Consider the following 144,179-nt stretch of genomic DNA (forward strand, 5'->3'; position numbering starts at 1 on the left):
ACATATTGATGGCACAGCGTTTGTTTTTAAGGATTTTAAGGATGGCCATGCTCAGGTTCTAACCAATTATCGTCTCATTTGCTGGCTTAGGCAGTGTTTACAGGCCGGTGACATAACCCCTAATAAGATTGCGTACCATTCATTCATACGGAATGGTGCTCCTTTTGCTATGCCATTATGCTACTGCAAAAATGCAATCAAATTTCTGGGCGAAGGGCGTTCATTTTGATATCATAACTATTCGTCTAAGGTCATTCGTGCTAGAAACAATAATATTCAATCGAAAAGACAATAATGCACTGCTGATGCAAACATACCATCAAACCCTACTTTGAGTTAAGGGAATTATATTATCTTGTTTATTTTGTATGTATGCATATCTTTAGATATGTTATAGTTATTAAAACATGTGTTAATACCAATTTAGTGACATGTTTACAGGCCGGTGACATAAACCCTAATAAGATTGCGTACCATTCATTCAGACGGAATGGTGCTCCTTTTGCTATGCCATTATGCTACTGCAAAAATGCAATCAAATTTCTGGGCGAAGGGCGTTCATTTTGATATCATGACTATTCGTCTAAGGTCATTCGTGCTAGAAACAATAATATTCAATCGAAAAGACAATAATGCACTGCTGATGCAAACATACCATCAAACCCTACTTTGAGTTAAGGGAATTATATTATCTTGTTTATTTTGTATGTATGCATATCTTTAGATATGTTATAGTTATTAAAACATGTGTTAATACCAATTTAGTAACATGTATATATTTATTGAGTTATTTAATTACCTTCAGGGCATATCTACTTTAATTTTCTCGTGCTTTTGAGATCACGCGAGCTTTATAAGGCATTGATTTATTCTTAACGATATCCGAACATTTACGAGCGATCGCGAGATTGGCTTCGGGCATCGTCGGAAGCACTCCGTAGTTATCATGAGCTGCTTGAAGCCGATCTCTTATTCACTCGTGAATGTTCGGATATAGTCGCGGGAGATTCACATGGAATATATTTCACTCAAAAAATAAGAACGGGCATTGTGTATCTCGTTAAATCTATGTTACCAAACCAAATCGACCGTTAAACCTTTGGCTATTGCTATAAAGAACACTGACTTTTTTATTTATCAACTTTATTTTTCGAAATATTTTTATAAATGTTCGTTGATTTTGAGTGTTTATGCGGCTTTAATTACATTCAGCGCGCATCTGCTTTGATTTGCCATGCGTTTGTTATTACGCACTTTTTTTTAGGTTTTTGAGATATAGTTAGTATTATCGATAAAGCTCCGTTTTGCCTCTAAAATTGTGTTTATCTTTCGATTAAACATAAGCTTACATAAATTTTACTCTTCTTTGCATATCCTAATTTGTGACTGTTAAATATTCCTCGTTCTGCAGTTTGATTTTTTAAACCTAATATCGGTCATAAATTAAGATTGAGCATATTGTAGCCCGCTAGTTAATATATTAACAGCGCTAATAAATGGTAACAACTGTCACTAAGGAAAACCATTTTCTCCAACGCGAGTTTGTCCCTTACAGAAGAACGTAACAAATATATAAATTACACAACTTACAACAAGATAACTTACAACAAGCTATACGTTTGCGTTTTGTAAATTTTAGGGTTGAGTGGATGATCACCGTGGAGAAGGAATAACTTCAGCTCGAGACCAATTACACTGTTTTAATATTGTTCCTTAAAATACTAAACGGTTAAATATATATTCTCACCTTGTCAAAATATGAGTCAAATAGACCAATTCAGACCAAACATAGCCATAGTAAAACATATCAGAAACGCTGCGCTAAATGGCAAAAAGTAATTTTAATTACAATGCAGTAGTGTTTTTCTTTTTATTCTAGTACATCAACGTCCGTCGTTGTCCATATCGATCTTTCTATGACGCCAGTGGATCAGAAGGAAATTGTCGAGCCTGTAAGATTTGTTCTAAAGGCTATCAAACAAGGGAGCCATGTTCCGCAAATTTTGACACCGTGTGTGAAGCATGTTCACCTGGAACTTATAACGACGTCATTGGTGGCACGTGCATGGCATGTTCCGCGTGCGTATCTGGGGAATACGTACGAAACCGTTGTAAGCCACACAAAGACACCAAATGCAGAAGATGTCCTAGACACACGTTTTCTTTAAATGGTAATTTTAGCGTCTGTCGACAGTGCAAGAGGTGCAATAAACACGAAAAGCAGTTGTTACCATGTAAAAGAAAACACGACAGAGTATGCGGCGGGTGCAAGAAAGGTAGGCTGGCAAAAGAGCAAACGATGGCGCCTCCATTTGTAATGCGTTTTATATCTATTTCTTAGATTGTTTATTTAAACCCCCCGCTAATTTACAATACTGTAAAGTGCGAACATGTGGTCATTATATAACATTGACGTTTCTGTTCAACTTGTAATTTATTCAGATATATGAATTATTATGTTCTACAAGTACACAATTATAGTAAATTCTTACTTTTAAACAATACTTTTTGTGATTTTCAGGATATTTCCGATTCTTTGGTGGGGGTTGTCTCCGATGTTCTAAATGTCTCAATAAAAACAGCGCCGTGGTGAGAGAATGTGCAAACCAAAAACAAAACGAACCCGACCAAGTCTGCTGGCCTGTCGCCATTAACAACGAGACTTAAAACCTTAACCTGCTTTTGTACATCTTGTTCTTGCTTATTTGTACGTTTGTATTCAATTACTTAATTACTTGCTTTATAAAACGCAGAATTGAAAATATATAACGGTGTATTCTGTCTATCAATATACATGTTTCATAACATATATGTTAAAGCACATTTTTCACCATGTCTGTATTAAATGGATAATCTAAAAGTTATCTCATACAACTGTAGGGGTCTCAATAACAGGAAGAACGTAAAGATGTGTTTGATATTTTAAAAGCAAAACAAGCGCATATTTGATTTACTCCAGATATAAAAAATAAATTTTCTCAGAATGGAATGGGGAATGTTACTTCAGTTTTGGGCTTTCACATTTAACAGGTGTTTGTATTTTGTTTAGAAAAAACCTTACCAATCACAGTAAATAAAATTAAAAATGACTCTTGGTAACTACTGACTTTGGATTTGAGATTTTTTACAAACCGTTTAACCCTATGCACATTATACAGGCCTGATAAAGATACATCCATCTTTTTTACAGACCCCTTTAAAAGATAATAGCATTTCAAACTGATCAATATATAACATAAGGAAACTTAAATTGTGTTTTAGATGTTAACTTTGACTATTTAAATTATTCATTAATAAATAATAATTAAAACGCAAGGAAAATACTGCAGTTTAATATAAAGATAACCATATAGCTGACACTTTCAGATATCTTAATAGCATTATCCAACAATATATATGGAGAAGGTTAACATCATTACAACAGAACATTTTTGATTGTTTCTTTTTTTCAAATAGTCATAGATTTAGAAATAAGCTTTGAGGATAAAGCGCATAGATAATGATAATTGAAATTCAATACAGTAATTCACTATGAAAAAATATTGACTATTTAAACACTATTCATATTTTGATTGATGGTGTTAAACAACAGTATCATGTTCCCATCTGCAACATAAAAAAACATGCACCTACAGTTTGTCATCAACGACAAGTTATTTCTAGGAACGCTACTCATAGAAATCAGAGGAAAAATATTTAATCACGTTAAGCTAAACTGAACAAAAACCATAAATCTAATTTAATAAAGAAAATTGATAGTGTTCAAAAATCATTAACTGAAACTAATTAAGACCAACTACTTGAACTACAAAATGAATAAGAACATTTGAGGGAAAAATACACTAAAATGATATCTTATTCGTTATAGAGCTACATGGTTTGAAGATGGAGAATAACCATCTAAATACTCTCGAACGCTTGAATCAAATCATTACAAAAACAAGCCAATACCTTTTATTGAATTAGAAAATGGTGCTAAATTTCAGGAGCAAAATGATATCTTAAACGAAGCTGTTTCACTCTATGAAACACTTTATATACAAATGAAAACTTAATCAAATACAATGTAAACGCTGAATTAACTGATGTAAATATACAAAAACTTAATAAAAGTCAATCTTATTCATTAGAAGGACTGCTTTATATTGAAGAAGTGCGCTTAAAAATATGAAACATGACAAAAGTCCAGGTTCTGATGGATTCACAAGTTTTTTTTGGAAGAAATAAGGTCATTGTTAAATTATGCATTTATTACAAAATCCTTGTCCATAACACAAAACATGGAATCATAACTTGCATTCCAAAAGAAAACAAGCCAAGGTGTTATCTTGAAAATCTACGACCATTAACATTATTTAATGTTGTTTACAATCTAGCATAAGGCTCAATTGCAAATAGACTAAAACAGTACTTGATATTTCAATCTCAAAAGATCAAATTGGGCTCATTAAAGGGCGATTAATCGGTGAAAACACTAGATTACTTTACGATATCTTGGAATATGCGGAGATTAATAATATATCTGGCTTACTTATGACAAAAGAGTTTTAAAAACAATTCGGTACTTTGTCTTTCCAGTTTATTGAAACAGCCATTAGGTTGTTTTATTTCGGATCAATGTTTGAAAAAATGAATATCTATGTTTTTACATAATACTATTGCTGATGGAAACATGGATATGAAAGTTTGAGAATAAAATCGAAACTATTTAAAGTTCCGTAAGTTATTGGATTCGTAGACACATTACACCACTGAGCAAGATAACTATTGGCAAAATATTGCTTCTACCTTTACTTACTCACTTATTTATATTACTACCAGCATGAAAAGACACGATGAAAATAATTAATCAAAAACTTTATGACTTCATCTGGGCAGTACCAAACAAAATGAAATCTACTGTTATTGTTAAGGAATATAACGAAGATGGGATGAATATGATGGGCATATGTTCTTTTAAAAAATACATGAAAATTACATGGCTTAAGAGATTAGTATCTGGCGAAGGAACCTGCTATTCACTAGTTAAATCGTTAATTTATTTTAAAACAATTTTGAATACTGGTAAAATGTACGCCGAAAAAATATGTTTAAACTTGAAAAATGAATTTTTGCTAAATGTCTTTGAAAACTATATATTGCATATTGAAAAGCTACCGATAATAAATTGTTATGATATACTGGATATGCCTCTTTTTTATAATCATAATTTTAAGAGTGATTCTAGCCATATTTAAATTAAAAGTCTATATGAAAAGTCTATATGAAAGAGTTATCCGTTTTGTGAGAGATATATTGAATGAAACAAATTGTTTCACTCACTTAATGGGGTAATCAACAAAATATGTTGTAAATTACATACACATGAATTATTCCTTACCAATTGTTTAACCGGGAACCTCGCTCTTTCTCTACAACAGCAGCCAATACACACTTTTGGCGCTAGATTTAATATTTGACGTGCTGTTGTTGTTTTTCTGGAAATCACCATGGAAAACGAAATCAAGTTAAACAATTGGTAAGGAATGATTCATGTGTATGCAATTTACAACATATTTTGTTGATTACCCCAATAAAGTGAGTGAAACAATAGCTACAAGGATTTATCACATCGTCTGTGGTTGTTTCTGTTGAAACTGAAAGTAGATAGAGTAAGAGCGAGGTTCCCGGCCTGCGCGCGCATGTCAATAAGCGAGCGGGGTGACAGCGATTTAAATATGTGTAACGACGCACTTACGTTGTTTGAGAAAACTGCGAGTGGCTTACCTTGTCAATATCTATGTACATAGTCGAACTATCTTTTTTTAAAGAAGACTTTTTGTCGGATTTTTTTTTATATCAATTCAGTATGTGTATGTATTGTAATAAACAACGGATAACTAAAAAAATATTTAAAAAAAATAAATAAAAAAATGCCATCGAGCGCTATGCTATAATCATTGATATCTCAACACTCTTATTATAACGATTTGGTGTGTGCTGTCATCGCACTAGTGCCTTTGGTTCTACACGGGTATTCAAAGAATTAATTTATACGATACAAATTTATAGGCCCCAACACAATCCTGCATGACATTGATATTCTCGCGAACAATGTGGTACCCACCTTCATCAGAACTAGATAAAGGATTTTTTTGTCTGGACTGGGGAGGTTTCGTATGTGGACTTAACACTTAAATGTCGTAAAGGCAGTCCAGAAACCGTTGTACAGAGTTTTAAAAATATAGTTATAACATTTTCTCAGAGAATTCCGTTTTAAAGGGAACACGGTCGATATTAACTTCTCCACGCATGCCATCACTTCCAGTCAGATGAAGTCATATTCATAGTATTGTTTACAATAAGCAAATATTTCCAATAATGACTGAAAGCGCCCCGGAGAACCTTCCAAACGGCCTCATCAAAACTTTCTATTGAGCACATTAATGACAAAAATGTTGTATCAGAAATTACAAGCGCAATCAGGATGAATTTACCATGCATCTTTGAACATGTTTATGAGGTCTTGCGACCACCATAACAATGTTGCCGAATAGTAATATAAATATAACTGGGGTAGCTGTGGAATTTTCAATACAGTCAATTAACCCGTATAGAATAACCCGAAAAAAACGTTAATTCTTTTGACCACCATACTTTCTTTGGGGATTTAGTGTCAATGTAAAAATAAATGGTACAACTTATTTGTATGATAACACGTTAGGCCAGACGGCATTTGCATTTTTTTGTCAAAAATAGCCAATTAAAATTCACCCTTCGATAAATAATTAAAAATCATCCAACTTACAGAATTAGTATTTTAAAACATTGCCATGGCATTTGTTTTCAATCATCAAAAAGTTTTTTTGAAAATAATAAAGCCCTCTATATCCATATGAACATTTCAAAACATAACTCATTCAATCAGTTCCGGTTACCTTTTTGCTGCATTTATCCCCCCTGTAAGCATAATACAAAGGATTTCTTGCTTAAACTTTGTTAATTTATACCTTTACCTAATGTATATCTTAGACACTTATCATTTTGTTTTTATTGGGGCATTATGGAAAATTATATACAAATTAATCGGAACTGCTGATTATCCGGAGCTGGTTTACAAACTGTATGTCTTCCTGAATGCCTGCTCACCATACCCCTTGGGATCTTCAAGATAAAGACGTTGTCACATAAGCAACAACTATCGTATTTGTGTCATCGGATGGTCTACAATAATGATCATGAAAAGACGTAATAACACAATTGTGCGTTCAATTATCTCATATATGTTACTAAGCATGTATGGTCGAACATGTGTATAATGTGGCACAGATCAGATGTGACTGTTGATTGTTTTTCATTATGTTATCACGATTCTTTATGAGCTCGATCACAGGACGTAATAACTTGTTCCCATGACCTTAAATGTATCTGAACAAGATTAATAACTGGTGGTAAAGACATAGCTTACACAAAATAACGACTAAATAAGTCATGGCTAGGATATAACAAACGACTTAATTAGTTACTTGAAGGAACGAGATATATCTACTTGTGATAATAAAAGTATTAATCAAAGAGACCTAACGAGCTGTTTGAAAATGGTTAAATGTAGTAGCAATCTAATGGAAACGGGTGAGATCTGGTGTTACATCGACTTCGTTCACTACGTATCACCTTCTCTAGGTATATTGATTGATATTGTCTTAAGAATGTAGTGTCAACAAGTGACATAAAGAAAGTATCGTATATTTGCAAATAAATAATACATGCAAAGGAAACATTTAATTATCTGTCATAACCTGCACATTATTTCTACAATTCACGCACTATTTATTTGGTATCTGCAGTTGGAAATCAATGGACGCAACACAACAGCCAACCAACATAAACGTGCATGAGAGTACACTGGTCAAACTATCGTGCAGACATTTTTATGATACACGTGATATTTACAAACAAAGTGTTATGTGAATAATGTCTGTATATGAACGGCAGAAATGTATGCTTTCTTTTGTCTCAACAATATAAGTACCATTACAAACAAATGAAAGTACTCTCGTTGTTGAAAAAACGTTTTTTTTGTTGGTATGGTGAATGTTATTTAGCAATAAAAATACAGTCATGGTTTTTGTGAGAGAAATGCACGTTTTTTTCGAGTTTTCATTTATGTGAGGTATACTGATGTGCCATTCTAGTTGTGTGTTCGACGGGACAAGATATGGAGAAAACGAAACCAAACAAGGAAAACGGAAGCACATAATTCAGTTGGGAATTTCACGGGCGAACAACACTTAATTCTCAAGATGATTTCCGTCGAAGGGACGGATTTTCAGTTAAAAGTAAAAGTGTACTTTCGAGGAATGTTCAGACTCAATTTTTCTGTTTATTTTGACAAGGCTGACAATAACAGTTAGATTGACGAGTGTTCACTTGTATGAAAAGTATATTCTAGATCAAGTCTTATACATTATTGTTGAAAGTGTATGTTTTGCTAAATATGGTTTGATAAGTGTTGGCATGTTTTCCCCATGATGCAAAAGTGAGTAAATACTAAAGTATTACGTTCCTTAATTCTTTCCGTTTAATGTGCTAAGGGTTGTTCTGGATATGGTGTTTTGCAATAACGCCGCCTGAGTTGATGTTGGTATATTTCCCATTTTTTATGTGTCGCAAGTGATTATGAGTCAAAATGTGTTTATATTTACAAGATACAAGATACAAGAAAATTTATTTAACGTCGGACATGATAAACACAAACATAAGCTTATAGCTTTTTCCCGACAAACAAGAGTGCATGGTATACATAACAAAATAAAAGCAGCTGTAAGATGAAAGCACATGGTAATCATAAAACAAAGACATGCATGGCAAGATATAGTAACAATATGACGGATTTAAGACAAAATATGCTCACAGTTAATGCAAATTAAATAGTTAATACAATGGATTAAGATGATATATGGTAAGTTAAGGGGAAGTAACAAGTTCAAAGTTAAAACATAAGATGTAAGAAGTATAATGTCCCCTACATTAAACGGATATTGCATGTATATTAAAAGAGTTGTAGTTAAATTACAGTGCATAAGTAGAAAGTTGAAAATATTCTAAACAATATGTAGTCCCTTACATAAAAAGATATGAAGTGAAAAAACATAAGTGTTGGATTAAATTATAATAGAGGGTATAGAAATGTATACTGACTTTGAAAAAAATGAAGAACTATGAACTATGAAGAACATGCCTTCTAGAAACGAAATGGTAGAAATGTGTAGTAGACCAGTCCTGGCTCTGAGACCTACATATCATCAATAGTGTTATGGTACTGAACCCATCTAGCTCTCCGGGTAGCGTAATATAGTATCCCACTACCAGCAGAGAGCCATACCTCAGGGCGTCCTACTCTTGTACCTCCTGCAGGTACTGCTAGGTTGGGGCCATAGCCTACAAGGATTCAAATAGACACGAAAACATGGAAACATCATGCATACTAGAGGGGGAAAAACGCTGGTTACTAAATAATATTTGGTATAAACCAAAGCAAAAGGCAAGCAAAATAATAAAAATATAGAAGATTACATAGCAAAACAGGTATGAAACGCAAACAAAAGCAAAGCAAAGTAAAAACATACAACTGGGAGTGCAAAATTATGCAGAGCATGCGCTACAGGCGACACAGAGAACGCTTACATTTTGGGGCTGTACAGGTGCGGATCAGTCTCCTGAACTTGTTGTAGTTGTCCTGGCGCCTAACATCTGGGGGAAGACTGTTCCACACCCGAGCAGCCTCAAAACGGAAGAAATTTTGTCCATACCCTGTTGTCCTTACTGTAGGCACCTCTATCATATGATCATGCCTGCAATTGTAAACGGAATATTTGAATTTTGCTAGGTCTTGTCTAAATGGTGGGATATTTTGCGAAAGCATTTGAAAGTCTCAATGGCAATGTTTTGTAACCTGTTTAAGTGAAAAGTTTGGAGACTACCATATGATGATGTGTAGTCATTGTAGACTGCGCAAGGCTCTGCACTGGAGTTTTTTTTCAAGCTTGTTTGTGTTGGCCTTGCTGCAGAAATGCCACACAATAGGAAATAAATTAAAGTTTGACTTTATAAAAGACTTAAATGTAGTAAGCCTAGTAGGGACACTAAGGAACTTGCTTAAGCTTTGCAGGACGTCTAATGTATGTTAGATGTGCAAAGAAATTGGTCAAAATCGGTCAAAAATGCCAAATATTCAGTACAAAAATTTTCACAGAACAAATTTATATTAAACCACGCGCGGGTCACATGTAAAACCACGTGACCATTGCATCATTGTTTACAACGCCATTTGCATGAATGATGAATAATCCTGTCATTACCCGTTTACAATAGGACAAGCAAACAGACAGGACATAGCACCGTAATGTGTTTTGAAGCGTGATTTTGTGTCAATATATATGCAAATAACTCGACAATTTTCAATACACTTTCATCAAGCTTGATATAAACTCCTTTTGTTTTCAATCGACAAATAGGCAATAGATTGAATTCGCTCTGATCTGAGAAATCGTATTTATGCAACAAGCTTGCATTCTGACTTTTTACGAACATGATATTCAATACACAATGATCCTCGTTTATCCATTAAGACAAAAACGTGTGTTATAATTACTTTGCTAGGGCTATCCGTAGACATAATTCGTTTGACAATTGCTTGTGTTATTTAGATAATTTGTTTCAGTACAATGATACAACATGATAAAACATATCTACATACATGATAAAATAGTAAAACAATAAACATGTATGAGAAATGAAACCATGCCAATAACATTATACCAAGGATTACACAAAAAAGAGAACTTAATCTCTTATTTCCATTGTGGTCCTTGGATAATGATGGTAGTGACATAGAGGCATGAGATGAATATCAGAGATTTGAGTTAAAAAAGACAATTATTTGCATCAAAAGGTAGATATAGTAAAATGTGGATCAATTAAAATCTAACTATATATATCTAAGAGAATGATTACATATTAAGAAGATGAGTTTTAACTGACAACTTAAAATAAGCTAATTTAGTAGTTCTTCTTTGTTTTGAAATACGCGAAATTGGAAATCACGCGAAATTGGCGCTCACGTAACCAAAAGCGTGCATTCGTCACAGGTTAATAATAGTATTAAGCATTCCGTTATGTATAGTATTAGGTTTCGTATTTTTTAAAAATGTTTTTGTCATTTTTGGCACAATTTGTGCAAAAGTCAGTATGGAAGAGTTAAGCTTTAGAATGTATCTGACGAAAACGGATCAATTCTGGTCAGTTGAGATAACCGAATTGTTGTGAGACAAATCAACTCGGGCGGCTTTAAAAAATATACAGATGGCTTAATAAATACATAAATAAAGAACTCGTGTATTACATGGTTTTGCTTGGTTATATAAACGTTAGGCCACATAAATTGTCAGATTGTATTGACAACATAAAGATGACCCGCTCTCCTCCCGTTTAAAGAATGAATTGCATTGCTTTATTTTTGTTATATTTTTTTTATTATGAAATTTTTATGTCAAATAAAGGCTTCCATCATGTTCAAGAGGCAAACACACGCAGCTCAGATAAAAGTAGGCTTTAAATAAGATGTGTTTGTGAAACACTATGTCCCCCCATATATTTGAAATTTGACCTTGAAGGCTGATCTTGACCCATCACCACTCAAAATGTATAGCTCCATGAGATACACATGCATGCCAAATATCAAGTTGCTATCTTCAATATTGCAAATGTTATGGCAACTGTTAAAATTTGACGCAACAACAAATTAAAAACCAACAAACAGACAGGGCAAAAAACAATATGTCCCCAAGTATAGACTGGGAAAAATATCAAGTTATAACTTCTACCTCTGATGGAATACATCTTCCGCCAGAATTATCAACACAACAAATGTAAAAAAAATGTCAAGGATGAATGGTTGACCTTGACCAACGATTTCTTAATAATACAGTGAACTGGTTTTAAATCCAGCTGCGCTTGACGCTACCAGTAACCCCAAAACAGTTATTCAGGAAAAAAGTCGTAAATCCTTATATTGTGACTTTCTCGCGCAAATGGATAGGTCAAATTAACGGACAGGTTCACAAATAAAACATGGTCTATGTTGCCTCTGTAATTTCAAATACCACTGAAAGTAATGCTAGCTGTGACATAGTCTTTGACACTCATAATAAACGTACACAAAGTACTTTTCAATATTCATATCGATTTATTTCTATTGATTTAATTTCAACACAACGTTTCCAATATTCCTAAAATATTCTAAACTAAAAGTTAAATGTATCGGCCTATTTGCCCCAAGACAATAACAAATTGTGTGACCGTTATGTCCGGCCGTGTACGTGAATCTGCCTTCTTACCCTCTACTGACGAACAGTGTATTAATATAGATTGGAACACCTAATGCTGACGTGTACAATCTTGTGCAAAACCACATGCCCAAATCTAGCAAATTAACATGATATGCGACAGACAAATAAGGATGTCAAGCCCGCCATTTACATTCCCTGCATGTCCATGCCCTTTCTAATTAGCGAGATAAGCAATGAGTAATTAATTTGTTGTGTTTGTCTCGTATAGTTTGATGTTATTTATAATTACCATCTGTATTGGCCATCTGATATCGTTCTGAAGCATGTATCCGTTGATTAATTATCTGGGCTCTTTGTATGTAAGAAATTGCTTATAGTAGGCAATTTTTGCTTATTTAATTTCCGTTGTTTATAATTTTCTAATGCGTATAATATCTAGTATACTAATATTTAATATAATATTTAAATTGTTACGCTACGTAGCGTTATTCGGCGGTCAAAGGTTGTAAATGAAGTTAGCATCTGAGGACCTCAACGACCAAAACCGAAAGGAAACGTAAACGCTGGAGCTGTACGTGCCAAGACGCGGATTTATAGATACAAACTGCACAATGAAATACACTACTAAAAGGAATGAGTGACCACAAACCTGATAATGCCAATTCACCACATATTGAGCGTTATAAATATGCTAAGTTTGCTATGTACTTGTAATAAATGGTTATTATTGCCTGCTTTGACTAAGGCGACCTCTATCAGTTTGCAATGTTCTTGAACAACCCTAGATATACCCGATATACCCGATAGAACCTGATAGAAATAGGAAACTAAACACGCGTGTTTAACTTTTTTCTATGAATAAAAGGAAGTGATACAGCTTGTTCTATTCATTTTTTACCAAATATGCAGGCTAGCTCGGTTCAATTCACACTGTTCGATCCGAACTGTAACTGTTAACATGTCGGCCGTTTCGTGTTGGTGGTATGTATCTTTGTATTTACATGTTTAGGCTTGAAACACAAGCTATTGTTGCATAATCGGTTCATACAGAAATTTTCTACATGGTGACTCAAATATGCTTTTGATATTTAGTCGGAATGCCAATTAGGCCTAATTGGTCTTAAAATGGCGTTATCTATTTGAAATACAATGCAAAACAATCTGAGTTTATGCACTTATTGCACTTATTTTGAACTCATTTGATAAGAAATGACAAAAATAGCTCTCACAATCATATCTTAAATTTGATAAATTATTTTAACTAAAATGTTTTGAATGGTTCCTTAATATTTTATATTTACTTAACAAATTTGTTGTAAAGCAATAACTCAATACAAATAAGTGCATCATTTTGCGAGTACTGATCTTAAAAAAAACACACATTTTCTTAATGAGCAGTTCAACCCAAATTGATTTAAACAATACGAAATAAATGTCATGCGATGTGTAAACAAATTTTACTGTTACGGCCATTTTTTTGGGCTCTCTCCAGTTGAAGGTATACAACCCACTGTAAAAGTCATATCATGTTGTGTCCAACCTCCGAGCTAATCAGTGAATTTGAAGTAAACGACAAGGTTTTATCTTATTTTCAAATAAAGTAATGACAAGTATTTTCCAAACTATCAACGAAATGATTTGCAAACGCTTGATTATTTTACCGATTTTCGAATGATAATTATCCATTAATGATGAAATATTTTTGAATATTTATTTTAAGTCAGGAGTTTAATATCGCTTACTTTAACATAATGTATAAAAATGCATATTTGATAATTATATTGGTATTCGTCATTTTTACTAACATGTGAACAGTTCTCTTTAATTGCACCGTATAATGCACCTAAATATACTGCGTTGCAACGAGTAACGTTAAAGCGAGCATACACAATTTAAATGTCATTTTTTTTCTCAAACACAAAACAATATATGAACATGGGATGTATAATACAATATATATTTCTTCCAATGAAACCATTAGTCAGATATTGTTTATTTCAATTAAATTCAAAACGATCAATTTTATGCCGATACATATATGTTAACTCGTGTTTTTGTACACAACCATGTGTATAGGTGTCGTATGAATAACTTTAAAAGACAAGACGGGATTTTTCAATAGAGTATAATTCTTCGTACATTTATGCATTTTAGTTGTACAACACACCATTATTATTTTAATTGACTGAAACTCTTCTATGTTTTTTTTCTTTTACTACTTCTTCTGAACGGTTTGATTCGTTTTTTTATTCGTCGCCGATTTACTTATTTAGAAAAAATAATATCATATATTATATATATCATATATACCGTGTACTCGCTTTATGGAGTATCAAAATGTTCCTGAAACCGTCCATAGTGCGGCCGGATATTTCTTGAAGGCAGCGTCCGTGCACAGGCACTCGGCATAAGTTACTACCCTCTCCGCCCCCAGCTACTCCCCTCCTAAAACGGTGTAATTACAATGTGAATGACTGTCCAACCGAATTATGCACGCATGCAATGTATTTTCGTGGTAGCCAGATCAATTCTATGAAACGATTTTGCAAATTTGTTGTTTGATGGCTGCTTTCCGGTGGACTAATGCGAACAGGCATCGATTTATTCATAAAGTATGAAGTCTTCTGCGTTATTTGATACAAAGATTGTGTTAATCGGTTGAATATTGATGGAGAAGTGAGCTTCGGAAAGTGGCTGGTGTGCCGAAATCATAATTTCAAGGGTCTAAGTCACATACCTTGTTTTATATATATGTTAACAAATATTCATTTTTCGAATTACTTTTTTCTTGTTATTTTGTATACCAAATGGACAAATTTGAGATATTTGGGAAGGAAGTAGCAGCTGGGGGAGGGGATAGTAATTAATGCTGAATGCCCGTGCGTCTGCGGGGCGTATGTAAACAATTCATCCCATCAGGTAGGTGTATTCTATCTCTGGAATAATAAAGATGATAATATTGGTGTGTTTATTTTTAACATAACGAATATTTGGGGCATAATTGAATAAACATAATAATGGAAATGTTTATCAACATACAATCTTCAAAAGAGAGTCACGCCAAAATCATCATTTCATTGCCTCGGGTATAAAACGTTAAACATCGGTCAATTTTGTATGTATTCGTTATGTGTCATTCGCATACGTCATATTTACGTGTGCAAAGTCAGGGAAAGGTTTTGTAACGTAACGAATATTTAGGGCATCATTGAATAAATATAATAAGCACATATAATATGTTGTATCAACATAAAATCTTCAATAGGGGCGCACGCATAGATCATTATTCCATTGCGTCGGATATAAAACGTCAAACATCGGTCAATTCCGTATGTATTCGTTATGTGTCCGTAGCATACGTCATATTTACGTTGCAATTGTTAGACACGTGACTTTGCACACGGCCCGTCAGAATTTGCACACGTTACAATCATCTGTTTCATGGTTTATATCTGTATTTTGACTTAAGTAAATATACAGTCTAACGCACACTACTGGGCATAGCGGCACACAACTTTTGTGTCGCAACGCCCGTTAAGGGTCTCGCTTTTATCTTGAATTTACAAACATTTGAAAACATTGTGTTGAGATTAAAAAGCAGAAAAAACGCAATGAAAATGGAATGGACGTTTATGTTATTGTGTTCTCGAAGAACTACGTGACACAGAAAACTAAATTTTAAATCAATACATTCATTTTACAAAGTTTATTTCGACAAAACAAACGTTGTTTGGAAAGGTAAAAATAAGATTAGTTCCGAAAGCATTAAAATAAGATGGAATCTTATTTGGAACCAACAAACATATGACATGCTTGGCTTAACAATTCCCCTTGATCTCAAAAAGATTATTGATCTGTTTGCTTTTGTACTATCTCTGAAATGCTCATGGATCCGTAGAATTGTCACTGGAAATGGAAAATTTTAGAATTATGATAATGCTATGATTGATTTTCAAAAATTATATAACTTGGGCAGTCATTATCATGAACACATAATTAACAAGATACGAAATCAATTTTGGAAAGATACAATAAAATAATTTGTTCAGCTTTGTAAAAAAGAACAATTTAACAATCAGCGGTTGCTTCCAAATAAAATATTCTATAACCTAGACATAACAATTGGGTAGCAAAAGTGTGTTTCTTTAATCATGGTTTGAAATATTACTTCCATCAAAACTACTTTTTTTCATAGGAATTATTAACGCAGTGAAAACATATATGAAGCTCAGATGCTCTTATGACACAAGCTTTATAAAGCCGTTTATCCCTACTAGCCTACGACAGATCTTGGTAAACACAAAATGTACAAAACCTATGTATGAAATAATTTCCAAAAACGTGAGTTCACCAGCGTGTATAGATAAATGGTCGAACATCTTTCACAATATTGAAATGCCTTTTGAGATTGAGATGCATTTTTTTTTATTACATGGGATATCAATTTATAGTGGTTTCAATATAAAATTGTACGCATATTTATAGGCACACACTCCTTTTTATTTAAAATAGGATATGCTATTTCCGCCAACTGTACTTTGTGTGAAACTGAATGTGATACTATTCAACACATATTTTAGGAATGCAAGCATGTCAATCAGTTAATAACAGAATAGTTTTCTGAATGAACTCATCTGTCGAACCTTCTAAATTTGCCTTCCTTATTATAAGAAATAGTGACAGAACGTAGTCATATTTGATATTAAAAAATCAGTAAATGTTTCGTCTATACAGGGACTAAATTATTAATTTCATAAAACGGACGGTAAAAGTGAAATTTGTGAAATTGTGAAATTGTGCAATATTCTTTGGCAAAAAAATGGACTTTCTAGTGCATTGAGAAGACCCCTGAACGCTTTGGATCTATTGGACCTATTCAGCATATACACTAACTAATTGTATTATTTCGCCGCGCAACTGTGAACCCGTAAATAATTGGCTCAGTGGCTTAGTTAATTGACAGTATTGACTGGATTATATCATACAAAATTAAGAATGCGGTGTCAATATAACAATGAGTAATAGCGGTAAATCCGAACAATCGAAATTAAACTTCAACGGACAGAAGCCACAAACCAAACCAGCAAACAAAAAGCAACGTGCGGACTCCAGTAACAGTACTAATGCAAGCATGAATGAGCTTTCCAATATTAACACACAGCTGGAAAATTTGACAGAGGGGCTTAGTGAACTGAGGGAAGATATCAAAAGTACTCTTAAGCGAGACGAGATTGAAGATTAAATAAATAAAACTGTATTCACGATAATGGGAAAAAATGAAATAACCATGGCCAAAACAATTGAAACCGAAGTTATCAAACACACTAAAACACTAAATGAAAAATTAACAGGACTTGCATTTGAAAACCAACAATTGAAACAAAAGATTTCTGATCTCGAGAACAATAACATACAGGCAATATCTGAGCTGCAAATACAAATTGATAAAAAATTTGAAACAAGCAGAGAAGCACTGAAGATGGCGAATTATATTCGCGTAAGAACAACGTCAAATTATGAACATTAGAGAATCATCAAAGGAATCAGAAAACATGCTCATTCAAACCGTTTCTAACACCCTGAAAACCACGGCAGACGTTGAACTCAAGCCAGAAGACAGTATAGCCATACATAGAATTCCAGCTAAGAATGGAACAACAAGACCGATAATTCTAAAATTTAGAAATAACAATGCAAAGTCGACATCCATAAAAAACGGACACCGATGAAGATGAAAGGATACAAACTTGTAGATGATGTAACTAAGAGAAATCAAGGACTCATTAGCAGATTACTTCTAAACCCAGATATAAAGAACGCTTGGTTCTTCAATGGTGCAGTTTTCGGACAAACGACATCAGAGGAAAGGATAAAATTTGACATATATGACAATATCAATAACACAATAAGTGATTTCCGGAACCGAAGCCAGAAGTTTCAGACGGGTGCCAGTGTTTAGAGTAGTTTACAGTGCTCTCAAGGAGTATCCTGCAAATTGTGGAATAAAATTTGTATATATTTTATCGGTATGAAATTTACTTTCTATTCCAACATCACAATTCAATTGTGGAATTAAATTTGTATATCTTTTATCGGTATGAAATTTACTTTCTATTCCAACATCACAATTAAAGTAATCCTTGTTTTTGCCGTTCTTTTGTATAAATAAAAACTAACTTGACAGCTGTATACAATTTGTGAGGTATCACATTATATTAACCAATTAAAGTAAACAGTTAGTTTGCCCCTGATGTAAACTACCGTTACTCTTTGTTCACCTTTATATTGTATGTATTAAATTAATCTTACAATTGTAAATACATTGTAACTTTTCCTTACAAACCTAATACGTACAAAACAAACATTCAGTATATTACGTTAAAGCGCGTCTTGTGTGTCGCATAACATAAAATATGCGAAAAACGTTCGTAAAATAGAGATCCCAATCAGCATTTCATCATTTACCCGGTATCTATACCTTACACTTTTCTAGACTTTTTGCAATATCAAACATGAAAACTGAAAAAACATGTTTTATTCACGGCACGCAGTAGTTCTTGCACGACCTTTCCGTTTTTTGTACTGCATGATTTTTAGGTGTTAATCCCAAATGTTATAAAGGAAAGAAATTGTGATTCTTGTACAGATATGCTGTTAAAATTGTATGTGGTCCCCGAGAATAACTGTACACGGGGATTAACATCAAAGTTAGGTCATTTTAAAGAATGGTTGACTGAACCTACTCTTATAGTTAAAAGGTACCAAAGCATTATAACTTTAAAATATATAATTATTTTTCAAATAATTACAAGTACGTATGGATATATATATGTGTGTATATATATGTATATAAGTATTTATAATAAATATAAGTAATACAATAAAGTACCATAAATATTGACTTGCTAAAAATTATCTTGCCAATTAGTTATACGCATGCACCTGAGAAATCAGTGTATGTCAGTGGGTGGACGACCCAAGAAAAGGTAACACCTCAATGACCACAATTTACAGTTACGGTAAAAGTTGTTTGCGGGAGATCGAAAATATGTGCCTGTGCAATTAATAATGTTTGTTTTTCCAGTTTACATTAAGGATGTTGTTATGATTGTTTTGTTCGCACCTTGGTAAACTTTGTCGGAATAATGTTCTTACTAAATATGAAATATGTGTGAGTTTGTTGCTAGATATAAACCACGTATATACGCAAAATGTTTACTAATTATACTTATCGGTTTTAGATGAGAGGTTCGCTTTAGTAATATGTATCTTAAATTATAAAAAAAATCAGTAGTGTGCTATGCGTGACTTTTACTTAGTGTCCAAATTCCATGCCATACAATTTATGCTCACTTAGATAGTATAGACTGTTCATAAAATTAAATCACACATATGTATAGACTGTCTTAACAAATGCAGCCCTTAACTTCTTGTATACATGTCTTGCTGTCTGTTATAGCTTAGTGGTGAGATACTACATGCTTCTCTTTGTTGATATAACAGTTGTTCTTATGCATAGCATAGCGATATTTTTCATCTATGCCGCATTGTATTCCTGGTGTTTACCCAAAAGTTAAAGTTTATTACAAAGGCAATTTTAAATGGTTTCTAAAATGTGTTTTCCATTGTTGAGTAAATTGATTTATTTAGCAAAACAATTACAGTAATATTTTACTCTTTGCTAAACATATCGGAGCACTTATTTTAAATACCAGACTAAATGAAATAAAGCTTTTCATTTTTTTTATATAATTAAAGCTAACATTAATAGTGTGTTGTATATATACTTGTCAAACAGAAGTCGACACATCAATAAATGTAAATGTTATTATTGTATTGTTTAAATCCTGATGTATACAAAACGTTAATTGCTTTTGTACATAAATGTACTGCTTTCATGTTGTTTCTCTGAAATGAAAGTAATCAAAAGATGATCATACATTTAAGGCAATAATGCTTACTATAAAATGTAATTGTATTGCTTTTATTTCTCTGTTATGAAAGGCATGTAAAATTGTATATACAAATTAGGTAATAATGCTTAAGTATACTAGATTATTTAAACTTAATTGAATTGCTATTAGTTCTCTGTTGTGAAAATGGTGTAATATTGTATATACGCATTAGGTAATAATGCTTAAGCAAAATATATTACTTAAACTTAACTAAAGAATACACATATAAACGTTTAAAAATTATAATGAATATAAACAAATTTCTAGAATAAATTTTGAAAGCCGACGATACCAAATATTAATGTCTTATATTTAGGGCAATTTATCTTGCACTGTTTCTACACTATAAATGTTATATTCCACACTTTTTTTGCCATTGTTTATATTTTGTTCTGTTTATTTGTATATGTTTGCCATGCTGTATGTGAAGCTTATGAAGGTTTTACGAACTTTAGCACATGTTTATTGCTACATCGTTGGTGTCCATAGTTTTCTTGTACTAGTGGTTTTATTGTGTAGTATTAACAATTATGAATAATTTAAACATTATCTCATATAACTGCAGAAGCTTACATGGCCACCAGCAAAGATCCGATGTTTTTAATTTTTTGAAAGAAACGAATGCACATATATTTTGTTTACAAGATTTGCACTTCACATCAGACATGGAGAAACATTTATATTCAATGTGGAATGCAGAAGCCCTTTTCAGTTTTTCGAAATCTAATTCGCGAGGGGTTTGGATTCTATTTTCAAAAGAATTAGATGTGAAGGTCAACCAAATTTTTTCAGATGAGAATGGTAACTATATTATCTTAAACCTTTATTTAAATGGAAAACAGTTCACTCTTATTAATGTGTATGGACCAAATAATGATAGCCCCGCTTTCTATCAAAACATATTTACTCTTATTGAAAATATTGGGAACGAATCATTTATATGGTATGGTGATTTTAATTTAGTGTTAAATAAAAATCTTGATTAATGTAATTACAAATCAAATAATAATAATGTCAAAGCTAGAAACACGTTAATAAACTTTATCACTATTAAAAATTACATGATCCGTTTAGAGAAATACATGGGGAACGAAAGCAATTCTCCTGACGAAGAGCGAATCCTTTGCAACAGGCAAGGCTTGATTTCTTGTTGGTTACTCATGATTTCTTACCCCATATCAGAGATTGTAAAATTGGAATTAGTTATCGCTCTGACCATTCAGTTATCAATAAAGCTTTGGTCTTTGAAAATATTCCACATGGTAAAGGGCTTTGGAAATTTAACAACTCTCTTCTTTTAGACAAAGACTATCTTACTTACATAAATGATAAAATAGAACAAATTAAAATACAATATGCTTTACCAGTGTATAATTTTGAAAATATTTCATCAGTCTGTAATGCGAATATAGAATTTCAAATTAACGATCAGCTTTTCTTAGAAACACTTTTGATGGAAATCAAAGGCTCAACAATTTCATATTCATCTCATAACAAGAAATGCCAAATTAATGAGGAACAGGAGTTGATTAAACAAATTGAAGTAATCGAGAATAATTTGAATCAGGATAATGAAATGTTATTGATAAATCTCCAAAATGAACTACAATTAATAAGAGTAGTAAAAACTAAAGGAAATGTAACTCGTTCAAGAGCTGATTGGATAGAAAATGGAAAAAACAACATTTTTTTTTTGCAATTTAGAAAAGTACAATTATACTAACAAAACACTACCGTTCTTAGAAACGCCTGATGGCAATATTATATATAAACAATCAACATTTTTAAAAGAAGCAGAATTATTTTATAAGAACTTATACACTGATTCAGCAGAAATAAAAGATATTGACATTGAAAGCTTTTTAGAGAATGCTAATACTAATACGTAAAGTCCCGAACAATCTTTATCTTTGGAAGGTCTTCTATTATTTCCAGAGGTTTCTAACACATTAAAAATATGAAAAATGACAAAAGTCCCGGTTCTGATGGATTTACTTCAATTTTTTTCAAAGTTTTTTAGGGGTAACTGGGTCATTGTGTAGTAAGAGCCTTGAGTTTTTCGTTTATAAAAGGAGACATGTCTATTACACAAAAGCAAGGAATTATCACGTGTATTCCGAAAGAAAACAGACAAAAACAGTTTTAAAAAAATTGGAGACCAATCACTTTGTTAAAAATTGTTCATAAATTAGCCTCTGGTACTATTGCTGCAAGACTAAAGACAGTTTTAGATGATCTGATAAACAAAGATCAAACAGGGTTTGTTAAGGGTAGATTTATAGGAGAAAACAATCGCCTCGTATATAATATTATGAATTTTACTGAAAAACATAATACACATGGACTATTAATGATGATAGACTTTGAAAAAGCATTTGATTCTCTATCTTTTGATTTTATTTTTAAAACGCTAACTTTTTTTTAAGTTTGGTCCCAGTTCAATTAAATGTATATCACTTTTTTATCATAATACTTCTACTGCTGTGTAGTTGAATGGTTTTGTTTCCGAATTCTTTAACATAGGTCGTGGCTGTAGACAGGGGGATCCCATAAGTCCATACTTATTCATTTTATGTGCTAAAATTTTATCAATTAAAATAAGAAATAACAGGAATATTAAAGGTATTTGTATCAATGGCATAGAATATAAAATTTCACAATTTGCAGATGATACAACACTTCTGATAGATGGAAGTGAGGACACAGTTAATAAAACCCTCGATATCCTTTATCACTTTTCTCAATTTTCAGGTTTAAAAATTAATTTCGAGAAAACCCATGTTATTTGGAAAGGTTCCTTAAAATAAAGCACCCGTTCGATAAAAATGAAATGGAAGTTGGATTGGGGAAACAATAACTTTAAACTACTTGGCATACAGTTTCATATTGACTTGGAAAAAATGGTGTCGTTAAATTTTAATGATAAAATACAAAGCATTGCAAATTGCATCAAATTATGGAATAGAAGAGCGCTAACGCCAATTGGTAGAATAACAGCTGTCAAATCTCTTTTATTAACGCTGCTAACAAATTTATTTTCTACATTACCAACCCCAAATCAACAAATATTAAATAAAATAAATAGCATGTTTTACGAATTTGTTTGGCAACGTCAGCCAAGAATAAAAAGTAAAGTACTTATTTAAGATTATGACAATGGAGGTTTAAAAATGGTTTATGTCTTTTCGTATGTTAAAAGGTTAAACATTCTATGGTTAAACAGACTTATTACATGTTATATTAGTACATGCTATGGATTTGCACTTAAAAATATACTTGTATTAGAAAAAATAGTTAACTTCGGAAAAAATATATTGAGTTATGTGTAAGACAGATGTTTAATCCTTTTAAGCTCATCTATTTTTTGAAAAAAAAATTATGAGCTATTGTCATCACCTTGGCGTCGGCGTCGGCGTTGGCGTCGGCGTCCGGTTAAGTTTTGCGTTTAGGTCCACTTTTCTCAGAAAGTATCAATGCTATTGCATCCAAACTTGGTACACTTACTTACTATCATGAGGGGACTGGGTAGGCAACGTTAGATAACTCTGGCGTGCATTTTGACAGAATTATGTGCCCTTTTTGTACTTAGAAAATTGAAAATTTTGGTTAAGTTTTGTGTTTAGGGCCATTTTATTCCTTAAGTATCAAAGCTATTGCTTTCATACTTGCAACACTTACTAACTATCATAAGGGGACTGTGCAGGCAAAGTTATGTAACTCTGACTGGCATTTTGACAGAATTATGTGCCCTTTTTATACTTAGAAAATTGAAAATTTGGTAAAGTTTTGTGTTTAGGTCCACTTTATTCCTACCGTATCAAAGCTATTGCTTGCATACTTGCAACACTCATTAACTATCATAAGGGGACTGTGCAGGCAAAGGTATGTAACTTTGACTGGCATTTGGACGGAATTATGGGCCCTTTATACTTAGAAAATTGAAAATTTGGTTAAGTTTTGTGTTTTGGTCCACTTTACCCCTAAAATATCATAGATATTGCTTTCATACATAGAACACTCGCAAACTATCGCAAGGGTACAGTAAAAGGACAAGTTGCATTACTCTGGTTGTCATTTTTACGGAATAATGGCCCTTTTTTGACTTAGTAACTTTGAATATATGGTTAAATTTTGTGTTTCGATCCACTTTACTTCAAAAGTATCAAGGCTATTGCTTTCAAACTTCAAATACTTTCATGCTATCATGAGGTTACTGTACCTGGCAAGTTGAATTTTACCTTGACCTTTGAATGACCTTGACTCTCAAGGTCAAATTATAAAATTTTGCTAAAATTGCCATAACTTCTTTATTTATGATTAGATTTGATTGATACTTTGACAAAACTACTCTTACCTGACATACCACAATAGACTCCAAATAGACTCCACCCAAACCACCCCCGTGACCTCCTCCCCTTCCCCCCCCCCCGAATCCCCCCCCCCCGAATCCCCCCCTATTTTTTTTTTAAAGATCATCTCACAAATGACCACCACACCCGCACACTATACCCCCCACCCCACCCACCCACCCCCAAATTTTATTTTTTTTGAAACGGTTAAAAAACACAAATATTTATTTTTATTATTTTATTTTTGAAATACCGTCCAACCATCGCACCCAAGAATCCCCTCCCCCCCCCACCCCCAATTTTTTTTGCATTTTTTTTCCGCATTTTTGGAAGATAATGTAATTAATGTCCACACCCCACACTATATACCCCTCTTCACTCCACCCCTCCCTCCTTTGTGATTGAAATTGAGAGTCCCTTCACCTTTCAAAAGAAAATAGATACGCGGTCTGCACCCGCAAGGCGGTGCTCTTGTTTGAAAGACGTATTAGAATCTTTCGCAGATTTTATCGACCATTTTCCAATAGACAATATCACGAAATTTCAAGAACTTCCATTATACTTTAACCATAAGTTTTCAATTGGACACAAACATTTTTATGTTCCTAGTTGGTATAATAAAGGAATACGCGTTGTGTAAGATATCATGAATTACAATGGAACATTTTTAACTAGAACGGAATGAACTTTCTGCAATTTGAAGTAATACTACAGGCGATTAGAAAATACTTAGGATTGCTTAAACTTGATACAATCTCAACAATGAATAATGATTATTGTTTCCCAATCATCCCTGGATATTTTAAGCCTATAGTATTACACAACAAAAATAACTCACATATATATAAAATATTAATACACAACAATGAAATTCCAACAGGCCAAGTAAAATGGAACAGCCTTTTCAGTATTGAAAGATCAGAATGGAAAAGTCTTTATGCATGGGTATTTACAACCACAAAAGATTCATACAACCAATGGTTCCAAGTGAGACTGACTCACAACATACTAGCCACAAATAATTTGTTAAAAAATGAAAATGAGTGACTCAGACATATGTACTTTCTGTAAAACAGAAACAGAGACTCTCGTCCATTTATTTTGGAGTTGTAATGTCATACAAATGTTTTTACAAATGTAAAGAAAAATGGATAACATGTCATTTTATTGAATCCAGTTTTGTGTTACATTTGTTATGTTCTCACGCGTTCAGTTTTGATTATTGTTAGACCGTCTTAGGTTTCGTATCTCAAATTTAATTTTGAAGCATAATATCGTTAGAACCAAAGTTTCCCTTATTTGACTCACATGCACCCTACAAACAATACGCTTTTTTATAAACATTTTAAGATCAATTAGAAATTGCTGAGGATCGTGTTCTCACAAACGAATACAATATGTATATGAAAATAAACAGATTTTGATTCAATTTTCCAATCAGTTTTATATGGATTTTTTTGGGCATTCCCATATCTGCTAGTCAATATGCAATGTCCTTATACATACCATATGGGTAAAATATAGGCGAGAACTAGTGATAATGTCTTTATACTCCCCACATGGGGCCCCTACGGGTACACTATCGGCTAGATCATATGGCAAGTCCATATAGGTCCCATATATGCAAACACAAAGGTTTTACAAAACTATATGGTTGAATTTTTCCAGAAATGTTTTCTTATCATGTTATCATCTGTAAATCTTACTAAGTATTCGTATCATATAATTGAATTCCGTTTATCGTATAAGCAAAGACACTTTCCGCGTACTTTTTTTCGCCAAACGCGTAATTTATCATGTGCAATACGTGTCTTAATGCTTTCCCCCTCAAACTCCAATGTCTGGTGGGATTAAAATTTACCATTCAGACAATGATTGGTTTCACATTGGCGCAATGTAACTGGAGAACACTGAAAGCCATGGCGTGTTTATATATTTATATATTCGAATTCATCATTGTAAATCACACGTACCATAATAATTATGCACTATGAACATAATTATGCTTCTCACAATCTTTACTTCTTTCGATGTTTTACTATGATAAATAATGACAGCACAAAACAATAATTTTCATATATCAGCATTGATTAAGTAGAGCTTTGTCACAGACATGACGTTTAACCCCACATGCTGCATTGACACATAATATTTTGCATGCTGTCTTCACAAAACAAGAGAAGCTTATTTATGGCTATTTTTAAGAATTATTATGCCATTATCATTTATGGCCATATTGACCTTTGACCTCTTGAATTGTTTTGCATGACACGATGTCCAATGACAGTGAACACAATTAATGTACAGAGTCATTTTTAAATCTCACAATGAATGACATAGTTATGGCCCGGACAAGCTCAGTTATGGCCATTTTTGACTTTTGAACTCCAAGTGTGACCTTGACCTTGGAGATATCGACGTTATTCTTTCGCATGACACACCGTCCAATGACTGTGAACAAATGTACCGAGTAATTTTAAAATCTCACAATGAATGACATAGTTATGGCCCGGAAAAGATCATTTATGGACATTTTTGACCTTTGAACTCAAAGTGTGACCTTGACCTTGGAGATATGGACGTTATTCTTTCGCATAACACACCGTCCAATGATTGTGAACAAATGTACCGAGTAATTTTAAAATCTCACAATAAATGACATAGTTATGGCCCGGACAAGATCATTTATGGCCATTTTTGACCTTTGAACTCAAAGTGTGACATTGACGTTGCAGATTTCGGCGTAATTCTTTCGCATGACACACCGTCCAATGATGGTGAACAAATGTGCCATATGATATTAAAATCTCACAATGAACGACATAGTTATTGCCCGGACAGGCTCATTTATGGCCATTTTGACCTTTGAACTCAAAGTGTGACCTTTACTTTGGAGATATCGACGCAATTCTTTCGCATGACACACCGTAAAATGATGGTGAACAAATGTCCCAAATGATTTTTAAGTCTCGCAATAAATGACAAAGTAATGAACCGGACAAGCTCAATATGGGCAACTCCAAGTGTGACCTTGACCGTGGAGATATCGACGCACTTCTTTCGCATGACACACCGTCCCACGATGGTGAACACATGTACCAAGTCATTTTAAAATCTAACGATGAATGACATAGTTATGGTCCGGACAAACTTTTGTTAAAACGCACTAAGTGACCCCGTGACCTTGTTTTTGACCCAGCATGACCCATATTTCAACCTGACATAGACATCATCTAGATACAACTTCTGACAAAGTTTGGTGAAGATCGGATGAAAGATCGACAGACCGACCGACAAAGTGACTCCTATATAGCCTCCATTACCAATGGTAATGGGGGTATAATAACTGTCTGGTACAAGCATTAATACTTAGGAAAGAAATTATACTCTGAGTTGTTATATCGGATAATCTGCCTAATAACTAAAGTTGTTTCCCTTATATGGAGTTTATTTTCTGAAATTCCAAATATTGACAATGGACACGATCTATAATCAATATGCATTTTACGCGAAATTGTTTCCATCTTTATGTTTCAAACATGTTTATCGGGGTAGATACTTAATAAATGTTATACTTACATGTGACTGAAGTAAACAGTGAATGAACAAATTGAACATTAACTGTAATTGAATTATATTATATATAATCATGAATATACGACCATCTGAGATGTATTATTCACAGGATTCAATCAATATTTACTTTGATAAAAGATCACCACATAACAGGAAAAGGATTGGGGAAACCCTGAATGATATATGTGAAGGAAGGTAAGTCGAAACATGTCCAATACAAATTAAACAAAGTGGTTTAAAAACCTATATATTGAGAAATCAAAACAAATCAGACAGTATATATAGCGACTTTTATTGCATTATCATTACAATTTCACAGATCAATAATTGTAACCACTTGATTGTTCATTATAACTGCTTGCACCTTTTCATAAGAAAAGAGCTTGTCTCTCTAAGAAGATGATACGTTTCTTTTTCTTATTTATGAGCAGCGCTCCGTAAAAGATCCTTTACTGCATGTGCGTAAAGTGTCGTCCAAGATTAGCCTGTGCACATGCTAATCAGGGACAGGGACGATACTTTCCGCCTTAACTGGATATTTGCTGAGAAGAGACTTTCTTGAAACGAAATATATAATAAAAGCGGAAACGGTCGTCCCTGATTAGCCTGTGCAGACTGCACAGGCTAATTTGGGACGACACTTTACGCACATGCATTAAACCTCTTTTTCACGGAGCAAGGTTCATTTAAATTAGGTAACCGAATGCAGTTTCAGTAACCGTTTAATTTATATTCACCGACTTGAAATATCAGTTATGTTATGTTTCACGGCGCAAATTATATATTGTTTTGTATTGTGTATTTGACACTTGCCAAAATTAATAGACTTCCTGAGGTTGTAAGCTATTTAACACTCACCGGAAATGATGCACTTCCTGAGGCAAACACGATTTTTTTTACTACTTATTTCCGGATTTGTTGTCCTATATTCTTAAGGTACACAACGTAGTTTGTTTAAAGAAAAGATTACAAATGGCTTTAATAATTATTTATAAAAAAGATATTCGGAACTTCACTTAATTATTCTTCTAGGCAACCATCTTTCTTCGCTAACAGCGTTTTGAATATTTATGCCATTTTTGTCTGTTTGCAAGATGCAGAGTAAGCTCAATTCCCACGATTACCGTTGTTTACCGTTATGGTAAATGGGTGACAGCCGACAACCGGCGACTGTGGGTCTTCAGAGAGCTAGAGAGGCTCGGGAAGTGTGACAGCATATATGTTCACATCGGAAGCTTTATTCCGCCAAGAAAGCTCACGTCATACAATTGCGGAGTTTCCATAAGGGTGCGGGGAGATCCGGGTGGATATTGGAATCGACAAGTACGGTCATCTCGACAGACCCCTTTGGCGGCCTCGGCTAGTTACAGTCCACGTGCATCCGATAGGGACAGAGAATACAACCACTATAATGATGATGAGGAGCTTTTGGAACTGCGTACATTAATGAGGAGGATGAACTTTCGATCCAACATTTCTTATTTAAGAAAGCTTTTTCCAACATGCGACCATAAAATGATTGCTTGATCATCTGTAAGTGTGCTACATTATTACACAGTTTATGTTATTTTTTATATATACACGTGTATGTCAGTATTACATAGCAAGGCTAAAGCATGTACATAGCTAGGTCAGAGTGTTAACAACGCTTAGTCAAAGTATTACATCGCAAGGTAAAACTATGTACACAGTTAGGTAAAAGTATATACATAGCTTCGTCAAAGTATGTTCGTCTCTATGTAAGTTCATAGGTAAATCATCTGCCTTTTAAAGCTTAACGTTTGATTTCAAACGTCTAAAATGGTAAGTGTTTAAAGTTACGGCAAACTGTTGATTCTTTAACCGCAAAATAAAGCCTATATATGAAAACATTTTTTTCTAGAAACAAGTTTGATATGCATAGCATACATATTTTAAACATTATTAAAATATCAATTTAACTGAAATAAGACCATTCTGTTAAGCATCGAAGAAAATGAATCGGCTATACCATGTTCTGTTTATGTTTGTTGCGTGTGTTAACTATGTCTAGTACATTTGTCCTGTGTAGAACTGATTGGTAATGGGTTGCTTGCCATTAATAATGGATCTTGATATAAAATAAGATCTCACTGGCTGATTGAGATGATGATTCATACCATTTAACTTGTTTATCATCATTATTGCGTATGTTTTTGCCGTCTCCTCGAGTTATGTCTAAACTTTGAATATTTCTGAATATTAAAAAAAATCATTTGTGAATGTTAAAATGTTTTTCTGTTAAATATTTATATTGTATTGAATTAATGTAATTGAATTTAATATTGTTTTCGCAACGCTCATGCCATAACGGCTCTGGCGTAACCAAAACATGCATATGTCATAAACGATACAATATAAATTTAAATGAACAGTGTTGGACGGTATTTGAATATTTTAATTACCCCCCCCCATTCAAAATGAGTTGTTTTAGTTATTGTAAAAATCGGCGTTTTAATAGGAAATTAAAACAGTCATCGCATTATTTGTGTGCTTTGTTTTATTGAACAAGTGTCGTTCGATTGCGGCAAAGCGGTTATACACGTGAAAGCCTTTATTATGAACTGAAGAGCGAGCAACTGCGTGTCTTCTTTTCAGTGATCATTATATGTTAGACGTTGTTATCAATAGACAATTACATAATAGGCCAACGTAGATATTGAAGCGGTTCTCTGCAAAGCTCTACATTCATATCTTTAAGCGCAATTGTTCTGGTCAGTGCACATATTAAGTAATTTGATATGTTGACGTGTTGTTGATTTCAAACCTGCCAATACGACATATAATATACTTATTATGCGCCGATCTTATTAATGTTATTACAAGATACCCACCAAACGCCGAAAGCAATAATAACTATAGATGCTTCTACAACAATAAGTGCAGGTTGAGTTTTTACAACAACAAAAAGTTTGAAGTATGCATTGCTGAAATAATTTTACTGATAGTTTTGAAATTCTTAATATTTTTATATCGATAATATTACGTTAAATCTTTGATTTTATAAATTAAGTTATCACTACGCTTAACCCACATACGAAAGCTAGATGCATGTTATCTTAGCGTTGCACCCTTAATCACACTTAATCGCATTCCGGCGTAGCTTCGGTACACACACACACACACACACACACATTGCAAACATTAATTGGAATGTTAAGAATAAATTTTCAAAAATCTTTTAGGGAGAGAAACTATATAAGATTTATTTCTTTCGTTTCAATCCTTTTCTTATACTGATTGTGTTGTAAATTACTTGATGTACACTGTGTTTGCCGAAAGAAATAAATATGTTTAAACTAAAAAAAAAATTCTTCCTATATTGTAATGCGCTGATCTGAATGTAAAACCTATATGGTGCTATGTCCCTAAAGATTTTTATAAGGACGGGATGGAGTAGTCGAACTTGTCGACGCTCTCAAATGTTAAGCTACTTTTTATATTGGTAATATTTGGAGCTTTCCAAAGAATTTAGCCCATATAAAAAGTATCTCTAAATTCTTTGCGCGTCTTATAAATAAGACTAGGGATGGAGGTGATTCGTTTTGTTTTCCTTTCATCGTTCCTCAGAAAGTTAAGGTTCTGGTGCTTTGTTTTGTTTATAATAATTGTGTTATTTAATGGTAATTCAATTGAAATGTATTCTCTTTTAGTTCTATTTAACTTGATTCGTGATGCTTTGAGGTAAACATTATGTACACGCTAATCTTGAATTAATAAGTATGGGCGTGTTGTGCGGTTTGTAGCTGTTTAAAACCGGTTTAACCAAGTCCCAAACTGTCTTTGTATTGACTGTTTCGAAACGGTGATCCCAGTTGCGTCTATATTTGTGCATATGTTATGTTCGCGAGTTGTCTTGTATAGTTTTGACTCTCACCGTTTGTCCATTGGTTCCTTGCTATAAATAAAGGGCCGCTTTGCATGATAAGGATTTCTCTCCTGCAGATGAAGTCTTTATGCACATTTAAGTGCTTTTGTCCGTACAATAATTTATATGCATGTGTTTGTGTTGCTAATCATCACAAATACATTCACAACTATGAAAACTAAAAATAGTACGTTTCGTGTGAAGAATAGGTTTGCGAAACTATGGGTTAACCAGAACGAATTCCACATAAACAACACGTAAGTGATAAAAATGTCCTATCGACCAAAAGAGCGCCCATACACAAACAATAAAATTTTATGAATGGTAGTGAAAAAATGGTGACGGTTGTGAATCCACTTTAAAAACGGTTCCAATATTTAATACACCAAGAATTAAAAGAATGCGTAAACAAGTTTGAACAATACTTTAATCAGGTGAACCAACTTGTTAAATGAAATCGATGGACCGAAACAAGTCAGCATCACTACAGTCGCCACCCATTATATTATACAAGCATATATATCAGCTGTATGTTCTCTGAAATAAACACAAACTAAGGTATGTAAAGTGCACAAAAACGTGCGTGTGGTCAGTCCACCAATAGTACAATGTAAGTTTGACAGTAAATGACAAAACTCATCGAAACAAAACTAAATTACACCACTTATTAAAAAAGATGTATAATCAGTGCAAATATATTGTCAACAACACGCTTTTGAACAGATAAGATTCTTGCAAAATACGACATTTCCATGAAATCTAACATTTAAATGTTATTTTAAGTAATATTAATTTGAAACTTTTTAATTTATTTCGTATTCAAATAACGAATTTCTGTAAGCTTAATTAAAAAACAATTATGTATTGCATTTAAGAACATAATTATTGTATGAAACACTTATTTTGAAAAATACAATCTCCTAAATCTGTGTCTTCATTTTGAGCAAGTGACCCAGTATTGTCTAGCCCTCACGACCGTACCTAGTATTTGATAAGATAACATAATAAAGCTTTGGCTAGAATGTACCAGAAATATTGTAAAACGTCTGGAAATATATCATTAAACACATGTTCTGTCTAATAGTTGAGCGAATATGAATATTGTTCTTAAATTTTATGAGTTAAGTTTAAGTTCTGAAAAAAGGCAATGACGTCGTGGGTGGTGCGGTGGTCGAGTGGTAACACTCTGGTCTACCATTCCATATGTACCCGGTTCAAATCCCGGCCGGGGCACTGGAAATTTCAGAAATGCTTCAAGAGATGTACTGGTATGAAACCCAGGTAATTCTCGCGTGTATCGGTGGTATACACTGAGCACGTAAAAGAACGAAGGTATCTATTCGCAAAGAGCTAGGGTATCGCACCCGGATTCCTTGTATCCCAATACTGTCTCTTATGCTTGCTGTCTCTTCAGCAAAAAAACAAAAGGACCCCATTGGAAATAAGTGCTTGCACTTTCATGGGTTATCCTTGACCGCAAGGTCAAAATAAATACAACTACAACAACAACGACGTCATAACAAAATTAGGGATCAAACAATCACATGTTACAAATTCATTGCTATAACTAAAACGACCACCTGGTCCGAAACTATAACAAAAACACTGCAATGATTGTTTATAATTGTCACGCATACAATAATAGTGCATTTAACAAAGACCAAATTGTTCTTTATTGGCAAATAAATGTAGTCCTTTTAATGTTTGAAACTTTGATAATAGAAGTGTTCTTTTAAAATTAAATTATTTGAAAAGGATTTCCACTCAAAAACAATTTAAACAATTGAGTTTTAACGTTTATCGTCATGCCGGGCGATATATCTTTAAAATATACAAAATATAAACAAAGCGAACGGTTTGATGTACGAGATGGAAAGAAATCTTATAATTACACGAGAGCCTTGATTTCTGACAAGTTAAGTACGCTCATCTATCTATTAATACTCTTAATAATGTGTTAGGAAGTGCTACATAAAAAAAATTCGCGTAATTCGCAAACAAACCAGGAACCACACGAAAGTTAACATCACATGTGTACACATGCATTAGTGGATTAAACGTTTAACGTAGCGCAATGTATAAGAGGATCTGATCTACGAATTGTTAATTGTTACTGGTATTTTACTCAGTTATGAAATTGAGTAAAGTTTCTGTAGATACGTCACTAACCTGATAGTTTAATTTCTGATATAGATGAGCCAAATAGTTGTGATTTACTTGTTTGATAATAACTTCGAAACCTATCCAGAAATCCTTCAAACAGATTTTGATACTTACGACGCTAAAACACCAACATTATTTGGCTAATATTCAACTCGCTCGTTACGTTTTGGCATTCTTGTTTTCATTTTCTATGTAATGCTCGGTATTGTTCACGTATGCATTAGATACAATTCGTTTTAGACGCGCGTTTGGTTTGTGATTAATTTCTGGAGTACGTATGAAGTTTTCCAAACTGGCTAACCGGTTTAAACCCATTGTGCTTGTCATTGACCGTTCCAATGCGGTGATTCCAGTTTGAATAATTTCTTGCATATGGCTGTTGTTTTTTGTTTTAAATGTAGTGGCTAAAACAGGAAGATTTCCCCTGCTTAAGTTTCAGGATGGTCATCTTTTGTTTTAGTGAAAGACTACAACAATTTGAATCGCGCTGTATGGCTAAGTAGAACGTCTCCCCGTACATATATTCAGTGGTGTCATACGTGGCCGTGAGCAGTAACGATAAAACTATATGAATGAGAATTATTTACGATTTGTCTTATACAAAGTTTGTTTCGCTTTTGTCGGTATTTACATCGCTAACCTAACAGTTATATATATGTACATTAATACATGTATTTTATTAAAATAGTTATTAAGATATCTAATTTTTCTCCTGATATTGTTTCTTGAGTTTCGGTGTTTGCTTAATTAAATGGTAGAAGACTTGATTTTAACCCACAACTGTATTAATTTAAAATTAAAACATAACTCATAACTAAGTTTGCATTAAAGCTGTATTCCGAAAAGTTAAAAACGTGTGGTTAAATGTACCGAGATAATAGCAAAAAGCATACGTAATTTTCTTCCGTTGATTTGTATTTGGACGATTTATTCAGTATGTAATTTATTTTTGTTTACAAAAGCTATAATACAATAAATTAAAAAGTATATCAATTCAATTCAATATCAATTCAAATACTCTTACTCCATTGTTCTTAAATTACATGTAACACTGAGTATATTTGAGTCACTTTAACACAATGGACGACAGGCACATGGCAGTTACAATTTACAATTGTTGCTCAAAATAAAACCTTAGCTTTCTAGTTAAGTTTTGAACATGTTAAAACAAGCACTTTTTTATTTAATTAGTAGCCTATAAATATCATAGAATCGCTTTTACATGCTCATGTAAAGTTTCTTTCGCGTGCTCTAGTTTGTAGGTTCATTTAATAACATATAACCCACTGAAATAATGAAAGGTGATATGCGTTTTGTTCCAATTTTTAATATAATAAAATAGCATGACATTTATACCGGCCTAGAATACATATCAAGTAAAAATATTTATGCCCATGTGCAATGATGCTTGTATAATATAATGGGTGGCGATGTTGTGAAGTTGAGTCATGGAAAAAGAGAGTCGCAGTTTATCCCACAATAGGCGACTCTGTAAATGTGTAAAGATACAGTGGCTGGTCCTTTCCTTCTCCGAGGGTGTAATAGCCATGTTCGTCAGCGCTCCAGCAGATACTCTGACCCTTGGGCTCCTGAATGTAAGGTAGCTTGACCCCCGGGGTCTGCAGTACGCTAAGATAGTCGTGTTCGGCCATGACGTCCCAATAGTACACGCTCTCCTGAGCCTAGAAATATGCACGTCTAATATAGTTTGCAAAAACTTTGTTTAACCAGGTGCTCGTTAACTTTTACCATTCATAACTCACTGGCTTTTATACTATGTAATGCTCGGTATTGTTCACGGACGTTGTTTGACGACTTAGATATATTTAAGTGGTATATCATGTTATTAACGAACACTAATACAATGCACATGCACTAACATGGTTCATTCATGCATACAATTTATAAACATGTAAATGTTGTCGAGCGTAGGTTATGTATGACTAAGTGCGTATGGTAGATAGTAAATCGGTACTATAAGATAATGTCGTCCGCTAATGTTAAAAATTGTTATTTTTTTGCTGTTATATATCAGACACACACATAATTTATATGCTAGATTGCAATAAATCAACTGTAATTATTCTCCCTTATTCGTCATACTGACCTTTATGAGAACCCTATTCCCTGAGGGTGAAATATCACCTCCCACGGGGTCATTATGGGTGGAGTCAATGTTCAGTTGTGCGGTCGAAGAAATCGCCACTCTGTTACCCGTTCCCCAGGCTGAATTAGGCAACTGTTTGTGGACAATGCAACATGAGAGAGACAGCTGTTATTTGACTATCCGTGTAAGATCAGTTAGGCAGGCATTAGTGACACAACGAAAAAAAAAATTTGCCCATATGACCAGAAATATCAACAAAAGGTCAACATTACCTGGTTTAACATTTTATGCCCTTCATTAAGTTACCAATTATGTAGAAACAGGGAGATGGCAGTCACGACCTTAATGCTATTATACATATAAAATGAATACACAAATACTTATCAGCCATGTTTGATCGTAGTAGTATACGTTTATACAATTATTATTTTACATTTTTAATTTTTTAACAGCAACTCGGAACGAACATTACTAACACGAATATTTAATTCATACATATGCATTTGTTTATATCGATGTGTGTACCGTACTTTATAATTATCACGGTACACGTGATTATTTCGGAAAAAAGACAATGAAATGCCACACCTGTGCAATGATACCTCGTCCATTAGGTGCCTTTGATATGATGTACAGGTTTGCATTTGGGTCCACCATTATTGTCTCACTATCTGTCTCATTCCATCTGTAATACGAGTATAAATATAATATAAGTTTATGAATGTTCATATACATAAATAACCTTCACAGCAGTTATAAACTTAAATAATTCTGTGTTTAACGTAACGTAAGACTACCTTAAAGTATACGTTTCCCGAATTAGTTGTCACAAAACATGTCGGTAAAATACAATGTTACATTAGTGTGTCAGCATAGATGTATCTCATACAGAACTATAAATCAGATCAGGTTATTTAACTCATTATCATCAATATCATTTATATTGTCGTGCTGACAAAGAAGCCAGGCCCCGTATTACATGTAGCGAAGAGTTTACAGACATGTGAAATACACTATTCAAAGAGATATAATATTTACAACTAACTAATACTAGATATTGTTGTTTAGCAATTCAACTTTGAATTTAAATATTTAATCAGTATTTATATTTGTCGTTTAATGTTCAATGCGACAGACTTAAGTATCTTACTTAAACTCTAGTTTGTCCTTATCTGAGACGTGGATTGTTGTATCATGTTGAAGGTCGCTCGGCTCTCGGACTCGATACACATTGTTTCTTGCATGGCCACCCGCGTTGCCAATGTCGCCTGCAGATACAGGCATGTTCGGCGAAATAATTTAGGAGCTCATCGCTCTCTTAAAAAGGTCTGTTTCAGATATGCAGATGAGCTGTTCTTTTAGGCTGAATTGTGTATGGTAACGAAAGCACGGAAGTAATGATCCGTAGTAAACAAACTTAGATATAGGCCGCATGTGTGTCAAGCGAACGGTACATACTCGTGCACTATTTACGATCACGAAATCTCGAAAGCATGTTACAGACCCTCTTCCAATTGAGGTTTCAATGCATGCAACACGAGTGTAACCTTTTTGGAACGTACACAGTAATGCATAGCATTTTGAATAAGTTTATCTATGTATGAATCTATAGACACTGTATATTTAAACATGTAAATGTTTTATTGCTGTGAAACAATAAATCATAATGAAAGCCGTTGGTCAGAGTACAAATTTCAGCAGCAAATATTTACCTATGTATAAACAATCATCAGCGCTTCCGGCAGCGCATGGACCAAGAGCAATATCTTCAAGGTCGTTGTGAGTGATTCCCGTCAATGTGATGGTGGATTCTCGGTGTCCAGTCTTGGTGATGACAAAGATTTCCGCGTCAGAACCGTGATCGTTGTGAGTATAAAGTAAACCTGGGTGTTGTCGACTAGCAGCTAAACCGGATGCCTCAACAATATGATGCGACCCGACTGTTCCAACAATTTGCCCGTTTGAAACAGATGGAACTATGAACAAGAACCAGCCTTATTATAGTTGCCCCATATATTCAGAAAATAAAAACACTAACAAACTGAAAATACCGGTGCACACACGACTGATGCAATACTGTATATTGAATGCGTATTTCACATTAATAACATGCACATACTTCTATCCTGTTTTGTTAATGCGAAAATCCATTTAACTTACCCTCTCTCCTGACAATACTTCTACAATTCGAACCGCACACAAGGAAAACAATAAGAACTGCACAAGAAATAGTATCCGCCATTACGTCTGCGTAATTTACTTAACGTTATGATGTTCTACACTGAATGTTAAGTACCTTTAAGCGTTTGTATTTATAAGCACATGATCAACTCATCACTTATGATCCGGCTTAAAATGGTATCTTTTCAGGCATTCTTAAATGTATTAGCACACATGAAAATTGAAAAATGCATGCAAATATATGAATAAAAAACTCCAGAAACATAATAATAAACTTCCGCTAATCCTTCAGTGCTGAAATACTTTTACAATACAGAACAACACATGCGACACGACTCAAGCATACACTGATTAAAAAGCTGAGGTCAATGCCAAGGGAAGTTGAAAATAAAGCACAGGGGATTTAAATTGGCTACCGGCGCGCGAACCACACATTTTTAATTATAAGCACACTAGCGCTCTTATAATTAACTTTAACCTCATAGTAAAAATGCAATTTCGGGAGCACAATATTTTCGAAAGAATTATATATTTATTTAAAGATTGCGTTAACTGCTGCCTGCATATACGATACACAGAAGTCGGTCAATAGCAAACAAAACATTTAATATTGTTTGTAATACATTATATTTTGACCAACAGTAGTCATCAAATGTTATAACTAATGTTCTATGCAATAAATTCATATCTATCATGATAAATCACATATGTGTATTTAGAAATAATTGTGAGACAATGTGAGATTCAAACGATTTGAAATTTTTTATTTAGGACTAGTTTATCGCCACTTTATCGCCTTTATCATACCAGTGTTACCAATTCATTAGACTCAATCCGCGGTAGTGCTTCCCTTATCAATTATCACTGTTCGCAGGGCAAATGAACACTCATGGTTGAGCTATGCAATGACGAATTGGAGCGATGTGGTTATCTTAATGTCCATGAGTGACGAAGGCAGGCTTTAAAGAAGCATTTTATAATTACATGAGTATATATACACTCACTCGTACCCATACATAAAGTAACCGAATAATTCTATGCAATTATAATATCACGACTTTTAAACGAGGGAAAAATAGAATTTGGAATATCAGACAATCGCTTACCCAATTAAATCGTCAGAAAGAGACTATGAAATGAATATTGCTCGCACTTTTAACAAATACCTATGATAACTTAAAAGCTTAGTTTAAAGCTTCTACATCAAATACAAGGAGAAAAGCATACATGTATTCAGAAAATGGGTATGTAATAATAATAATAATAATATTTATTATGAACAAGTATTGGGTTTTGTACAGGACAGCAAATGCATTATATAAGCTTAAACAGTAATTACTCTAAGTTTTCGGACACTCTAAGTTTTCGTCCAACCTCTTTTTTAGACTGAATAATTATTTTTCGTGACTCTATATTTTCGGACATACAAGTTTTCGTCCATAATAAATGACTCAAATTTTTCGGGCAGTATATTTTAGAACGCTCATTTACTAGATTTCTGTTCTGTTGTCGTTTATCTGGGACCCTTTGATAATGGAGTTCTACAACCGGATTAAGGTGATAAAACCTTGCTTAGGATGCCCTGAGAGCAACTGACCATTACAAGTGCGTTATTGAGTAGATTACCATGTATACCTGTAATAAACAATGATTTCACTCAACAGCATTTGCAATGATATCGTATTCAGGAAGCAATATGGTTGTTTCTTTTATAACGTTTCATATACCATTTCATGTAAGAGATTGCATATAAGTGAAGTTGTATTTTTATTTAAAACAGATAATGGGCAGTACAACAAAATACAACCATTGCACATTTATTAATAGGGTTCATTTGACTATAATAATTGATAAACAACCATAACATATATGTCTTAAAATATGCGGACACTCGTACTTTTTGAATGTGTTTCGTATCTAAATTTTCGGACACGAATTTGTTTCATTTTTTAAGTGTCCGAAAACTTTATAATTACGAGTAAATAATTAAGAGTAATTACGGTAAATCAAATGCAACGGCGATGCAGCTTGCATTAATACAAATTTGTTTGTAAAAGTGTAAAATAAATTAATGGGTAATATCAAAATACCTGCTCATTCATGAAGTGACATTGAAAAGAAAAAAAGCATTGGTTATAAAAATGTTAAACTAATTTTCCTGTTATCGTTGTAACTTCATCATTCACCATGCAGTTAAAAAATAACATGTAAAGATTGCTTCAAGCCGAATGTCATTAATCCGCATGAAACATTTTGTTAAAATGCATTATGGACGATGGGCTCGATATTTTACCTACAGGGATTAAGTTAGTTGATATTTAATGTGTGATGCTGTATGCATTGTCCGTTAGTGTAAAGGCAATGGATCATATGCATGAAATAAAACATGAGCGTTTTTTAAATAAGAATTGATCACCTTGTAATATTCATTGAATTTAATTATTTCAATCTAATTGTTAAAAGCAAATAACGAAGTTAAACAAACGAAAGCAAAGACGCTTAGGATTTACAAAAAGACAGACAGACAATTTTGGCGAATACAATCAGTACATAGCCATTTAAACATAATACATATTTCAATTAAATAGCTTGTCAAGGAAATGTGATTGATAGAAATTAGTTCACATACGGAGAATGTTCTTAACATATTCGATGTGAACTTAATATTTGGAATCTTACTTTTACTAAAACAATAGATATTGAGTTAAGTATTATAACTGCTATAACATTTAACCGTTCCTATTAAGAGCGACAAACGAAGACAATACCAAATAGATATTAAATTAATTATAATAATTACTGAAAATAACATTTAAGTATTCCTTTATAAAGATACTTACAACAACGACAATACAAAATACGTATTCAATTAATTATAATAACTACTGATTAATAATAAAATTTAAGCATTCCTTTAAGAAGATACAAACAGCCATGATACAGTTTAACATACAATGAACATGAATTGACAATATCCGTGACATTCAATAGCAGAGATTATATAAAACAACACATTTGGAAAAAACGCTTAAGATTAATATCAACCAATGAGATGGTGTTACTGATTCATATTCATTAAGTCGGTTCTATGCTTACTTGCGAAATATATATACTTAGACAGCCCTAAAAGTTCAGATTGGTTTGTGGTCGTGATAAGCTGGATGAATTTAAACATACTGGCCTATTATAATAATACCTTTTCAAAAAGCGGCGTCATGATGGTTTTTGTAGAGTAAGTATGTTTTCTTGAATTGCTTAAACATTTTAACATTTGGAAAAAAACAACGTCATACTCTTAGTATTGATGGAAAATAGTTTTTAGAAGATGAAAACATAGCATTGTTTATCAAAATTCTGGACGATATAAATGAATTAATTTGTTCGCCCAGATAGTTGTATTAACAACACATCAGAGAAAACTACAGAAATGTTGACTTACAAGTTACTAACATACAACTTAATTCAAATGATATATGAATCGATGAACATTAATTTTGTTCAATTAAAAAAATGCCATTTGTTCTCTATAATGTCGTATGTTTTAGGTCAGGAAATACAAGTGTAATGATCGTTGCGTTGTTTTATCGGATTATTCCCATCAGTGAAGATGCCAACAAAGTGAACCGATTGTTATTATCAATTATTATTTAATAAAACGCGTTCGTCACATCATAGGAAAGAAGCAAATATGTTGCAGGTCTTCAAGGGATCTTTTCACGCTTTGGTAAATTGACAAAATTGAAAAAAGTTGTTTCAGATTCGTAAGTTTTCGTTTTAGTTATGATATTTGTGAGGAAACAGTAATACTGAACATTAACCATGCTCTAATATAGCCATTATATGCATCTTTTGATGATTTTAAAACCTAAAAATTATAAAGCGTTGCAACGCGAAACGATTGAATAATTTGGAAAGTTCTGTTTTTGTCGTTAAATTTTGTGAAACTACAAAGATTGCTTATATAAGGTATAAAATACGTCACAAACGTGTACTCGGCGGAATAGCTCAGTAGGCTAGGGCGTTTTTACTTCAGGACTCTGGCAGGACTCCAGGGGTCACTGGTTCGAAACCTGCTCCGGGCAATGTTCTTTTCCTTTTTTAAATTTTTTTCTTGATTTTTTACTGGAGCTTTTACGATCCAATGTTTACATTTATCAATATAAAGCATTTAATGAATAAGTTAAAAAAAATGCCAAAATCTGTGAAAAGGCCCCTTTCAGTGTAATACATGAAAACATTAATAACAATTTGCGTGTTGAATTTTTTATTTTCTTCTTCTATGGCTTAAGTGAACTTTCATTATGTGTACATGCTTTGTATAGTGTACCAAAAATACTACATTGTCCAGTACTACGGAGATTTAAGCTCTACCATTCACAAGAATTGTTTTCGCAATGAATTTCGACCATTCAACTTGAAACGTACCTACAGCACAAATAACAATATATATCAATATTCCTGTGACTAAAATGTTCTGCGTTTGTATAAATTAATATTTATATTAAAACAGATTTTAAAATAGTTTTTGAATATATCATTAACGTAACGTAAATAATGTTAATGTTCATTCTATTTTAACTGACGAAGAACATATACAAATTGCGCATATGGTGGGCTTTTAATAGTGTTGCAAATTTAAAATATCATGAAAACAACATTAAATATAGTGTATGTTATAGAATAGCCTATTAAATTGATCGTTAATGTTTACGTAGTTTGCAATATAAAAATAAAAATAAACCCAATTAAATGTATTTATTCTAAAAATATATATGATACGATTTTTTATGAAACTGGAAAATATAGATTATATGGATAACGAAATTGTATATAAAGAAAAACGATACAACTGGTGCGCGAGCTCCAAAATACCGCCTAAATGTATAACAAGCTTACTGCAGTAGGACGGTTCCAAATGTATATTTTTATGATTTAAGCTTATTTGAGATTATATGCCATTTACTAGCCAAGAACCTATGGCAGAACTCCAGTGCTTGACTATTTATTTACACCAAAATACGGTAAGTTAAAAGAAAAAACAACTTTTATTAAAATGACGTTAGCTTTTTAAATATGTGTAAACTTCTGTTGATACTATACCACAAAAGCCAATTCTTCTTGTTTAAATTTTTTTATATTTGTCTTGTATGATCACACAAACTAATTCTATGCATGCAATTTAAGTTTATGACATCGCTTGCAACGTATAAGCCTCATAATTTATTAAGAGATTGACATAATAAATCTATACACTGTAGTTGTGCAAACTACCCAGAAAATATTATTTTTATAAAATGGTTTTACATAAGTTCAACGAAAATACACATTTTATTTTTATTATGTTTTTGTGTGGCACATGCAATACTCAGTTCACGCCAACTTCATAGCATCTTCGAGCTAGTACGCCTTTAGTGATTTACCGTGAAACAATATTCAATGTGTGGAAAAGAAGTAATGCAACGATGCTTTAGCTGGGGAAATATGGATCATAAGGAAGCAGACAGTGTGTTGTGTTAACTAGGGTGTAAAAACAATGTCCATACCACTTTCTTATTTATAAGTATACTTTGAAGTCCTTCTTGTCAAGGGCAATACTTACATGACCAAACAAAGTGCATATTCACATATTTGTGCTAAACTGTATTATTTAAAACGTCATTGCAAAGTTCTAAAATAAAATATAAAATATACAATACATAACGAACTGTCGTGTACATGCTGTTACAACAATAAACTTCGCCATTGCAAAGCTATAAAATAAAATATTAAATACACAATGCATAACGAACTGTCTTGTACATGCTGTAACAACAATAAACTTCTCTATAAAACAAGCATTCGTTGGCTGTTTAGATGACACTGTGAGCCTAGGATAATAAGTAAGAAAGTAAATCACTCCGTTAATGACACTTACGTATTAACAATGAACTCCTACGTGACCCCGCAAAAGTGTGTACCTTACTTTAACTTATAAATCGGGCGTAGTTTATTTGCACCAATTGTAAATTATTAAGATTTCGTGTGATTTTATCCATTACACTGGTGTCCGTCTCTGACTATAAACATTGTCCCAAACTGAAATGTTCCAGGAAAAAAAAGTTTCCAAAAAAGCTAACGAATCAAAATTGCGAATCGTTTTTATTTGCAAGATGTGCACTTAATGTTTAAACTAAGATGTCTAACGTAAATAACAACAAGATATTGTCGTCGCCTTGGCTTGGTTTGCATCTCTGTATCAACAAACTCTTAACATTATCCATTACTCACATTTAAGAATACACGATGTCTAAACTTATTTATTGTTCCTTCGGCCAAAATCTATTCAACATAGTGAAGGTTTCCTTTAAATGCCATTAGCATCCATCGTCTAAAGAAAACATTCATACGAACATGACAATATTCTCTAATAAAGACATTGGCATACAGCCAAAACAAGATGATTGGACTCAGTAAACAAACCAGTATACTTTTAAGTATGCTATGGGCTAATTGAAGCGAGGTTCGGGCAGAACAATCACAGCAAACCATGAGTAGGAACCTTAATTAGAACAAGAACTGGTAAGATATATTTCTTTGGAATACGAAATACGGACTTCATATGTGCAAATTTCATCACAACAGAAAAACGTAACCATTAGTTCATGATAACATTCAATATCGATGTAGGATTTCAATGTAAGCCAGTGTATGTGTTGAAGAAATAATGAAGTTGAACAAGAAAATGCCAAAGGTTCTGCGTCAATCATGTATGGTAATACAATCTTAATCATAAGCGTTGATGCAAATCGAAATGTGACGTGGAGTACTATAAATCATAAAAACACATTGTGAAAATTCTTGTCTACTCAATCAACATAAATAAATATCACACTAAGTCATTCAGCATTTTAAAAAATGCTTTCGTTATGCTGTAGAACCACAAAAAACAATCCAGGTGGACTCAGGAAGGCGTTTGCTCCAATCGTTTCACGTGTCTCTATAAACCACTTTAATTCGGATACATTATTCAACCATTAACATACAAGCATATTAATCCTTGCCGCACATGTACGATAAGTTTTGTGATAAACTATTGGCTGCTCTTACTTAATTGTATAAACTACTGATTGGTAATGGCGACAAAATAGCTCCATTTGTCTGAAACAAAGTAAACAAAATCTGTTTATACTGTAAATGTTTAAAGAAACAACATTATTGCTGCTCAAGTAGTTAGAAAATCGGGTATATTGTGCGATGGCTAAGTTTAGGGTGTCATTTACGTTACACACAGAATTCTTTGAAAATATAATCGTTCTTTAAAACTCATTAAATACATAAAAACATATATCCAGTGTTGTTATTTGACAAAGTTGATGTGTCATATTTGATGCATGGTTAATGAGTAATGTTCAGTGTTTTGCATTTAACGTGTAGCATACGGAAAGCTTTAATTGATATTCCTTTGTTCCAAAATATTCGTATCGTGTTTACACGGTGCAGGATCGACGAGGTTCACAGGGATTTACAAACGGGCTGGACAGAATGAAAAAAAAAACACCGTTAAGATTTTTGTGTGTGTAAATATCTCAAGTTATTGAAATATATTAGCAAAGTCTTTGGTGCATAAAGGTCAGTTTGTATTGCAGTTTATGCCAATATATTAAGATTTAAAGTGGGTATGCACGATTTCGTCAAATATTTATGAATTTATACAAAATGTGTAACAAACTAATTATACAAATAGTTCAATATACATTAAAATAAAAGTTAAGAAGAACATGTGTCGAAAAATGCAAAATAAGCCAGATATTAAATTCTGAAATCGAAAATGTATGTACAGTCGAATTCGCCAGCATGTATATCATGCATGTACGATGTTAATCTAAATTTAGTTTTAGTGCAGATTCGTTCATACGACACAAAGACACAATTTTGTTTTACGGATCATTTATATTTCCTGCACCGATATCTATTCATACGACACACGAACATAACTCCGATCCTAATAAAAAGACGAATGCTTTGGTTATTGTAGGAAAATATGTTCGAAATATATTCGTCACAATCGGCTCGGGTGCTAATTTGTCTTTGCTGCATTTTATAAAATTGGTCTTCAATGTATAATTTGTCTTGCCTATTTCGTGTTATTGTAACATATTTGTATCAATATATAACACTTTAACACATATAAAAATCGTGCATACTTATTTTTAGAAAAAATAAAAAAAATACGTCTGAAATCGGTTCCAACATTTGCCGTTGCGTGCTGTATAACTGTGTACATGAAATGCGCTACACATCGAAATTTTGGCCAAGACCACACGATTATTAAATAAAGTAATTATGATGTATTTCCCATTGCCATAAGCAACATAAAAACTGTCTTGCATGCACTAGGTGAAATTCTTAAGAAAAAAATGTTTACCAAAGTTATTTCCAGAAAATCACAACATTCCTGTTTTGTTTAGATCTACATCCATTAAAGGGGCCTTTTCACAGATTTTGGCATTTTTTAACTTATTCATTAAATGCTTTATATCGATAAATGTAAACATTGGATCGTAAAAGCGCCAGTAAAAAATCAAGAATAAAATTAAAAAAAGGAAAAGAACATTGCCCGGACCAGGTTTCGAACCAGTGACCCCTGGAGTCCTGCCAGAGTCCTGAAGTAAAAACGCTTTAGCCTACTGAGCTATTCCGCCGTGTACACATATTGGACGTATTTTATACCTTATATAAGCAATCTTCGTAGTTTCACAAAATTTAACGACAAAAACAGAACTCTCAAAATTATTCAATCGTTTCGCGTTGCAACGCTTTATAATTTTTAAGTTTTAAAATCGTCAAAAGATGCATATTATGGCTATATTAGACCATGGTAAATGTTCAGTATTACTGTTTCCTCACAAATATCATAACTAAAACGAAAATTTGCGAATCTGAAACAACTTTTTTCAATTTTGTCAATTTACCAAAGCGTGAAAAGATCCCTTTAAATTGTGAACCACACAGTCAAGTTATCCAGCACCCTGATATTGAGAGGATATTGTTAACTTTTGTAGATCATCGATTTTATCCCACTTTTACAGCGAAATCGGTTGATTAAAGCCCCGTTTATTAAATTTCATCTATAATCAACGGCAAGGCTATAATCAATGGCACGAAATGACGTCATCAACTGCCGAACGGGACTACTTTTTCCCACGCACCTCGTCACCTGTATTTGCCAAGTGCATCAATAATAAAAACAATCTCAAATGTTTGTCAATCTCAATTACCTTAAAAAAAGAAAGTAGCAAAAAAAGTGTTGTTTTTTTTGTCATTTATTGTCATTAAAACCTAGTATTGGGTAAATTTAACACTATGCAAATAGGTTCTGTTGTTGTTGCTCCCATTTGAAGAAGTCAGTTCGAGTTGCTCCCCTTTGACCGTAGAAAACAATCGTCTGGACCAAGAAATCCTGTGTTAATTAACAAGCTGTACTCGGATATGCGTCCATCTGATTTTTCTTCAAAGCATCTTTTCTACCTGGCAATACGCACAAATGACACTGCATCCCGGTGATTCTTGCGTCAACAATTGGGTGTCAACAAGTTAGGTCAGATGCTGAAGGCCATGGCAAAAGACGCCGGCTTTCTCAAGCACAAGAGAATAACGAACCACTCAGTTCGCAAATTCCTGGTCCAAAAGCTTCGAAATGCAAACATTCCACCCACTGAAACCATGGCCATAACAGGGCACAAAAATGTCCAGTCCATAATCAATTATTCCAACATATCTGTTGAACAGCAGCAAAAGTGTTCATTCTTGCTCAGTCCAGTAAATGTAACAATCCAACAGATTACTCTTGTTCACCTTCACGCACTGAAACTATGGCCGAAATGCAGCCTAGACAACCACTGTCTACCGTCGAACAAGTTGATCTTGATGTTCGCCCCACCCAGTCACTTCACTTGCAAATGTCTTTCTCTAGTTCGAACAACTTTGCCGCACAATTATTTGGTGCCACTTTCAACATTCAAAATGTTAATGTATATAATTAGCTTAAATCCAAGTAATCTTTGTTATTTCGTCACGAAATAACCACATATTATAACAAAGAAGGAAATATTGTGCACCTCGTGATCGACTTGATAGTTTGATATCGAACGTGAATTGTGTGTGGTGTTAGTCTACGTTGTAAACAAATGTAGTTCCTTGTATATAACAACTTAATGTCATATTGATATCATAAAACTTAAAGATTTGCAATTCAATATGATTAAAATTGTAATAAATAACGCTCGACACTTTGTTACAGAACGATATTCTGATTAAAAAAAATGATTATTTGATCAGCGGTTATTTTTGGAACGCGGAGTAATACACTGACCTTGGTTACACTACAGTCATTATCAAAGTACGACAAACACATATGAAAACTTATTTTGTTTAAATAAAAAAAGTTTACTGAATAAAAAGTGGGATAAATAGAATAATAGGTCAGTGTTGATTATAGATCAGGTTTATCATGCTCGGCACGAAAACGAAAAAGCACTCGCCAAGGCTCGTGCTTTTTGTTTTCTAAGCCTCGCATGATAAACCTGATCTATAATCAACACTAACCTATTATTCTCTATGTCAGTTAATAGTGGCAAGATAAATACATATTTTCACGAGGGGCGGCGCATCCACAAGTGCAAAAATGTATTTTCAATGACTGCGAGTTAAATACAAATTTAAAAACCCACACTATTTTCTTTTCTGAGGACAATCTGATACGCATTGAATGCCCCTCAAAATATCATTTGCGGAGACTTTCTTCCTATGTATATCGGTCGTTTATTAACTTGAATAAAATGACATGGTTATATATCCCACATATTTGAAATTGAAATCGAAATATCCACAAATGAAGATGAATGTTAAAAAAGGGCAAAACTCTTTAAACCTGTAGCCGAATAGAATATACTATATATTCTTGGTTGCCAAGTGTTAATTTAAATGACGCTAACCAAACGATAGCGAGTCAAGTCTGCATATAAAATTTAAAAAGCCCCATGAATAAGGTATCTGTATGGTATTCGTACTCCATGTTAAACCGTATGAGCAAAAAAGCGGTTTTGTAAATAGAGAATAATAGGTTAGTGTTGATTATAGATCAGGTTTATCATGCGAGGCTTAGAAAACAAAAAGCACGAGCCTTGGCGAGTGCTTTTTCGTTTTCGTGCCGAGCATGATAAACCTGATCTATAATCAACACTAACCGTTTATTCTATTTATCCCACTTTTTATTCAGTAAACTTTTTTTATTTAAACAAAATAAAACAAAAAAAAATCGTACTGTGATAATGACTGTAGTGTAACCAAGGTCAGTGTATTACTCCGCGTTCCAAAAATAACCGCTGATCAAATAATCATTTTTTAAAATCAGAATATCGTTCTGTAACAAAGTGTCGAGCGTTATTAATTACAATTTTAATCATATTGAATTGCAAATCTTTAAGTTTTATGATATCAATATGACATTAAGTTGTTATATACAAGGAACTACATTTGTTTACAACGTAGCCTAACACCACACACAATTCACTTTCGATATCAAACTATCGAGTCGATCACGAGGTGCACAATATTTGCTTCTTTGTTATAATATGTGGTTATTTCGTGACGAAATAACAAAGATTACTTGGATTTAAGCTAATTATATACATTAACATTTTGAATGTTGAAAGTGGCACCAAATAATTGTGAGGCAAAGTTGTTCGAACTAGAGAAAGACATTTGCTGGTGAAGTGACTGGGTGGGGTATGGCAAGCGGTTCGACGCATAATCCCAAGAAACTAGGTTTCTCATGAGAACCTAAGTTCTTAGAATGAGAACCTAGGTTCTCAGAATGAGAACCTAGGTTCTCGCTTGAAGATTGCACATGGCGTCAAGAACCAAAGTTTTCAAATGAGAACCTAGGTTTTCATGAAAACCTAGGTTCTCATTTGAAAACCTAGGTTCTCATGAGAACCTAGGTTCTCATTTGAAAACCTAGGTTTTCATGAGAACCTAGGTTCTCATGAAAAACCTAGTTTCTTGGGATTATGCGTCGAACTGCTTGCCATATCCGTGGTTTTCATTTGGGAACCATAGGTTCTCTGAGAACCTAGGTTCTCTGAGAACCTAGGTTTTCAGAAAACCTAGGTTCTCATGAGAACCTAGGTTCTCATTATGAGAACCAAGGTTCTCATAGAACCCAGGTTCTCTTGAGAACCTAGGTTCTTTGAAAACCTAGGTTCTCTGAGAACCTAGATTCTCTGAAAACCTAGGTTCTCTGAGAACCTAGGTTCTCAGAGAACCTAGGTTTTCATAATTACGCGTCGGACGGCGTAAACTTGCTCGTTTGGAATACGGGACACATATTATTCAGGGCGCAGGATCAATGGGGTTCACATATGATTACACACGGGCTGGACAGAATGAAAACACGCCGTTAAGAACTTTATTTTTGCAGATATCTCAAGTTATTGAAATATGTTTGCAAAGTCTTTAGCGCATAAGTTTTTCTTGCAGTGTTGCCGATATCTTAATATTGAATAATACATTATTACACATAATCAATAGGGATAAAACTTGTATTTTAGACCATAATGATTGCTTCCTACATGTAGGTCACAGACATACTTAAAATAGAAAACTGTACCGTACAGTCGTTTGAGGCCCGAACAAGGGAATTGAATATTTGAAACTCATTTAATGCTGTAACAATATATTATGTAACGATTGATCTGAATTTTTAGTCTCAAAATAATATTTACAATTAAAGATGTATTTCATAAACAGTTCAATTTTTTATTAACGTGTTCAGACCAATGTCGACCGATTACTTTACTAATTTCATTCCTAAATAACACCCATGCACGGAAACATGAACAAGAGGCAGTCACTGACGGCTAATGCCTGTGGTCACAAATATTCAACAGATAAGTTTCGTAGAATATTACTGAGCATTGTCTGAACATTGTTCAGAAAATGCTCTTGGGGAGAAACATTCACGGTTTCACGCCTATTTCTATTCATGTTACACATATGCCGCCAGCGTGTACCAAGCAATGGGAGACAACTGGAGGTTAATTATGGCACGCGGTTCGACGCATAATCCCAAGAAACTAGGTTTCTCAGAGAACCTAGGTTCTCTGAAAACCTAGGTTCTCTGAGAACCTAGGTTCTCAGAGAACCTAGGTTCTCATGAGAACCTAGGTTATTGAAATCCCAAGAAACCAGGTTTCTCACGAGAACCTAGGTTCTCATGAGAACCTAGGTTCTCATGAGAACCAAGGTTTATGAAATCCCAAGAAACCAGGTTTCTCATGAGAACCTAGGTTTTCATTTGAAAACCTTGGTTTACGCTTGAGAACCTAGGTTCTCATGAGAAACTAGGTTTTTCATGAGAACCTAGGTTCTCATAGACACATAGAACTTAGGTTCTCATTCTGAGAACTTAAGTTCTCGTTTGGTATCCTAGGTTTTCAAAAGAACCTAGGTTCTCATTTGAAAACCTAGGTTCTCATGAGAACCTAGGTTCTCATTTGAAAACCTAGGTTCTCATGAGAACCTAGGTTCTCATTCTGAGAACCTATGTTCTCATGAGAAACCTAGTTTCTTGGGATTATGCGTCGAATCGCTTGCCATAGTGGGGCGAACATCAAGATCAACTTGTTCGACGGTAGACAGTGGTTGTCTAGGCTGCATTCCGGCCATAGTTTCGGTGCATGAAGGTAAACAAGAGGAATCTGTTGGATTGTAACATTTACTGGACTGAGCAAGAATGATCACTTTTGCTGCTGTTCAACAGATATGTTGGAATAATTGGTTATGGACTGGACATTTTTGTGCCCTGTTATGGCCATGGTTTCAGTGGGTGGAATGTTTGCATTTCGAGGTTTTTGGACCAGGAATTTGCGAACTGAGTGGTTCGTTATTCTCTTGTGCTTGAGAAAGCCGGCGTCTTTTGCCATGGCCTTCAGCATCTGACCTAACTTGTTGACACCCAATTGTTGACGCAAGAATGACCGGGATGCAGTGTCATTTGTGCGTATTGCCAGGTAGAAAAGATGCTTTGAAGAAAAATCAGATGGACGCATATCCGAGTACAGCTTGTAAATGAACACAGGATTTCTTGGTCCAGACGATTGTTTTCTACGGTCAAAGGGGAGCAACTCGAACTGACTTCTTCAAAGGGGAGCAACAACAACAGAACCTATTTGCATAGTGTTAAATGTACCTAATACTAGGTTTTAATGACAATAAATGACAAAAAACTCGTTTTTGCTACTTTCCTTTGTTTTAAGGTCATTAAGATTGACAAACATTTGAGATTGTTTTTATTATTGATGCACTTGGCAAATACAGGTGACGAGGTGCGTGGGAAAAAGTAGTCCCGGTTCGGCAGTTGATGACGTCATTTCGTGCCATTGATTATAGCCTTGCCGTTGATTATAGATGAAATTTATCAACCGAATTCGCTGTAAAAGTGGGATAAGTTATTTTTGTTTTGGCTATTTAAAAATCTAAACAATTTTCGAAATGAGCTTAGGAAAAAGAGCAACTAGTCCCTCAACGTGAACAGATTATTAACGGAAATAGATATTCCCCGAAGTGAATATGGTAGCACTCTGATGAAAATACGGGAAGAACAACTTTGTCGGCGTTTTTCTAAACAATATTGGTAATGAATATTAACATGGTCATGTTATTAAATTAAAATTGAGCAAAGAAACTAGGCCACCGGAAGAAGGATATTTCAACATGATGTTAGTCAGATTTTATAAGAATATGATCAGGAAAATGCCTTTAATAAGGCTAGAAAGGGAATGACATGATCCTCAGCAGCTGACGAGAAACCCAAAGATGGGAGTATGTTTGGTACGTCCGCGGAAGGAACATATGATACATATGATACGTTTTTCGGAAGTCGAATGTAGATAAGATTGTATATCAGCGGAAGAGGACAAGATTTATCCGTATAAAGGTTGATAATAGCGTGGAAAGATATGTATAGTTATTGGCATCTAATCTGATATAGAAAAAATATATAGGTTTTATCGTGGGGCGGAAGCAGTTTAAATGTGTATTGTTTTTTTTAAATAGGAGTGTCGAACGTCAGTTTTTCACTGGTGCCTGTACTCAAGCAAGATACATTTTTTAAAAGTAACATGATATATAGTTTTTAATGCAATTTTTGGACAGAATATAAAATGAGCTTTCAACTGATACCAGACTTGCATATTATGAAATAACGAAAATGTTCGAAAATGCCTCGAAAATGCTTTTGCTGTTTTATAAATGTAGGTTACAATACACTAAATGATCGCTTCATGTAGGGATGTACTCTCTAAAAAAATATCATAGTTGACAGGAAGGCACGTTTTACACTTTTTACCATTATTCGGGTGTTATCTTGCGGAGATAATGGTAGGGCATGAATAGGTGTTCACTACTGAATCCCTGAAATATGATACACTTGAACACTATAGTAAACCATTGCACTAGAAACGGCCGAAAAAAAAAGTTGCAAAAACAGTCGATTTTGATTTGTGTTAAGTTCTTTCTTGCTTTTACATGACATATCTTTTTTATTGCATAAATCGATTCCGCTTAGAATGGCCTTTAAGAAAAGGTATGGTTATGGGGGTCTCTATGTGCAAAATGTTGCATTTATTTTCGCTCAAAGTTGTCGCTTTTACATTGAATTATATAGGGAAACTATTTAGTGTATTATGACCTGTACCCTATACGAACGTTGACGAGTGACGTCACGCGCACCTGCTAAATGACCCGAGTTTCTACTGGAGGGCAAAAAGCGCATATACAGAAGCTCTATCTCAATATCTATCTCATAGTACTGCCTTGACAAAATCAACGTTTTTGTTGATAATCATGCATAATATCAAATATAATTTTAATTATGATGTCTGAAAAGACATAAGCATGCAAGGAACTTTATTTTTGAATAATATTGTTATTATTTGTTTTTACTTCAAACGAACTCGGGAGTGGAAAACCATTTAAGAGCACATACGGTATATGGTTACCACAAAATTTCTCTACTTGCACTTCTTTGCGACCATTTGAAGTTAAAACAAGTCTCCGAAATTGTAATTCTTTCAGAATAAAATAGATTTAATGAACGAAAACAATTGAGGATGAAGACAAACAACAAATAGATAGATTTTATCTTAGCAACATACCTGTATGCATGTAGTAACCTCTATATGTCTAAAAAAACTAACCTTGTTACACATTAAATAAATTTTATCGATTAATGTTATTGATTTATTTAATTGTTACACCAGTTTTGACACTCTATTGTTATTATTTGTTTTTACTTCAAACGAACTCGGGAGTGGAAAACCATTTAAGAGCACATACGGTATATGGTTACCACAAAATTTCTCTACTTGCACTTCTTTGCGACCATTTGAAGTTAAAACAAGTCTCCGAAATTGTAATTCTTTCAGAATAAAATAGATTTAATGAACGAAAACAATTGAGGATGAAGACAAACAACAAATAGATAGATTTTATCTTAGCAACATACCTGTATGCATGTAGTAACCTCTATATGTCTAAAAAAACTAACCTTGTTACACATTAAATAAATTTTATCGATTAATGTTATTGATTTATTTAATTGTTACACCAGTTTTGACACTCTGTGTTGCAGCATAGGTGTTAAATTGCACCTGTGTTCATCACAAATCGATTATCTCGTTATGATCGGAGACCGTCCAGACAAAGACAACAGGGTGTCATAAACCAAGGCACATTGGGTCCATGCCATAAACCACATGTTGCAGACGATTGTCTGTTCATTAAACACAATTCACGATACCTCCATGACATCTCTTGGCATTTTGAGAAATCAGTAAAGCCAAATTTTAAAGCAAAAAAGAAAAGTGGCTTCAATAAAATATTTCAACATGACAAAATGACGAAATCTGTCAGAAATGGATTAACAGGAACTAGTGCATTATATTAGCCAGTTAATTGAATCATTATAATACAGTGTTCAATAAATATAATTTTAACATATTGTGCAGTATTACTGCTACGTAATTAAGGGATCCGGCAAATGTAAACTTCGCTAGTACGTGTCAAGATTTTACGTTACTTCAGTGTACACAATACCATCATGAAAAGAAGCTTATATGGTAAAAAATACTTGCGTTAAAGAAATGAAATTTATAATGTGTTTATAATAGAATGCTCGACTTTAAATTATCACTAGCACGGACTCTAGATGACAATATACGCTCCGTGTCACTAGTAAAGAGATTTCAATATACATGCGAAGACAATTCAATTTGCATAATATGCAGGTTTTTTTCCGCGTTTGTATGATAAAATTTATTAACATTGGCATTCAATGTTAACGAAACGAAAATTTATTGATTGGAAAAGTATATAACCATAACATTTAAATTTTTTATGTATTCCGTTTTTGGCTTTGTTTGATAATTGATTAAATGCACCTCTTACAAGCTGATGAAAAAACCCCTATCCATACCACTTATAATTATTATCAAATTAATAAGTGTTTTATTATTTTTGCAATATCATTTATTAAAGTCTTACTATCAGAAACAATAAGGCAATTTCATTGTTTTGTTTTGTGGGATTGTCAGTATTTAGTATTCCCACCACGTTTACTCTGATGCTTATAACTACATTGTTTTTATGAAGAGGGATCGATATATATATGTGAATATACATTTATTGGTACTAAATATAATATATTAGCACTATTTTTTTAAAGATATTCATTTTTATTTCGCATTTGTTATCAAAATATTGACGAAGCAAAAGCCCTTTATACATGCTTTACGTTACTGTAACCAGTGTTTTTGCCCTCCAGTCAATGCGCATGCGCGGAAATATCGAAATGTAAACAATAACAATCAACGTTCGTATACGAATTGGAACTGGTGGTATATAGCCTCAATGAGATTTCCATTTTTCGTTGTGCAGAAAAATGGCGGCAAATCAACCACAAAAACGATTGAAAAGAGGACGTTCTTTTAGTCAAATACACAGTCGCCTGATGAAATTTAAAAATGAAATTTTCATTGCGATGGAAAATCTTAGGACGGATCGGTGGATAACCTTTTGCTTTGTAAAAATCCTTCATTGTAACGGTGCATACGCATGTAGCTTTTCAAAGGCTTGGTGCAAGACCCAGAGAAATCTCGACGATGTCGATGAAAACAAACGGTTAATCGTATTGCTTCCTGATTTATTTGACTTTGAGATTATTACCAACTTTTTGGAAAAGGGTGGTGACATTGAAAACAAAATGACAGACAGCCAGCTAACCGCTTTCGACAGACTGATCACATTTTTTGAAAATATAGATGGTAAGTTTTCCTTTATTGATGGTCCCAATTTAAAATGATGAACCTTCAGTACACTATTGGCATTTCGCAATTTTGATACTGTGCAAAGTGGGAAATCAATGAGCGTTTACCTTCAAAACAACGAAATAGTTAACCCATCGCAACAGCTCAATAAAGTCACGTGATGTCAGGGGTTTCACTGGCCCAACAAAAGTTCTCGCCACTTTATCGCAGTGTGAAAACAGCGGGTTATTCCGACTTGATTAAAAAGGACAATCATTTAAGGAACCTTACTACATCAATCAGGGCCCTCCTTTGGCCATTTTTGGGGCCGAAATTCGGCCCCATTCCCCCCTTAAAATACATGTAGTATACTTCCCCTATTTCAGCTAAAAATTCCCCCTACAACAATTATTTTTTAAATTTTATACCTATATTGCCAGCTAGTATCATGCTATTAACCTTTGTCTTTATTAACTGTATACTTATGTAAATTACATTAAAATGTAGCAATTGTAAGTGTTGAATGGTTGGTGAAAAGACGCGAAATTCCCCCTCTAAGGGCCCGGCCCCAATCCCCCAAAGTTAAGCAAGGGCCCTGTGACAATGGATAATGACATTGACTATAATTTTATTACTTAAAGAAGTATGTTAATACATAAAATATATTTTTGTCTGAAATTAGCCCATTTCTTGCTTGAAAAATTATCTTCGCTGGTGAGCCACTTGCTGACATTTTGCAGCCGATATTTTTTTGTTTGCATAGACACCGGTGGTGTAGTGTTAATGAAACATTAACACCGTTAAACAGTTTTCAGTTCATGTGGTATTTAGGTTAGAAATCACTAAAACAACCCGCCTTCTCGGTAGTAAATATACGACATTTTATGAAATCCAAACATTACTTTTTTCATTTTGTTTTTGTTTTCGAAGAAATGCGTGAAAAATTACTTAGTCAGCATTAGACCGTCATTGCATGTCAAAAACCGTGAGACTCACGGCAAAACCGTGAGACTTAACAGGTAGACGTTTCTAATTCTGCATTCTAGTCAGGGGTGGCGAAATCTCAAAAAACTTTACTTGTCCACGGACAACCATTTAGGAAATTTAACTTGTCCGTTGCTGAACTACACTTGTCCGTTAATGTTTATATAAATTATAAACGCATTTATTGATTAATGTAAAACAATGTGGAATATACCAAAATGAGTATGATTTGCTAGTTTTGTTTATAGTTGTATTTCAATAGTACATTCATTATAGCAGTATATTATAAACAATATAAAGACTTTCTAATACTTTTAATCTTGCAAAGGTAGTGTTATTAAAACATGTGTTGAACATAAGTACATCGTAATCTTAACAAATTAAACTAGTTCAATATGTGGACCTCATCAGACTGAGGCTCTGCGCCGCTACTGGTAGCAATTTGATTATCATCAACTGGTAACCATTGAATATCTGTTAGCCAAGTTTCTTGAAAAGTTCTGGTGCGTTTAATAGATCATATTTTTTTTCATAATCGTTCTTAAGTTTTTTTGGGAGGTGGACTGCTCAAAGCTTCGGGTTTCTGCTCCGTTGTTGAAGATTTAAAAAAAAAAAGTTCCATCTTTACCATTAAAGTCGTCTTCAATAACAAGGTAGACCGTGTTTTGATTATCTTACTTTGATACTTTTTATTTCCATCTGATTGTAAAAAAAAGAAACCAGTCTGTACACTGTCTAACAGTCGGGCCGAATGTTTAAAATGCGGCATGCTCCTGGTCTCTTATAGAATAAAGGAGATCACTGCGCATGAGAGTGCCCGTATTTTAGCTTGATTGCTCCGCAAATAGCACTGACAATGTAATCGCATGTCAACATCCGGTTTTGTAAAACTTAATTTAAATTACGGCTTTAATACAATGTATTTTTTTCATTTGCATACCTGGACCCGACTTTTAAAAAACTTGTTGTCCACGGACAACTTAATTGAAAAAAATCAGTTGCCCAGACAAGCAAATGTACGACTCGGGCAACTCGGACATTTGATTTCGCCACCCCTGCTAGTCTGCACTATTTTAGACGTCATCCGATCGCAAACTTACATTATGTCAATTCCTCTGAGTTTACATTATTCTGTCCGCTTTCTATTCTAAAGAATTCAGGCCTTGACACTAACTTTTTTGACAGGGTACCCGGAGGGAACCCTACTTTCAACTTTTGGTGGCCCTCACCCAAACTAGGGAGTCATCTTGTTTCAACACACAGCTACTCTCGGCGTAAGGGCAAATAAGTACAAGAAGCATACTTGTACACATTTTTATTTCCTATATTCAATTCTTTTGCCATTTAAAGCAGACCCATTAAAAGCTCATAACCTTGTCTTGTAAACTTTTGATATCATGTATTTCATCAATATCATCAGCATCGTCATCCTTGTCATAATCATCTTCAGCATTATCATCTTCAGCATTGCCCTTTGCCGCCAGAACTTAGCGTTTCGGAAGTTCTTTTTATAAACTTTTAAGAAATAAAAGGTAATTACGCGCATTCAGGGGTTTCACTGGCTCAACAAAACTTGTTGCAACTTTTTCGCGCCGTGAAAACTGTTGATTATTCCAACCTTATTAAAAAGAACAATGATTTAAAGAAACCTTACTACATTAATGTCATTGCCTATATTATCAACAAACTATCAACAACAAACAAACACATGCATGTCACTATCTTTAAATGTCCGAATTTTAACATTTCCGAAATATAGTACACCAAGTGAACGATATACTTTTTATTTCAGAAATTGTTGGTATCTTAATCAAATTATATCCTTCCAAGGTCATTATAATAATGGAACTATTAAACAGAAATGCTCACAAATACCTGTAGAAAAAAGTGTATACCGGCATGTGTTTTTGTGGAGAAATTAAATGCTTTTGCCAGCCCGATCGCGGTTTTGATTTAAGAAATAGCGGCTCTAATAATTATTATAATTACTGACCGTTGTGACAGTTTGTCCCAGTGTTACTTTTTTGGGGGCTCAATATCATAAAGGAGCCATTAATAATCCGATAATCCGATAATAACCCCATAAAACTTGACAATAGCAGTAAAAACACCGTTTGTAACACTTACACGCTTCAGTGGTTTCAATATACTCTCTGCACTGTAGGTCACTTACATCGTTGAAAATCAATATTTACAACTGACAGACGCTGGCCGCTCATGCTCAGTCGCGTGCTTTCGATTCGCAGTACATTTTCGGATAAGATTTTACCGATTTTTGTTATACGCCGCTCTTTAAAAATTGGAGGCACTTTTAAAAAATCAAATGGTCAATCAAGACAAAGTGGTTCTATAAATTTAGGGTTCCCGGAGGACCACCCAGCTTGAAAGAACTGGTGGTCCTCTCCAAAATCTGGGGGCCTCGGGTCCCCGGACCACCGTTAGTGTCGAGGCCTGGAATTGTGTAAATTTTTGTGTCTTCAACTTTCCATTTTCGTTCGCAGCATCCATTTTTTCCGGAATCTGCAACTAACTTTCTAAATCGGTCTTTCAAGTCGCATATCGACCGTAAAGGGAAGTTACTCTTATCTACGTTTTAGCCAATCAAAATTGTTGTTTCTTGGAAAATTAGTTAATAGTGGCTATGTCAATGCCATAACTCCGCCCATCTGATTAAAATATGACAATTCCGTACTGGTTGATTCGATAACATTGAATCGTAACATCTATAGCATAGGTTATTACACAGCACACTTCAGTGATTCAGTTATCAAGTAAATCCCTACAGTGTAAGTAACTCAAATGTTCGAAAAGTCTGGTCGCATTGTAAAGCGTGACCACTTAAGACATTAGCCATGTGGATTGTTGACCTAGGCGGTCGTCATTATCCCCTGGGGCCTTTCCGGTTGGGGTGTTATCTGTGTAATCCTAGAGATGTTTCTTGCAATTTATACGAATACCGATTTATACGGCCGGAAAACAGGCATTTAGAGTGTGCATTTGTAAAGCTAATGGTCTATTTTTTTCAATCGCCAATTTCATGAAAATCTTATTTTTAATCGCCTGCCAGGAATTGTAATCACCAATGGCGATTTTGGCGATCGGTAACGCTAACGTAGGTAACAGTATGCTGCATAAATGTTTCAGAATTATTTAATAAAACAAATGTACATCATCTGAAAATAAAAATAAATCAAATATCAGAAAATAAAGCATCTCAATTCAAATTGTTTAACAGTTACATTTGATCATTTGGACACGATATACATCAACTTCTTTTACAGCAAGACCGTCGGACCAGCTCCTCTTAAAATGTACTAGCCCGAACCTGATGTCTACTAGACCATAAATGACATAGCAAATGAACACAATTGTGTCATGTAACTGTAATCAGGATTTATCAGTAAATAAGCAGTGAACACCACATATTTTTATGCATAGAGTAAAACAATGAAATAACCCTTTTTAGCCGGATTTTTTTCGAAAAAATCTCGGCTTATAGATTGATGTTGTCGGGCGGGCGGGGGGGGGCGGGCGTGCGGGGTGGCGGCGTGCTCGAAAATGTTAAAGTTCTTATTTCATGGTATAACTTTGGTATGCTTGGACCTAGAGTCTTCAAACTTGACATGAAGGTTGGCCAGGATTAACAGATGACCACTGGTCATTTCAAGGTCATTCATTTGAAGGTCAAGGTCACTGTGACCTTCAATATAAAAAATGTTAAAGTTGTTATAACTTTGGTATGCTTGGACCTAGAGTCTTGAAACTTGACATGAAGGTTGGCCATAACTAGTTAGTAACCACTGGTCATTTCAAGGTCATTCATTTGAAGGTCAAGGTCACTGTGACCTTGAATGTAAAAATGTTAAAGTTCTTATTTCATGGTATAACTTTGGTATGCTTGGACCTAGAGTCTTCAAACTTGACATGAAGGTTGGCCAGGATTAACAGATGACCACTGGTCATTTCAAGGTCATTCATTTGAAGGTGAAGGTCACTGTGACCTTCAATATAAAAATGTTAAAGTTGTTATAACTTTGGTATGCTTGGACCTAGAGTCTTGAAACTTGACATGAAGGTTGGCCAGAACTAGTAAGTAACCACTGGACATTTCAAGGTCATTCATTTGAAGGTCAAGGTCACTGTGACCTTGAATGTAAAAATGTTAAAGTTGTTATAACTTTGGTATGCTTGGACCTAGAGTCTTGAAACTTGACATGAAGGTTGGCCAGAACTAGTAAGTAACCACTGGACATTTCAAGGTCATTCATTTGAAGGTCAAGGTCACTGTGACCTTGAATGTAAAAATGTTAAAGTTCTTATTTCATGTTATAACTTTGGTATGCTTGTACCTAGAGTCTTCAAACTTGAAATAAAGATTGGCCAGTACTAGAAGATGACCACTGGTCATTTCAATGTCATTCATTTGAAGGTCAAGGTCACTGTGACCTTAAATGTTAAAATGTTAAAATTGTTATAACATTGGTATGCTTGGACATAGAGTCTTCAAACTTGACATGAAGGTTTGCAAGCACACTTAGATGACCACTGGTCATTTCAAGGTCATTCATTCTAAGGTCAAGGTCACTGTGACCTTGAATGTAAAAATGTTAAAGTTCTTATAACTTTGGTAGGTAAAAATGTTAAAGTTCTTATTCCATGTTATAACTTTGGTATGCTTGTACCTAGAGTCTTCAAACTTGACATAAAGGTTGGCCAGTACTAGAAGATCACCACTGCTCATTTCAATGTCATTCATTTGAAGGTCAAGGTCACTGTGACCTTCAATGTTAAAATGTTAAAATTGTTATAACTTTGGTATGCTTGGACCTAGAATCTCAAACTTGACGTAAAGGTTTGCAAGCACACTTAGATGACCACTGGTCATTTCAAGGTCATTCATTTCAATGTCATTCATTTGAAGGTCAAGGTCACTGTGAACTTAAATGTTAAAATGTTAAAATTGTTGTAACTTTGGTATGCTTGGACCTAGAATCTCAAACTTGACGTAAAGGTTTGCAAGCACACTTAGATGACCACTGGTCATTTCAAGGTCATTCATTTGAAGGTAGAGGTCACTGTGACCTTGGATGTAAATATGTTAAAGTTGTTAATACTTTGGTATACTTAGACCTAGAGTCTTCAAACTTGATATGAAGGTTGGCCAGAACTAGTAGATGACCAAACTTTCCTAATTGTCAATTCAAGTTCATATTTGTGACCTTAAATGTTATTGTTGTTCATGTATATGCATGCATTCAAAACATAACACAAGGTTTGCTCATGCCTTGAAAAGTACTTACATTTCATTTTGACCTTTGAACAATATTTCAGTAATTTAAGTATTGCATTGACAAAAACACGAAAGGTACTTTCCTGTCATTTAAATCAAAAATCCGGCTTCAATGCGGTCATCTCCGACCGCGGAACTCTTGTTTTTGCTTTTCTTCATCAAATTCAAGCCATGGGAACTGACTCGATTTTCCATCTAGGATAAAATTGACGTTTTCGTGTTTCTTCATATTTACGTTTCGTGTCAGTTAAGCGTTGGATTCTTTTTTATTAACTGATTTGTCAGACAAAAATCCGAACTTGAACAAAGCCATTCTTTAAATTACATTATCTTTTTATCATTGACGATATCGATTTTCCATAGAAGTCGTAAAATCATGCTCTACAGTTTTACGACACTGCAGAAAATCATTATATATTCATGACAACTTGACCAATTGAAACAAGCTATTTCTGCAGGAAGCTCTCCTTTGCGTCTAAAAATAGCGACGAATCATGTGAATGCTCCGCGTTTATTTAAATATACTAGTTTTGTTTTAATGTAAATAACGGATACAAGATTAATTTTACACATTAAAAGTAAAGGTTTTCACAGCAGTTATTTATAGTTATATGAATCAGTATAGATTTTTTTTAATTTATGTACGACCAGTCGGACAAGCTAGCCCGCAGTTTTACTAGCCCGACCACCGATCTTACTAGACAATGTCTGTCGCACGCGCCTTAGTGGCGAACCCTGATTGTTAAAGGGTTTTCTGTTAGCTGTGGTGGTTGATTTCCAGGTTCAATCAAATAAATATTTTTCACATCTATTTCTTGACAGAAAGGCCCAGGATAATGGCCACCATCCATTCTTGCTGTCTGAAATAACACAAAACATATTTATACAAACTATCAACAACAAATCAACACATAAATATCACTATCTTTATATGTCCGAATTTTAAAACATCCAAAATATAGTACATCGAGTGAGTGACCTACTTTTGCTTTCAGAAAAAGTTGGTATCCTTATTAAAATGTTTAGTTCCCAGATCATTATAATAATGAAATTGTAAAACATAAATGCTCACAAATGCCTGTTGAAATAAAATAACATGTGTTTTTGTCTTGGTATTGATTAAAGAAATAGCGTCACTTCCGATTCCGAATGTTTTATTTTGTTTGTGTAAGAACGCCAATTGTGAGACATTTTTTTCTGTTTTCACGTTTATAGCTTGGCTTGCACATAGCCCGGATGAAAATTTGACTGGTTTCCGGTAATTTATTGACGAAACACCCTTCTTGCGCAAGACCGGTATCCAGTAAAATAGTCACAAGATTATTACGATTAGTTGCCCAGTTTACATGACGTAATTTAAGAGCTATATTAAGAATAACTGGGATTCCCAGATTTTTTGTGTTCGTCTGGAGAGAGAGAGAAAGATCGTTGTACATGGTGCAAATTGGATAATTGTCGAATGCCCAAAGGAAAAATAAACATTTCTTTGAGAGAAAATATTATATTTTGGTGAAAAATGATATTTTTGGTGGGGAAATTGTATTTTTAGGGGAAAAATTCTGTTAGGGGAAGATGCCAATATTCAGTCATTTTCTTAGTAAAAAAAAACCCCTGATTGCTTACGAGGCGAGTGCTAGATGCCTAAGTTTTTGACGGTCCCTGGGTTCCTGGGTTCGAATCACGGTATGAGCATTAGTTTTGACGGTCCCTGGGTTCGAATCACGGTATGAGCAGTAGTAAAAAAAGCTAATAAGCAGTTTTTGATGGTCCCTGGGTTCGAATCACGGTACGAGCAATAGCCCTGAAAGCTTTGGTTCTCTAGATAGCTTGAGTTTGAACACTAACCTTATAAGCGACGGCTCGAATTCAGATGTGAGAATTTGCACCAACATTGACAGGTCCACGGGTTTGAGCCCCAGTCTGAGTTCTAGCCCTGAAAGCTATGGATCCTGGGTTTAAGCCTGTGTCTTAGCACTTGCCCAGTAAGGGAAGGACCGCGGTTGCGTACCTCAGTCTGAGCATTCGCTCTGAAAGCTACGGTTTCACAGAGTCTCAACTTGAACCAAACAGTCGTCGCTAACATACCATACTGCCATCTAAGCGACCGGTTGCTGAAATGAGCACTAGCTCCGTAAGCAACATTTCCTGTTTTAGAGTCCTGGAATGAGAGCTAGCCTCGCAAGCTATGGGTGTTCGGGTTCGAGCGCCGGTCTGAGCACTAGCCCTGTAAGCTATAAATCCTGCATTTTTCGGTTTCGGCGCTAAGACTAGGACTTGGATCAGGGTCCGTTTGCTTAAATGGTAAGTACTTAAACCGGGATTTGAGCCTGTGGCCCATAGCATACAGGGTAAGTGCTCAGGCAGGGCCTCCAAACCGAGATACGGTACGGAGGGTGCGAATGCTCAGACTGGGGTCCAAGTCGCTTACAGGGAAATTCTTTAGACTGGGCCTATAAAACCCAAAGACCCATTGTTTAAAAAGGGAGGTATCATACCTGGATTCGCAACCGGAATCTGTCGCTTATGTGGCTAGTTTTCACACCAGGGTTGAACCCAGAACCAAGTCGCTAACTTGATGATTGCTCAGATAGGGGCTCAAATCTGAAATCCATGGCTTACATGGCAAGTGCTTAGACAGGGCTTTAACGAGGGATCCATAGCTAACAGGGATAGTGCTCGAACCCGAGCACCTAGTAGTATAAGGAGTACCAATTGTGATAAAACGGTAAAGATGAAACGGCCAATGTTATTGATTAAACTTTAATTAGTGGCCTCAACTTAGTTGGTCCCATAAGTTATTTAGTTGAGGCAACAACTAATAAATTCTGGGAACACGTTATGAAGTTGTCCCCACAAGTTTCTAAGCTGAGGCCTCAACTTAATAAGTTGTTCCCACAAGTTATTTAGTTGAAGGAATAACTTAAAAAGTTAAATGAACAAATTACTAAGTTGAGGCCACAACTTAATAAGTTTGGGAACAAGTTATGAAGTTGTGGCCACAAGTTTCTAAGTTGATGTCTCAACTTAATAAGTTGTGGGGACAATGTACTTAGTTGTTTCGACAAGTAATTAACCAGGTTTTCCGAAGGAAAAAACTGGTTATTAGATTGGCGAATGCGGGCGGGCTGGCTGGCGGGCTGGCGGGCGGGCGGAACAAGCTTGTCCGGGCCATAACTATGTCGTTCATTGTCAGATTTTAAAATCATTTGGCACATTTGTTCACCATTATTGGACGGTGTGTCGCACGCAATAATTACGTCAATATCTCCAAGGTCAAGGTCACACTTTGAGTTCAAAGGTCAAAAATGGCCATAAATGAGCTTGTCCTGGCCATAACTATGTCATTCATTGTGAGATTTTAAAATCATTTGGCACGTTTGTTCACCATCATGGGACGGTGTGTCGCACGAAATAATCACGTCAATATCTCCAATGTCAAGGTCGCCACGACTAAAAATAGATTTTTTTAAAAAACAAACTTACAAAGGGGGTTAATTTTGTTTGTTCATTTCAAAAGTTCAGTTTGAGTTTTCTCCCTTTATCAGATTTATTTTTCACAATGAAAACCTGGTTTTGTGACAATTTTGTCCCTTGTTTTAAAAGTTGTTTCCACAAGTTATTAAGTTGAAGCCACAACTTATGATGTTGTTCATTCAACTTTATAAGTTGTTCCCACAAGTTACTACGTTGAGGCCACACTATAAATAAAGATTTGTGGTTGTACAGAAAAACACATATTGCTTTGCTATATCTAATGGAAAACAATTGAATAAGTTATTCTATTGAAACAAAATCTATAACAATAAGCAGTCCAATTTGCCGAAATATCACATAAGTATAAATGACGAAGATACATTTTACAGCTGATTTATTTACTTAACGTCAAATTAATTCCATACGAACATGCTCCATCATGAGACACTTAAAAATGTTTAAAATAATCTTTATTTGATTTTGTGCAAGAAATGTTTAACAAAAATATGCCTCTTGAACACAGGTGTTTTTGTAAGTTCGACATTTTAAATTGGGACCATCGTTATGCTGTATGTTGGTTGAGTTGTGGGTAATTTCATAAATATGTTATATCTCAAATATTTTATAAATATATGACCATGAATCATTACGAATTTTTTTTTTTAACCTTTTGTCTTTTAATTTCTTGCCTTTTTATGCCCCCGGATCGAATGATCGGGGGTATATTGTTTTTGGCCTGTCTGTCTTTCTTTCTTTCTGTCCGTCATTCTGTCCCAAAACTTTAACCTTACATAAAGTTTTGCAATAACTTTTGAAATATTGATCATAGCAACTTGATATTTGGCCTGCATGTGTATCTCATGGAGCTGCACATTTTGAGTGGTGAAAGGTCAAGGTCATCCTTCAAGGTCAAAGGTAAAAAAAAAGCGGCGCATTAGGGGGCATTGTGTTTCTGACAAACACATCTCTTGTTCAAAATGTTTATCGTCTGTTTACATTTATTATTAAAAAATCAAATGTGTTGACTGTGTCTATTAACTGGCATACTAAATGTAAGGTTCTGGTTGAGTCGTGGGTTCTGATTGGCTGTTCCAATTTCAAGATTTGCATGCTGTAAGCACTCTTAACAAAGCCATTGTAGAGGAAGTTACTTTCTCCGGTGATTGCCATAAGACAACATTGACAAGTTTATAATTAATTAAGACAATCTTTATTTTTATAAAAACCTTTACAGACCACCTGCTTGATACTAGTTCAGTACCATTGTTTGTAATTTACTACAGAAAAAAACAAGATAATCAGCAATTTTTTTTGTCCAATTGGGAAAAGTACCCGTACCGGTCCAATTGGGAAAAATTGAGTCGTGAAAACCCTCAAATTGGGAAAAATCGAGTCGTGAAACCCTCAAATAGGGAAATTGGTGTATTTGATTTTATGCTCCCAAATACTTTAAAATTGATAACTAAGTGTTTTCAAGCTGTCAATATTATATTTACCTAGGTTCAAACCATAGAACTGCCCAGGGAAACTAACAAAATGTTGCATTTCCCCCCCCCCCCCAAATTTTATTTTTATTTTTTTTTACCTTAAATTGGGAATTTTTTGGCCAGCAATTGGGAAATTTGTAGTTTTTTCGTAATTGGGAAAGTGCCGTTTACCGGTACTTTATAAAGAAGGAAAAAAATCGCTGATAATACCTTACTGTATGCAGAAACCTAGCTATCTGGAATTAAAATAAACCAAGACTATTTTAAGTGCAATATAATTTTTCCCCACCCAATTATTATGCTCCTCTTCGAAGAAGAGGGGGTATTTTGTTTTGCACATGTCGGTCGGTCCATTGGTCGGTCCGTCCTTCAGATGGTTTCCGGATGATAACTCAAGAACGCTTAGGCTAAGGATCATGAAACTTCATAAGTACACTGATCATGACTGGCAGATGACCCCTATTGATTTTCAGGTCACTAGGTCAAAGGTCAAGGTCACAGTGACTCTAAATAGTAAAATGGTTTCCGGATGATAAGTCAAGAATGCTTAGGCGTAGGATCATGAAACTTAATAGGTACATTGATCATGACTGGCAGATGACCCCTATTGATTTTCAGGTCACTAGGTCAAAGGTCAAGGTCACAGTGACTTGAAACAGTAAAATGGTTTCAGGATGATAACTCAAGAATGCTAACGCCTAAGATCATGAAACTTCATAGGTACATTGATAATGACTTGCGGATGACCCCTATTGATTTTCAGGTCACTAGGTCAAAGGTAAAGGTCACAGTGACAAACAATGTATTCACTCAATGGCTGCCACTACAACTGACAGCCCATATGGGTGGCATGCATGTTTTACAAACAGCCCTGTTTTTAAATAATTTTTATGCCCCCAGAACATAGGTTCTGGAGGCATATTAAAATTGCACCGTCCGTCAGTCTGTCCAGTCTGTCCGTCCGTCCGGATTAGTTTCCGCTCAATAAGTCAAGCAATTGTCATCCGATCTTACCAAACTTGGTCAGAAGTTGTATCTAGACATTATCTAGGTCAAGTTCGAATATGGGTCATGCCGGGTCAAAAACTAGGTCACGGGGTCATTTAGTGCATTTCAATAACTTCTATCAACGCGTTTATAGGGGGCATATGTCATCCTATGGTGACAGCACTTGTTTTTTATAATTAGCTCAGTGTTATAAGTTTGCAGACATGAAACCCAGTGATAATTTTTCATTTTCAATGTATGAGTTTTTGAAGTGCACATGTGCTGAAACAATGAGTTTTTACCAAAACCAATGAGTTTTTCAAATTGTTAAGAAAAAAACTTGTATGTTGAAAAATGGCTTTTAGCTGGGATGCTTGGATAGCAGCAATATGGTCTGATAAAGCAGCTTAAAGTTCAGATTTTGGCAGCTTTGGTTCATGCCGTTTCTCATACCAGTGTCAGTGCATACGCCACAGTATATTAAGTCGCATTCACTGTCTTACATGTACACGTATTTCAGCCAACTATAAGTTGTTTGCCATTTAGGCAAAAACTTGTTGGTAATAGTACTAGATTTACTTGCCTGGCTCTCGGATGATGCTTTCTAAGGTGAATTATCGGCAATACCAAAACAGCCTTCAAAGTCAATTGAACTTGACTAGTTTTTAATTTCTTTTCGGGGGCATTTTAAGCAATATGAAAGTGGATGCGAACGTTGCGATGGTTCTTTGTCGACTTTTATCAACCAAAGATGTCAAAGCAGAGAACCAGTAGGAATGCAAATATGAATGACGTAGTATAGTTATGGCAGTGTTACAGTTAAAAAATACGATGCAGAAAAATATGGCCTGATGTCAGGATTTCTATTTCTTATAGTGTACCGAACATTATTTAGCAAATATATGTCAATTGAAGTTAACAAATTCCACCATTTACTAACATTGAATATTATTAAGCTGTTAAACTGATTAAGTTTTTTAACAATGAAATGGTAACCCAAACATATTTGCATAGTGAAACTTGCACAACATTCTGGCAGGCACTACTAGCGGGGGCTATACAGAATAGTTCCAATGACAAGATGCGTGCGCTTCTTTACCGGGAACTATTCAAAAGAACAGACCTCGGTAGTTTATATACGCAAAGAAGAAATAAATTTATGTGAGGTAGAGTATACAAGTTTAATAATTAACTCTTTTTTAATAAACATGTTTCATATCTTTTCTTTACAGAAACCTCTAAAAAAATTGAGGATGCAAGGGCTAAAGCCTTCAAAGGAAGCAGTTGGGCAGCAGTACTTGGTGTTCACGTTCTTAGACAGCTTGCAGTTTCAAATGAGATGATGATTGACTCTGGTTATGCTGATCATACATCGGAGTGTCCCTGTGGATGTCGAACTCCACTTCGTGTTGGAGACAACAGCATTGGTAATAAGTCCTACAAAAAATAAACCAATAGGGCAATAATTTGTTTAAATTAAAGGCCGCATTTACAAGAACATAACAGTAATCACATTGTTTGTCCATTTGTCATGCTTTATATGTGGAACATCAGTATTGCCTTTTTAGCTCACCTGTCATGTAGTGACATGATGAGCTATTAGTATACTTGAATGTCCATCATCCACAATTATTTACACAACATCTCCTCCAAAACCGCTGGGCCAATGTTGCTCAAACTTGGCAGGAATGTTCCTGGCATGAAGCTCAAGTTGTTCAAAGAATTGCATTCCATGCGTAACTCTGGTTGCCGTGGCAACTGAAAGGAAAACTTTAAAAATCTTGTCTGGAACCGCACGGCCTAGAGCTTAGATATTTTGCATGAAACATCAAAAGTTATATTAACTGTTCTGTTCCGCTAAATAAGTAAGTCACAGGAGCTAAATATATTTTGCACAATTGAAGGTCCTATTCAAAACTTACATAAATAGATCAGCTCCAATGCATGAGTAGGTCATAGGAGCTTAAAAAATGATGTTCCACTTGATTGACATCTCATCCTTAACCAATGATCTTGACAAAACTACACAGGAATGATCCTTGGATGATATGACTGCTCCTTGGGTGACACTTAATAAAACAAATAGCCGAAATAATTCCTTTTGATAAAAGTACATTAACTTTCTCATTCATCTAAACAAATTGGCTGTCAAAGCTGAATATAGATGCCTAAACAGCTATGGTCACCAGGTGAGTGATAGAGGGTCATTTTAATCCTATTGTATAATTGCTTAAATTCCCATAATTTCTTTAGTTGGGATCAGATTTGATTCATACATTGACAAAACAACACTTACCTGACATACCACAATGGACTTTACCCAAAACCATCCCCCACGTCCAACCCCAGAATCCCCCCCCCCAAAAAAAAATAAAAAAAATAAAAAAATAAATACTTTTTTCCTTTTTATGTCCCTCACCACTATAGTGGGGGACATATTGTTTTTGCCCTGTCTGTTTGTTGGTTTGTTTGTGTGTTTGTTTGTGCAAACTTTAACATTTGCCATAACTTTTGCAATATTAAAGATAGCAACTAAATATTTGGCATGCATGTGTATCTCATGGAGCTGCACATTTTGATATTTATACACACAGAGGTGCCAATGCATATTTTCACGTTCTCAAGTGTCAATTAGGGTCTCAAATGCCAATTAGCGTCTCAGATTACTCAACAAGTTAATTCACATATTGCTAGATAAAAGATGTCAATTACGAAGTGCAAAGACCCCGTTCACACCTACCTTAACCTGTGAAACACAACTCCTTCACACCTAACTTTATCTGCATTAATTTTATGTCCTAAACTGAGCCCCTAAAAATGCGATCAATGAAGTAGTGTGAAAACACCAACAAAGACATTTTTTGATCTTTTAATTTTTGTCAAAACTGTTACTGCTCCGCTCATACCTACCCTTACCTGCTATTTGTTGGTTCGACAACAGCCCCTTCAGTCTATAACATTACAGCAGGGGTCTCACTAGTGGGCGAAGTGGGCGATTTGCTCGCCAAGAGAATATTTATGTTGCTAATTTATTTCATGAAGGCGACATAACTTCTCCACCTTTTAATTATTTGTTGTGCCACACATTGACCATTAAAATCAATTTGATGTGGAGAATTGGACACAGGAGAATTCTCAGCCAGAAGTTGCCCCATTTACAGGTCATGCAAAGTTGAACATTCAAATGCACAGTCGGGAGTTATTAGAGTTCTTATAATTGTTCATAGGTGAAGCCTTGATTAATTGCCTTGTGCTGGCTACCAATTACTATACTTCAGCAAAGTTAAATGGCCCATTAAAACAATACAAAGGAATGATCAAATGGGAAGAGTTAACCTAGCACACTGGCAATAAATATAGGGCTCATTTACGGGTAAGATTTGGAATCTGCATGCGCTGTAAAATGAGACTTTAAATGAATTTTTATTTTAAAAAATTGTAGCACAATATAAATTCGATTTAATCTTGATTTTCTTAAAATTTACAAGGAAGTAAGAAGATTATGAATATTACTGGTTTTGTTAAAATTGAAGTTTTATTTGATACACCTGTACAGGAAAAATAATAATAAATAGTACCAGAATAATTTACAATCAATTACAAATAAGAAAAATGTGGTTTCCGGAGAAGTGCCCCCCCGGAGAACTGCCCCCCGGAGAACTGCCCCCTTATTTTAAAGGTGGCGGAGAGGTGCCCCCCCATCAAATCGGTAGGGGCGGAGAACTGCCCCCCTGTCAGAATTTAGTAGGCGGATATCTGCCCCCCCATCAAATCTGTAGGGGCGGAGAACTTCCCCCCGGTGTCATATTAGTTATTAGTTACGTAGTGAAAACAATACTTACGGGTAATTTTACGTTATCGCCGTACACATTTTATCCGGTAACAATTTAATTTCAGTACAAGTATATTACCATTTATCGAACTGAATAACACAAATTGTCTAGAGGTATGTGATAATACTGTTTAAGGCCCTTGGTACGCATCTGCACCACTCACTATACATGAATGCCTTGTAAAAGTCGTGTTTTAATAAGAGCGCGAAACATAGTCGAGATCCACACAGGAAACGCGTGCGTGTTAATACTGGCAATGTGTTGCAACTAAATATAGACGTGCAACTCGGTACTTATGGAGGAAAAGTTACATCGGAATTAATTTACATTATAAAGATAGTATTGACCCATGGAAAAAAAGTTAATTGACATATAAAAAAGTAAATTAATAGGCAAGGCAAAGGCAATAATTTAGCTGACTTGAAGAAAAAAATGAAGTGAAGTTGAATTTATAAGCAATTTATTTATGTTGTTTAGTTAATTCATGTCTTCTAGCACCTTATCCGTCGGTAGCATCGCCAGACCGTCGAGTCGTCCGCAGTTTGCATTTTGAGCAGATCATGTCGACATGCCAAACAAACAAAATCGGTAACAGTTGCTTAAATTAGCAGCTAATAAGGCAGGCAGAGAACTTGTTCCCGTTAACGATAAGTACCGCGATCTTTTAATCTTTTAATTGGTAGACCGGACCGACCTTAATTGTTAAGAACTTGTTAGCTTTGAATAAAGCCGCATACGGGTTTATTATATTGAACCGTCCAAATCCGTAATTGGCGAAAACAAACAAATAAATTATTGTTTTCAGCTGGCATAAGGATGGATTAAATTGCATGCTAATTGTTTGTTTTTATTACGGGGAAAATATCAAATAATTCAGCCGCGAAAACTTTTTATTAGCAAAAAGTTATTTGTTTTTCTTTGTTCACATTGACGAAAATCACGTGATTATAAAGTTGGCGACGTGACGACGTCCATGCCGAGGTAGGTATTTTATGCCGTTTTAAAACTTTTATTACTTGTACAACTTTATATTACTTTTGAAATTTCACTCAATTTCCATACATAATAGCAAGAAAGTTACTGGCGTTATTGTCATTATAATACTCGCTTTATATATCACCGCTATTTCTTTAATTAGGGGGCACTTCTCCGGGTCATCAATTCTGACAGGGGGGCAGTTCTCCGCCCCTTATTAATCAGCAGGGGGGCAGTTCTCCGCCCTATACAAAAACAGTGAGGGGGCAGTTCTCCGCCCAGTGAAAAATCTTTGGGGGGGCAGTTCTCCGGGGGGGGGGCACTTCTCCTAGAGCCGAAAAATGTAGGTTTCATACACTTGACATCTCTTATTATAAATGAAATGCAGCCTTTTGAATTCCATCACCCATTTCAGCCTCTATTATTGAAATAGCTTATCAGTTATCACATAAATAGCATGTTAAGTGTTAAATATATTACTTAAACTCAGTTAAATACATCAATAACAAACATGAACACTTAAGTGAGTGTGTGTTTGTATTTGTGAATGTTGTCCCCCAAAGTGTGAAATAAGAGTTGTTTCTGATTAATGATAATTGGCACGGTTTAATGAGGGGTATAAGACAAGTAAAGAGTTGATTGAAAGCTGAACGGAAATACTTCTCCTTTAATTGGCCGCAAAATACATGTAAAATGAAGACCTATGACGCAACTGTACAGAAGTGACATTTACCGAAATTTTGAGCTAAGCTTGACCCCTGGATGCAAAAGTACCATTTCTCCCCGAAAAGTTGCCACTTCTCCCTATTTTGGCCTTTGGGAGAAGTGACTTCTCCCGAATTTTTTAACCTAGCTAGACCCCTGTTACAGGGTGTAGTTTTCTGCAATAAAAAAATGGCGCCAATCATGAAGATTTGCGATTACAAAATGGATCTTTTGCAATTTAGCAACCAGGTAAGCGTTGTGTTAATATATTAGGGGCACCGAATTTTTATTTTGAAATTTGGAGTTAAAAAACTGCGTGCTATACAAGGGAAAATACGGTATGAACAATTTCCCCATGATGGATTACTTTATACTGTCAAGGACTTGAATATTAGAGCGTGCTGTCATCTTACAGCTCTTGTTATGTAATTTTGTCATAATGTTTGTTTCAATGATCCATTGGTTGTGTCAGAAAATAGCTTAGATCATTTAAAATCGTGGCAGCTAGTGGGGGGGGGGGCCCAGGGTATTTCCCTTATATTTATATAGTAAACACAGGGGTGTCAATTTTCCGGATTATTCCGGAAATCCGGATTTGAGCCGTCCAGGGTTGATTTTGAGGTGAATGTAAATCCGATGAGTTTGTTTAAGGGGGGTGGGGGTAGGGACAAAATTCTTTTAGTGCGGGATCATTTCAGAACGAATATTGTTATAGCATCGTCGGCATTCCGGACATTTGCGCTTGGTAGGTCATAATACACCAAATAGTTTCCCTATATAATTCAATGTAAAAGCGACAACTTTGAGCGAAAATAAATTCAACATTTTGCACATAGAGACCCCCATAACCATACCTTTTCTTAAAGGCCATTCTAAGCGGAATCGATTTATGCAATAAAAAAGATATGTCATGTACAATGCAAGAAAGAACTTGACACAAATCAAAATCGACTGTTTTTGCAACTTTTTTTTTTGGCCGTTTCTTAGTGGAATGTAACCTTTTCTAGTGCAATGGTTTACTATAGTCTTCAAGTGTATCATATTTCAGGGATTCAGTAGTGAACTACTATTCATGCCCTACCATTATCTCCGCAAGATAACACCTGAATAATGGTAAAAAGTGTAAAACATGCCTTCCTGTCAACTATGATATTTTTTTTAGAGAGTACAGCCCTACATGAAGCGATCATTTAGTTATTGTAACCTGGTACCGATTTTATTTATTTCTGATTGGTAAGCGGCTGGCACTGACATGATGAGCAGTAACTGACAAAGTAAATTGCCTTTGTTTAGAATACAAATACACATGCGGTGTTACGGATGGTTTGGTTTATAATATTTCGCATTGTACTCACCAGAAATTGCACCTAGAAAGACTATAAAAAAAGAACAATAAGCTAGAAGCTAGGGCTCAGGGGGGGTGGGGGGGGGGGGGTAGGCCCTCTCTTCCCTTTATCCTACGGCCTCAGACTCTCGGCTTAATTTTCCGGATTTCAAATTTGGGACAATTGACACCCCTGTAAACAAGAAATATCTTTAAAAAAGATATACGGCGTAAATAGTTTAATGAATGAGATCAAGTATAGCGAATGTCTTTTTCTGTGCAGTTCTTAGCTGCATCACACGCAGTACGGGATGTTACGGGGAGTTTTCGCGGCTTATTTTACATTATAACATATTGCTGGTCATAAACCTATAGATACAAAACAGAAAACCAAAAGAAGAATGGAAGTGAAATTTAAACATATGAGTCAACCGGCCACACGAGAAGTATCCGTATTTATAGGCGCGTTCTTCGAACAAACCTGTTTTAGTGGTTTGTCGGGCATTGCTATTTGATTCGATTATTAACAGTATCAATTATCATCGTGCTAATGCTTAAAGTGATATTATGGGCATTTTGCACTGTTGAATTGAGCTGAAAAGAATTAACAGGTCAAAATAGTTAGTTAAAATGTGGTTTCTGATTAATTATCTGCAACTCACCTTGCTAGCAGTTGTTTATAAAAATATATTTTATATTCGATATTCTTACGTGACCCACCCAGTCCTGTAAGCTAAAATGATCCGTAAAACAATTTCGTGTCTTTGTGTCGTATGAACAAATCTGCACTAAAACTAAATTTAGGTTCAACTTGTAAACGCATGATCAGTTGTCAAACGAAAGTACGGTTGATATTCAAATGCATTATTTTTCTCTTTCTGGTATATTGTTTTAGTATGATGATGCTGCATTAATTAATATAAGTGTATATGAAGTAGAAACATCAAAAATAATCAACGGTTGCGATAGACACCTATAAACTGTTACATGCTCATAATATCACTTTAGTACATTAGGCAATATGGACGAATAATTATTGTTAAATTTATCAACAATAATATTTATCATTGTATTGTTGAAAACACATTAAGAATATCTATTATTTACATACCATAATTATATTGCTGAATATCTTCATTTAACATATTTCTGGTCTAAAGAAAATTCCAGGTCACCTAGTTCACGGATAGCGTCTTTATTATATAACGATTATTTTACTGGCCGCCAACTCCGGTGATGACCTGTATATAAACTCTGAATGCCCGCGAATTGACCCGATATACCTCGCGGGTTGAAATGCAATGCTTTAAAGTGAGGCCTCGCTTCCATTGCTCTTTATACTTTTACATGTTAACATGTTGACAGGAATAAGGAAGTAAGTACTAAATATGAGAACATAGCCTTTTAAGTATAAACGCTCTTGCGCTGGTAATGCTCTGAAAATAAAAGGTGTACGCACAAACTGTATTGATTTCGAGAATTGAGTGTAAAACTGTTCTATCTATTAAGCCTTTTCATTCGAGATAAAATTGTTTCATACAGTAAAACAGTGTTACAAAGACGCGGATATGTTTCCAACGTTCTGGTAGTATACTCAAATCAGCCAATGGAATAAATGAAGTGTATTCATTCGTACCTAGCCGCGGGAAATTTTATTGGAATTTTATTGGACACTTACAAAGGTCAGGCTAAGGTGAAAAGCTGGCTTATGCAGCTTACGCCGAAAAAAAACTTGTGAACACTAGAAGTGAAATTTTTTTGTCCAATCATCATAAAATTTGGTCAAAACATTGGATATCTCGGATGACTTTGAAAATGGTTATGATCAGTGGAAAAACAGTTTTCTCTATATGTATAAAAGCATTTTCGGAAGCTATACATTTTGGACCAAGATTTTATTAAAAATATTTACCCAACTTATGGAGACCTACCCAATTTCTTTTTTTCTGTTTCAATTTTTTACCCCCGACGTATGAGCAGGACTTAAATGTATGACTGGGTTGTTACAGTAGTACGTTTTACACATTCAGCATGGTGTCCGTGCTCTAATTATCCCCTGCCGAATTTTTTTTCGGAGGGGGTATAGTAATTGATCCTGTCCGTCCGTCTGTCTGTCCGGCTGAAACTTTGTCAGGAGCATAACTCCCAATCTATTCAATGGATTTACTTTAAACTTAGAATATAAACATATGGCAACTAGGAGAAGTGCAGTGACCAAGAACCATAACTCTATCTACCTTAGTTTTTGAATTATCTCCCCTTTTATATAACTTTAAAGTAATTTTTTTCCGGAGCATAACTCTAAATAAACTAAAGGGATTTACTTGAAACTTGAAATATAAACAGATGGCAACTAGGAGAAGTGCAGTGACCAAGAACCACAACTCTATCTACCTTAGTTTTTGAATAATCTCCCCTTTTATATAATTTTAAAGTAAATTTTTGTCCGGACCATCTCTCTAAATCTACGGAAGGGATTTACTTGAAACTTGAAATATAAACAGATGGCAAGTAAGAAAAGTGCAGTGACTAAGAACCATAACTCTATCTACCTTAGTTTTTGAAATATCTCCCCTATTTATATAACTTTAAAGTAAATTTTGTCCGGAGCATAACTCTAAATCTACTAAAGGGATTTACTTGAAACTTGAAATGTAAACATATGGCAACTAGGAGAAGTTCAGTGACCAAGAAGCATAACTATCTACCTTAATTTTTGAATTATCTTCCCTTTTATATAATTTTAAAGTTATTTTTTTGTCCGGAGCATAACTCTAAATCTACTGAAGGGATTTACTTGAAACTTGAAACTTAAACAGATGGCAAGTAGGAGAAGTGCAGTGACTAAGAACCACAACTCTTTCTACCTTAGTGTTTGAATTATATCCCTTTATTTAATTTCTAAGTAAATTTTTGTCTGGAGCATAATGAATTATCTCCCTTTATTTGTTTTTACAAATATTATTCTACTCTCTAAAACAAATGTTGTCATACAAGCAAACACATTTCAGCGGGGATTTGGCACTACTGTGACAAGCTCTTGTTCAAGTAGTTTTCATCCAATTTTCACCACACTTGGTGAGAAGTTGTATGTAGATGATGTGTAGGTCAAGTTCGAACATTGGCCATGCTGGGTCAAAAACTAGGTCACTGGGTCACTTAGTGCGTATTAAACGTTGAGCATGGTGACAGCTGTTTTTTGTGAAGACAACATGCAAAATATTCTGCGTCAATGCGGCATGTGGGTTCATCCGATCTTCACCAAACTTGGTCAGAAGTTTTATCTAGATGATCTCTAGGCCAAGTTCGAACATGGGCCATGCTGGGTCAAAAAACTAGGTCATGGGGTCACTTATTCTAGTAGTTTACATCTGATCTTCACCACACTTGGTCAGAATTTGTATCTAGATGATGTAAAGATCAAGTTCGAACATAGGCCATGCCAGGTCAAAAACTCAGTCACGGAGTCACTTAGTGCGTTTTAAACATTGAGCATGGTGTTTGCTCTCTACATGTAATTCAAATAGTCTTTATCACATATTCGCCAATGGTGGTTAAAAGTTGTATATAGAGGATGTCCATATCATGTTCGAATATGGGCCATGCTGGGTCAAAAACTAGGTCATGGGGACACTAAGTGCGTTTAAACTAAGTGCGTTTAAACATTCAGCTTGGTGTCTGCTCTCTAATTCAAATATTCAAATTTGGTCAGAACATTTGTTTCATAGGTACAATGGTTGAGTTTGAAAATGGTTCAGATGTATCAAACATGGCCGTCGGGGGGGGGGGGGGTGGGGGAGGGGGATTTTTCATTTTCATTGTATTATAAAGTAAAAAAAGCTTGTGAACACTCTTGAAGTCACATTTTTGCCCAATACTCATGAAATTTAGTCAACCACTATAGTGGGGGACATTGTTTTTGCCCTGTTGCTTTGTTTGTTTGTTTGTGCAAACCTGAATATTTGCCATAACTTTTGAAGATAGCAACTTCATATTTGGCATGCATGTGTATCTCATGGAGCTGCACATTTTGAGCGGTGAAAGGTCAAGGTCATCCTTCAAAGTCAAAGGTCAAATATATGGGTCAAATAGCTCATTTAATGTACACTTTTGCAATATTGAAGATAGCAACTTGATATTTGGCATGCATGTGTATCTCTTGGACAATGTCCGACAAATCCATTGCCCGGAGCCCGGGGGCTACCGAATTTTTTGTGTGTTGCTTATAATCCGATAATAAAGAGCAATCACTTATCTAATCAGTCATCCATCACTTGCGGTTATGTTGATTGTAAACAGTAACAGTGTATTTAATCATCCAATCAGAATCAACATTTGTTGTCTGCTAATAATATAATGAGAGCCGATTGGATAGTATGCGCAAGTGATGCAACGTCATTTGGCATTTTGGAATTCTTTGTTTTAACCACAAGAATGAGTAAAAGCGACAACGTTTATGATGTTAAATATCCAAGGACGCCGAACATTAAAGAAATCGAATTAATAACGGATTCTTCAAAAACGGTAACGAAACCCAAAATGAATATTAATTACACTGTGTGAACGCGGTTAACACCTGCGAATTAGTTTGCATTGTCAATTAATGATTGGATTGAAGGAGCAACTGTTAAAAAAGGCGATCAGTGGAAACATGGCTGCCAGGGGTGGGGCAGTTTTCTCTGTATGTATTCAAGGAAAACATGTGAACAGTCTAGAAGACACATTTTTTTCCCAATGTTGTGCATATGTAAAGAGGTCGACCCAGTAATTCCATGTGCCCTTATTTGACTGAAATTAATGAATTTTGACACTTTTTTTCCGTACTGAACTATTTCTGAGTAATATTGCATGGAGTTTCATGAAACTTAAAATAAATGTGTAGTGTGATACTCCGATGGTTCATGCATATGTTCTGTTTTGATAGCCTTGGTAAGTCCAGAGTAATGTCCCCTCAATTGATTGAAATTGATGATTTTTTTCCTGTCCAGAGCTGTTCGTTAGTAACTATTACATGGAGTTTCATGAAACTTAAAATAAATATGCATCCTCATGATATGGTGATGCACGCGGAAATTATGTGTGGATAGCCTTGATAACTCTAGAGTTATGCTCCCTTAATTGATGGAAATTGAGGGGTTTTTTTTCATTCAGAGCTGTTTCTCAGTAACTATTCAGGGGTTTTTCTGCCTACTTTGGGAAAAGGAGTCTGACCAAATTGGGAATTTTTTATCGACAAAATTGCCCATTTTGGGAATTTTTGTTTCTTTAAACGGCTCATTTTGGGAAAAAAATGAATTAATAATGCTTAAATAAGTCTGTGGTTTAACAATTTTCTTTATATAAACACATGCAAAACAAACACTGCCCAAACACAAGTTACAGCAACATTTTTGGCCGAGCTAAAATAGAGCCATGGGTATTTAATTTCATACTTCAATGTATTAAATGACGATTGAACTATAACTTTCTTACAAGGCTCTGAGCATTCAGTTGCCGATTTTGTGATTGACGGTCCTGGCATTACTTCTGTTGCTGTTACATTTTGCTGCATATCGTCCGAGCCTGTCTGTTCAGGGTTACTCGCGGCAGTACTTTCGGAAGATTCTGAGCGTTTCGAAAACATCGATGATATCATTACACATCCTTTAGTGTCTATTTTTTGTGTTTTTTTAATGTAATATTTACTATTGTGCGAAGCCATGATTGAAAATAAGCGTCTACAGATATGGTATAGAATGTGTATTGTGCGGCTCTAAATACTCTTGTATAATGCGGAACAGTTCGAATGATTGCTGAGAGTAAATGCATCCGGCAAATACACCAAAAAATCTGTGTCACTAATGGTTTTATTATGTCACGAATGAAGGGAAGTCACTCTTTTGATATAAATTATGTTTACTTTTTACGATTTTGGAAGATTTAATTTTTGGAATTGGGAAAAATGCAATCAAAATTTGATTGGGAACGGGTCCGTTTGCTTTGGGAATGCCTCCGTTTCCCGGAGGCGCAGACAGTGCTGAAAAACTCCTGCTATTGCATGGAGGTTCATGAAACTTAAAATAAATATGCATCATCATAGTGCAGCGGTGCTTGGGTGAATTCTCTTTGCATAGCCTTGGTCACTTTAGAGTTATGTCCCCTTAATTGATGAATATTGAGGATTTTTTTTCCATCCAAAGCTGTTTCTCAGTAACTATTGCATAGAGTTTATTGAAACTTAAAATAAATATGTAATATCATTCTGCTGTAGTGCAAGCTCAAATTTTGTTTGAATAGCCATTGTTACTCCAGACCCTTCTCAAAAAAGTGTGTGAAATGTACGTTTTACGTACGTTTTGCGTGCGTTAAACGTGGCGGTATTGGCACTGCGTTTTTTGTGCGCTTTTTCTTACCGAGTGAGTTTTTAACAAAAACAAACAAACAAGAAAATGTGCGCTTTTTGATGATAAATGTGCGCTTTATGTGCGTTAAACGTGTGCTTTTTATAAGTGTGTTCAATGTGCGCTTTTATGTGCGTTAAATGTGGGTTAAACGTGCGCTTTTTATATAAGTGCGTTTTTGACTACCATTTATGTGTGTAAAATGTGCGCTTTTAAGCGCGTTAAATGTGTGCTTTTTGTGAGTTAAATGTGCGCTTATTTTATTTAAAAAGCGCACATTTAACTCACAAAAAGCGCAGTTATAACCCACATAAAAGCGCACATATGTGTTAAAGTGCGCTTTTATGTGCGTTAAATGTGCGTTAAACGAGTGCTTTTTATAAGTGCGTTTTTGACTGCCATTTATGTGTGTAAAATGTGCGCTTTTAAGTGCGGTAAATGTGCGCTTTTTGTGAGTTAAATGTGCGCTTTTTTATTTAAAAAGCGCACATTTAACTCACGAAAAGCGCAGTTATAGCCCACATAAAAGCGCACATGTGTGTTAAATGTGCGCTTTTATGTGCGTTAAATGTGCGCTTTTTAAATAAAAAAGCGCACATTTAACTCACAAAAAGCGCACATTTACCGCACGTTAAGCGCAGTTATAACCCACACAAAACGCACAATTTACGCAAATGAATGGCAGCAAAAAACGCACTCACAAAAAGCACACATGTGCGTTAAAGGTGCATCTTTTGCCTTAACAGTTGATTCAATTATATGCTGTTAAAAGTTTTTTTTAATTCAGATATGCAATAAAAACCAATATTTATATAAACATATATATTTGTGTATTTTAATAATTACAAGATAATTCAATTTTATACTTTAATGTACACCAACATTTTTTAACATACATGAGTAATTAAATATCAATGGCAATTTGATGAAATAAATATAAACATAATTTGATTATAAATAAACAAAAAATAATAGCATACTATAATAACATGTACAGTATATACACACGAACAGCTATATACATAAGAAAGATGCATATCAATCAAGGCCTTTCAGCATTTCTTTGAGGCAGCGGAGTGCAGCTCTCATCTTTCTCTCCAAGTCTGCCACTAGCCGGTCAAACTTCTTTGCAACAATTATACTGTCATGGCCTTTGCGCGATGCGTCTCGTGCATGATCTCATTTGATCAGGTCCTGAAAGATATTTTATAATGTAAGTGTTGAATATTGCTGTTATGGTAATCTTGTTGCTATAAAAATTATAAATTTAAATCAAAACTAGTTTGTTTGCTTGTTGTTTTTGGTTGTTTATTTTGCAATTTTAATCCCCTGATCACATGTGACTTAACGCTTTTCATAAATAAATACGTTTGATAGAAAATACTGTTCGAAAATGTACCAAGATACGTGGTTTTATTTTGCTGTGTGGACTGGTCGGAAGTGTGACACCTTTAAAATGCAATAACCAGTACCCTGTATAGTTTTACCTCTAAACAAATCCAGCTTTTCTTGGTCAAGGAGAGGGCGCGGTTTTCCCACTCCTGTTCTCCTCATGTCGGCCAGCTTGTGCAGGGTAAAACCTGGTATTCAAGTCCATACATCAGGTAGTCTCTTTTTTGCTCCCTTTTTTGGCAGGCGATGCGATGATGCACATTCTTTCCATGGGGTTTAACCTATAAATTTAAAAGTTCTCATTTAATATGGGGGAAAATCTGTTCATTAATGACCAAAAATAGGTATAAATAACTTTAAGATGACAATAACCATAAAATACAGCCATAATAATTCAAATGGTGTTGTTTATCTTTAAAATTGCATTACATTTACTCATCCATTTACATTTCCCAGTGACAATACATAAATATGATAATGATCATTATTAATTCAATAAACTAAATAAAAAAGGGATGCAGAATTGAAAATACGAACCTGTTACAACAGACTGTTCTTCAGTATTCCAAAAATACAGGCAGTTGTTGAACTAGACCATATCACTTTATATGTCTTTAACCACCCACTTTTAATCTCCTTTATTGTTGATTTACACATTGTAGTAAATACACATTTTTTTCATCACACAATACTTCATGCTGAAAGTATTTCAAGACATTTTACACTAAAATAATAAGTCTTAATTCTAGCTTAAAGTCAGTTGCTGATGCTGCTTGTTTTCAAAAAATAACTTCCTATCTGTGGTTCTCAAATAGATGGTGCCTGAACAAATCAAAAGTATATCAACACCCCTTAGTTAGGCTAAGATGGAGGACTGATAGGGACTGGCTATTCTCTTATCTGATACCATGCTGTGTCTAAGCCAAAAATTGCATAATTTGAGAAATACTGATAAGGCAGTCATTTCAACACCAAAATATTTATTGAATAATACACAGCACCCTTAACACATTATATTTAATTGTAAATATTTAAATATAACATGCTGAATGGTTTTAGCAAATAATATTAATAGTATACATATTATTTGAATTGCCTTTTAAAATGTATGTTTATGGTCAATGTGGTAGACATTAATTGTATTAGGGTATAAATATCAGTATAAGAAAGTTCAAATACTTATTTATGTTGAAGAAATATAATTGATACTATCAAGCCCACATAATACTTTTGACACTTTCAATATTTTTAATTAGTTACACACAGTCTGATTTAGGTGGAAATTTTTAGAAATGTTTGAGATTAAAACGTAAGCAATAGGGTATGCATTGAAATTGTATGATAAAGTATGTAAACATTAATCAGGTTAATATGGACAACCAGTAATTATTCAAACTGCCCCTTATATTATTACAGGTTACTGAGATATATGTCTATGTTTAATCATTTGATGTAAATAAATTGTTAGAGCCTGCAACAATTTTGTTTCTTGTTCAATTTCTGTACAACATTTGCTAAACGGTTGTTAAAGACGCACTTTTTAAGAAGTGTGTTAAACATGTGTCTTTTTAGATACATTCTTTTAAAACAGATCATATGATAAAAACGCACTTATGAAATAAAAGACTAACTTATGCTTAAAAAAGACGCACATCAAAATAGAAAAACGCACTTTTGTGAGAAAAAACCCACATCTGTAAACCTTAAAACACACTTCTTAGATAAAAGACGCACTTCCTAAATAAAAGACGCACTTCTTAGATAAAAAACACACATTTTGCTCACATCTACACTCAAAAGCGCACTTACAGATGAAGAAAACACACAAAAAACGCACTTCCTAAATAAAAGACGCACTTCTTAGATAAAAAACACACATTTTGCTCACATCTACACTCAAAAGCGCACTTACAGATGAAGAAAACACACAAAAACGCACTTTTTCACTAAAATAACGCACTTGAAAAGCAAAAACGCACAAAAAGCGCACTTAAATGCACTTTTGATCACTGAAAACGCACATATTAACAAAAAACACACAATTAACGCACTTTTAAGTGCGCTAAATGTGTGTTTTGGTAAAAAGTGCATTTTTATTTGACAAGGGGAGTTATGCCCCCTTAATTGATTGTTTTTTGTTTTTTTTTCTATTCGGATAAGTTTCTCTGTTACGATTGCATGAAGTTCTTGAAACTTTTATACATATGTATGATTGTACTGCGGTGGTGCATGTGCAAATTCTGTTTGGACAGCCTTTTCATTAAGATTTAGTACACATAACTTTAAAGTCCCACTATCGTCTAGCTCTGAATCTGGAACTTTTTATTCCACGGCCATACATGACTGGAATGGTTTGCAAAATAACATCAAAGCGATCGAATCTAAGCAGGGATTCCAACTTGAAGGTAAACGGTACTTAAACAAGTCTGCACGCGACAGAAAAAACTCTGACACTTTTTATTATTAAAAGTTGTATATAATGTAATTATTGCTATTTTTAGTCCATTCTTCTGTGATTAATATTCAGGTGCAGAAATAAGATGTCGTCTAGTCTTAATATTCTTTTAATTCTTAATTTTGTAACATTGAAATTATTGTATGCTTAAGATAAGAGACCCCAATGGAAATAAGTACTTGTACTTTATTGTGTTATCCCTGGTCTGCAAGATCAATATATATTTGTTCACTGTTATCCCTTAACCATAGTAATATTATATGTTCTTTTCTATATTGTTGTTATAATTCACCTTAATCTTGTACCTGAATACATTTGAACTTGATCTTGAGCCTTGGTATTTTGAGAGGTATGCCCCCCTTAATACAGTCTTGGCATTAATTTTTTTTAGGCACTAGCCCAGCCGGCCTACCATCTGCGAAATTTCACTAGCCCGAATCAATTTTAACTAGCCCAAAAAAGTTATAATTCTGTTACATTTGTAACTATGTTTGCATTGAAGAAACATAGAAAAATAAAGATTAAACAAATAAACACTTCATTCTGTTTTATTCACAGTTAATGTCTGACAAAAAAATTAACAAAAGGTCTTTAGACATCACCATTCCATCATGGTCATTGTCTGAGTTAACGACATCCAGGTCTTACATGTCAGGTATGCTCTTAAAGGCGGCCTGAAAACAAAAACTATGTTATAACATGATATGAATTTTCCACTCACATATCTGAATAAGTAAATGCAATGTCAAACTAGCAATAATACCTGTACATAAGAAGTAGAACAAGAAGGTAACTTTTCTGCCCTATCTTCTGAGTCCTCTTCATTCAAAACTACTTTTGTAGCAGTAGTTCCATTGCCTAAGCCACATCTGCTTTGTCGCCGATTTGACCAGCATCTATAATTCAGTATGATAACACATTTGAATTTAGTGTCATGATTCGTTCCTTGACAGATTAATTTTATCTTTTAAAAACTATACTTGTCAGTTAGTGTATGATAACTAATAAGTAATTGCATGTTGTTTGCTTACATTATGTATGAAATTCACTTACCAGCCAGCAAGTCAGCAATGCTAGCTCAGAATCAAATTCACCAATACTTTGAGATATCAAAACCAAGCCATGACCGATTATTCTATAACGGTTGGAATTTACGTTTCATTGACTGTTCATAATTTTTGTTGCAACCTTCATTCTCATTTTGCAGTTGATGTTTGTGCGTTGAGCCCTCAAAATAACGCAGAAAAGACGTTAAAATAAATTTATCGCCACAAGTTCTCCACCCATTTGTATAACAGTTATAGCGTCTCGCGAGATTGACTTACAACACTGTTCCATAAGCATCTAATCAATGAGTGCTCAAGGGAAATAACAAATGCAGTTTTGAATAAGCGTCTATATGAATCTATTTCGGATATGTTACTAAGCTCGGACACATAAAACTGCACTCGACCGATCGGGCTACTGGCTTGGAATTTTCACTCGACTGACGCAAAAATCACTCGACTCGGTCGACGGTCGAGTGGGTTACGTCCAAGACTGTTAATAAATTAAAATATAATTAATTTTATCAGTCCAGAGCTGTTTTGCAGTAACAATTGATTGGAATTTAATGAAAAAAAAAAAAGATGGCCCCTGATAAAGGAGGAAAAAAAGCCCTGTGAAATATCATGGAATTTGATATAAATGTTAAGTGTCATATTTTTGTGGAACACTTGCAAGATTTGTTATGCTAGGATCCAGAGATATTGCCCTTAATTGATTAAAATAGATAATTTTGTCTGTCTGTGCTATTGTATGGAATTGAGTGAAATTAAAATTAAATGTGTATTATCCTTCTTCTGTGGTTCTTGCATAATATTTGTCAGGATGATTTGGTCAGTTCAGAGTTGTATCTTTATCCGGCGGAGCATATGAATTCATCGACTGCTTGTTAAATTAAATTAAAGGATTTTTTTCCCATCCAAGACTGCTTCTCATTAACTATTGAATGGAGTTTCATGAAAATCCTTATCCGGCAGAGCATATGAATTCATCGACTGCTTGTTAAATTAAATTAAAGGATTTTTTTCCCATCCAAGACTGCTTCTCATTAACTATTGAATGGAGTTTCATGAAACTAAAAATATATGTTTATCATCATATTGCCGTATTGCCTGTATACAGAATGTAGGGATGGCCTTGGTATTTCAAGAGTTGTGCCCCCTTAATTGATTGAGATGGCTAATTCATCTGTCATGAGCTGTTTCTAAATGGCTATTGTATGAAATGTAATGAACTATAAAATAAAAGTTTGGTATCATAGTATGTTATAAGGTGCGCTTGCAAGTTTTGTTGGAATAAGCTCTAGAAATTATCATTCTTCAGTGATTCTTACATATACATTTCATAACGATGATTTGGTCGGGTTCAGAGCTGTACCTTTTAATTAATTGAAATTAAGGAGCTTTTTTTGTGGACCAGGGACAAAATTTCCTCAAATTTGATTGTTTATTTATAGGTCACAAGGATGTCTGGCATGGGAGTCTGGATATCATTTTGGGACCTGTTGCAGTAATTGCGCAATCCACAGATGACTTGCATGAAGAAAGCAGCACAGAGTTTGAATGGAAAACTGGAGAATTAGAAGAATCCCGAAATCAAATAATTGCAGAAAGTATTGTGTTTTCTTTTTTTCAGAGAACTGGGTTGATTCCAACATTGGGAATTTATTCAAATGAATTCAAAGTATTTATGTATGATCCGCATTATGATTTGTTATATGAGAGTTCAGAATTGTCTTTGTTTGATGGACGGGGTGATTTGAAAAGCACATCAGTTTTTGCCCTTTGGCTTGTTATAAATCATGCACAATTTTGTACTGGTGTAAAGAGTTGTCACGAAACACTTGGTTACATAGCTGACTTTCAGTCACTAGTTCAAAAGCCTGCACTTTCAATATATGAAACAGAATTGCAAAGGGGCGGTTGTAAGCATGAAAAGAGCTCTGTTTGGAAATATTCTGCTTTTGATGTAACTGGAAAGTACAAAATAATTGAATAAAGAAAGTATATTGGGTATTTTTTAGCTCCATCGAGCTTATGCCATGTCACTTTCTTCATCATGCATTTAAAAAACCCATCTTTCCTGAAACTATTACCTGGACTCTTTAGAAACATATTTTTGTCGAGCCCACTTGCAGTGAGCTCGACATAGTTCTTAAAATTGGTTGTTCGGTCTATGTGCATCCGTCTCTCCATCCAGAGCTTGTCCGGAGCGTAACTCTGTAATTAATTGTCATAAACTTAAGTGCTTATGTTGAGCTTATGTGATAGACCTGTGCCCGGTGGTGGTGGTCAACATTAGATGTTTTACAAAGTTATAAGTCTTATGCATATACACTTATGCTCATTAAGACTATTTTTTACACATTACAATTATGCCTAGATTTGATATATCTGTAACAACAGTTAATTCATAGTTTATTTAATTTTGAAAAATTAGTGATGTTATTATTTGTTGTTGAAGATAACATTTATTGTAGCATTGTGTGTAGTTTACTGTTTATAAATAAGAACAAGATGAATGTTTGCATTGTATTGCTTTTGTTGTGTTTTACACTTGATTTAAAGTATAACAATTTATAATACAAACAATGCGAACAATGATAACTGTTAATTAATTTTATTTCAGTGTGTGTATATTATTGAATGCACACATTCGAATTGAAACGTAATATGCAATTCATGTTATGTACATTTATTGTTAGGTATATGGTGATTTTAATGGTGATTGCTCAGGTGAGCTTTTGTGATCGGTTTTTGTCCGTCTGTCGTCCACATTTGGTTTGTGAACACTCTAGAGGCCACATTTTTTGTCCGATTTTCATGAAACTTGGTCAGAAGATTTGTCCCAATAATACCTCGATCGAGTTTGAAAGTGGGTCATGCTGGGTCAAAAACTAGGTCAAAAAAAGAAAAATTTGTAAACACTATAGAAGTCACATTTCATGCCCAATCTGCATGTTACTTTGTCAAAATGTTTGTCTTAATGATATGTTGGTTGAGTTCAAAAGTGGTTACAGTCCGTTGAAAAACATGGCCACCAGTGGGCTGGGCAGTTTATCTTATTTGGCTATAGAGAAACCTTGTCAACACCCTAGAGGCCACATTTCTTGTCTGATCTTCATGAAACTTGGTCAGAACATTTGTCCCAATGATACCTGGATCGAGTTCGAAACTGGGTCATGCTGGGTCAAAAACTAGGTCACTAGGTCAAAAAAAGAAAATCTCATTAACACTGTAGAAGTCACATTTTACGTCCAATCTTCATGCTACTTTGTCAAAATATTTGTCTTAGTGATATGTGGTTGAGTTTAAAAGAGGTTCCGGTCCATTGAAAAACACGGCCGCCAGTTGGCGGGGCAGTTTTTCTTATTTAGCTATAGAGAAACCTTGTGAACACTCTAGAAGTCACAAGTTTTGCCCAATTATCATGAAACGTGGTCAAAACATTGGTTTTGTTGAAATCTTGGACGAGTTTGAAAATGGTCCAGATCGGTGAAAAAACATGGCCGCCAGTGGGCGGGGCAGTTTCCTGTATATGTATATAGTGAAAACATATGAACACTCAAGAAGTCACATTTTTGGCCCAATTTTCATGAAATTTGATCAGAAGATTTGTTTCCCAGATACGAGAGTTGAGTTCGAAAATGGTTCCGGTCCATTAAAAAACATGGCTGCCAGGCGGGGTTGGCGCATTTTCCTTATATTTATATAGTAAAAAAAGGTTGTGAACACTCTAGAAGTCACATGTTTTGCCCAATCATCATGAAACTTGGTGAAAACTATGGTTTTATTTATTTCTTAGACGAGTTCGAAAAAGGTCCGGATTGGTCAAATCATCATTTTGAATGATAAATAATCATATTATAACGAACAATCAACTTTTCTGAATTTTTTTTTCACTATTAAATATATTTATATAACAAGGTATCCAACTCAAAATCACCCGAAAACAGGGTGCATCGCTTTGAACAGCCATGACTTCATCAATTGTGCAGCGGTTTTCACGATCTCGATCTTATTCAATGCAGAAATTAATTTTTGTTGTCAGAAAAGTTGATTATTCGTTATTATATGATTATTTATCATTCAAAATTGTGGTTTCACTAATTAATATCATAGCCACACGCTAACCACCTTTGGGGCCATGTTGGCCCTCTTGTTTAATGTACCTTTCTGTTCCGGATTGCTGGTTGTTGTTTTTGCCATCGCCCAAATCATCATCTGTGTTGCAACAACTAAAAAAACCTATATAATTTTTATGATCAATAAAACTATGTAATAAGTTGGTATTTATGTTCATTTGTGTAGTTACTTTAGGTGTAGCATTTAATGACAATGTATTTTGTTACAAAAAAGTGCATTAATTATTTCAAAGCGACGATTTAACAGTTCAGTGAACATGTTACAATATAATACTTAATATATATATCACAAACTCAGAAGATATAAAATGTCTTAATAAATGATAAATTATGATAGCCAAAGATACATCATTTCAATACAGTCATACACACAGTTATTGTAATACTAGTATATAAAATATATCTACATGTTGAAGGCTTTGTAAATAAAATAAAAATATAAATAACAAGACTAGCAAGCAATAAAAGTCCTCTACCTACCTACAGGATCCACCTTTTTCGGCAATAATTCTAGTCTATTTGTTGCCATAGCAACCATAATTCTTGATGTAGGAACAAAATGAAATGACGTCTATAATCTCCATATTGCCATCTGTCCATGTTTCAATTTTCATGAAAAATATGAAGAACTTAAAGTTATCGCAGGATCCATAAAAGTGTGACAGACTGACAGACACACAAACCGTAAGTCCCTCTCCAGTTTCACCAGTAGGGGACTAATAATTCAATATTAACAGACACAAAGACTCTTCCAAAACATATCTCAGATTCCAAACAAGATCAGCCCTTGCAGCCTAAAATGTTTGACACATTGGCGTATTAGAGATAAATAATTACTGTACATTAATTAACTACTCCCCTTGTTATTCCTTGAACAACAGGGTGACCCTTCGTCGTGGAGGCAAGCACCTCATCCGATGTAAACTGGACTGCATCACCAACGCCCGTGGCTAGGTGCCGCATTTCTCCGACCTTTTTTATGTCTACATTGAAAAAAAAAAATCATGCTGTTTGATTACCAAGAAATACTTAGTTTGTATTTGCAACTTATTCATTGAATATTAGTAAATGAACTCTACAACAAATTTGAAACAGTGATTATGAGTATCTAACATAAAAGAAAAGAAATATTTCCTTAAATGCCGATCTTAAATTAATGATATATTTTTTAACTCACCTGAGCACAACATGCTCATGGTGAACTTTTGTGATCGCTTTTTGTCCGTTGTGTGTCGTGCGCCGTCAACATTTGCCTTGTTAACTCTCTAGAGGCCACATTTATTGTCCAATCTTCATGAAATATGGTCAGAAGATTTGTCTTATTGATATCATGGATGAGTTCGAAAATGGTTACGTTTGCTTGAAAAACATGGCTGCCAGGGGAATGGGCATTTTTCCTTATATGGCCATATATGGCTATAGTAAAATCTTGTTAACACTCTAGAGGTCACATTATATAGTCCGATCTTCATGAAACTCGGTCAGAAGATTCATCCCAATAATATCTTGGACGAGTTAAAAAATGATGCCGGTTGGTTGAAATACATGACCGCCAGGGGGCGGGGCATTTTTCCTTGTATGGCTATATTAAACCATAGTTAACACTCTAGATGTCACATTTATTTTCCGATCTTCATGAAACTTGGTCAGAAGATTTGTCCCAATGATATCTTGGATGAGTTCGAAAATGGTTTCGGTTTCTTTAAAAACATGGCCACCAGGGGATGGGGCATTTTCCTGATAAGGCTATATATTGCTTTTGTAAAACCTTGTCAACACTCTAGAGGCCACATTTATTGTCCAATCTTCATGAAATATGGTCAGAAGATTTGTCTTATTGATATATTGGATGAGTTCAAAAATGGTTACGTTTGCTTGAAAAACATCGCTGCCAAGGGGCGGGGCATTTTTACTTATATGGCTATAGTAAAATCTTGTGAACACTCTAGAGGCCACATTTATAGTCTGATCTTCATGAAGCTCGGTCAGAAGATTCATCCCAATAATATCTTGGACGAGTTCAAAAAGGATGCCGGTTCGTTGAAAAACATGGCCATTACAGGAACGGGGCCTTTTTTCCTAATATGGCTATAGTAAAACCTTGTTAACACTCTAGATGTCACATTTATTTTCCGATGTTCAAGAAACTTGGTCAGAAGATTTGTCCTAATGATATTTTGGATGAGTTTGAAAATGGTTTCGGTTCCTTTAAAAACATGGCCACCAGGGGCGGGGCATTTTACGTTATATGGCTATATATGGCTTTAGTACCTTGTTAACACTCTACAGGCCACATTTATTGTCCAATCTTCATGAAATTTGGTCAGAAGAATGGTCTCGATTATATCTTGGATGAGTTCGAAAATAATAATGTTTGGTTGAAAAACATGGCTTCCAAGGGGCGGGGCATTTTTCCTAATATGGCTATAGTAAAATCTTGTTAACACTCTAAGAGGCCACATTTACTGTCCGATCTTCATGAAACTTGGTCAGAAGATTCATCCCGATAATATCTTGGACGAGTTCAAATATGATGCTGGTTTGTTGAAACACATGGCTGCCAAGAGGCGGGGCATTTTTCCCAATATGGCTATAGTAAAATCTTGTTAACACTCTAGAGGCCACGATTTTTTCCGATCTTCATGAAACTTGGTCGCAAGATTTGTGCGAATAATATCTTGTTATCTCAAGTGCGCGACTATGGGCCTTTCAGGCCCTCTTGTTATTTACAACAAACAGAGATTCTGATATGAGTTGCCATTTCATACCATGCATTATTCAGTTATATCAAAACATATATTTTTACGCATAATTACATTTAAAAACACAAACAAATTTATTCTTTATCGCTTTCGTCTTTGAGATAATTAGATCTAATTATTGAAATAATTACTGAGACGTATACTAATTTAACAAAATGCGAATCGTGTATACGATTTAACGTTGCTATGCCCACCTGTCGCTTACATCATTTGACATTTGAACAACATGGAGGACCAATCTCTTGCACGACGGTTACATTACATTCACCTCTGTGTTGGGCTCAGAACGGACTATTGTTATGAAAGCGTCTCATTTATGTCATGATCATTCCAAGCCTTCATCATTGAGGTTACAGAATACTAAACAATCTCTTGCACGACGGTTACATTGCATTCACTGCATTAAAGAAAACCATCTCATAACATGATATCTTATATCAGTCTTAATTCATTATTATAAAATTGATATGTTTTTTTTATGTTAAGAAACCAACAATAATACACACGTCGAAGCAATTCCTAACTAAAAAAAAATCTGTTCAATTGTTTACATTTGTGAAGTGCGTGGAATGATTCCATCTGCGTAAATGGGCAATAAATTAGTTCCAAAGAGTTGCATTAAAACTCGCAAGTTTTTGCACGATTTATCGTACATTTAAAAGTCATATTTCTTAATTTAATGCATGCGATCTTAAATATCCAATCAAATATACGTTGAATGCGTTTGTTCGGTTTTATCTATTTTATAGACAAAATGGAGGGCCGAGCCTTTCGCAGTGTTGTATGTGAGAGCAAGGAATGACAACTCTGCGTGGAGATTGCATGGCGGACTATACAGAATTAAATTGCGACTCGGCAAAAATGGCAAATAATGTCGTAAACGATCGAATTATCAATGGAGATTATACATTAAGAAGGAATTAATGAAATGTCTGTGATAATCAACGATGCATAAAAATGTTTTAGATAGCAACAACATTATTTATTTATTATGCCCCCCTTCGAAGAAGAGGGGGTATATTGCTTTGCACATGTCTGTCGGTCGGTCCACCAGGAGGTTTCTGGATGATAACTCAAGAACGCTTGGGCCTAGGATCATGAAACTTCATAGGTACATTGATCATGACTCGCTGATGACCCCTATTGATTTTGAGGTCACTAGGTCAAAGGTCAAGGTCACTGTGAATGGAAATAGTAAAATGGTTTTTGAAGGATAACTCAAGAATGCATACACGGCCAACAGGGCATACTCTGAACAATATAACTGAAGCAACTGGTCTGTAATCCTAAATCTATAATTATAATTCCAATGAAATATCATCCTTTTAGTAAAATACAGTGGATCAGTAAAAATATTATCAGAATATGAGATTTTTTGTATATTTTGTATATTAAATATTGTGTTAATGTTTAATTTTGTTGATTAATATAAATATAAGCAGGACAGGGGAGGTAATTGTTACAGCATTTGCCTCCCTTGTAATATATTTAAATTTTACCAAATGTAAGGCTAACTGCATTTTTGTAGTGCATACTACTACTACTACTACTACTACTGCTGCTGCTGCTGCTGCAGCAGCTGCTGCTGCTGCTGCTTCTACTACTACTACTTCTACTACTACTACTACTACTACTACTCTACTACTACTACTACTACTACTACTTCTACTTCTACTACTACTACTACTACTACTACTACGACTACTACTACTACTACTACTACTCCTCCTCCTCCTCCTCCTCCACCAACACCACCACCACCACCACCACCACCGTTCACAGTGACAAAAAACGTATTTACACAATGGCTGCTACTTCAACTTATAGCCCATATAGGGGGGCATGCATGTTTTACAAACAGCCCTTGTTTGTAATCTACTTGGTGGATGTATGTCACGGAAACGAGTGTTTGCATATTGTTAGCGATTAATTTACTCGCAATGTTATTTTAAACATATGGCAAGATTATTGTTAAAAATGGGATAAGATAAACATGGTTTCATTTATATGTTAGTGGATCTGTGTATAATCAGATTCATATGCATATATTGCTTTATTAGGTTTGTCGTGCTGTACAGTTTATTAAAACAGCATGGACCTTAAATGTACATTGCAAGGTAAATATATAAATATAAATCATAGTAAGTTAAATACATCAATTACCATTAAATGTGCTTGTTTATATGTTATTTTTTCGACAACTGCTTCAGATGCGATTACATGTTGCCCCGTAATTCAGGTATTCCGGGAACGTTTTTGCCCTTTTTTGCCTAAACTGCGCGCTAAAATGCCCTTTTTGAAAGTAATGCGCCATGCCCCTTTGCCCTCCTGGGAAAAACACTCAGTGCTCCAGCTAGAATTTGAAAAGGGCAGGGGGGCTTTTTTGTGAAAAGGGCACTTTCGACGCGCAGTATTTTGTGAAAAGGGCACGTTCGAGCGCACGGGTGTTTCTGGAATGCTTCCTATTGCATGTTAATTTATATGTTATAAATAATTGTATTATTTCCATTATTATTAAACCATTCAAATATAATGTCTACAATGAGGATTAAACAAATTACAAATTATCATATGTAAAAAAAAAAAAAAAAAAATTGAGGCGGGGGGCAGGGCGGAGGTTCGGGGGGACAGGGCGGAGGTTCGGGAGGGCAGGGCGCGGCGCCCTTCGATTTAGGCCTAGCTGGAGCACTGAACACTAAATATTGAAACAAAGACTAACTGAAAGTGATTAATTCTTTTTCAACAAATTAAATTGAATGAAAAATAACAAAAAAAGGAATTACATGTATGACAACTTACACCGAGCCTTGGAATTTTGGAACTTCTTACGACTCTGTTCTCCGGTTATTCAGGGATGTATAATAGACGTTTCGGATCCCTCTATTATACATCCCTGATTGAAGGCTGATGTTATGTGCTCAGCTGGTAGGTATGGGAGTGACATTACCTTCCGTAAGAACAGATACTTGTCGCCTTTGTTGATGTATGCAGTCGTCAACCATCGTTCATTACTTTCCTCTAGATTCGCTGCGTCCAGTGAAAGAAATATATAACCCGTTCATGTGTCAAAGTTGTCTATAGTAGTTGCTTCGTTTTATTCATTATATTGGTAAGTATACCGGACTTCATTTGGCGTTTGAAATATAGTGTTTTTTAAATCGCGTAAATTATACGAATTTCTTCACGAGTGTTAATTTGTTGTGTGTTGAAATATGAGAAGTTGAAAGAATTTGCATGTACAAAAAAAAACTCGCTAATCAGACCGGGTATCCAAGTGTCAAGGGTCATTCACAGTTTGCGGCATCTGTTTTGATAACGGATTAGTAGAACGCCTAATATGGTGTAAAATGACACTTATTGGCACCTATTGACAATAACTTGCGCATTTTAAAATAGTTTCTTAACTTTTAACGATATAAAACTAGCTACATTAAATTTGGAAGACTTAAACTGAAAGAAATAAAAATGCTTTATTCTATGTGATATTACTAAAAATTATAACAGATATATTATTACGCATTTCATTAGCTATTAAAATTATATCAAGCAAAGTTATTTATGTCTTTTGTATTAGCCGACTTCATTAGAATGTCAAATTTCTTTAACGTTTTTTTTGTAAATGTATTTTTTTAGAAAGCAAATAAAAAATGTTCAAAAGTTCGTACTTCATTTTAATTTAATAGAAAATAGAATTCACATATTAAACAATATTATTATGTAATTGAAATTTATTGAAATTATGTATATTTTGTAATAAAGAAAATAAAAAAATTCATACATGTTTTATGTCGTACACCATTTGATTTAATAAAAAATAGAATTCACATGTTTAACACTATTATTATGTAATTATGTTGTATTTTTTTCGGTGTGACTGTATGACGTCTGTAAATGTTTGCTTGTAACTGCATATTTTGTTATATAAATTGTGTGATTGTGCTTGAACATTGACTGTATATATCGTAAATGTATATTTAAACATAAACAACAGATAAAGAAAATAATTAACTTCGTACTTATTTTATGACTTATTCCATTTTGATTTATGAGTATTTGTTTGTAAACAAAATTTGAAACCTATTATAACAATAGTTGCTTTAAGGCCTTTTTGGTTCATTTTTTGGCCTTTTTGGTACGCTTTGGGGCCTTTTTGGTAAGGCCTTTTTGGTATTCGGCCTTTTTGGTATGCGGCCTTTTTGTTTTTCGGCCTTTCTGGACCTAGACCCCACTAAACACGAGGGGAATCCAGGTGGCGGTAAATGCTGGATAGGACTTGAATGTAGTATTGCTTGGTTCTTCATGACATAAGAATATATACCAGTGGTGCCTATTTGGTATCTCGCTTTTTTTACGAAGGCATGAATACATGCGATCACTTGTTGATAGAAGGGACGTTTTACCAGTTTAAACGTCCCATCTACAAACCACTTTCTTGATTTTTTTGATACACTGAGTTGTTCCGTTGTTGCGAACACTATATATCGTTGGTCTTTATAACGGATATTATCGAGGATAAAGTTGTCACCTATGTTGTCAAGGTCAACATTCAAGTCAATGGTTCTTTTGGGCGCATCTTCTGGCGGTGTAAGTTGACGGCTCTTGTAGGATTTTCCATTAGAGGCAGGCACACATCGTCTTCTGTCACCATTTCTTTCATGACCGTTTCTACAATTTCATCCGCGGGACGGAACACATCACTGCGACCAACCTGCTTTGCCTTTGTTCTGATCTTAGACTTGTTATATGCCCCTGGATCTGCGGAATTTGTATGCCAATTTAGACTGGCTGTAAACATGTCGACATACTGTTTTACACTAGCGAAGCATGTTACTTGTTTGGTTCTCATACTACATGTCCAGTACGTTCTTCTGTTGTGTGTCTTCCTTGCGTTCTATATGATAGCTATAGTGATTTTCCCAGGCCATTTTAGCGTGGCGAAAAGCCACGCCGCCCTCCCGGATCGCTACATTCGCTGCCCTTTTCAATGGCAAGTTTTGCCGCGCGCCCTTCTTTTCAAAGGCAAATTTCGCCACGCGCCCTTATCGATAACATCTTTATTGCCTTACGATCTAACTTGGTCCGCAAAATCAGCGTCCTTGATTGTCTGTGACGCTCCGACTGTGCTTGATTTATTCGAGAGTCGTCAACGTCTAATCGGCTATATTTGAGCAGATTTAATCTATTACAGTGCTCGATTTATAGGTAGACTGCTCCAAAGCTGTGAATTAGTCATGCGTGAATAACCCCGTGTCAGTATCAATCGATAAAGCCAGAGGCTATGTTATACCAACCGCACTTTTCGGTCGACAATGTGTCCTCCTCCACGATAAAATCGTTACTTCGGAGACTTTGATGAAAAAATCGATGTTATTCTCGTGGCAATTGTGTATTGCATGCATTATTCAGTTATATCAAAACATATATTTTTACGCATAATTAAATTTAAAAACACAAACAAATTTATTCTTTATCGCTTTCGTCTTTAAGATAATTAGATCTAATTATTGAAATAATTACTGAGACGTATACTAATTTAACAAAATGCGAATCGCGTTTACGATTTAACGTTGCTATGCGCATCTGTCGCTTACATCATTTGACATATGAACAACATGGCGGACTATACAGAATTAAATTGCGACTCGGCAAAAATGGCAAATAACGTCGTTAACGATCGAATTAACGATGGAGATTATACATTAAGAAGGAATTAATGAAATGTCTGTGATAATCAACGATGCATAAAAATGTTTTAGATAGCAACAACATTATTTATTTATTTGTAATCTACTTGGTGGATGTATGTCACGGAAACGAGTGTTTGCATATTGTTAGCGATCAATTTACTCGCAATGTTATTTTAAACATCTGGCAAGATTATTGTTAGAAAATGGGATAAGATAAACATGGTTTCATTTATATGTTAGTGGATCTGTGTATAATCAGATTCATATGCATATATTGCTTTATTAGGTTTGTCGTGCTGTACAGTTTATTGAAACAGCATGGAACTTAAATGTACACTGCAAGGTAAATATATTAATATAAATCATAGTAAGTTAAATACATCAATTACCATTTAATGTGCTTGTTTATATGTTATTTTTTCGACAACTGCTTCAGATGCGATTACATGTTGCCCCGTAATTCAGGTATTCAGGGAACATTTGTGCCCTTTTTTGCCTAAACTGCGCGCAAAAATGCCCTTTTTAAAAAGAATTTGCGACATGCCCCTTTGCCCTCCTGGGAAAAACACTAAGCTAAAATAAGTGACCATGTCGACCATTTATAGTAGTCAGCAGAATATGACATTCATCACTAAATACCAAACTGTGAGCTGTTTTCTGGTGATGAACTTTGACAGCTTCACTTGAGCCAAGCGTTCTTTATATAAAGTGTGAATTCAAATAAGTGTGAAAACAATATCGCTAATTAAAATTTACAATTGGAATATGATGGCAATGCTGTACATCGATATATTCACACCTATTAAGTAGTTATGAAAAGGCGTAATCAACAATACATCATTTCGCCGAACCGGTTTAACACGTACTATTTATAATCAATTCGCCGAACTGGGGCTTCGCCGGAACCTCCATAATTCGTTATGCCCCTTATTTACATTGCGCATTATGCTGCGTTAGTAAAAATGACCTCGGTAGCAAATCCAATAGTATGCTATTGAATTAACTATTAAAAATATATGACAGATACGAAAATAACATATAACTTACAATGATATTCTGCTCGCCACACTGTCCCATTTTTTTCTTCGAATAACCGAAATAGTAAAATCTTGTTAACACTCTAGAGGCCACATTTATAGTCCGATCTTCATGAAACTCGGTCAGAAGATTCATCCCAATAATATCTTGGACGAGTTAAAAAATGATGCCGGTTAGTTGAAAAACAGGGCTTCCAGGGGCCAGGGCATTTTTCCTTATATGGCTATAGTAAAACCTTGTTAACACTCTAGAGGCCACATTTTTTTCCGATCTTCATGAAAATTGTTAAAAAATAATTATGAGCTATTGTCATTACCCGAGCGTCAGCATCCGGTTAAGTTGTGTGTTTAGGTTCTTTTTTCTCAAAAGTATCAAAGCTATTGCATTCAAACTTGGTACACTTACTAACTATCATGATTGGACTGGGCAGGCAAAGTTAGATAACGCTGACTGGCATTTTGACAGAAATATGTGCCCTTTTTATACTTTAAAAATATGAAAATTTGGTTAAGTTTTGTGTTGAGGTCCTTTTTAGCTCACCTGAGCACAACGTGCTCATGGTGAGCTTTTGTGATCGCCTTTTGTCCGTCGTGCGTCGTGCGTCGTCAACATTTTGCCTTGTAAACACTCTAGAAGCCACATTTAGTGTCTAATCTTCATGAAATTTGAACGGGGTCATGCTGGGTCAAAAACTAGGTCACTAGGTCAAAAAAAGAAAGAAAAAACATTGTGAACACTGTAGAAGTCAATTTTGATGCCCAATCTTCATGTAACTTTGTCAAAATGTTTGTCTAAATTTTTGGTTGAGTTCAAAAATGGTTCCGGTCCGTTGAAAAAAATGGCCGCCAGGGGGCGGGGCAGTATTCCTTATATGGCTATAGAGAAACCTTGTGAACACTCTAGAAGTCAAAATTGCCGCCCAATCATCATGAAACTTGGTCAAAACATTGGTTTCATTGATATCTCGGACGAGTTCGAAAATGGTTTAGATCGGTAAAAAAAACATGGCCGCAAGGGGCGGGGCAGTTTTCCTCATATGACTATAGTAAAACCTTGTTAACACTCTAGAGGCCGCATTTATTGTCCAATCTTCATGAAATTTGGTCAGAACATTGGTCTGTATAATATCTTGGATGAGTTCGAAAATGGTTACGTTTGCTTGAAAAACATGGCTGCACAGGGGTGGGGCATTTTTCCTTATATGGCTATATATGGCTATAGCAAAACCTTGTAAACACTCTAGAGGCCACATTTATTGTCCAATCTTCATGAAATATAGTCAGAAGATTGGTCTCAATGATATCTTGTATGAGTTCGAAAATGGTTACGTTTGATTGAAAAACATGGCTGCCAAGGGGCGGGGCATTTTTCCTTATATGGCTATTGTAAAATCTTGTTAACACTCTAGAGGCGACATTTATTGTCCGATCTTCATGAAACTTGGTCAGAAGATTCATCCCAATAATATCTTGGACAAGTTAAAAAATGATGCCGGTCGGTTGAAAAACATGGCCGACAGGGGGCGGGACATTTTTCCTTATATGGCTATAGTAAAACCTTGTTAACACTCTAGAGGCCACATTTATTTTCCGATCTTCATGAAACTTGGTCAAAAGATTTGTCCCAATGATATCTTGTATGAGTTTGAAAATGGGTCCGGTTGGTGGAAAAACATGGCCGCCAAGGGGGCGTGGCAGTTTTAGCTCACCTGGGCACAACGTGCTCATGGTGAGATTTTGTGATCGCCTTTTGTCCGTCGTCCGTCATGCGTCGTCAACATTTTGCCTTGTGAACACTCTAGAGGCAACATTTATTACCAGATCTTCATGAAACTTGGTCAGAACATTTGTCCGATTGATACCTCGACTGAGTTCGAAACTGGGTCATACTGGGTCAAAAACTAGGTCACTATGTCAAAACAAAGAAAAAACGTGTGAACAGTGTAGACGTCACATTTGATGCCCAATCTTCATGTAACTTTGTCAAAATGTGTTTCTAAATAATATGTTGGGTGGGTTCAAAAATGGTTTCCGTCCGTTGAAAAACATGGACGCCAGGGGGCGGGGCAATATTCTTTATATGGCTATAGAGAAACCTTGTGAACACTCTAGAAGTCACCATTTTTGCCCAATCATCATGAAACTTGTTCAAAACATTGGCTTTATTGATATCGCGAACGAGTTTGAAAATGTTTCAGATCGGTGAAAAAACATGGCCGCCAGGGGGCGAGGCAGTTTTCTATCTCTATATATATAGTGAAAACATGTGATCACTCAAGAAGTCACATTTTTTTGTCCAATCTTCATGAAATTCGGTGAGAACATGTGTTTTCTGGATATGACGGTTGAGTTCGAAAATGGTTCGGATCGGTAAAAAAACCTGGCCGCCGGGGGGGGGGGGGTATTTTCCTTATACTTATATAGTACAAAAAGCTTGTGAACATTCAAGAAGACACATTATGCCCAATCTTCATGAAATTTGGTCAGAATATTTGTTTTCTGGATACGACAGTTGAGTTTAATAATGGTTTGGATCGGTAAAAAAACATTGCCGAGGGGAGGTTCTTTTTCCTCATATTTATATATACGAAAAAGCTTGTGAACACTCTAGTTTCCTGATTTTCTGGCAGTTTTGTCCGAGCTTTTCTTTGTGACATAGTCATCGACACGTCTAATCAATCTGGCTATTTGATGTTTTAAGTACTTACCTTTCACATTTCTGTTAAATGAACAATGTACATAATAGTACTAGTGATGGCTAGGTCGAACTGAAAGTCTAATGTTGATATTGTTTTGATACTGAGTACTGTACATATAATTATCACTAAAATGCAGTGACGGAGATTACTATTTAGTAAACATTATACATACGTTACAGCACTTGATGGCTAGGTAGAGCTGAAAATCTTATGTTGTTTTATATTTGAATACTTTATCTTGCATATTTCTGTTAAAAAAGCAATGTACATAAAACACTTGATGGCATCTTATGCATTAATTACAATGTACTTATTGCTGAACATAGATTTTTTTGTGATATTTAAAAATTTGAAATTAAGAATAATAACTGTACATGAAAACTCACTAAGATATTCTAACTGGACATAAACGTCTCTTCATTAATTTATAATGGTTTGGATCGGTAAAACACATGGCGGAGAAATACGCTTATTTGTGTATATTACAATATTGTTAAAAGAGCAAATGTACATTTTTCCAATTTACTCCCTTGCAGATTCATTTTTATGTTTAATGTGCATTAGTTTAAGCATTTATAGTGTTTTAAGGTACATTCATTTTCATATTATTTGTAACCTTTTGTTTGCATATTTAGATTACAATATTTTGCAAACAAATGATTTTTGACTTTCAACGAAAAACCTCTGTTGTTCAGGCATTAACAGTGCTGTTCTATATAAATTAAATTAATGATAACTAATTATTTTCATACGCTTTTTCATCTAAATAAAAGAACATCTTTTTTTCATTATGATGTTTGCATCAGCAAGTGTAAATAGGGCATTGAACAAATGAATGAAACCGTTCATACTATGCTGACTTTTAATATTGATATTAAATTGCATTTTTACATGAACACATCTATAAATAATATGTGTTACATGAAATTTAATGATAACTCAAAACAGTAGTATCATATTCAATAATTTGGATCTGCATATTCTGATTGTTTAATAACAGTTAGTCTGTGTTCAAAATACACTGTTATGTTTTTTTTTCACCATATCACCTTGAAGTTATCAGTCTGGCCACCTTTTATAATATTGTGTAACACTTTGTGTCAGTATAGCAGAGCTTCTGTAATTAATGGTGTCATTTCATGCTGTGAATCTAGCAGTACTTGGGAGATCAAAGGTGGTCAACAATAGGTAAAACTCCTTTGACCGTCTGGTATGTGATAGTTATGTAACTGCCCCAGCTGGTAACTTAACAAAGACCTTTGATGTCTGGAAAGCCTCAGCTGGAAACTACATTAAAGACTTTTGATTTCTGAGTCACTTTACTTATTAGGTGTGGTGTTTTAAACAGGATTTGTTGATTTTTTGACTTTATTGATTGATGAACTGTGTATTTTATGTATTGCCCAAGGTCGGAGGAGAGATAACAGTCTAGGTCGAACTCGATTATGGGAAAAGGGAAAACAGAACACTATGTTTGAATGAAAACTGGGCATTTATTATAAATGCCATAAACTGACAAATACATGATTACGTAATACATAATCAAAGCAAACATATTATAAATGTTTTCCCTAATGTACATAACTGGGAGGCAAAAAACCGCCGACCCAAAGACTAGAATCATACATGTATTCAATCAAAATTGGCAACTTTGAAGATTAGAATGGCATAATTGCAAATCAAATAAAACAATAGAACTAAAAAGGCTATAATGTAAAGCAAAGTAAATCCTTTAACTATCTTGCAACTCTGTAAAACACATATAACTAAAATAGCTAGAATGTAAGCATGATACACTAAGAGGAGGAGGCATGGGAGGAGGTGGATTTTAAATCAGTGAAAATTGACGTGAAACTACGCACGTCCAGAATTATGCAAAGACTGGCTTCTCGAAAGTTCCAAAACTGCTAGTCTATCAAAGCTTATTCTAACAGCTTTTTAAATGTCAAACATCTATTCACGAACTCAATTTGCTGCAGTATAAACAATAGCATGGTAAAAGTAATGCTCTTCCAACAGAGTGTGTCAATGTAAATAATCTGGCAACACAATGTTTTTATAAACTTTATGGTTAAATGCAATTTCCCTTCAGAACATTCCCGGCTAATATTAAATAGAGAGTGGGGAGGTCAATGACATAAAAAATTATATTAGCATAAAATGCTATTTATGTATTGCCCAAGGTCGGGGGAGAGATAACAGTCTAGGTCGAACTCGATTATGGGAAAAAGGGAAAACAGAAAACTATGTTTGAATGAAAACTGGGCATTTATTATAAATGCCATAAACTGACAAATACATGATTACGTAATACATAATCAAAGCAAACATATTATAAATGTTTTCCCTAATGTACATAACTGGGAGGCAAAAAACCGCCAAAAGGGAACCGCCGCCCAGAGAGACTTACGACTGGAACGAGCTCGACCGTGGACAGAGATAATATGAAGCCAGACAATTAGAAATTGATCATCGTATTTGCACTTACCTACATATAAAAAAGACTCTGCAGCCTCTTATCATATACACGTATAAAAACAACACTTAAAAGTGGATTTCAGCATATCATCAAACACGTGGATGATACATGTAAAGGGCATTAATTATCTAAATCTATACATGTACAACCTATACAGAATAAATGGTCAATACTAGTAGACAGAAGGCAATGTAAATGATAATAAATATAGATAAAGGACTTGCCCATCCATGAGAAAGACCACATATGATACAAAAGTGGTTATTGCTAACAACTTTGGAGACGAAATATACGAATTACAAAAAATACTGACAGAAATATAATATACAGCTGTATAACAAAGACACATGATAACGACAACTGCGGACCATTCTGCTCTCAATTGTTCGTATTATGCAAGCACATTTATAACAAATAATCATATTTACATTGACTGTCACTGGTACCCGCACTTCTTTACTGTGATATAATACTAGAGTTTGAACAATTGCGGCTTCAAACTGACATCATTTAAGACAAATTTCGTGACTGTGGCCTTAAACCATCAGGCAAAACAAATTACACAGCAGTTACTGTGGCCTTAAACCATCAGCCAGGTCAAATTTCAAAACTGTGGCCTAAAACCATCAGCTAAAGCAAATGTTTCAACTGTGGCCTTAAACCATCAGCTATGTTCTGTACGTTATAATGTGACAATCATTGAAAGTCAATATCATGGCTGCGGCGTTGACCGACAGCACTAAGAAGGTTGGCAATGGCATTCAGTTCTCTTATGATATTGTTTAAAAAGATCTGCTGCCTAAAACCGACAGATCCTAAAAAACATCAATGAATTTTCATGTGGTCAAAATTATGAAAAAATTGATCTGCTGCCTATGACCGTCAGATCATCTGAAAAATTAAGATTAAAGATTCAAATATGTAAGCAGAGTATTGTTGCGACTTTATCTTGATTTATATAGGGAGAGCCGAGGGACGGATATATTTTAGGTATGCGTTGGTCTTCCAGCGACCTAGCATCTGTATTTGAGATACGGACATATTGGAATTGTGAGCATGAGTAGCACCACCAATGCGAAATGAATGGGCTGTAAAGAACTTTGGATCCATGTTGTTTGCTAGAACACACAAACGTAAGACCGATCTGAAATACGTGGTAGAAACTGGTTGATTGTTATTGTCTCTAAATAGCTGGCCATTACTGGGTGGTGATATGCGTAAATATAATAGAAAGCATAATTTATTGTATATACCCGGGATGTGTTCAGCCCTCAGCAATATATTATACTTCATGCCGGCTAACACAAGACGGCGGACTAGGGCCATGATGTTAGGTACTTTACAAGGCTGTTTATTGATAATGTGTACAACTGCTCCATTATCTGTATGAAGTACTATACATTGATTTCTCATCTTAAAACCCCAAATTTCTAATGAACGAGTGATGGGTAAAAGCTCTTTGAATGTTATGTCGTAGGGAGACCACAATGTAGGCCATGTACCATAAAACCAAGTGGACTGAAAAATTGCAGCGAAACCTAGAGAACCTGAGGCGTCTGTGTGTAAGTGTAATGTATCTGAGGTGAGCCAACGTTTGTGTAGAAGAAGTTGTTTACCATTGAAATGATCAACAAACAATTGCCAAGCACGGATACCTTTCCGACTTTCCTTATTTAGTGTTATTCTATGGTGTGGGTGTGTTACTTTTTTAGTAAGATCTATAAGGCGACGCAAAAAAACACCGATCAGGTGTTACTACCTGGCAGCAGAAATTTAACAAACCTAGAAGGGATTGTAATTCTTCAAGGGAGACCTTGCGATGCTTTGCTACTGAGGCAAGTTGCATCCTCAATTTTTCCAATTTGTCTTGAGGCAAGCGGGCTTCCATCATATTAGAATCTAGTTCAAGACCCATAAAAATTATAACAGTTCCAGCATTCTCTGTTTTTTCCTCTTTAATCGGAACGCCTATTTTTGAACAGAAATTAAGGAATTTGTTAAGATCTTTTTGAAGCTGTTTGAGTTTGCAGGGCCTAATATGAGAAAATCATCGAGAATGTGTACCATGTGTTTAATTTTTAAGATATTTTCCGAAATGTGTTGAAGGCTACAACTAAAACGTTCAAAAATTGCACATGATGAGGACGCTCCCATTGGAAGACACGTATCAAAATAATACTGACCCTAAATTTGAACCCTAATAAGTGATGATCGTTTGCATGAATAGGAATTAAACAAAAAGCAGAATCTATGTCCGTTTTACAGAATAAGGTTCCTGTACCCAGTTCCAGTAGTTTGTTGACTGCATCATCAAAGGAACTGTAGTTAACACTAGATAAGTTAGGATCTATAAAATCGTTCACGGAATTTTCGCGTAAGTAACTTAGATGATGAATCAACCTTAATTGTCCCGGTGTTTTCTTAGGAACAAGGCCAATGGGACTTACCCGGAAGTTTTCGAAAGGAGGGGACGTAAAGGGGCCTTTTACACGACCTGAATTTAGTTCTGCCTGAAGTTTACTTTGCACTATGTCAGGGTTCTCATCACAAGACTTCAGATTTGGGGATGTGGAAGCCTTGTGTTGACCTGTGTTACCCAATTTAAAACCATGTGTAAAACCTAGAATCAGATATTGTGCTAATGGATAGTCCTGAAGAAATGGTGTTAGTGCAGAGACTTTAATTGGAGTAACTACAAGATTGTTACTTTGTTGACTTAGCAGGGTCGATGTTTGATTGAGACTGGGCTTTGGCTGCCTGTTCTTTGTTGCTGAATTTGCAGTTGTATGCTGCATGTGGACCTCTACAAAAGCCACAGATGTGGGGCTGTGTGCATTTTGGGTTACGACAAGAGGTTCGCTTATTGAAATGCCAGCAGGTTTTTTCGAGAAACCGTTGGAGGGGGGGGGGGGTCCAGTACTGTATGACCTGTTTGGTGGTTGCTTGAGCCGAAAGGGCTGCTGGGGTTGTTGGAAAGACATGCAGGCCATTTACCAATATGCCGTATGAATACGGTCCCAGGGCATAAGAACTGACTCGCGCAGCAAGCGAAACTGCGTGTCGTAATAGAGAAAGGCCATCCCGGGGCGGTGCCTGGCAATGTCGCGTACAATCTCCATATATTTCAGGAGCTGTTGGGCCTCAAAGGGGTATTTGTGTAGGTAAACGGCCATGAATGTAATGAATGCTGTGGTCCATGCTTCAATGGTATTGATATTTTTGCTACGTGAAGTTGGGTTAATGGTAAAATTGTTTTGGTCGTACAGTTGGAGTGTAAATTGCGGAGTGGACGGATTTTGCGATGACGGCAGCAGAAACGCCATATCCACAAACTTATTTTTCCAAATAAGTTTGCGCGTCTTACTTTTAATTTGATTAATGATTGGAGTGCCAATGGGTTCTGCGAACTGAATGCCATTACCTGCCAAGGAATTTGTGTGTTGAGACACGGCCTGTTGTAAGCTTGGGAACAGATAGTGATCGTCTTCATCCGAATCGGAGTTTGAAGAAGAGTCTGATTCTACTGGTAGATGCGGGGGACACTGCTGGCATGTGAGGACTCGCAGATGAGGATGTTTGTACACTAAGGGTTGTTGCTGTACTTGGAGCAGCTGGCAAACGAACCGATGTTTCTTTATCACTGCTGAAGTAGTCATTCACATCGTCATCTAGATTGGCCTCCAAGGGCAGAATGTTGTGAGTCTTTTGTTTTTTCGGGCCTTTGCCTTTTGTTGAGGTTGGGGCATAATTGTTTTTGCGCTTGTGTGCTTGTTTTTGTCCGGAACAACAGGTACACGCCGAATGCGTACCCTTCTTAGGACGGCTGGTACGTTTCATGATTTGAAATGAATGCATGATTAACTGTAAGGGATGAAACTATTTCGAGGGCATTATCCCTTGAATGCATTATAGTCTTGTTTGTAAGAAAAACATAAAGTTAAATTGAAACTTTATGTATTTAACCATATGTATGAATCTATAGCTCTTAATTTGGTAGACTAAAAGTAACTCCACCTTCATAAGTGTTAATTCACAAGACTATTTTTGACCTTGATATTGTGTGTTGCGGAATCCGCAAACTAGCCGTATGATTACAACAAATGCGTAAACTTTAAAATAATGAATATGACGCTTATTATCATGTCAAAAATAAATTAAAGTAAGCGAATTGTCGTGTAGACAACATATGTGAAATTCACACCTTCATGGTATGTAAAACTAAACCATAAACGCTCTGCGTAACATAAATTGCATGTAGGCATATAAAATAAACCATGTATCTACACATGCTGTGTGATGTATAAAGTAACACTCATAAACGTGGCCAGCAAAGCTAAACCATGATAGTAAAGCGTGAGTTATGAAACTAAGCACGCATACGTGGAGAATAACACTAAACATGTGTTCGTAATTTGCGTGTGATGTGTAAACTAAATCACACAATCATAGCCAGCAAAGCTGGTCAAGCTTATCTATGATACAAAAGTAAGCGTGAGCTATGAAGCTAAGCACGCTTTCATGAAATATAAGACTAAACCATGTAATTATAATTTCCGTGTGATGTAAATCACACAATCATAGCCAGCAAAGCTGGGCAAGCTAATATATGACACAAAAGTAAGCGTGAGCTATGAAGCTAAGCACGCTTTCATGGAATATAAGACTAAACCATGCAATTATAATTTAGTGTAAACTAAATCACACAATCATAGTCACAAAGCTGATCAACGTAATCAATGATATAATGTTAGGCGTTGGCTATTTAAGTACGCCTAGATGGATTGTGAAAATAAAATATGTACAGAACAAGTGTGAAATGAAGACCAAATCAAACCGTACTGACATTGTTGGTATTAATTAGAGTGTGAACTCTTTAATAAATGAGATTCACTAATAAATAAGGACACAAACGTTACAGCAATTATTGCATAAAATTAAAAAAGCAAGAACACTTCAAATGTAATTAAGAACATTGTAATATAGCCACATGCGCTATGTATTTGTATATAGATATATATATAATATACATAATATAAATATAATTATATATAATGAATATATAATTTTCTTTTGAAATTATCTATATCTGAGAAAAGGAAAGATAGTATCATACGTTATGAATGGCAAATAGAACCCTTCTGGGCGGCGACCACAGCAGCTCTGACATTTGTAATGAGGCGGAGCTTACCGGCACTGGACAGGTGACAATCATCGTCTGCAAAATTTTGTTGACCATGACCATGACCAGTGCGATTGAGCATCTCTATCAGATGGGAATTCAGATCGTCAACACGTGCATTGAACCAATCCACGCCGACTGGATATCTTGTATGAGATAACGAAACCTGTCTGTGTAAAACTTGTAACACTATGACTTTTCCCACTCCAATCACAAACAAAAGAGTGTCTATTAAATTCTCAATATCCCGAGCAACACTTTCCGGAGTAACATCCGAATTGTAGATGTCGATTGTCCCAATGATCAGCACAAGAATGTCTGGGCTGAAATCACTAACAACTTCCAGATGTCTCATCATTTCCTTTACTGTAGCGACCTATTGAACAAGAGCATTTCCTTGCAAGTTTAAATCGTGACGCTGTGAGCTGTCATTTTGAATGTAGTCCTTTAGCCTTTTGACAAAAGAATGACCAAAAAGTTGCACTTTGAGGCCCTTGACCACAGCCATCTTTACCGGAAGTGAATGTTCTTTGTTCCGAAATTCTTTTGTTTGTGTATACCACGCTATCGTGACTGATCCCACCTTTTCACTCAAATTTTCTGTAGAAAACGGGGTCGCCGTCCCAAAAGTTGATATGCAAAGTATTCCTTATACCAGAGTTCAAAATAATACGTAAAATTATAACCTTTTATTTGACATATAATGCCTTAAATTACAAATTTTAAATCAGTGAAAATTGACGTGAAACTACTCACGTCCAGAATTATGCAAAGACTGGCTTCTCGAAAGTTCCAAAACTGCTAGTCTATCAAAACTTATTCTAACAGCTTTTTAAATGTCAAACATCTATTCATGAACTCAATTTGCTGCAGTATAAACAATAGCACGGTTAAATTAATGCTCTTTCAACAGAGTGTGTTAATGTAAACGATCTGGCAACACAATGTTTTTATAAACTTTATGGTTAAATGCAATTTCCCTTCAGAACATTCCCGGCTAATATAAAATAGAGAGTGGTTAGGTCAATGACATAAAAAAAATTATGTTGGCATAAAATGTTATTTGTGTGTGAATATCATAGATTTGTGTTTTAAACAGGATTTTTTTTAATTTTTTGACTTTATTAATGACTTGTGCATTTTTGTGATAATAAAAGATATGTGTTTTAAACGGTATTTATTGATTTTTTAATTGGAATTATCATTGCCAGGTGAGTCATTTCCTGTAAGTTTAAAAACAAGGCTTCCTTGTGTGTCTCTAGTGAAACATTGTTTATACAGTTAGTCACATTCTTAGTTTTATGTTAATGATACTAGTACTAGCCGAGTACACATATTCTTATGATATCTTTACTTTGTTTACTCAATTAGTTTAAATAATATCATCTTCAAATATGGTGACAATCTATATGAGCATAATATTTTTTCTAAGTCGTATAACCCGCCCATGATAAAGTGTTCTTTCGAATTTGATGTATGCTTTTAGTCCTTGTTTCATGCTATCGCCATGCTTGATGTTGTCTGCATTATTTTCTTTTTATTATACAAGAAATTATTATGTTTATCATAGATAAATGTTACCCAAATCTAACCACATGCTTTTTCTTTAAAATGTCTTCAGTCTTGTTTTGCTGCATGTGATACATACATTTTCTTAGGAGGATGCCTAAGTTAAAAAACGTTCTGTTTAGCAAAGAAGTGCTGCCAGGATAGAGATGATGAGGCAGAAAAGAATACCAGAGAAGGTTGTTGGTGACCGAATTCTTGAGAACTCTTGTTAACCTATTGTTGAGGGTCTGAAAAGCCCCACAGTTTCATCTGACGAAAGGTCGCTATATTCAGATGTGCGTATGATTCACCCTATTGTGACATCTGAGCCAAGTTGTTTATATATGAACTCCATGAAAACCACATGTGATGTGAATGCCGCAGAAATTGCTACAAAATGTACCTCAGATATGATGATTGGCACAGAATCTGCTCTGAAGTGTACTACAAGTGTGGTTGAAGCAACAACGTCTACATCTCCAGCTGCACAATCAATTACGAAATGTATGCAAAAGCAAGCACATGCAATGAAGCCTAAACAAACTATAAAGGATGCGGTTAGAGAAGTTCGTGCTACTACTAAATTTCAAAAAAGAGAGACAAAACAGAAAGCGTTCAAGGAGATTATACATAAAAAACTCAAAACTGCTCAGAAGTGTAATGAAGCCAAACGCAATTTGTTAAATATGGACACAAACAGTTACGATCAAGATTTCCACAGTCAGAATAGTTCATGTAAAACGTCTACAGATAAGTTGCTGACAATTCAATCAGAAACTTCCAAGACACCCTAAAAACAAAAGAGTCATAAACAAACAAAAGATGTTCATGACCTTGATGCTTACATTCACAATGTTAACCTCACAAGTATTGAAAACAACTGTGTCTATGGGTATGAGCCAACAAATTTGCAATGTGCAAATATTAGTGATGAGCAAAAACATCCTTACAGTGAACAAATGTCAAAGTCTACACAACAGAACATGAATGTATTGGGTGGGATGGCTTTTTCAAATAAAGTTACAGGATCTTTCAATCAGTCTGATTGTAGATTTAGTTTTAAATCACGTGGTAGCCAATGTACAATAAATGCTTTATGTTCTTTGATTTATGCAAAATATTCTAATGTTGAAACATCACAACATTTAGACCAGATACTGTGTGATGGAGACCTTGTGTACAATACAACAGTCTCCACCTTGAAAAGAGCGAACAGGTCCATTAATAAGCTATTGTGATTTGAAGAACTTCCAAATTCAGTGAATTTTATTGATAGACAGACAAATAGTTGTTAATAAATATGACATTGTTTCAAGTGTATGCATGCAAACATTCAATAGTTCTTATTTGCCAACTTTAAACGAAGCCTTCCATACTGCTTTTGATCAAAGTTCATACATACTGATTATGACTGGTGCCATTTGCTCAGCAGTGTTCATAAAATGTGAGAAGTATTTTGTATTTGACTCACACTCTCATGGTCCAGATGGTTTATCAACTCCTGATGGCACATCAGCCTTAGCAACTTTCAATAATTTAGAAGATTTAGTACTTTTCTTGTACTCTATGTATACAAGTATGCATATTGACATCAATTGATAAACTGAATTGCTGCCGGTTGGATTGTATTGTAAAACAGATCATGACTGCTGTGAAACTTATGCTGAAGATCACTCCAAAGACTTCACAAAAGATTATATTGGTGTTGTTAAAGCAAATAACACGTGGACTGTTGGGGAGAAAAATGTGAACAATAGCTCTGTTACTAAACAAAGAATGAGTCATCAAACAGAAAACAATACTTTATGTAATGAAGTACGTTTTCCGCATATCTGCACTAAAGACAATTCAGCAACTTTGATGAGTAAATACTTTAATTATCAAAAAAAGAGACATGAAATTCATAAACAAAGAAAGAAGATTGAAAGAAAAACATACTTGTCTTTGTACAAACAAAGACAAATGCAATCTGACAAATTTAGGCTTCGAGAAAGAGACGCAAAGAGAACCTTTAGGCAATCACCTACAATACAACTTATTGAAAAAGAAAGAACATTGAAATCAATGAGGAAAGCAAGGCATAATGAAGAATTTCAAACAAAAGAAACGGTCACAAAGAGAACGTTAAGGCATTCACCTAAAATACATCTTATTGAAAAAGAAAGAACATTGAATTCAATGTGGAAAGAAAGGCAGAATGAAGAGTTTTAAACAAAAGAAAGGGTCGCAAAGAGAACCTTTAGGCAATCACCTAAAATAAAACTTATTGAAAAAGAAAGAACATTGAAATCAAAGAGAAAAGCAAGGCAGAATGAAGAATTTCAAACAAAAGAAAGCGTCGCAAAAAGAACCTTTAGGCAATCACCTAAAGTAAAACTTATCGAAAAAGAAAGAATATTGAAATCAATGAGGAAAGCAAGATCAGATCCTTATAATTTAGACACAGAACGAATAAAGAAAAAACAATGGAGGTCAATTTTGAGAAATAAAAGTTTAGAGGTCAAATCAAATCGATTGCAAAAAGCAGCAAAAAGAAAAAGGAATTATTACCTAGAGCATGAATGTATTGCTTCTAAACTAAGGAAGTCAGGTAAAACTATGAATGATTATATTGAAAAAATTCACGCAGCAATTGAGATTGTGCCAATTTTCATCTGCAGTTGTGAACAAACCTGGTTTCGACAAAGTGTGTCTGAAGCTACATGCCTGTCAAAAGAAGAAAAGGAAAAGTATTTGACTACTTTGGTGTCTGTTGATGCAAAACAGTGGATTTGTACTACATGTAAAGTAAATATAGCCCAAAGAAAAAACCCAAAGCTGTCGGTAATTAATGGTATGCAGTGGCCAGTTAAGCCAAAAGAATTGGAACTTCATCCATTAGAGGAACGCTTAATTGCTTTAAGAATACGTTTTATGCAGATACGAGAATTGCCCTGGGGACGACAGTTGTCTATAAAAGGAAATGTTGTTAATGTACCTGTTAATATACAACCTGTTGTTAACGCTCTGCCAAGACCGCTTGATGAAAATATAACAATTGCTGTGAAAAAAAATGTCCTATAAATCCTGTGCTTTTTCGGAAAATGTTCGCCCATTGGTTGTTTTAGCTGCTTTGGACTGGTTAGTTAAACATAGTGATTTGTACAAAAACACTAATATTGCATTAGATCCAGATTGGAAAAGAACTGTTACCGAGTCTAAGTCTGATGTAACACATCAGGTAACTCACTACCTGATGGTACTCTTTCTGGGTCTTCTAATAAAAATGAATCAAAACAAGACCTTTAAAATTCAGATGCTGAATAAGTGGCTCAAGAAAATGTTGGAAACATTGATACTTTCTTAGATGATGCAAATATTGAAAATAGAAATGCAACATTCACATTTGCACCAGGCGAGGGTCAAAGGCCATTGAGCTTATATCAAAATAAAGATGCAGAATATCTCTGTTTTCCTGCTATTTTCTGTGGTCAGAGACGATTGGATAACGATCAAAGGCTTGTTCATTATAGTGAAAATGCTAAATGGGAATTTCGCAGTACAGATAGACGAGCTGCTAACAGTGTTCCAAACATATTTTTCAAACTGAAGAAAATGCAAATGAAACAATTAAATAATAAAGTTATTCTTGCTGTTCGAAGATGCAAAGATAGCACAACGAACATTACTGTCATTCAGGCTAAAGATCCAAATTTTACCCACATTATGTTAAAAAAAGATGAGGGCTATAACATATTCAGGAAATTTTCCAGCCGACTTGGAAACAAAGAAAAAAGATGTGTTTGCTATGATTAGACAATTAGGCTTGCCATCATGGTTTATGTCACTATCTTCTGCTGATACTAGGTGGCGAGGAAAAAAATAAAGCTCATACAAAAAGATCCTGTAACATGTTCAAGATATTTTGACCACAGGATTCTCAACATTGTGCTGAAAAGTGAGCATAAACCACTTGGTAAAATAAACATACTATTTTTACAGAGTTGAATTCCAACAGCGTGGTTCTCCACACATTCACATGCTTGTATGGATAGAAAATGCTCCAAAGTTTGAAGTTAACAGCAATGAAGAAATATCTCTTTATGTTAATCAATTTTTACAGTGCTGTTCTAAAAATGATGCTCTTGGCTCCTTAAATGAACTTCAACTTCATAAACACTCGAGAACCTGTCGCAAGAGAGACGACAAATTGTGTCGGTTTGGCTACCCACTGCCTCCACTTCCTGAGACCATGGTTTTAGATCCTCTTGAAGAAGACAAAGACAAATACCATAAGTTGTATCAAAAACTTCAAACGAAAATAAATGATCACAGAGATGGGTATGATATAACATATGAGGAATTTCTCAAAACTGTTGTGCAGATGCCTGAAGCAGAATACATCAAGTGCATACGAAGTTCTTTGGCAGCTTCCAAAGTCTTCTTAGAGCGATCTCCTAAAGACATACGAGTCAATTTATATAATGAATCTGTTTTGAAAGCTTGGAAGGCAAACATAGACATTCAGTTTGTTCTTGACCCTTATGCATGTGTGATGTACATTGTTTCATACATAAGTAAATCACAGAGAGGTATGAGTAATTTAATGCATGCTGCAGCAAAAGAAGCTAGAAATGGAAATATTGATATCAAGAGACAAGTGCGACATATTGGCAATGTCTTTTCAAATAGTGTTGAAGTAAGTGCCCAGGAAGCTGTGTATTTAGTTCTTGGAATGTCACTCACAAAGAGCACCAGAGATGTTGTATTCATCAACACTTCCCCTTAAAATCAACGTATTTAATTGTTAAAGCAACAATCACTGCTTGATGAAATGCCAAATGATTCAACAGATGTTATGTCAGACAACCACTTAAAAAGATATTCTATTCGTCCATCAGCTTTAAACAATTGGTGCTTAGCTGATTTTGTTTCTCAGATCAACATTCATTACCCAGAAAATTTGCCAAAATTAAATGAAGAAGAAAGTGAGGAAAATCTAGATCTAGTTGCAGATGATGACAAGGATTCTCATGAGTGTGATGATATCACATTGGGAACTGATGATGCTATTCTTAGATTAAAAAATAGTGTAAAAATCTGTAGAAGGAAAAATAAGAGAGTCATTCGATATGTCCGTTTCAATAAAAAAAAACTGACGAAGAAAATCACTTTAGAGAAAAGCTGTTGCTAGTTTATCCATGGATAGATGAAGATAAAGATTTGTTCGGTAAATTTGATACTTTCAAATCTCACTATCTGTCTAAGCAGAGAATCATTGATGCCAAATGTAAAGAGTATGAACATTTTGCAGACGAATTAGAGCTAGCTAGAGATGAAGCTGAAGTAGACCGTGATGGTTTTGATGACATATCACCAAGTACCAAACAAATGGAAGCGACACTGCTGAGGAAGAAGCTATTGATTCTGAATCATTTATTTACATCAATCCTGATAGAGTATTTGAACACATTGAATATGATATTGGTAATGAACTATGTTGTTATGTTTCTGCTCCAACAACTGTAACAAATGAAAACATTTTATCTGAAACTGACTACAGAAAACTCATAAGTAACCTAAATACAAAACAAAACCAATTTTACAATCATGTCAGTCATTGGATCAAAAGCAGAGATGAGCCCATTTACACATTTCTTACTGGTGGTGCTGGTGTTGGAAAAAATGTTGTAATAAAAGCATTGTACCAAACATTATATAGATTTTTAAACATGAAAGATGGTGAAAATGCTGATGACGTAAGAGTGCTTCTTTGTGCTTTTACTGGCAAAGCCTTCAATATAAATGGCTCAACTATTTCATCAGCATTTAGGCAAAAGTATAAGCAATCTGATCAAACATTAACTTGTGACAATTTGAATTCATTTCGATCAAAATATAGGAATTTATCAGTAGTAATCATTGATGAAGTTACGATGGTCAGCAATACCATGCTCTGCTTCATTGATCAATGACTTCAAGAACTTAAAGGTACAAGAATACCATTTGGTTGGTGTAAGTGTCATTGCAGTTGGTGATCTCTATCAGTTAAAACCTGTTAGTGGAAATTGGATATTTAATGATTTAACTTGTGATGCTACAGCGTTAGCTTCAAACCTTTGGAAAGAACATTTTAACATTTTTGAACTTACTGAAGTAATGAGATAAAAAGACGACCTTGAATTCTCCGAGTTACTCAACAGGCTCAGAGTAAATCAGGCTACAGATGTTGATAAGGCAAGACTCAAACTATGTAAAATAAGCGTTTCTTCTCCTTTGTATGACATCAATGCCCCGCATCTCTTTGCAAAGAACTTTTTCATGCACTCTTTCAATGATTCCCTTATCAGTAAAATGGCTACAGAAAAGGTTATGGTATCAAGTTTTACAAGTGTGGTTTGTCCAAAGCTTACCAGAGACAGGCAAGAAAATGCAATTAGGACTTTGCCCAATGATCCAAATAAAACTGCAAACCTTCACAGTTCCCTAACTGTAGTAGTTGACATGATTTATGACGTAATTGTGAACATTCATACAGAAGATGGGCTTGCAAATGGTGCAACAAGTGTTGTCAAGTATATTGAATACAAACAGACAGAAACCACTCGTCCAAGCATTATTTGGGTCCAGTTAGATAATGAAATAGCCGGACAGGAAACAAGAGTAAATACAAGAATCGTGGATTTTATCATGCAGAAATTGATGCTAACTGGACACCTATTGTTGATATTGAAAGATCTTTTACTTACAACAGGAAAACATTCCAAAAAATTCAGTTTCTTTTACAGCCACCAAGAGGTCGTTCTGTGCACAGAGCTCAAGGAAGTCCTTTAGACAAAGTTGTGATCGATTTATCACAGCGCAAAATTAGAAAAGTTCCACATCTGCATTATGTTGCACTTAGTAGAGTAAGATCTCTATCAAAATTACAAATTTTGAATATTAATGAGCTTGCATTGCAGGTTGATGAACATGTGCATGCAGAAATGGAAAGATTGCGACAACATGCTTCACTTCAACTATGTTATACTCCCTTAGCGCAGCTTGATTTAAATCAGTTTTTCAAAATTATTTTCAATAATTGCAGGTCTTTAAACTTGCATTTTGATGATATAAAGTTTGATCATGATGTACTATCTTCACACATTGCTGCATTTGCAGAAACACGTTTATATTCCAAAGATGCTGATGAAAACTACTCTATTGCAGGATTCAGTGTGATAAGGAATGACCAAATGAAAAAAATCCAAATATAAGACCTCCACATGGTTTGATTGTGCAAGATCTCAAAATCCTTAACAGCATTACTTTCAGTGATAAAAACCTTTACATTCTGTACCTTCATGTAAGATTTGGTTGTGATGAAAAGCAAATTGTATTCATTAACAAAGCGCCGTCTTTGTCATACACAAATTTTAAAGAAAAATTCCAATTCCATGTAAGTCAATATTTAATTCAATCTATAGATACAATATTTATTGGAGATTTCAACATTGATGCTCAAACAGACAACATGCTCTGTCAAATGATGATGGACACCTATGCATGTAAACAGTTAATCAATTCTGCCACAACAGACTTTGGATCGACCTTAGATTTGATATTCACTCAACTTGAAGGTTTATCAGGTGTAATAGAAAATTACTGGTCAGACCATAAATTAATATATTTTGCTGAAAAAAATAAATAATCATTTATAAAAATATAAAATACTTTTTTGTTCGATCACGTGCCATATTTGAAAACTACAGTTGCGCATATATGGGTACCTGCTGTGGGTGTTTTTATCAGTGGAAACTAGGAGATAAAATTTTGGTATCAAAGAAATTGTATTTATGCTGAAATTAATAGTTAAGAGCCGGTGTTCCATGTCTTAATATTAATTGGCTCCAACTTGGAGTTGAACACTGATTACTGAACCAAATATCTATATACTTGGAGTTGAAAACATAATGGCATACCCACACTGTTGAGACTGGAGTTGTTATATTAAACTGACTTGGAGTTGCACTGAAAATGTTTATCTGTTACTGGATCTATGGAGTTTACACTGGCACTTACTTGGAGTTTAGCACTGATTACTGATACATATATCTGTATACTTGGAGTTGATACCATAATGGCATACCCACACTGCATGTTGAGACTGGAGTTGTTATATTTAACTGACTGGAGTTGCTTTCAAAATGTTGATCATTCACTGGAACTGACTTGGAGTTGAACACTGGAGTTGAACACTGGAGATTCATATACCTATATACTTGGAGAACTGCAAGCATTATGGTTACCATGGTTACCATCAACTAATGCACATAAAGAATCGGCTTTCAATTTGATTTGATCTCCCCACTCATTTCATCCCGCGAAACCCTTAATTTTCCTAAACAAGGTAATCATGCTATTATACAGCATTGCAGTTTACCTATATATTTTTCAAAAGGTCAGATAGCTTAATTGGTAGAGCAACCCGGGCCGGTATCAGTAAATGGCTCATGGGTGGTTTCGGGTTCGAATCCCGATCTGACCATCGTAGGTAAACTTGTGGTTGCAAGGCTGGCAACTGATAGTGTGACAATCTGTTTTGGGCAGGATTTTGAGCTAACAGTTCAGTTCATCAGGCCACATGAAACACTTTAATATGGCCCGTTTGTTGTTTAATTGCTGATTAACACAATAGTTAAAAGTTAATTTCCTTATTTTTGATACCAGTCTTTACGAACTCCACGTTCTTCTGCTAGGAAATATCTGTATTAAAGTTTTTTGTTAGTTTCTTTTAATAAACATTGATCGAGCTCCCTTTGAGGCTTTGCCTTATTTCATATTATGGCTATAGTAAAACCTTGTTAACACTTTAGAGGCTACATTAATTTTCCGATCTTCATGAAACTTGGTCAGAAGATTTGTCCCAATGATATCTTGACTGAGTTTGAAAATGGTTTCGGTTGCTTAAAAAACATTGCCACCAGGGGGCAGGGCATTTTTCCTAATATGGCTATATATTGCTTTAGTATAATCTTATTAACACTCTAGAGGCCACATTCATTGTCCGATCATCATGAAACTTGGTTAAAATATTTGTACCAATGATCTCTTGGATTAGTTTGAAAATGGTTCCGGTTGGTTTAAACACATGGCTGTAAAGGGGGCGTGGCATTTTTCCTTATATAGCTATAGTTAAACCTAGTTAACACTCTAGAAGCCATATTTATTGTCCGATCATCATGAAACTTTGTCAGAAGATTTGTCCCAATGATATTTTGGACAAGTTCGAAAATGGTTCCAGTTGCTTGAAAAACATGGGGCGGGGCATTTTTCCTTATATGGCTTCATGAATCTACATGAAACTTTGTCAGAATATTTGTTTTAATGATATCTTTGATGTGTATGAAAATGGTTCTGGTCTGTTGAAAAACGTGGCTGCCAGGTTGTTCACTAGTCATGAAAGTTGGTAAGAACATTTTGTTCTAATGACATCTTGGGCTGCACAGAACAGGTCAGTTCCTTTCCTCTCAGATGAGCGACTTTGGGCCATTCAGGCCCTCTTGTTATTCCTAAAGCATCAAAGCTATTGATTTCATACTTGCAACACTTACTTACTTTCATTAGGGGACTGTGCATGCAAAGAAATGTAACTCTGGCTGGCATTTTGACAGAATTATGGCCTTTTTATACTTAGAAAATTGAAAATTTCATGAAGTTTTGTGTTTTGGTCCACTTTACTCCTCATGTACATAGCAATTGCTTCCAGACTTGGAACACTCTTAACTATCTTAAGGGGACTGTACAGGATAAGTTGCATAACTCTGGTTGGCATTTTGACGGAATTATGGCCCTTTTTTGAATTTGTAACTTTGAACTTTGGTTAAATTGTGTGTTTAAATCCACTGTACTTCTAAAGTATCAAGGCTATTGCTTTCAAACTTCAAATACTTAAATACAATCATGAGGGTACTGTACCTGGCATGTTGAATTTGACATTGACCGTTGAAAGATCAAATTATTAACTTTTGCTAACATTGCCATAACTTCTTTATTTATGATCAGATTTGATTCATACTTTGATAAAACAACCGTTACCTTACATACCACATTAGACTCCACCCAAACCATTCCCACGCCCTACCCAAGAATCCCCTCCCCCATTTGTTTTTCCATTTGTTTCTTATTTTTAAAAGATCATTTAATAAATGACCATACACCCACACTATATCCCCCTCTCAACCCCCACCCTCGACCCCACCCCGACCCTTACCCCTAAAAAATAAAATTGACACATGGTTTAAAAAAACATATATTTATTTTTATTATTTTATTTTTGAAAGACCGTCCAACCATCCCACCCAAGAATCCCCCCCGTTAATTATATATATATATTTTTTTTCCCTCATTTATGAAGATAATGTAATAAATGACCACACCTCTACACTATACACCCCTATCCACCCACCCCTCCCATTTTTGATTGAAGTATTGAGATAGGTCCCTTCACCTTTAAAAAGAAAAATAGATGAGCAGTCTGCACCCGCTAGGCAGTGCTCTGGTTAAACTTTGAACTTGGATGCAGAATATCATAACACTAAAGGTGTAAATGATGAGTATTTGTTTGGTATGTTCCATTGTTGTTTTTTGTCGGTTATTTAGCAATTCTTAACGAAATTAATGCAAAAACGTATAAAAGTGCTATTATTGTGTTAATTGGTATCATAAGTCATTTTGCTGTCTATGTTATACTTTGGTTACTAGTTCTATAATTGTGCTGTGAAATTTGGTATGATATTGGATGTTACTTGTGTTAATCGTAAATAAATTTGTAAGTGTTAGTGTTTGTGATTGTGAATTTGTGATGGAGGAGGACAAGTCTTTAGTGTGTAAGAATGCCGTTCGCTCGCTGCAGCATGGCATCACATGTGACGTTTGCGACAAATGGCAGCATCGCACCTGCAATACAGGTACCTAAGTGTTTATTCAAATACTAACAATAAAAGTTAAAATTCTCTCGCAAAACATTGTAAAAATGCTTTCAAATGAGAACTGAGACATTTAATGCAAACCTGAATTAATCTAATTGCCTTATTACAATTTGTTAATCTGGTTAGACACATGTATTATACAACCTGATAAAGGTCATACAACCGGGCATAGGTGCGGGTGCTATTCAATGGCTTCACTCAATAATGAAAGACAGGGTCGCATTAATTAATGAATTATGATATGGATTTTATTATTGAAGATAATTATGCTGCTGCAGACTATGGTGTATTTATGCTGATTATTGTTATGATGATGATTTAAATGCTGATGTTTCTTATGCTGATTATTATGATGATGATAATTTTGATGATCATTATTATTATGCTGATGATTGTGACTCTTATAATGAATGATGATGATTAATATTTATATGATGATAATTATGATGATGTAATTGCATTATTAATAATATAAAAAAACTTGTGTGCAGTAAATTATGTAGTATGTAATTAGGTTAAATTAATGTATTGTGTTGTTAAGACGTATGTATTCCTTATTGTTATAACTTTAAAATTATCCAAATAAATGTAATATAAATTATTTTATAGTTTGTTTTATTTTCAAACCCGTCTCATATTCTTGTATCAGTTTCTATACTTCTCATTTCGACGACGATATACCTGAAGCAAAAGACAAAAAGAATCTTTGTTCAAATGCATTAATCCTCAATAAAGATAATATATTACTGTAATAAACAATATTCCATAGTTTAAAAGAGTTTCGACCAACATATTTGCAACGATTAATTCAAATAAAAAATGGGGCCGAAAAAGCCTGGTACCTGGGCCGAAAGAGCCTGAAATTGGGTCCGAAAGAGCCTGAAAAAAACGGGGCCGAAAGAGCTTGGGGCCGAAAGAGCCGACAACCAAATTCGTTGTATTATTTTGTTCATATATCTAAACGTAATGATTTCTGTTGAAACTGAAAGAACCATACATTAATTATTCTTCAAAGTTTCATTGATTGTTGTGGTTGTCACTAGCTGGCGTTTGAAAGAAACTCAAATATATTTGAATGAAAAGAGAGACATTTTAATCTTTAAAAATTAGTTGGTTTGAAAGAAACACATTTATCTTCCCTTTTTGTTTTCCTTACAATATTGACACTGGGCCCATTTACACGACCGTTTTGTAGACCTTTGTCGCGTCAGCATTGTAAGGACAATTTGGCAACATGGTTAGGAAACAAAAACTTTGCTGTAAAGAAACTGCTACCGCATGTTTGTCAAAGTTTTCAAGATGTTGCCTGCCAATCTTCACAAGAGAAATCGCAATGAAGACAAGATACGTTTATTTAATTGTTTCAACGATGCAAAAGCACAAATTTAAAAACATGAAATTGATAGTATAATCGTTAAATAATCGGTTATAGTACCAACAAATTCGGCATTTCCATTTTTGTTTTCCTTACATTATTGATACTACCGTTTTGTAGACCTTGACTAGAGTGAATTTTATTAATGAAATTGTTGTCAAATATTATCAATTATTAGTTGAAGAGAAATACAATTACCTTCCATTATTGTCATTTTGAATACATTGACTCGAGCTCTGATTATTTAACAAATTATAATCCCAGTGCTTTTTAAATAAATGCAGTAAACTTCTAATGGAAAATAACGGTATCCACTGTATCAACTGTTGGCAATTCAGCGTACATTGTTCTGCATGCATTTATTTTCATTTACTTATTATTAAGTAACAGCAGTGCAATCTGTTAATACTGTTCTGGATGCATGGATATTTATACCCAGGTGATGATAGCCATGTATTCACAGCCATGGCTACACAGGGGCATTAAACAGTGTTTTCTCAGTATTTGATTACTATGTTAATAATAAATAAATCACTTGAATTTGTACCAAAAAGCGTATGTCCTTCAAGATGAACCATGTTAGAGAAAAATATTTAAAAAGATGTGGAGTTTATTTTTTTAATGTTATTATTATTTATTCACCATTTACTAAATTGATACTAAATTAACACTGGCACCTATAAATTCTGCCACACTCATATATTTCTTAAATGGTGAAATGTTTGCAATACACCATGGTATTAATTATTTTTATACAATAAGTTTGTTAAGACGTTATCAAATCTATTAAGCTGTTATGTGGTCTGAATATTTATCACAACGGGTAAGTAGAAAAAAGCATGCCTCACAGATAGCTTTTGACTTGCATTAATATTTTGACTTAAAAAAATTGAAATAATTTTTCCCCAATTGATTAAGTATTGTTCATTCCCATATCCTGTCATAAAATTCCTTATGAATTGTATTTAAAAATCAAATAAAGTTTTAAAATGAAGACTTAAGAAGGCGAAAACATTATTTTGTACTTTGTCTTTTTTTGAGAACAATGTGATTCTATGTATCTTTATACATTATTTTTATGCACCCAGATCGAATGATCGGGGGTATATTGTTTTTGGCCTGTCCGTCTGTCATTCTGTCCCAAAACGTTAACCTTTGTAACATTGCAATAACTTTTGAAATATCAACTTTTGAAATATTGAACATAGCAACTTGATATTTTGCATGCACACGTATCTCATGGAGCTTCACATTTTGAGTGGTGAAAGGTCAAGGTCATCCTTCAAGGTCTAAGGTAAAACAAAAAATCAAAGCAGCGCAATAGGGGCCATTGTGTTTCTGACAAACACATCTCTTGTTCCTTTTAAATCAATTAATTTATGATACAGATTGTTTTGTTCAATTTCATTTTGTTTGTGTTTTTTAAATAAAGTGTATACATAAGCAGAAAATAAATAAAAACTTTTTTGATGAATAATTTCAGTTGTTACTTCATCCTCCCATAAGGTTTCTTTGGTCGATGGGGTAAACCCTTACATGTATGCGAGCCTTGGAGATCAGGTTCTGAAATGCCACCATGGTACAGACAAGCATAAGAAGGAAAAACTGGAAAAGGAGAAGGTATTGGTGAGAAAAATGGTAACCTTCCCCTCCCTGCTTGTCATTGATTTTTAGCTCGGCTGTTTTTGAAAAAAAAAACGAGGTATTGTCACAGCCAACTTGTCGTGTCCGTCGTCGTGTCGTCAGCCATCCGCGTCATGCTAAAACCTTAACATTTTGTCATTGGCTCTAAAATCAAAGTGCTTCAACCTACAACTTTGAAACTTCATATGTAGCTGCACCTTGATGAGTTCTACTTGCCACATGCATTTTTGGGTCACTAGGTCAAAGGTCAAGGTCGGTCAGTTGTGACCTCTTAAAAAAAACAACATTCTGACAAGCTTTCATGTATTCAAAACTGCACCTGCAGCCGAGCGTGGCACCTTTTATGCGGTGCTCTTGTTAGCTTACCTGAGCACCCTGTTAGTATGCAGAATCTTTATTTTTATAAACAATACAATAGCAATGTCTCATATAAATCAGTCTTTACTGAATTAGAAAGCATTGTATTTAATAACAATTTTGTTAAAAAAATAGGATCCAGATGAATCAGCTACATGTAAATGTACAAGAATCTTTTATATATAAACTTTGAAACATCAATGTAGCTCACCCTGTAAGCCATTTAATGCAAAAAATATACAATGTACATATAAGGATGGACAGAGGATTTAAAAACTATTCTTAAAATGGTGTTGATTTCATTGCAGAACAATAAAGTTTTGTTCTAATTGTCTTGATGAATGCTCAGATAAAAATATAAGATTTATTTCTTTGGACTTGGTAAAATGCCAACATTGATCAAAGCATTCCACGTAGAGTAAAATGTTTACCCTTTTGTTTTATACTGACTAATATTATGATGAAATTAGACTTACAGTATCTGTTCTTAAACAAATTTGGTCCAAATAGTTGTCAAAACTCAACACTGTGTGATATCAGATCTAATATGCATTTTCATGTACATAAAGTTGTAAAGATATGAAAATACTTTTCAGACAAAGACAGTTAGCAGTGAGCAGCACTCATATGCTAAAAAGAAAACAAGGCATGCATTGCAGCCTCCAAAAAAATGGACTATTCTGCTTCTATCATTCTGAAGGAAGTGTTGATATTCACCCCTGAAGAGGTTGGATGTGTTTTTTTCTTTTATTTAATTTACCCACAAGCAGGACAATCACATAAGTCATTACATTGTTTTATTGCAATCATAATACTTAAGAAACCTTACTATTGCACCAATGCTCAAAATCCACTGGTTATATAATCAATTTCTTCTGATTCATACAAAAATGTACATTTTCATTGTGTTTGCTTCATTTTTATTGTTTTTACCTCTGTAAAAGTGTGATCAGCAAAATATAATGACAATTAAAATAAACATCTTCATCCAATCATTTTTTTGCTATTGTTTGTTTTTAGCACTGTTTAGGTTGTCAACATTATGTCATTTAATACAAGGGTTAATCAAGCGAGCTGAACAAAAAATGGCTGCTTCTAATGTGAGGAGTGATCTGGGTAAAGGCATCAAGAAGATAATGGTGGTGTTTCCTAACATCGAACACAAGTACCAGACAAGTGTAGAGGTACTGATATGTAAAGTAACACTCTGTGAAGTTAAATTTCTGTTGTTTCATTTGCTGTAACATGCGAACAAAATTGTCAACAATTGCCCCATCATGGTGATTTTTTGTTTACCTGGCACGTTTTGCATGCTAAGTCAAGGCCAGTATTCACATTACGTTTTGGGAAAAATATGAGGAAAACCTAACTTATTTTCTTAAATCTCTACTTCATGCTTATTTCTTGTGCATGTAAAATGTTTACAAAATTTATTACTTCTCATATCTTATAAGTTCTTAAGCAGAAAACAATGCTATTCACAAAGGAAAAGTAATCTTAAAATGCACCACTAGTAGCGACTTAAATTTCTAGCTGTGTGAATACCGGTATGTATTGTATTTTTGCAGATTGATTCCCTTAATATTAAACAAATTTTATTTTACATCACTAGTCTGGGGGGAGCCTACGTGGAACATGTCCTGGTTCGTGAGGCTTTGGCAGCCGTCTTCGTAGCCTTTACAGGGGACGCCTATACTAATGCCAATGTTGAATGCTGTTCTGTTATTCATCTGTCAACGTTAAGAGCAATGCAAGCTGCCTGTGCGATTGGTACTGTTTTGTTTTATATTTTAAACATGTCATATTCTAGTGAAATAACAATTGTACAGAAATTGTGGTGATACAAGAGGGTGCAAATATTAATTGAAATCTATATCATTGATAACGTTGCATCAATACAAAAGTATGATTGTTTACAACGAGCTAAAATACGGAAGTAGAAAGATATGAACACATGCCTAAAATAAATTATTGTAACTTTTTAATCATACTTTTACGGTATTGTAAATCATATTATTGAAAACGAGTACATAATTCGTCACCATGCATGTATTGTAGTGATAAAACCAGTTGAGAAAACCGAATTTTGTATTAAATATATTTCTATTAAATGTCACAGAACAATAAATTAATAAATGTTTTGATGTTTTATTCTAGGTGCAGCAAAGAAGAATGAATTGCTCAACCGATATAAACACCTTTCCGGAAAATGTTAGGCGATGTGATCATATTTATTGTGCTTTAATGTGTTTAACGATGTACTCTAACCAATAACAATACATTTCTTAATAATGATAAGTTCGTGTTTTCAGATACAATCATTTCTTAATTATTATATATAAGCCTTTTTAAATAAATAATGCGCGTTTTACGTGTTATTTAAAAATGTGAACATTGTATTAATCTAATCGAAAAAGAATTATGTTATTGAAAAAAGGGAGACAACTCCGACTTGAGTTATACATAACTTTTGACAGAGTTATACATCTCATTAAATAAAATTTAAAAAATGATGTTATTATATTTTCATATATTACTTTTAGGCCTATCATGGTAAGGTCATACATTGTTTTGAAAACGAAAAATACGACATAATTTTCATTTATCATTTACATTTGTTGTAAATAGTGAGCATATTAAAATTCTGATGTCTGATATTAATTTGCCTCTTGTGAATAGATTTGACGAAATTGATTTTTTTTTCAGATTTCAAAATTTTTCGTTGTAGTTTTTATTTTTGCGAGGAATCGGTAATACTGAACTTTTACCAAGCTCTACAATATTACAGTATTTGCATATTTTGACGATTTAAAACATTACAAATTTAAAGCATTACGAAGGAATAATTTGGCGAGTTCTGTTGTTATCATTATATTTTGTGACAGTACGATGATTGCTGATATAAAGTATAACATACACATAGTACTTACTATACGATCACAGATGGGCGAGTTGTTTAAGTTCTAGTCTTTTACTCAAATGGTCAGTTGTTTGATACTAGTTAAGGATAAATTTTTTATGTTTAATTTTATTCTTGTTTAATTATTGAGCTATTTAATTCCGATGTTAACATTTAACGTTATACATTATTTTATTTATTTCATCATATTTATTTTTAAAACTTCAACACATGCCGAATTCCGTGAAAATATTCATATACAGGAATGCCCCTATAATTGTTGGCATCGTTTACGTCAATTTCTTTAAAATATGACCTTTTCCCTTCGCACCAAGACAAGAATATTAATTGATTAAACCAATGGTTATTGTTTGCTGTTGAATGTCTTACTATTGAACATTTGATAATCTCATCCGGAGGTTGTTGCCTAATCGGGATTTTATTATTGTTTTGTTAATTGAATAATTTTCCAACGCTTAGAAATGTAATGTTTTGCTAACATTTATAAATGTATTTCTACTTTTATTCGCACTTTGATCTTAATACTTTCATTTTTGGCTTTCTTTCAAATCGAACAAGTGTTGTTGTTTTTTTAAATATAAATACCATCTACGGTTTAGTGGTTCGATTTAACTTCTTTAATTAAAGACGCATTCTACATAATACACCAAAAAATATCGGGTTTGATGAACCTTTTATGTTTAATGTTGTGTCTTTCTTTTATTAATACGCTCTCCATTTCTATATTTTGTAATTCGTCTGCAAAACAAAAGCGTTCATAGTTGCGTCCATTTTATTGCTAATTTATATTATTTCTTGAATAAAAATCGATGCATGTTTTAGCTTTTGCGTATAACCATTGTTTATTCGATGTTTTGGTATGATTTTCTTGAAACGAGATGGTTTGCCTTAGACGTGCATGGCGATATGTATAGATTGTGTGTAAACCATTTCACCATTTCTCCCATTTCACCTTGTATTGGTAAATACTGAAGATGAAGTTCGTGTAAATAATGCGTTGTTAAAATGTAATCTTTATCGGCATTTCAGGAGACGTATGTATTTTTAATAATGGTATGATTGATTTAGTGTTCCAACCTGTAATTAATGAGTTTTCGTGATGTTATCTGTGTATAGTTGTGAAATTAACCATACATATTCGGCGTTTTCGCATTAGTTATGGTGACACTCTTCAAAGATGATCTAACAATACTTAAAGCTGTAATTATGTGTAAGCTTTTAAGTCTAGTCCGGGTTTCCGCAACAAATAAATTTAACCAAACATAGGACTGCACTCAACAGCACTTATATGGCTAAGGATGGTTAAATCTCATAGATGTGTGTTCATATTGAAATAACATATAAAGATGTATATATTTATGTATGCATGCATACATACGTACATACATACATACAAACATACATACATACATACATACATACATACATACATACATACATACATACATACATACATACATACATACATACATACATACATACATACATACATACTTACATACATACATACATACATACATACATACATACATACATACATACATACATACATACATACATACATACATACATACATACATACATACATACATACATACATACATACATACATACATACATACATACATACATGCATACATACATGCATGCATGCATACATGATTTCATCTAATATTGCAACTGCATATCTAAAATTTACTAATTTACTAACCAGACATACTATAAGAAGAAATTGCAGTATGGGGACGAACATATTGATACTGATTTTTCACTTTTTTAACCATTTCATAACAATATCGTCTAACCTTTATCTTCTACCATCACTTATAAATTGTATAATCCATACATAATGTTAGCTATGAGCTTGTATAAGCTTTATTGCTAAATAAATGTTGTTCTTGTTCTTAGCATTTTTGTTTGTAACAATTTTTGTATAGACCGTTCCATAATCGATAAATTTAAATAAGTATCAACTATTTGCTTCAGGATCTTTATTTCCATCGACAATGATCAAGATCTGAAATTAACAATGATGATAATTATATCTATAAAATGATAATTAGAGAAATGATGCTATACTATCCTGTATCTCCCCCCAAGTCTTTGGGTATGAAATGTTCATATGAAATAATATTACACTTTAACTGAAGTTGAAACAAAGACTGATAACAAAAAGTACTGGGAACATTGGAGCCCACCAGGTCTACTCCCTTATAAAGTAAGAGAAAAAAAAAAGAACTTTTTAACAACAAGAAAAGGCAAATGTCTTTGATGTGGTCAACTATATGAGTCTTTGTCAACAATCACATGACATAGTCTTTCTGCCACTCTGGGGCAGTTCTAGTTCTTCCTGATCGTCTGACTGGAAGGCACAACAGGTCCGTTGGCGGGGTTGTGCGGTTTGGTGTCTCACGACTTGGTCCTGTGTCCATGGAAACGTCTACTGGTCGACTGTCAGGACTCGGAGGCTCAGTATAGGCTAGCTGACGACGACTCTGCTGCAGGTTACCTCGGCTGGGTGTCTCACTGCTGCTTGGCGTTACCTTACTGGGTGACGCAGTAGGGTGAGGAGCAGAGTGAGTTGGGATCCCGGTGTTGGTTGCAGCCGGCGTAGATCTGGTTGCATGTGTTGGGGTCACTGCTGGTGTGATGGAGTGTCCTGTGGGATTTTCAGTTGTTGCTGCAGGTAGCCTGAGTGCTAGGTCACTATCAATGGACAGCCGTCGTGGTTGTAGTTGAACGGGGACATACTTTCGTAGGAACTTCCTATTGCGAAGGGTTACCCGTCTTGAGCCATCAAGTCGTACCACATACTGGTCAAATTGGCGAACTTCAATTACCACGCCAGTCTTGTCCCACTTGCGAGGATAGAGTCCAATCTGGTTTTGCAGGCGAACATTGTCTCCCACAGCTAGAGGTGGTAATCTCTGAGTGTGCTCTGACAGTTTTTCTGCACACCGCATGTGCCTGTTTCGCAAGGCTTCTTCACGGGCCAGTGATGTGCTTAACCAAGTTTCATGAGGTTTATACTTTCCAGGTGGAATTGGTATGAAGTCTCGAATGGGGCGGCCAAATATGCACATGGCTGGAGAGAGTTTGGTATCCCTGTCTGGTGTGTTTCTGTACTGAAGCATGGCACGCTGGAAGGCATCTGTGTTTATGTCACCAGTGGAAGTTGTGTTATCCATAAGGAGACGCTTCACTGTCTTTACACCAATTTCGGCCCTACAGTTGCTGTGTGGGAAGGCTACGGAGGATAGGCGATGGTGTACACCCCAATCACTCAGGAATTGACGTGTGGCTACAGCAGTGAATTCAGGGCCACCATCAGAGGCAAGTTCATCAGGTATTCCATATGTCACAAAGATACGTCTAAGACATGTGATCAGTCCTTGGGCTCCGTTAGCTGACTGATCTACAATTGGCCAGTTGGAATAACGGTCCACTACAACAAGGAAATGATGCCCTTGGTAGCTGAAATAGTCAGCACATAAGCACTGGAATGGATACTCTGGACTTAATGGAGGTACTGGTGGTGCGCTAGGATTTGATGGTGCACTACGGTTGCATTGTTGGCAACTGGTACGAAGAGCCGTAATGGCAGGTGTGATTCCTGGCCAAAATACTGATGTCTCTGCCCTAGCAACCATGGAGGTGACACCTTGTTGAGCTGCGTGCAAAGCCTCAAGTACTTCGTCTCTCAGTGATGGTGGTATGACAATACGGTCTTTGTATAGGATGACGCCATCGACTGTAGATAGACCTTCACGGTACTGAAAGTAGTCTCTGTGCGATTCTGGCAGCTGGTGACGGTGTTCCGGGATACCAGATTCGATGATGTCGGTCAATGCTAGCATGTCTGTATCGCTAGCTGTGGCTGTGCGAACTCTGTCCCAGGTGACTGATCGAAGGTTGAGAGCATTGAGGGATGAAACAACACCTGCAATGACGCATTCATCTATGGAGTCTTCCTGCATTCTCAAACCAGTCATGAGAGTACTGCGGCTAGCTGGACACACAGAGGTTGAATTGATATGTGTCTCATCATCTGGCAACATCAGCTTTTCTGCATCACTGATTGGATGACGTGATAGACAGTCAGTGGCGCGATGTTTGACACCTGGGATGTGGACCATACGGAACTTGTAGCGTAGCGTTTTCTCTTTCAAGTTTCTTAGACGAGTATTAGAGATGTCCTCAAGCGATCGGTCTGTGAATATCTTGAGAAGAGGCTTATGGTCAACAGCAATGATGAGGTCTGCGCAGCCTAGGACAAAGTACCTGGCCTTGTCAAGGGAATCTGCGACGGCAAGAGCTTCACCCTCAACCGGCGCATAGCGAGACTCTGCTGGATGAGTGAATCTGCTGCCAACAAGTGTGATCTTCCATCCAGATGGGCAACAGAAGGGTTCCTTCTTTGAGCATGTGCAGTGCTTTTGAAGGAGCCAGAATCCAATACCCACTTTTGACCAGTCGGTCGCCAGACATGTGGGTCTTTTGGGGTCAAAGATACGAACACCTTCTATTTCGCTGGCGATCAGTAGTTTTGACTCATCGAAGACGTTCTGGAGATGTTCATTCCAGTTGAATGGAGTGCCAGGTTTCAAAAGTTCCCTAAAGGGTAGCATTCTTTCGGCCATGCTGAAAGCATATGATACCTGGTTTACTAGACCAAACCAGGAACGCACATCTGTAATGTCTTTTGGCGTGGGGAAGTTAAGGATGGCTTGTAAGTATCTCTGGCAGGGTCTTACATCGTTGCGTGTAATTTCAAATCCTGCAAATTCCACAACATCAGCTCCAAACACAAACTTTTCTGGATTCAGTGTTATGCCATTTCGACCGCAAATGTCTAGCCAGTGTACCGCTTGAAAGAAACTGTCCTCGAGATCATCAGCCCATAGCAATGCATCGTCAATACATTTGGTTTTGTGAGGGATGTCTGCAACAATCTCATCATAGCGTCGGGTGTATCCATCACCTGAAGCAATGTAGCCCTGAGGTGCAGTTTTGTAGCGATATCTTCCCCAGGGAGTGATGAATGTGGTAAGATGGCGGTCTTCCTCACACAGGGGTACACTGTGATAGCCGTTCCATGCATCGAAGACTGTTTTCTTCTTCCCATGGGGGACTGATCGTGCTTGATGAAAAGGTGATGGTGTGTGATGTGTTTCACGTGTGGCATGAGCATTAAGGGCCTGCAGATCAACAGTGCGTCTTGGCTGTCCACTTTTCTTTGCACACACAACCATTCGATGGCACCAAGTGACAGGCTCACCAATAGGGACAGGCTCAATGACGCCAAGTCGTACGTCTTGGTCAAGACCTGCCTTGACTGCATCTCGCCAGTGGATTGGAACTGGTACCGGTGTGTGGTAAGCAACTGGTTTAGCGTTGGGATCTACCAGAAGTTTCATTGGCGGACTGTCCATCAGACGAAGTGTTTGATGTTCACATGTGTTAAAGGTGCTGGCTTTGTAGAACTCAAGGAGGTACTGTTGAAGTTTGACACGATTCTCTTCTGTCGGTGAGCATGGTAATGTACTAGGTGGAGCTGGCGGAAGTTGACGGGCAGGGCATCCACATGGAGCTTTGTCCTCACCATTCAATGCTGCTGCACTGTATTGTTGTGAGGCATGGATTTCCGGAAAGTTGTCTGTGATGATACCAAGATTGATACAGGCTTCTCGACTCAGAAAAAGTTTGTCCGATGAGTCAGTAACATATGTCATCTGCCTGGTTTCAACTACTTGACCACTAGAGTCCTTGCTCGACATCCGCAGTAATAATGCACCGAGAATTTTAATGCCATCGTTGTTCGCTGTGTGCATGCGCATTGTCACAGGGATTAGGTCAGATTCACGTAACCCAAGGTGATGGACAACTTTGAGACCGGCAAGGCAGCTCTGGCATCCGGTATCAGCCATAGCCGGTATCACTGTAGCTAGAGACGGTTTAGGAAGATTGATGCCAAGTGCCAAGTAGTCCTCTGGAAGAGCCTGTATAGACACTCTTACGAATGGTTGAGGCTTAGAGCTTCTGCGAATCCAAGTGTCAGACAGGTTGTCATAGACATGATGATCAAGCGGGATGCTGTGTTTATTATTGTTCACAATGTTCACATCCTGATGGTGTATTTGAGAGGAATCTACAGTACATAATGCGTCAAACAGAGCACTTTCCTTGTCAAGGTTTTTGGGCTGAGTGTGTGAAGGGCGCCTTGGATTGTCCACACTACGGCACACACTCTCAAAGTGGTGTTCACGTCTGCATTGTGCACACCTGTGGCCATAAGCTGGGCACTGAGTCTTGCGTTCCTGTGCAGTTCTTTTCTTTCCGTGGCCACGTTTGCCACAGTAGGAGCAAGCTTCTTGGGTGTCTCTGCTGGACTGTTGCTGCTTTATGTAACTGGTGGCTGCTCCAACAGCATGGGAGTCTAAAAGTCTCGAAGCTGACCTTTTTCCTGCTTCCTTGGCTTCCACGAATTGGAACACTTCCTCTAGCGACATGTTCTGGTTTTTATCACCAAGTAGGTCAAGCTGAATGTCAGGGTCTGCAACACCTCTTGTGAGAACATCACGCATGATTGCTTCAGTGTAATTAACTTTGGCGGCACAATTGTTGCAGTCAATCACAAATTTGCAAATGTCAGCCTGTCCTCTCAGACGTGCACCAAAGTTGCGGACAGATTCATCGCGATCTTGTCTCATGTTGTGGAGTGTCACTCTTGCCACCATTGTGTTTTCTTCACGCACTGCTAGCTTACGAATTGCTGCCAATACATTGTCCACCGATTTGTCAGTTAGATTGCCACCTGTTGTTCTCGTTAGGTCTCTCCGAAGAGGTTCATCACAACATTCCAACAACTGGATCACTTTGTCTCGACCATCCAGTTTGGTGGCAGCAACATAATCATTCCAGCGTGAGAGAAAGTAGGCCCAGTCCTCGCTGGATCCAGCGGCGGTAACTGTAGGACGCTTGACTTTCTCTACTCTGGCTGTTTTGGCAGGTGCCAATGTGTGTACGGCGCTGTGGGCAGTTATGAGTGCCGCAACGATGGCCGGATCTAGATCGGCTGTTGTGTAGGCACAGTCAGGGAACGGACACTTTACTGCAGGCATGGTGTCGTCTTCACAGTCTTGATCATAAATAAGTATCAACTATTTGCTTCAGGATCTTTATTTCCATCGACAATGATCAAGATCTGAAATTAACAATGATGATAATTATATCTATAAAATGATAATTAGAGAAATGATGCTATACTATCCTGTAAAATTGACCGCCGCCATATTGTCAGTCACGTGACTGTCCGCCATTACACTGCTGCTAACTTGTCCGAGTCTGCGATTCCAAAAGTCAAAGACGTAGAGAATACCCGCTTCACCGTTGTCGGATAAATAAATTACTTAATGAATTAATGTTAGGCTATTATCACATTTTTGTTGTTTAAATGATTGTTTGAAGTTGACATTTGATTGTTACAAATAAAATGTTTTAAATGCTTTCGTGTATTTGTTTTTTATCTGTAATCAAGTGGTAATCATCGGCGAAAATTTGCCGGTTCAGTCGCTCATACTATGTCTTTGATTAGACTTGTTACTTTTAACGTTTCACAAACAATTTACGCATGTATTGTTGTGTTGATTTTAATAGCCGCAACATCAAGCAGATTATATTTTAATTAATACTTATAAAAGATTCTTGCGCAATTAATTACCGCTAATTGTTTGTAATTGGTCTCATTTGGTAAAAATCTACATTCCAAAATCATAACATATTATATTAAGTATGATATTTTTGATACGCCTTCCATTATTTTTCTTGTTCTAACTGATATCAGAGATAAAAGATTGTGGTTTGGATTTATATTTTTTAGATGGAATTTTGTCACGTTAAAAAACGAGCTTTTTCTCATGAGAGAGTGATATTGATCTTGACGATCTTTTATGTGATTATTCGGAAGATGAAGGGAATGTGATCTATGTGATATATCTATATTTTCATCTTTGAATCATTTAACAGCTATAAAGCTTAAATACTAAAAATGTATTTTATAGATCTTTGAAGTAACGCAAAACATATGGATAACGACACCAAATGTTTTGTCAATTAATCCACACAAAAAAAAAACTCCGAAAAAAACAACAACACCTAAATAATATTTCAAAAATATATTATTAAGCGCCAAACGAATTTATTAATACATTTATTTGCAACTTTCAAAACGCGGCATAAGCATCAAATTAAAGATTATCTGAAGACTGAAAGGCCGACAATTTGACACAACAAAGAGCTCTATGCATAAGCCGTAATATTTTTTTGCAGAAAAGCTTCAATAAATTACAATAGTAATACATCTAATAATAAAAATATAATTATCAATGGCATGAGTACGCTAGTGTGATAAATAAATGAGTGTTAGAAAGTGTAATGAGTGCTTTGAAAATAAACATACTACAAAGCCATATTAAAAGCAAAGGACATGACAGTATGTACATGTAATTTTAATTTGATGGGTTTTGTACAAAGAATGACGCTATTGAGGAATATTAACATACAACTGAAAAAACACAACTTCATATGATGCAAATTGAACTGTGTACTCATGTATATTGAAAACTCGTAACTAGTGAGTATGAGTGACACATATCGAACATTTTAACACACATATATTTATATACATATATATTTTTTTAAATATTTTTTACCTCTGTTTGGTGTCAAATAAAATTTCTTGTTTTTATGATATCGTTCGTGCATTGCCGTAATATCAAATCTTCATACGGAATGACGTAGTTTTAATTAACCGATACCCGCTAAATACCTTAAATGTTTTATTTTTATATTTTTTTAAATACTTTATTTTTTCATAAATTAAACGGGCTAGTATCTTTACGGTGTACAATTTCTGATATTCTATATTGGACATAACTTTTAATTTGTAAAATATGTAACATATCTAATTTACGCAACTGTTAAGTATGTCGGAGGTAAATTATCTTACCAAATGACTGCTTAATACTACCAGGAAAATGAGACATGGTGGCATCATCAATTGTGTTTAATGACCAGACTGTCATCTGCCACCCAGTGTGGTTTATGACACCATGTGGTTAGTTAAGTCTGGACAATATCTGATCAAAACGAGATAATCGGATTATGCAGAACAAAGGGGCAATTAAACACTGGAATGAAAAGGCATACACGATTTAAAGATTGATGCAAATAATCAAATGGAAAATAATGCATTTAATTTAATTAAATGCTTTTTTTAATGTGTCAATGTGTTAGTTTTCCAAGACAACCAAGACCATGTAATGACGGCCTTAGAATTTAGAAAGAAATTCATCCGTTGAATAATCGGTGCTCTCTTATATATGTTACCGATTGTTAAGCAGCAGTGTAATGGCGGACGCGGAGAGAATTCAGGGGAGATAATTATGTAATGACAAAATTATGGAACGGTCTATTTAAAAGGAAGATATGACATTATCAGAGAACATAAAGCAATTGGCAATAACATTCCATCAATTATAATGTAATTACAATGTATAACTTCTAAAATGTAATATAGACCGTATAACCCTTTCCCCCATAAGAAGCAAAGTGAAAATTGATTTTTCAACCAGTATAAACCCAAAACAGCAACCTCTGTTAAGGTTTTATACTGTTGATACTCCTCAGTACATAAGGATTGGAAATGAAGCATTTAAAATTTGAATATATTAAGAAAGGACTTAATTTAATTAGATTTTCTAAAGGACTTCAAATGCGTCAAAGAGCATTTCTGAGAGGTAAAGGGATAAGCACATGAGATTGTTTGTTTGTTGCTGCTATATAGGGGTCATTCATTTATAAAACCCGATTTATAAGCACGATGTGATCATTGTCTAGACGCATACCAATATGGGTTCATGTGTTCCCCAACGCTATTAAATCCGTAAAATAACACGTGGATATTCTATGGACACAGATAAACAGAAGTGTATCAGTTTCTTCATGCAATTGATACCGTATAAAGAAACTCAATTTATTCACTCGATGATGATTGATTGGGTTTTATTAGGCCATACGATGCAGATTTATTGGGTTTGATTACACTATAATGCAAATAAGACCATATAATCGCATGTGAAATTAACTGGGCGCAGATAAATAAGGACCCATCCCTGGTTTCACCCGAATTGTACCATATAAGCACGAAGTGGACGTTGTCTGGATGCTTTTTTGGAGGGGGGGGGTGTATTAGTTATACAATGGTAAAAAAATATAAAAAATAAAAAACGCGGAGATTTTATGCACGTACATCAATCTAATTAACATAGTTATTTGATGCAATTAATAGCATTAAAGCACACTCAACAAAAGCCCCCCTCCCCCGGAAGCTTCACGATTAAAGTGATTTTGACGACTTTGACAACCACTTTTCGAACATGTAAGGCTTTATTTTTACTTTCATCAAAGTACCTTCTTATAATGCCAAAATATGCATAGTTAAACCACCGGTCAACAGAGAGTATAACGTAAAACATTTTTGTCTGTGATTAGTGGGAAATGTTGTGTACGAAGAAGAAGAAAAAATGAGTTTAAATAGGTGATTTAGGTGACATCAAATGATTTCACTTTACATTGAAGATTTTAGGGGGGCGTACGCCGCGTCCGCCCCACCCCCTCCATTGGATCCGCCTATGCTAAATTTGTTGACTCCGATTGATAGGGTTCTACATGCTCTATAATGAACGTACGACCGTATGTAAATGTTACTGGGCGCAGATTGCCGTTAACCATCAATTTTAAACACGAATATAACCGTTTACGCGGGATATAAAAAAAAGTTGTCTGGACGCAGAATAATCGGCCCTCATTAGTTCCCAAACGCTATGTATTCGCGCAGATAGTCCATAGATATAAGTAGTTATCCCATGCATATCCCAAGCTCACTCAATTTTGGGTCGCATATATTTATAGGGTTCAACTATAAGTAATGGGCGTATATAAGCGCATGTCATGTAAACTGAGCACAGATCATTAGGGACCAATAATTTACCCGATTTTAAGGTACATTATAAGCACGATGCGAACGTTATATGGATAAAGATTTATAGGCGCCCATTACTTCACCAACGCTATAACACCTGTATAAAAACTTGCGAAGAGACGCATAGACGCTGGTAAATAGAAGTTACAGGATCTTCACCATAAATCTGTATTCTGAACTCCTTATAGTGTGCCTGTCTGTATCTAATGCTGTTTTCAAGAACGCCACGTGATGTGCATGTGTGCATCTAAAGCATCAAATTTGTTCACGCAGACAAATAGGACTTTATAACACCCGTAATTCATACTTGCCGATCCGCAAAAAAACACCTCGCACACGTAGTGCACAATCAGCGCTATAAATCTGTAGTCCAAATTTAATATGTTTATTTACAATATTTTCAATATAAAAAGAGATATAACTACTTATCATTATCAGAGTAACACGTTTTATTAAACACTTTTAAAATCAAATGAAAAAAGAATTAAAAAAATCATTGTTGTAAATGTTGCTGCAAATTGTTGTAATTCCATATCTTTTGGCCAAAACGTTGTCCTTACCAAACTGACACGACCGAAATAACTCTAAGACGGACGTGTTAGCATCCTTCTTCTTCTTCTTCTTCTTCGTTTATTGTACTATATCCCTCTCTGGGGCATTGTCGTACAAGAAAATGGTTAACAATCGCTGTGTGGCGCAGTTAGAATAAAATAAGTTTTTAAAACTATTTACAAATTGATTGTGGCCTATTTCGGTGCCATCCCTTCCTTGAACGCTTCAAGACTCGGAGCCGTCACAAGGTGGTTGGGCAGTTGGTTCCACAGTCTTGTTGCTGACGGGAAGAAGGAGTGTCGGAGGTAGTCGGTTCTGCAGAATGGTATGATGTATCGAATACTGCTGCCTCTAGTGGATGACATAGCAGGGCGGAGGTAGGGGTCAGACGAAATATTAATAAGGTTATTAATTATCCGGTACATCATGGTAACCTTAGATGTTTGGCGTCTCGCTTGAAGGGGCTGATATCCGATGTCTGCTATCATTTGTGAGCTGCTGCTTGTGGTTTGGTAATCCCCTTTGACAAAGCGAGCAGCGCGTCTCTGGACTGCTTCAAGTTGGTCGATACACGTTTGAGTGTGAGGATCCCATGCAGTAGCAGCATACTCCATTATTGGACGCACTAAGGTGGTGTACGTCCGTGCTTTGACGCTAGGTGGGCAGCTAGACAGGTTGCGCCTCAGGAAGCCTAGACTGTTGTTTGCCTTTCGGGTGACTGCAGCTACATGTGGTTTCCAGAACAAGTTATCCGAGATAGTCACACCAAGGTATTTACCTTCCTTTACAGGTACAAGCTTCTGTCCATGAATAAGGTACTCTGACTTTATGGGATGCCGCTTTTTGGAGATGTGTATGACTTCATACTTTGAAGGATTGAACGACATCTGCCAGTCCTTTTCCCATCTCTGTAGGGAATCCAGATCAGATTGGAGTGTTGCTGCATCTTGTGCTGTCTTGATCCTTCTGTATAGGAGAGTGTCATAAGCAAAGAGCCCTGTCTTTGATGTTACTGTGCCTGGGAGGTCATTGATATAGACCAGAAAGAGCAGAGGTCCAAGGACAGAGCCCTGGGGGACGCCTGATGTGACGTCGTCTGAGTTGGAGGACTGTCCAACTAATACCCGTTGGCTTCGACCAGATAGGAAGCTTTCTATCCAGGTAAGGACTGAGCCTCTGATGCCGTAGTGGCTCAGTTTCATGAGGAGTCGTTGATGCGGAACAACATCGAAGGCTTTCGAGAAGTCGAGTAGGATCGCATCGATCTGTTCGTCAGCGTCAAGGGGTGCAGCAAGGTCCTGTAGGGTGAGGATAAGTTGCGACTCGCAACTGCGTCTTCGCCTAAAGCCGTGTTGTTGGTCGGCCAGGATGTTGTGTTTGTCTAGGTGAGACATGACTTGGCTGTGGATGGTGTGCTCCATAAGTTTGCAGCATACGGATGTAAGAGAGATCGGGCGATAGTTTGCCGGGTTGCTTCTGTCCCCTTTCTTGAAGACTGGGCTTACATGTGCCGACTTCCATTCAGCTGGGGCGCGTCCTTGCTGTAAGGAAGCAGCAAAGACAAGCGTGAGCGCTGGGGCTTTTTCGATGGCAATCTCTCTCAGGAACCGTGTTGGTATTGCGTCTGGTCCAGGGGCCTTGTTGGGGTCAAGAGTCTCTAAGAGCCGTTTAACTCCCTCAAGTCCAATCGAGAAATTGTGCATTGTTGGGGATGGGTCACCAATCAATGTTGGGCGGTAGCTGTGGTCCTCAGTGGTGAACACACTACTTAACTGCTGGTTGAGTATGGTGGCCTTTATTTTGGGGTCGCTGTGTGCTACGCCATCTCTCTTCAGTGAGGAGACACCAGAACTGTCACAGCGCTTGCTCTTTATGAATGAGTAGAGTTTCTTGCCATGACCGTCAGTTGTCAAGTTGTTTACATAGGAGTTGTAAGCTCGCTTGCACTCGTACTTGGAGCTTTTACGCAGCTGATTGTAGTGCTCCTTGTCTTGGGTGTCATTGGATTTACAGGCTTTCCTATATGCACGTTTTTCTTGTTCGAGAGACGTTTGATCTTTTTGTTTGCCCAGGGTTGACTGTATCTTGGTGAAGTCATTTTTGATGGTACATTGCTGTCAATGGCTGTCGTGCAGAATTCTTTGAAGTTGGACCAAAGCTTGTCGATATCTGCTCTCTCGCTGAATTTTGAGGTGAAATCAGATGAAAAATTTCTAGTCATTTGTTGCAGAATATAAAATAATCCGCCCAATAAACGACATAACATTGACTTTGTTGTGAAATAGAATTGGTAAGTTTTGACCTAAGTAAATTGTGCGATTATTACAATATGATGATATCGATAGCACCCCAGGTGACGCAGATTAGCGGGAGATCTATTTCTGTTTGCATTGAATTTCATAGTGCTAACATGTGCATACTGTCCTAACGTTAATTTCGATGTAAAAGGAAAGCGTACTTAGTTATAAGCAATCTTTAAGGTTTTAATAGTAATTAATTAGTTTAAATCTAACGAAACACTTTATTGACGATGAGAAAAGTTGAACTTGAAAACGAAGAAATGTTAGTGATTTGTTTACTTTAGGA

At 35.2% G+C, this 144,179-nt stretch overlaps 2 protein-coding genes and 2 long non-coding RNA genes across 4 annotated transcripts; 1 reads left to right on the forward strand and 3 right to left on the reverse strand.

Moving 5' to 3' along the window:
- Window positions 1–35,154: 35,154 nt before the first annotated feature.
- Window positions 35,155–38,848, reverse strand: LOC127842182 (uncharacterized). Its single transcript, XM_052371541.1, has 6 exons — window positions 38,526–38,848; window positions 38,078–38,341; window positions 37,516–37,633; window positions 36,954–37,050; window positions 36,366–36,497; window positions 35,155–35,940 (listed from the first exon to the last, which is right to left on the reverse strand). Exons 1-6 carry the CDS (start codon window positions 38,605–38,607, stop codon window positions 35,728–35,730), a joined length of 906 nt encoding a protein of 301 aa, XP_052227501.1. The 5' UTR covers window positions 38,608–38,848; the 3' UTR covers window positions 35,155–35,727.
- Window positions 38,849–50,419: 11,571 nt separating this feature from the next.
- On the reverse strand, window positions 50,420–51,075 carry LOC127840972 (uncharacterized). Its single transcript, XR_008030648.1, has 3 exons — window positions 50,818–51,075; window positions 50,562–50,783; window positions 50,420–50,467 (listed from the first exon to the last, which is right to left on the reverse strand). It is a non-coding gene; the product is annotated as an uncharacterized LOC127840972 (long non-coding RNA).
- A 5,395-nt stretch (window positions 51,076–56,470) lies between these two features.
- LOC127840979 (uncharacterized) lies at window positions 56,471–91,504 on the forward strand. Its single transcript, XM_052369453.1, has 3 exons — window positions 56,471–56,908; window positions 70,345–70,539; window positions 88,677–91,504. The coding sequence occupies exons 1-3, from the start codon at window positions 56,527–56,529 to the stop codon at window positions 89,216–89,218; spliced, it is 1,119 nt and encodes a 372-aa protein (XP_052225413.1). The 5' UTR covers window positions 56,471–56,526; the 3' UTR covers window positions 89,219–91,504.
- Window positions 83,183–84,785, reverse strand: LOC127840980 (uncharacterized). Its single transcript, XR_008030657.1, has 3 exons — window positions 84,259–84,785; window positions 83,817–84,002; window positions 83,183–83,523 (listed from the first exon to the last, which is right to left on the reverse strand). It is a non-coding gene; the product is annotated as an uncharacterized LOC127840980 (long non-coding RNA).
- Window positions 91,505–144,179: the final 52,675 nt, after the last annotated feature.

The sequence above is a fragment of the Dreissena polymorpha genome, chromosome 8 (assembly GCF_020536995.1).
Source record: "Dreissena polymorpha isolate Duluth1 chromosome 8, UMN_Dpol_1.0, whole genome shotgun sequence".
NCBI lineage: Eukaryota > Metazoa > Mollusca > Bivalvia > Myida > Dreissenidae > Dreissena > Dreissena polymorpha.

Bases quoted from the DNA above. Each gene is read 5' to 3' on its own strand.
- LOC127840979 (XM_052369453.1), top strand. From the start codon at position 56,527: ATGGCGGCAAATCAACCACAAAAACGATTGAAAAGAGGACGTTCTTTT. The intron at 56,909-70,344 runs GTAAGTTTTCCT...TTTTCTTTACAG, and splicing joins ATTTTTTGAAAATATAGATG to AAACCTCTAAAAAAATTGAG. The intron at 70,540-88,676 runs GTAATAAGTCCT...GTTTATTTATAG, and splicing joins TGTTGGAGACAACAGCATTG to GTCACAAGGATGTCTGGCAT.
- LOC127842182 (XM_052371541.1), bottom strand. From the start codon at position 38,607: ATGGCGGATACTATTTCTTGTGCAGTTCTTATTGTTTTCCTTGTGTGC. The intron at 36,498-36,953 runs GTGTGGCATTTC...GTCCACAAACAG, and splicing joins GACGAGGTATCATTGCACAG to TTGCCTAATTCAGCCTGGGG. The intron at 35,941-36,365 runs GTCAGTATGACG...GCATATTTCTAG, and splicing joins GGAATAGGGTTCTCATAAAG to GCTCAGGAGAGCGTGTACTA.